Here is a 126976-nt window from a genome sequence, read left to right as displayed (position 1 = left end):
TTACGAAACATAAGAAATGTTTGGAGTTGAAAAGAAAATAATTTGGTTCTGTTTGTTACAAAACAGTAACCAAAATTGATAATGATAACATTGATAAATCAAAGAAGGGATCAATTTTCTTTTGAAACAAATTATTTGAGAAATCTTTTCCAAATATTTTGTATAAAAATAAGAAAGAATCTGAATTTCAGATTTCTATTGAATAAGACTGAGTTGACTCAGACTTAAAAAAGAGACTTGTGTACCATGCATTCTTGTGGAAAAAGACTGCACTTTGATGGTATGTTAAAAATTAAATTCTCCTTCTATTTTACTAGTTGTGTGATTTTAATATTTGACATATCAAAATTGATCACGAACAAGTGTTTAATTTTAAACTTGAGTAACTTGGACTTAATTCCAACGTTATATGATTAGACAATTTTGTTTATTGCAGTCAAGATATATGAACCAAAAGTTCATATAAATCAGAATTTAGAGAATATGAATCTCTAAACATAATAAATTATGATATGTGTGAATTTGATGACACATAAATTAGAAATGATAAAATGATGTTTTTATCATATTTATTGATGACTGTGAATTTTGGAAAAATAAAATTGATATGCTTGAATGTTCAATTTTTATAACGAAAATTGAAATTTATAGAGTACCCAAGTCTAAGAACAAAAATTCTAATTAAGAAATTTTTGAAGAAAAGGCAATCCAACTTGTCTTATTTTTGAACTTGGGATTGTCCGGACTATATTTGGCTTCAGGACCCCAAGAGAGTTAAACTCACTAGTAGAGCCTATGAATGTGTATTCATCGGGTATGCGATAAATAACGAAACATATAGGTTTTATGACCTAAATGTTAAAGTGATCATAGAATTTAAAAGATGTCGATTTCTATGTAAATGTTTACCCATTTAACTAAAGAATAATGGGGGCACTAGTGGGGGTAAACTAAATTCCCTTCTAAAAATTAAGAACTAGTGGGGGCACTATATCTAATCACATTCATGTAATTAGAAATAGTTATGAAAACATCATACGAGATGTTATAGAACCTCAAGGAGGTAAGAAAGCAAGAATTGCTAAAGAGTATGGACCTTATGGTTTATACATTGGAAGAAGATTCATTAAGCCTTAAACGAAGCTATATCCTTATTTGGATGTTGAATTTTTGGCTAAAAGCAATAAACGATGAAATGAATTTTCTAGAGTCTAACAAAACATGACACTTTGTTGACTTGTCTCATAGTTGCAAAATCAATCGGTTATATTTGGATTTTGGAAAAAGGAACTAAAACCTGATGGGACGGTTGATGAATACAAGGCTCTCCTTGTAGTCAAAGGTTTTAGACAAAGAGAAAAATATAGACTTCTTCATTCATTCACCAGTCACGAAAATGCTATCCATGAAAGTACTAGTCCCTTTAGCCGCCGTTCATAACTCGATAGTACTCCAAATGGATGTGAAAGTTGCCTTTTTATGGTGAATTAGAAGAAGAAATCTATATGAAACAACCTAAACGTTTTGCGATTCATGGACAAGAAAACAAAGTCTGTAAGTTAGATAATTCTTTGTGAGGTCTAAAATAAACTCTTAAGGAATGACATGAAAAATTTGACATTCTAATGCTATCGAATGAGTATAAAGTGAATGAAAGTGACAAATAATATTTGCACGATCATATGTCTCTATGAAGACGACTTGCTCATATTTGATTTAAAGATTCATGTTATGAATTATGTGAAATCATTGTTTATCAACAACATTGATAAGAAAGACCTAGACAAAGTTGAAGTAATTCTTGGTTTCAAGATTACTAGATCAGAAAAGAGAACTTTTTTGATAAATCTCACAAAGTTGAGAAGTTCTTAAGGAAATATTATTATTTCACCGTAAACTTGCAATCATATATTATGATCAAGTGTAAGAACACTTGAGATGGAGTTAGAAAAATTGATGCGAGCATCATTGGCAATACTTAGGTATGTCACTGAATGTATTAGACCCGACATTGCCGATGTCGTAAACCTCTTGTGCAAGTTTACTAGTAGACGGATGAGAAGCATTGCCATGCTATAGAAAGAGTCATGAGGTGCCTTAAGAAGACTATGACTCTAGAATTACTTCATGAGGAGTAACCTATTGTACTTAAATGGTACAAGATATAAAATAGAACATCTTTCAGATGAATATTTAGCGACTAGTGTTTGCATATTGAGCATCACTAGAGGAGATATTTGTTGAAACAAATGATATTGACTCAGTCCACTATGGAATGAATCTGAGATGAGAACACTAGAGAAAACTAGTGAAGAAGCAAGTTGATAAGATACTTGCTAGTTGAAATCCCTTAGTGGATAAAACCGGTTCCAGAAGTGTTAATTTATTGTGATAGTCTGCAGCTATTACAAAAATTGAGAATCGTTAGAGACGATAATTAAGGCATGAACACATAAAGGATTAGAGAGCTAGCTACTCTCAAAAGGAACGGTTAACGTAGATCATGTACGTACTGATAAAGAATTAGTCAATCCTTTGACGAAAGGAATTACTAGAAAGAAAGTCCTAAACACATCCAATAGGATGGGACTAATGCCCAAAGGTCACAAGTGATGGTAACCCGACCTACATGACTGGAGATCCCAAGAAATAGGTTCAATGGGTAATAACAAGTCACAAGTGATAGAACATGCTATGTTAAAAGTAAGAAAGCATGATTCCTGCAGCGATAGAAGGATGAGATAATAGAAACTCTTAATGAGATCTATACTCTATTTGGAGTGGAGTACATAGCTACAGGAGTACTCTTGATAGACTCACCTATACAAATGTGGAACTAAGGGCCGGTTCCTATGGGATTCGGGGCAGAATACCTAGAGCGTTCGTTAAAACCAGGATACACGTGCAAGGCCATAAACGCACGGGCTTTTAGAATACACCTTATGAAAAGGTTTGTGTGTGGGTTCTATGTCTGAAATAAAGTTCAATGCTGTAAGCAACTCTTGTTAATCAGAATTTTACTCGCTATGCAAAGGTTCAAGTTGTAGGCGACACCTTTGTTTACTAGCAAATCTTATGGAGACATTTTTGACGTTATTTCTGAAACCATTTTTTAAATTCAAGTGGGGGATTGTTGGAACATGTGTGGAAATTGAGTAAAAAAAGACTAAACACAAATTCCCATGTCGGGTAGAACTAGTGTTGTGTGAATTGAAAAAAGTGGAAGTCCCACATCGGATGGAACACACACATTAGTAGTGTTTATATAGTGGGGGTGTACCTCTAATTAATGGGGGGTACATAAGCACTAGAGGAAAAATATATATTGATATATATTTTATTATTTGGAAATGATAAATTAAATAATTAATTTAATCATTATTAGAAAGTGCTTTCTTAGTCCCTAAGTTTTGCTAAAATATTTTGGTACATAATATGATATATTTTTGTACTCAATTAAGATATTTTTGTACTAGATCTAATATGTGAATTACTTAATCGCAAAGTAATATGTTACTTGTTTCCAAAGTTTCTCATATTACTTGTTCCCAAAGTTTCTCACTTATTAGTTGTGAATTTTCTCTATAAATAGAGAGCTCACACAGTGCATTCCACACACCGAAAAGAATTTCATTGAGTTGTCGGGAATTCTTTTCTTCTCTTCTCCCTCCGACTTGTGCTAAACGAGTTTCTTCTGCTTCTACTCCTTTCTGTCCCTTTCGGTTTCAAATAGAGCGGTTACGTACCGTATCGAGTGGCTTCGATCAATCGATTGAACCATATTTTTAAGAGTGTTCTTAAGACCATAGTCCCTTTTCGGTTTAATGTCCCTTCGGAATTAAGAGTGGTCTTAAGTTCATAGTCCCTTTCGATAATATAAGTCCCTTCGGAATAAAGAGTACTATTAAGATCATAGTCCCTTTCGTAATAATAATGTCCCGTCGGAATTATGAATGATCTTAACAGTATATAAATTATTTAAATATTTTTCTATTTGAGGAGAAATGGTGGTATCACCACATTTTGAGTGGTCGTAGTACCATATTGAAAGTTTGGAGAACTTGAAAGATAGAATGGTGGAAACACCATATTTGAGTGGTCTTAGCACCATATAGAATGGTAATAATACCATATTAAATTGGTTTCAGTATTAAAGAGTGGTCTTAGTACCATATATGAGGGTGTAATTCTCAAACGGTTTTCTTCGGTGCAGTAGTTAACCGCACAGTTGTAGCTGGGCTTGTTTTATCCTGGAGGCGGCGTGGTTGATAGTCTACCTTGCACAATTTTGGGTAGTGCCACGAAACGTCTTAAAGAGAGCGACCTGATCGTGACTCAACCTAGTAACAACTTCGGTAGAAAATAGAATTTGGAAATCCAAATACAATAATTTGGAAATCCAAAAACAACAGTTTTGAAACTCAAGAATGTTAAAAGCAGCAGTTTTGGAGTTGTAAACAACCAACTTATCATGGCCACTTTCCAAATCATTAAACTCCACCAGCAGTTGGTCATCGTCTGAAATATATAAAGCTCTATTGACTTCTAAATCCTGATCTTGCAGGTTAGGAACAATGTACAATTTAGTTCAAGACTCTTGATTTCCATACTCCTTCATAATCCAAACATTCAAGAACATATCACTAGTTTCAAAGATACACAAGCAATCCCTAACGTCCAGGAATTTGACTCATTCTCAAAATCAGGTAGATAAAGCTTTCGATATGACCCGTTCTCTAATTCAAGAGAAAGAATGAAGTACAAACTATCTGATCCATCCTTTGCATACCAATTAACAGCACCACTCACAAATATTTCCGATCCATAGATTGAGTAATCATATATGGTATGTCTATTATTGTCCAATAATCAGTCCCCAAAGTATTAACACAAATTTCATTATTCCAAGAAACAGCAATGACCTTATAATTATCAATGAAATGATCATACCCAAAGCTTATATTAAAAAGAGCATTTTCAAAGGAGGCAATAACTTAAATATTCTAATGGAAGGGTTCCATAGAAAATAAGAACCATGTTTGAGCATGCCGCAAAAGATGCCATCACAAGAGCACAACCCATATTCATTTGTGAGAGTAGCAGGAATGTAAAGTTGTGTTTGTGTAACAACGGTAGAAGTAGAAAAAAGTGAAGGGACTGGGAAATCATACAAAGCTAACTCATCTACCTGGTTTGTTAGCATGAGTTGGTGGCGTTTGGTTGACAATAGATGCCGGAGCCAGGGTTCGAACCCCAGACACTCCACTTATTCACTTTATAAGATGAATTTCAGCCATTAGGCTACTTGACCCAAAAAAAGAAGTTAAAGTTGTTTGGTTTCTTTAATTTTTTTTTTTAGTTTTAAAGCTATTTTTAAGTTAAAAATTGTTTGGTAAAATATTTTTTTTGAAGAATCTATCTATAAGCATGATATATATTGTTTGCATTTTAAATACATAAGAATTTATGATATAATATATTTTAGAAGAATTTATATTATATTTGTTATATTGTTGTTGTAATTTAAAATTACAAGTATAGTTTGTTACATATGAAAGTCTAAAATATCTATAGATTATTACTTTTATGAATAATTTATAAACTATTGTTAGTAGTTTATATACATTAGCGTATTAAAAAGAGCGAACACGGGTTATACATTCCCGTATGAATGCTAGTAGATATAAAGTATTGTATTTACAATTTTATCTTTTACAAATATTATTTAAAATATCAAATAAAAAAATAGATTTCATTAAAATAGGAGTTTCCCACTACAAGACTTATGGAACAATTTAAAGTGTCCACATAGAAAAAGATGATGAGGGAGGGTGTAGCATTTTCAAAACTTTAAACTGGATCAATGAGAATGGTTACGTCTTAGAAGCAAATTGTCCTTATAAAGGGGTGCTTGAACCACATGTACCTCTTGATGAGCGTCAGGTACACTATTTTCTTTTTTTATTTTATTTAAATTTTTATTTAAATCTCTAGCTTAATATTATTTTAATCTTTGAGAAATTATTTTATATGTGTTAACCAGATGGAGAACCTAAATGGGGTAAAATATATACCATATATTTTTCAATGAAAACCTAACATAACATTTAATTTAATCTTTGTTAATTGTAATTGCAGAACATCATATAGTGGAGTGCTCCTTTTAATCTTTGTTAAGTGTATCACAATTGAAAAGATTTAGAACTTAATATTGCAAATTGAAACAAAAAAAAGTGTTCGGAATTTTCATATATCAAAGTTAAAACTTAATCTTGAGCTTGATATTGTGAACAATTTTTGTCATAATGTGTTAGACAATCAAAAGTCTGCCATGATATGGTACTCGGCCGATGTGATTGTCTAACACATTATGACAAAAATTGTTCACAATATCAAGCTCAAGATTAAGTTTTAACTTTGATATATGAAAATTCCGAACACTTTTTTTTGTTTCAATTTGCAATATTAAGTTCTAAATCTTTTCAATTGTGATACACTTAAAAGAAGCAAAACGTTATCCACTTACACAAAAAGGAGCACTCCACTATATGATGTTCTGCAATTACAATTAACAAAGATTAAATTAAATGTTATGTTAGGTTTTCATTGAAAAAAATATATGGTATATATTTTACCCTATTTAGGTTCTCCATCTGGTTAACACATAAAAAATAATTTCTCAAAGATTAAAATAATACTAAGCTAGAGATTTAAATAAAAATTTAAATAAAATAAAAAAAGAAAATAGTGTACCTGACGCTCATCAAGAGGTACATGTGGTTCAAACACCCCTTTATAAGGACAATTTGCTTCTAAGACGTAACCATTCTCATTGATCCAGTTTAAAGTTTTGAAAATGCTACACCCTCCCTCATCATCTTTTTCTATGTGGACACTCTAAATTGTTCCATAAGTCTTGTAGTGGGAAACTCCTATTTTAATGAAATCTATTTTTTTATTTGATATTTTAAATAATATTTGTAAAAGATAAAATTGTAAATACAATACTTTATATCTACTAGCATTCATACGGGAATGTATAACTCGTGTTCGCTCTTTTTAATACTCTAATGTATATAAACTACTAACAATAGTTTATAAATTATTCATAAAAGTAATAATCTATAGATATTTTAGACTTTCATATGTAACAAACTATACTTGTAATTTTAAATTACAACAACAATATAACAAATATAATATAAATTCTTCTAAAATATATTATATCATAAATTCTTATGTATTTAAAATGCAAACAATATATATCATGCTTATAGATAGATTCACAAAGTCAACAAGAAAGAAATAATAAAAGTTCCTTAAAAAAAAAAAAAGTTCCTTCAAAAGTAAAAAAAAAAAAAAAAAAAAAAAAGTGAAATACATTCATCTTATTTATTGACACCCCTCTTTGTACCCTTTAAAACCCTTCTCACGAAACCTAGTTTTGAAATACTGTTATATATATTTCTACATAAAGCCTCTGGTAGTGTGGGCTACGATAGAAACCACGCCGCTTATCCTTATTAGTATAGGTCAACAATGGAGGTAATTCTACCATCAACGTCACATTCACTCTCTTCCGGCAATTCGCTTCAAATGCCACCACCACTCCCCACGCTTCCTTTCGACCTCATTGTCGAAATCTTGGGCAGGCTACCAGTGAAGCTCCTCCTTCAACTTCGTTGCTTATGCAAGTCGTGGAATTCTGTGATCTCTCACTGTAAATTCGCCAAGAAGCAGCTTAGCCTATCCACCATGCGCCACCTATACAACGTGAGCTACTCTTATACCTTAAGCAAGTGTGTTTTAACTTGTTACCCACTTGATTACGTTTCCCACAACGTAACCACTATGGTCACACAATATACAGGTCCTTTCAATTATTATGTTGAAGATTATTATATCGTTGGCTCTTGCAACGGTATCCTCTGTATTGCTTGCTACAATAAAAATTCAGTTATATTGTGGAATCCATCCATTAGAAAATTCAAGGAATTGCCCCCGCACCCTTTTCAAAAGCCGAGATGGTTTAGTAGGCTAAAAACAATATATGGTTTCGGCTATGATTCTTTTACAGATTATTACAAAGTGATTGTTGTTTCACATTTCGAGATGCGTAATGATAGCGGTAAGTGTGTTGACAAAATTGAAGTAATGATTCATACTTTGGGTACGGATATTTGGAGAAGCGTTCAAGAGTTCCCTTTTGGTGGTGTCCCTGTTGAGCAATCAGGGCATTTTGTGAGCGGCAAGATTAATTGGCTGGCTTCTAAACACTGGCTTAGAGAAAGTCCGTGCTTTATTGTTTCTCTTGATTTGGGGAATGAATCTTATCAAGAGATTTTGCAGCCTGAGTATGGAGAGGTTGATGAAGATAACTTCTTGACCTTGGGTGTATTGAGCGATTGCTTATCCATAATTTCTGGTCATGCTATTTGGATCATGAAGGAGTATGGAAATAAAGAGTCTTGGATAAAATTCTTTACTATTTCTTACATGCCAGATCCTAGTAAATATTATATTTTTACCAAGGCCTTATGTACTTTTGACAATCACCATCAAGTGCTTCTCGAGTCTACAAGGGATTGGGATACAAATTGGGATACGAAGTTGACTGTTTACAATTCTAGGAATAGTACTTTTAGATTTACTAACTTTCCAAACAAGGGTGCTTATAATCCAAGGAATGGTTCCCCCGAAGTATGCGTTGAGAGTTTAATATCACCTTGGTCTTGATGCTAGGATTCAAGTGCATCATGCTAGTTATTTTGTACTTGTTCTAATTAATGATTACTTTATGAATTATTGTTAATTAATGGTCAATTGATTCTCCAAATTGAGAAGTAGTAGTTATTCTCCTTTTATTTGTTTGTTAGATGGTTTGTGTTTCAATTGGATCCCATGCTTTATTTGTTTCACACACTTCCTGTTACTGTGATGTTAAGCGTTGTAAGCAAGATAGCAATATTGAGACTTTTTAGAATCCAATAGACTTTCCAGTAGAATCCTTCGGTTTTTGATTTGGTGTGTTCACCATAAACCATGTTTCTTTCAGTTCCTACCCAATTCGATTCAACCCAAACCACTTTTGATTTTAAAAAAACTTATTGCAATATAGAACTAAATTAACATCAGAATCATCAACTACTTATAACTAACATTCCCAGAATAGTAACAATAACAATTTTATATAATAATATGTAGTAAAAAGCAAGAATTGCATAACAATAATTGATAATTTTTAAGATTAATATTCATTGTGACAAGAATGCCAAATTTGAGAACTTTCAATTTTATTGGCCTGGTTATGAGAACTTGCAGTACTATCTAAGGTATAAATTTCCTCTTTATTTGGTTTTAACAATATTCCTTTTACTATGAGCACTTTCTAATGCTCATATTTCTTTCCAAGTTTATTGTTAATATTCTTCCATTAATTGTCATTTTAAATCCAAAACTAAGACTATAACCTCTCGAGAAAGTAGCTGATGTGGTTCATGAAGTGATTGATAAAACACTACTTCAGGTGTCCCAGCTTAACCTCTTGAGTTGAGCTATTATTGTTTAATAGTGAAAATGTCTCAATTTCACAACCAGTCAGAGATTCTGGTATTTTAAACTGGTCTTTTATCTTACTCAATGTATATGCACAGTTGGCATGAGTGGATATAGATGGTAGATAGATTTAATTGTTTGGATCTAATTGATTTAAATGTATATTCTGGTATTTTTCGTTTTGTCCAATAGACTCTGGTCAAGTTCATCATAGGCAACCTATAAAGCATAATTCAGTTGACTCCAGTGTTGGAACTGGAAACAGAAAGAGAGATGCTTAGTTGAAAGATAGTAAGAAGCAGTTGACCAAATATTTTGAAGATGAGATGGTTGATGGGTATTGTGTTTGTTCGTACTCAAGGGTTGGCTAGATTGAATCCTAAGACCGGAGAATCTAACAAATTGGCAGGAGGGAGCATATATATATATCCTGTAGTTTACTTGGCCTATGTTATTTACATTTTACAGGGAAAACAAGTAACGTACACTTGAGATATAATGACTCCCTTACTGATATACGCAAGCTTTATGCTTTCAGGTTCTGACAATGTTGAGGCTGAATTTCACATTTAGTGATGGATGTTGGGGTTTAGATCGTTAATTTAGACAACAAGCAGCTTTGACTGTTGAGGTTGGTGGGTGTTTACTAAGCTTCCATACCATATTACTGTTATCGAATAGTGCAACAAATTTAAACAAAGTTTCTATATATGCAAAGGTTGGAATTCAAGATTAGTCTTTTACTCTTGTGGATATACTTTCTTGATTATGGGTGTCTGTTACGAGATACCTTTTTAATCTTTCTCATGAGTGGAAGTAAATAAAAATCTTATCTTGGTGTTCGTAAATTTCATCCCCTACCTGATTACTTTCTTTATTACTTTGACTATTCCAATGCCGATGATTCTTTAATTGGTCAAAGCTTATTTGGTACCTTGCAATTCCCCCAGCCAAATCATTCACGGTTTGGAGAAAGACTCGTAAGAAGATGCCTACTGATAACAATCTTGCTAAGAGAGGAAAAATTCTGCCTTGAATGTGTAACTTGTGGTGCAAGTAACAAGAAAATGAAGATCATCTATTCCTTAACTGTTCTTTTGCCATTGCTATATGAAACTGGTTATATTCAACATCAATTAAAGTATCAGTCTCGCCTCTATCTTAATTATCTCTGATGTTTGTAATAGAAGTCGCAGCCTTCAGTGAAAACAGGTAATCTGCTCAACAATTGTCAGCATTATCAACAACATTTAGTTTTCAAGAAATACTTGTAGATTCAATAACATCAAACCAAATATGAAATATGAATTCTATCCAAGCATTGATATCTGCAAATGTTCGTTTGGCTGAAAATCTTACGAAGGAATTAACAGGGCCATCCATGGCTGACTTTGTATTGCTGAAAGCATTCGAAATTAGTTACAAGAAATATAGAAGTGTTGTGGCAGCCACCTATGCTCAATTGGACAAAATATAACACAGATGTTTCAACTTTGGAAAATCCTAGAAATTTTGCCATGGAGAATGCAATGGCAATGTATGTTTTTTGTTCAACATAGGAATCTCAGATGCTCTTTGTTACGAGATTATGAGAGTTATCTTAGCTGTGGAAATTGCATATGAAAGAAACTGGCATCAACGTTGGATTGATTGTGACTCTAAATTAGTTACCTTGACTTTTAAGTTACCTCACTTAGTTCTTGCTAAACTGAAGAATAGATGACAGAATTGTATCATCACATAGCTCCCCTGCCTTAATTGTTGGTGGGTGGGGGGCCGGTGTGGTGTTAGGTGGTGGTTTTCCATTTTCTTGGTGTTTGTTGGGAGTTTCTTGCTTCTTTCTTTTGGTTTGGGAGTTGTCTGTTCTCTCCACCTCTCCTATTTTTTTTGGTACTCTTTCCATTGAAAAGAAAAAAAAAGAAGACAGTATGTGCCCCTCAATTATGTTATGTCCTTGCAAAATGTTCCCTTTCATCCCCTTATAGTTTTTATGAGATACGATCCTTGTGATTCTTCTCATCTATTGTCGAACTGTTATACACAATCAATTGTATATTTCTGCTTATCTGACTGATTTTTTTATATAATGTAGCGGCCTCATCTTATGTTTTCCAATTTGAAATTTATATACAGGGGATGACACTTTAACGCCACATGTTACATTTACTTCAATAATATTAGTTGAAGAAGCTAAATTTTTTCATCTGATTTTTTAGTACAAAAAATCGTATGTATAGTCTTCGAAGGTTGAGTGGAGCTTCTCTCATGCAGAGTAAATTTAATGAGCACTTTCTTTCCAGAATCCCTTCAAACATGGAAACAAAGCAGTTTGCCAATTTGCACCAGTCATCTCATTGCTTTGGCAGCAGAAATACTGTCCTCCAAATGCCCAATTACATCAGCACAATAATTTTATAGTGTATATATTTAAAAGTGTGAAAACATTTTTAACCAATAAAAGTGTCTTCTCTATTTGAAGATGGGATATCTGTAAATGACATCAAATAAAAATAACTTTTTTATTTCAGAGTTTTAATAAGATTTGTGGTATTTATTCGTTTGAACTGGCAATTTCTTTGGCCTCCCCATGACTGGCATGGAGTTTTTTCCATAGTTAGATCCAATTGTATTTTTTCCAGTCATGTCAAATGCCTTTCTGATGGAAGTTCTACATTTGGACTGATATATCTACACAATCTTATTGACATTTACAACAATTTCATACAAATATGTGCCAAATTCCTTTCTAAAATTGATATTTCCTTTACTTTCTAAATTTCCAAATTCCTTGAATCCTTTTTTACATGTACGGAGCAACAAGTACAGGCTTTGTCACTAGACTAGCTCTGAAGCATTTGACGACTTTCTCTTTAGATTCTCATATCTCGATAGCTCAAGCAGTGTTTACATACACTGGAATGTTTCCATGTAATGGAAAATATTCTTAAACTTTCTACCCTCTAGAAACATATTCCTCAAAACTGACTTGACTTCTATATATAATCCACATTCCAGAAGCTAGAATTATATGTGAAACATGTTGTATTAACGTGATAAGAATGTCTTTTTCGCCTAATCAATGGATGTTGGTGTTGTACTAGAAGAAACAATGTAGAAACTCACTGTCACACTACAAATTGTTAACGTGGAGAAATCCTCCATCAAAAAAGAAAAGACAAATGACTTTGTTATGGCCATAACCTTTGGTGAGAATGGATATCAGGTCAATGCTACAAGAGTTGTTGAAACATAGTAAGTGCACTATCTAATTTTTAAAAAATCATAAGCATACTTGGATAGTAACGCAGGAAGGCTACTTTCGAATTTGTTAAGGATAGAATATTGAACATGATCAACAAATTCATGGAATAGCAAGAGTTTATTGCAAGTGGATCGATTGAAGGACCATTGTTTGAAATTTTTTTTAGAAGGGTGCATGCATGAGTTAATTTAAAAAACAGAGACTAAAATTGATGGCGGTAAACATCCATTGAGTTCACTTTTGCCATTTTTTTTAAAAGGGGGCAAAAATCACTACTTTTGAAAACTTAGGGGTGAATGGTGCGTTTAAGCCTTGAATTTATTATGGATTTAGATGTTGAGATTTTGTCCTCGAATGTAAGGTAGTAGTATAGTGTTAATGTCTTGGAGTTCAGATCAAGTTTGCTAAGGTTAAAAAACATGTGAGCCTAATTTATATGATTCCTAACTAAAATTTGATCATGAATTCGTACTGAGTTATATACCACCCTAATTACTTAAGATTTTCGGGTTGAAGTTGGGTTATGTATTTTATAAATTATGCTATCTTCTACAGTGTTTTTAAAGGTATTATAGATACTTAAAAGTTTAGATCAATGTAGTAATGGCTAATAGCATAGAGGTTAGATGCAGATTTTTCTGATTTATAGGAATAATGGAAAAGAACAGGCATTGATGAAATTGATGTTCCCCCTTGAGCATAACAGTTTCGGACAAGACAAGTAATTGGTGTAATTATTGTTGTGCAGGAGAATTTGAAAAAGTGCACTTCCACTTGATTACAAGATATAGGATAGACCAGTTCATGGATTAGTGTTAGTATGTGCTCTCTCTTTCAGAATGTATCTTTTGTGAGTTTCTTCTACAATGAGTTTCTGTTAATCATATGACTGCATATTCCGAAAGGTGAGGTGAAAATCATGCTTCTACTACCTGCCTGATTCCCTTCCTATAAAGTATGTTTTCCAAAGGGTGAGATAAACAAGGTTTCTTCGTGTGGAAGTGAGGCATTTATAATGTTTATGATTTCTATGTTTACCTTGTGATGCAGCTATAGTTTAGAAACTGTCGGACTTAATGACTCATGACTGTGAAAATAAGAAAAGATTCAATAGTGAAAAAAAAAGAGAGAGGATTCTGTTCATGTGCATATCTATCGGAAGAGAATGAAGCTATTGATCACATTTTGAAGGAAAAGGGAAATCTCATGGATACAAACCTACTCTGTGTGAATGAAAACATTTCCCATACCCCTTATTTGAAAAAGTTTGTCATTTATTTGACATGGATTTTGATCGTCAAAGGGTTCCATTGTTTAGTTATATGTGACAACTATATTACCCATCAACAAAAGATAGATGATGAGATACTTATTATGATTTTCATCCTCCACTATTTATGTTTATGATATAAATATGATTTGTTGGCCCTCGTCACCTTTTCACATTTTTACAAACGAATATTAACTCTTTCATTATAAATTTAAGATGTCCGGTTTTAAGTAAGGGAGGGATTATGATATTTTTTTTGAATTAATTAATGAGATGGACATAGTGAGCCGTATAAACCACCATCATGTGCTAATTGCTTCTGAACCCTAGCCTTACCCGCCTGGGTTAATATATTTGATTTGATTTTTCTTTTGTTCAAAAAAAAATTGTCAAAAAAAATATCATAATCCCAAACAAATCATCATGTTTATAACTCTATCTTTTTGTAACAAAAAATAAATAAATTCTCTCTTTTTTAAAACCTTGCCATGCTGAAGGCTAGATGATTTTTCACATAATTTTACGTTCAGTTGTATTTGAGATTAGGTAGTATTTTGTTTTTTTGTAGGAAAAGAGATTAGGTAGTATTTACTGCAGGTTATTTGTATTAATTAATGAGATGAACATGTAGCCTTTTATGGTATAGTTTCTCTTTAAAACCAGGCATAACTATCATGCATATCACCCAGTAAGCATGTTCTCAAGGTGGATACTGTGAAAAGCATAGGCATTAAGCATATATATTTTTAGTAACGTGGTTCGCATTTATATATGAATTTAATTAATATCTAAATTAACACTATCTATCCAAGAATATCAACACTATAGTCTTTTTGGTACATGTTGAATTTTGATTGTACTATAAAAATAATCCAATTAAATTGTTTGTTGATGACACTTTTTGCAAGCTCTAAAAATTTCTCTATAAAATTTCTATTTTATATTATTTAATTAGATGTATATGTAAAAATTCACACTGTTCATTAATGCATAGAACCTCTAAATAAAATAATGCATAGATTAAACAAATATTCCTATAGATTCCTTCAACAAGGATAATTATTTTTTTTAACAAAACAATGATAATCATATTTGATGAGTTGCTTCAAAAGGGAGAAAAATTTCATTAGTAAAAGGAGCATTCCAACATCGAATATCGTGATGAATGAGATCTGAAACAAACATAATATCACAGTTAGAAGGTTTAGGTGACCAAATTTTGTGACCATTTTGATATGCATGATTAATGTTTCTAGGATTTTTACCATGGTTGATAATCTCCAAAGCAAAAGAAGTCATATCCTTACCAACTATACACCGAAACTGTTGATAAAATAAAGATGGCATTCCGTCAGGACATTGGGTATCACGAGGCTTTAAATTTTTTGCGGCTAAGAAAACCTCATTTTCTCTGAACTCAGCTTGCGATATGTTACGCATAAAATCTGACAGTCTATCTTTGACCACTTCCACAACATCAGAAATTCTTTCAGGGTGACTGATGGAGAAAAGATCCCAAAATAAATTATTAAAAACTCTAGCAATGTTTTCCTCATCATCAAATTTCTCCACATGGCCATCCCAAATAATATCCACCCAATTTCTAGATTTTCTCTGAGAAGCTTTTTGATGAATTTTTGTATTTTTATCTCCATGTTTTAACCACAAAGCACGAGACCTCTGCGCCCACCAAAATTCCTCACTTTCTAGCAAATCATTCAATATAGCTTCGACTCGTCTAATTTGATAAGTAATCTGAAATAATCAACTAATTTACACCACAACGATGTTTATTTATTTAATTTTTTTTAAACAACATATTGTTGAAAGCTACACCGCAAAGGAAGAGCGGCTAAGCAAAAGCAATGAAATGCATAATAGGCACCATAAATATGCGGCAGCCCAACACCAACAAAAAACACCACCAAAAAACATAAACACAATAAAGTCAATCACTAAGCTATCGCAAAAGACAACTTGGGTTCCAACAACACTCATAGTAGAGACAAGACTATGTTTTTAAACGATTTAGTTAGACTCCAGTGCCAAGACATAACCTTTATATCATCCACAATGTCATCAATCCCGTATACAATCCTTGAAAATTTCATCATTTCTAGTCTTCCATATACCCAATAGACGCATGACAAACTAACCCAAAATCCTTGCTAAGCTTTTTGTTCCGAACCTCCGCATTCTAACATTCATAATGCGCAAATAAATTATATATGTGGTATTAAGAAATTAATATTAAGCCATCAAAACACCTTTAACCAAAGCTTTAACACCTCATCACAATGGAAGAAGTGAGAACTTTCCTCGCCACATCAATAAAAAGAATTAAGTTTTTAAACTTATATCAATAGTGAGCGAGAGCTTTGTACGAAGGATGTTTGATTCCAGAAATCATAGTATTAAAATGAAAACGGACAACATTTCTCAATGTTCCGATTTCATTGATGTCAATTTAATTCAAAGTCATCTACATTCAGTCATTTATGATTCCTCCAAATTTTTTCTTCTTGTTTTTTTTTTTTTTTTGGTTACAATTTTATCTTCTAATTACATGTAAGGTTTATGCAATTTATCTTGTACTTTAATTAACATTTTTGCAATTTACTTCCCACCAATGTTTTCTAAAATTCTCTTATGTTTTCGTCAAATTATACTCAATTTCATTTAAACTTTCTTGTCATTTACATTTCAAAACCTTTACATCGTACTAGTCATTTACATTTTCCAAACATTTATTCTATTTTTACATTGTTCTTATTACATTTTTTTTTTTTTTGCATTCAATGTTACATTTTTATCAAATTTTACTGTACTCTGTGTGAATGAAAACATTGCCCATACCCCTTATTTGACATAGAAGTTTGTCATTTATTTGACATGGATTTTGATAGTCAAAGAGTTCCATCCTTTAGTTATAGGTGACAACTATATTACCCATCAACAAAAGATAGATGATGAGATACTTATTATGAGTTGATACCAATCAAAATTATTCATCATCCACTCTTTATGTTTATGATATAAATATGATTTGTTGCCACTCACATTTTTAAGATCCCTACAAATCATTTTTTAAGGAACAAATCATCTTTTTGTAAAAAAAAAAAAAAACTATAACTCTATTTTTTTTAAAAAAACATTAAACTTGCATGCGGTGAGGTAGATGATTTTTCACATAATTATACATTAAGTTTTGTTTGAGATTAGGTAGTATTTGTTTTAGGAAAAGAGATTAGGTAGTATTTACTGCAGGTTATTTGTATTAATTAATGAGATGGACATGTAGCATTTTATTGTATAGTTTCTCTTTTATAACCAGGCATAACTATCATGCATTGTCTTTGCCACATCACATATGAGAATGTTATGAAATTCTTTGTTTTACGTACTTCTAAAAATGGACTTTCTTCTTCACCCAGTAAGCATCTTCTCAAGTTAGATATTGTGAAAAGCAAGGGAATTAAGCATATATATTTTTAGTAACGCGGTTCACATTTATATATGAATTTATTATCTATATCAACACTATCTATCCAAGAATATCAGCACTATAGTCTTTTTGGTACATGGTCAATTTTCTTTGGTACATGTTGAATTTTCGATTGTACTATAAAAATAATCCAATTAAATTGTTTGTTGATGACACTTTTTGCAAGCTCTAAAAATTTCTCTTTAAAATGTCTATATAATATTATTTAATTAGATTAATTAGATGTATATGTAAAAATTCACACTGTTGATTAATGCATAGAACCTCTAAAAAAAATAATGCATAGATAAAAAAAAAAAAAATATCCCTATGGATTCCTTCAACAAGGATAATAATTTTTATTTTTTTTTACAAAACTAAGATAATCATATTTTATGTGTGTCAATTGATTAATTTGAGCGTAACTCTCACTTGAAATTTAATCATTATTTCACTGCATTGCAAATTATAGGGTGTTTACATTCAAACCAAACTGCGTAAATAAATTTTAATACATTTTTATTTGTATAATTTACAATATTAATCTATTATTTGCCGGATTTTAATTTTTCAATAATATTTATTAGATAAATTTAATGTATATTTTTACTATTTCATACATTTCAATAATAATCGACTAAATTCATTTTAATTGTCAATTTTTAGTATATTATAGATTATATTTTACAACAAACATATGATTTTAGCGTGTCTTTATGATATTAATTTTAATAGATCTTTTTTTTTTTTTTTTTGAGAGAATTAATAGATCTTTTTAAAAATTGTTATTTTGATATCAAACAATCGATCCAAACTAAATTACATAAAATTGAATGGGATATTATTTTTTTAGAAGTCATTCAAACCGTAACATAGGTATTTAAATTTTTTGATCTTGTCCTGTTTAAAAACGGGACCAGGGGTAGTTGTTAAAAGTCAATGTAAAAATATTATGAATTAATTTCGTATGAACTTTTTTCCTTGAGAGTATTATTTCGGTCTCTATAAAAGCATAAGACATCCTCTTGTGTTTACCACATTACAAGAGCATTGCATTCATATATCATTTGATTTCTAAAAACATTGTGAAGATGGATATGAAAAGAATTCCACTAGCTACACTCCTCCTTGTGCTACTTATTTCTATAATTTCCCCATCACATTCCTTATCATCCTTGGATGCCAATTCCACAGAATTATTATCATTTCATAACCTCGTTTCTTCTACTGTTTTTCCGATTAAAGAAGAGTTACGTTGGTAGGCCATCAATGCCACTTATATTTCTTCCTCAACTTTCATTCAAAAACTTATATTATATATCAACTTATTATGATGCATGCATTATATTGCAGGGATTACAAGGTGTCCTTCAAAATTGGCAACAATCCCGTACAGTCCTTTAACCTTGATATTGACACGGGTAGTGATCTCACTTGGGTTCAGTGTGATTATAAAGACCGTGTAGGTTGCACCATGGTAATAATTAATCATATATGTTTGACATAATTATTATATTAGTAATATATATATATATATATATATATATATATATATATGCTGCTGATCTTTGTTTGTTAATTTTGCAGCCTATGAATAAGCTTTATAAACCCCACAATAACTTTGTGGAAAGTAGTAGTCCCCTGTGCCTTGCAGTCCAGAATAATAAACGAAAGCGTGGTGACTCATCGCCATGTGAGTATCAAGTAGGATATGTAGACTCTCTTGAAACTAAGGGTTTCCTAGTAAAAGACAGTATTTCAAGCTCTGATGGCACTTTACGGCCCACTGAGCTGGCATTCGGGTGAGTTTTGCATTAACTTAACTATTTTGATTTTGATTTGATAATATTATATAATTTATGTTTATGTGTTCAAATTAATATGATATGACAGGTGTACAAATTATTTGAAGAAGGCTACTCGTAAAAAAGGAGTGATCCCAGAAGGGATCCTTGGGCTTGGGTATGGTAAGGAGAGCATATTGTCCCAGCTTAAATCTCAAGGCTTGATTCAAAATGTGGTAGGTCATTGCATTAGTGGGAAAAAAGGAGGAGGAGGGTACTTATTCTTTGGAAATATTCCCAGCTCTACTCCAAGGATTAGTTATACACCTATGCTAAGTCCCTTAAAGTTAGTAAACGATTTAATAGATGTTTCCCACTCATACATACATATAATATACAAAACCTTAATTAATTTAATTTGTTTGTTTTTGTAGAAATAAAAAGATTGAGGAAGGACGCTATTTTGCAGGACGAGCGGATCTGCTTTACAATGGAATAAATACTGATATTAAGGGTCTTAACCTTATGTTTGATTGTGGAACCACCTATTCATACCTCAATTCTAAAGACTATAAAGTTCTTCTCGAACTTGTGAGCAAAAATCATAGAAATTTCGTCGTCTTATTTATTTACTATTGTCACGAATCATGGATTCCCAGGGATAAAGGTCATAGTGATCAGCAAGGAAGAGAGCGTAACGATATTCATGAGGAAGGTAACCATAGAGACTCATAGGAGAATCAATAGGTCATAGTGATCAGCAAGGAAGAGAGCGTAACGATATTCATGAGGAAGGTAACCATAGAGACTCATAGGAGAATCAATAGAATTGATAAAAGATGATGAAATGATACATGAGTGTTCCTATATATAGAGTTTAGTTATGTAACTAACTCTAACTAACTCTTAACCAAGCTACTAACTCTAGTTTACCTATCAACTAACCATAGTTGATTATTCATACTCTAATAGTCCCCCTCAAACTCAAAGTGGGAATTTTACCAATTTGAGTTTGAAATACAATGAAAATTACAATTTATTCATACTAGATTAACTAAGCAAACTAGGGGGTAAACTCAGTAAAACAAAAGACCGATAGGAAAACAAGAGAAGCCCAACAAGCTGATGAAGCACATGCCCACATGAGGAATCCAAGGGAAGTGGAGTTGTAGCTACACAACTGAGAACACGCAGCAGAAAGAGCTTCTGATGTGCCTGAGTACAGCTTCTGAACAAAAAAAAACGGTTCTGAACAAAAACAACTTCTGAACAACAGAGAATGCTTCTGACCAAAACAGCTTCTGAACAACAAACCGGTTCTGAACCACAAAAATGCTTCTGAACCAAAAATGCTTCTGAACCACAAAGAGGCTTCTGATATTCTTCAAAAACACCATCGCAACATATTTATTCTTCCATACCTCTCTGATTTGAATTGAATCTTGTTTCTGTAAATCCTTCGTTAAATCCATCATTTTACACACAGCAAAATCCAAATCCAAATCAAAACCTCTCAGATCTTGTAGAATCTTCAAATTCAGTGAGTTGATTGAGTCTGGACGGAGGATCCGCCACCATTGAATCGGTTCTCCAGCGAAGCTTGAACGAGAAGGTTCAGATTCTTTTGCAACTCTTTGTTCACGGCACGGAGCTGTCTGTTTTCCTGCTGCAGAGCTTCAACCTCTTTGGAACTTTCCAGAAGACGACTGAGAAACCTACTGTGATGATTCACCATATCCTGATGATTCTGTATCACGCATGAGTCGTACTCTGTTCCAAAATCAGAGTAAGGATAAAGCGAAAATCCGCCGCCGTTGCTGCTGTTTCCGACGAGCGATGATGGAAGATCGATATTGGAGTCAACGAAGCAAAGGGATTGGGAAATGGAAGAGAGAGAGAAGAACGAAGGTTGGGGTGCGAGGGTTTCATCGGAGAATGATTGCTTCCCTCTGTCCCATGGTATCCACCACAACCGGAAACAAATTTGACGAAGCATTGTGAAAACGGAGAACATCAAACATGAACTAATTCGTCCGCCGGGATCGAAATCAACGATTGATTCGTCATGTAACTGAAAGGACCGAATCTTGTTGTCGACATCTGAAGCAATTGGTTCAGTCTGTTTGCCGACGAACAACCACAAGGCGGAAGGCCTCACGGCGGAGACGCCGTAAACAGAGCTCCTCAATCTCACCTGAGCAGTGTGTATGACGAATTCTTCCGATGCTTCAGAAACAACGAGATCAGAGCATCGTTTCTTCAATTCAGGTTCAAGAACTTGCAATTTCTCATCATCTTCGTGCATAACTAACACAGAATCATCATCATCGGCGATGTCGGTGCAAGAAGTAACAAGAACGCAAGAAATCTCACCAATCTTGACGGAAAATCCATCGAATTTTGGTTCGATTGAAGGAGTAGAAACCGGAATGATAGGAGAATCGAAACTGCCGAATCGGATGCAATCATGAGAAGTTGAAGGTTCTTGAATTGCAGGAGTAGAATCTGCATCAACAGAATCTTCATCTTCATCAATGTCGGAAGCGGAAGCGGAAGCATCATCATCTTCATCCCTAGGGTATCGCTCTGATACCATGTCACGAATCATGGATTCCCAGGGATAAAGGTCATAGTGATCAGCAAGGAAGAGAGCGTAACGATATTCATGAGGAAGGTAACCATAGAGACTCATAGGAGAATCAATAGAATTGATAAAAGATGATGAAATGATACATGAGTGTTCCTATATATAGAGTTTAGTTATGTAACTAACTCTAACTAACTCTTAACCAAGCTACTAACTCTAGTTTACCTATCAACTAACCATAGTTGATTATTCATACTCTAATAATGTTAAGAGTCCCACATCGGTTAGGAGTTGGCCTGACAATTTGTTTATAAGTGGGGACAATCCTCACCTCACAAGCCGGTTTTGTGGGGTTGTGTTAGGCCCAACCACCATTTCTAATATGGTATCAGAGCCTCTTCACGATTCTTTGGGCCACCTGTTATCAGGTTTCCGTTATCGGGCCACCCGTCATTTATGTTCACGCTTCAGATGTGTAATCCTGAGCGTGAGGGGGTGTGTTAAGAGTCCCACATCGGTTAGGAGTTGGCCTGACAATTTGTTTATAAGTGGGGACAATCCTCACCTCACAAGCCGGTTTTGTGGGGTTGTGTTAGGCCCAACCACCATTTCTAATATCATCTTCATCCCTAGGGTATCGCTCTGATACCATGTCACGAATCATGGATTCCCAGGGATAAAGGTCATAGTGATCAGCAAGGAAGAGAGCGTAACGATATTCATGAGGAAGGTAACCATAGAGACTCATAGGAGAATCAATAGAATTGATAAAAGATGATGAAATGATACATGAGTGTTCCTATATATAGAGTTTAGTTATGTAACTAACTCTAACTAACTCTTAACCAAGCTACTAACTCTAGTTTACCTATCAACTAACCATAGTTGATTATTCATACTCTAATAACTATTACGTTTTCAGTTCATGGTGGTTGATCAAATATTAATTAATATTTCAGATTAACAAAGAATTGAATTCCAAAGTAACGTTTACACAAACTAAGAAAGACGGTCTAATTTGTTGGACGGGTAAAAGATTTCAGTCTATAGAACAAGTGAGCAATGGGTATTTGAAACCTATAAAATTGAAGATCTCAACCAATGTGCAGTTTCAACTACTAGTTGAACATTATATAATCCTCTCGGTGAGCACCTTTTTATTAAGCTACCTTTGATTTTATATATGATCCTCTAATTAAGTAATTATATACTAACATGCTAACTATATATCCTTAATTTTCAGAGAGACGGAGATATATGCTTGGTGATCCAAGATAGCATAGAAGGCTTTGGTGGTACTAATGTGATAGGAGGTAGTAAAGAAATTTTTCTCTTTTTATCTGTAATGATTATTACTTTGATTGTAATTAATAACATTTTGTTTTGGTGTCAACAGCTATAGCTATGCACAATAAGGTAATGGTTTTTGACAACGAGAGAAAGTTGATTGGATGGGCCCCTGAAAACTACTGTAAACTTCTCTGATCGATTGAGGCTTAAGAGAGAGGATATGGATGATGACAAGATTGAATAAAATAAATACACATCTTGTAGTTGTATATGTACTAGCCTTAAATAAATTGCATTCCTCCCCAAAGGAATTAACATTATACTATATATGATAATCATAATAATTGAATTTCAATAAATATTTGATTGTTGAGTTATTTCATCATTCTCTCTATTCTAATAATCAACTCGCCACTTGTGTTGAGTGTCTTTTTAATACGTTGTCCATAAAACTTATATTGTTGCCATTAAAAGGCGAATATTTACTCTTTCTTAAAAAATTTAAAATGTCCGGTCTTAAGTAAGGGAGGACCGCATTGTCATCCCTACAAATCATATTTTTTTTAAGGAACAAATTAATTTTTTATAATTCTATCTTTTCGTAAAAAAAACTATAATTCTATTTTTTTTTTTAAAAAAAAACTTTAAACTTGCATGCTGTGAGCTAGATGATTTTTCACATAATTATACATTAAGTTTTGTTGGAGATTAGTTAGTATTTTTTTAGGAAAAGAGATTAGGTAGTATTTAGTACAGGTTATTCGTATTAATTAATGAGATGGACATAGTGAGCCGTATAAGACCACCATTATGTGCTAATTAATTGCTTCTGAACCCTAGCCTTACACGCCTTTCATGGGTTCGGATCTTCTTTTTGGATTTGATTTGATTTTTGTTTTGTTCAAAACAAAAATTGTCAAAAAAAAAAAAAAAATCATATTCTCAAAGGGTTTTTTTCGGAAATGCACGTAAGGACTTTTTAGCCCCACCCAATCAAATCATCATATTTATAACTCTATCTTTTTGTAACAAAATAAATAAATTCTCTTTTTTAAAACCTTGCCATGCTGAAGGCTAGATGATTTTTCACATAATTTTACGTTCAGTTGTATTTGAGATTAGGTAGTATTTGGTATTTTTGTAGGAAAAGAGATTAGGTTATTTGTTGAGTTATTTCTTCATTTTCAATATCTATCTATCTATCTATCTATATATAAAAGTTAACCAACGCTAATATTGTTGCCCTAATTAAACTTAAATCCTAGGGAATAAAATTCCTGTTTTAACCCTAAACTAAATCTTAATTTCCTGTTTTACTTTCATATTTATTTCTTCCTTTTCTCTTGGTTCACGAACTGCAAGCAACATCACTCCCTTTTTCTCCTGACTTCACATAATCATATCTGGTTAGTTAACATTCCTTTTTTTTTTCTTTCACAGCAGGTTAGTTAACTATATATCATTAATTGATATAATTTTTGTTTTTCTCTTCTATGCAGTGGTGTTCGTTTGATCTTTAAATGTAGGTCCGGTGGTCTCGGCGGTGGAGACAGCGACGGGTGGACTGGTGAACGGTGATTAAACAGGAACTCACAATAACATAAACCCAAAAACACCATCCTTTCATCACTCAGCTTCTTCTTCATTGCTCCGCTCCGATCGAGAATCTCACCGTCTATTCAACCTTCTCGCTTAGCTTCTTCTGTGGGTATGTGACTGATTATAGGTGATATTGTTCCTCCCATCACTCATCTTAACCCTTCTTCTCTCACAAGTGAAGAATTGTGTTTCTATATTTTTCTTTCTTAACAAATCTATGTAACATATGTGTTCCATTTTTGTTTGTTTCAGCCTTACGCGTGAGAACAAGCAACAACAACCAGATGTTGAAGACATAAGTTACAAAAGGTAAATACAAATTCCTCTCTGTGAATTAGTTTTTGTTCTTACTTTTGGCCACCAACTGTTTGATATTTGTTTCAGCCTAAACTGGGTTATGTAACTCAGTTATATTTGCAGTTAAAAAAAATATATAGACTAAAAAAATGACATTTTTAATCAAGCATGTTGTCAATCAAATTATCATGATACATGAAGTGTGTTTTTTAAATGACATTGGTTACTTGGTTTTGAGCTGCAACATTAAGATGTCTCATAACATGACAACCATTTAACCACAGTGGCTGCAGGTTAAGATTCACAGCATTTTGGAGGCAACATCTTGCACCTAGAGCTTCATCCAGCAGAGGATCTACTTCAATATATGTTGGGAGTTGCTTAAGCATTTGGTGAGAATGTCGTCTCTTGATATTTTGCTTTCTTTAATCTTCAGAAATTTAGTTATTCAAAGATGAATAAGTATGGAGGAATTTTGGATAAAGATTTTATTTAAGCATTGGCTTATAAAAATTCTACATGCTTCATATCATACATGACCTATGTTGTTCAATTCTACATGCTTTAAAGTAGAATGGCTTATAGAGTTTTATTCGTATTTAACCCTGCATAGTCCATTTGTTGTAATGATTTCAAAGATCATGTATCTATAAAAAATTGCATTGTCTTTTTAAGTTACTGTGGACTGCTACAAATTGTATTCTGCACTCTGAAATATATGCTACTGTCAATAAATGAGTGGAGCCTTGATGATGTAGGAGATGGGTTTTTATCATGAGGCTTCAGTAGCATATATAGCAGTAGCATATAAACCATAGTCTTATGATTTTTTTGAATGCCAATGTACTATGTAATGATTGATGGATTAAAATGTTATCTTATCCTATGATTAAGATAGTAGCATATATAGCGGTAGCAAACTTCTCTGTTCTCTAAAGAATCTCAAATATAATAAACTTGCTCTTATTCTGCTTAGCTTTCTATCATTTGCAGAATGGTCAACCAAGAAAATCTTCCTCCATGACACTTCCATGGTTTCTTGCTTTCTCATGTGAATCTTGGTCACTTATACTTGGATTGTTCTTCTTAATACCAAATGGAGTCATGTTGTTACCAAAACATACCCAAATCGTCTACTTCAAATACAAGTAAGCTTCACGATATTTGATATTTATGATAAATTACTGTCATATATGATTGATGCAGGTTCATCAAGGGCCGTGACTACATCAAGATTAATCTTGATGTTGCACTTTGTACTGCGGCCACAGTTAAAACATTGTTTTTAACTGCATTGCAATGAAGTCTTGAACTGATTTTGTATTGCTACATTAGTTGTGTTATTTGATGAACTAAATCTAGACAATTTCCATGACAGCATTTGAAGTGTTTAAGGTAGTTCAAATATGTAGCTAATTAGATGGTTAATAGGATATATCATATATATGTGTTGAAATTCATTAACCACAAATTTGGACGTGATTAACTGCACATATAGTTGAACACCTGAAACTTATGGTAACCACATCCAAACAAATCCGTGCTTAATGAAGTTAAGTTTATGGTTAGTTCCTACCTAATTTATAAATTTTTTGGTACTTTTTTAAAGGTTATTGCACACAATCTTAGCAGAATTTTCTTAGTTGTCAAGTGCATTTCATGTCAAGTTGAGTACAATTTTTTTTGGTAATTATAGTTACTTTACTGTTTATACAAATTTAGTTTGACGTTGACTATGTGCATGCCCTGTTTATATAACCAAAGAACTTTGTTTGGGGTAAACTAAGCCTCATTGTGCTTTCCAGCAAATATAACGTTGCTCATATGGAGTGGAAAACACTAACAGATAAGATACCCTTTAGATTAATTTTGTTGCTTCTTTCTTCTTTAGAGTTTATAAATATAAATAACATGAAAATAAATAAAAAAGAAAACTTAGAAGAATGGTTATGGTAACATAAGCTAAAAGTATTTCTACACATGCAAATTTAAAAATGGCTTTAAAGGTTCAATCGATTTTTCCTTGAAGAATAAGCAAACATTTTTCTTAACTTAGTTATGAGTAATTTTGGCATTGTAAGGCCTTCACTTCTTTTACAAAACCTTTACTCCTGCACTTCCCCTTTTTTCAATATAATTTCACACTCAATTACTAAAATTTAAGCAAGACGTAAAACTTTATGCCAAAATAACTTTGTTTTATTGTTGAGGTGGTCCTTTGGAGATGCTAATTTTATAGAAAATTATGTTTTTGTTTCAGGTAAAACTTATTTAGAAGGCAATGGAATATATAGAAACCAAGAGCTTGCCAACAATAAAGGAAAATTAAGTCCTCCAATTTGTGAAGGTCTGTCAAGTCACCATAAGTTTTGGTAGATTTTAGAGATGGCCATCAACCCGTCTTATATTTAAGTTTTGTCATTTTTAGCTTTTATTACCATTATATGCCTAATTATAGATTTTCCAACTTTTGAAAAGGTTTGGGCCATATCCCACTTTTCTTTGTTTTGTATGCCTTCTTTTTATTTGAATGAAGTTTAGTAGTGTGCTTTGCACTACCTTTGGTTAAAAAAAATAAAAATATCTGAAATGAAATGTATTTACTATTCAATTGGGTGAAAGGTTTTTAAGCATTTATATTTGTGTGTGTTTTTTTTTCATGAAAGTTTTTTTTTTTGGTTACCATGAAAGGTTCTAATTACAATTTTGTCATGTAATTGTTATTTCGTTAGATGAAAAGACGACTTATATACATATATTTGGACAATTATGTATGGTTAGTGCAGGGAGCAAGTTATTAATACTGAGAATGCTAAGCGATGTGATACTTCTACGAGACTAAAATGTAGTATCTGTTAGTTATCTATTGGTGGCATCTTATACAATAGTCTCTACTAAATAGGTATATTATAATATGTTTGACCTGTAGGGCAACTCCGTTTAAAAAAATTAAGCTTTTAACAACAAAAATTTTGCTTTTAATTTGTTGATATAGATCCTTGATGCTACTAACAAATTTGCATCTAATTTTTTTTATTGTCAAAGCAAACAAATAAGTTTAATATATGATTCCCCAAAAAAATTCAATATATTCCATTTTCATGTGTTAATTTTTTTCATAAGGTCATTATACCCCCGAAAGAAAATCATAAGATCCAAATGTTAGCAAAGGGTGTATTAGGAAGATTTTGATTGCAACATTGTATCACTATTTTATTTATTTTTTAATAGACCTGGCATCGCATGGTGTTTGCATTGATAGTTCTTCGAATGTACTCCCTCCGGTCACTATTATAAGCAAAAATTGACTTTTCAGGTTCATTCAATAAATGATGTATGTGGTCTATATATAGACTACATACATCATTTATTGAATGAATCTAAAAAGTGAATTTTTGCTTATAATAGTGACCGGAGGGAGTAGTGTTTAAAGAAATTTTCCGAAATGCGCAGACACGAAAAACTTTAATTACTATTGAATTTAAAATTATGACAGTTGAATATTAAGTTGGAACTATACAATGTAATTTTGCATTTCCCTACTACATTTACATTGTATATGACCCGTGCGGCAGCACGGGTGAAAAGTCTAGTCTATATATAAAAGTTGTCCCATGCCAATTTTGAAGCCCTAATTTTTCCTAAACCCTAATGGCTACAATTACTGTTTTACCCTAACTAAATTGTCAATTACGAAAACAAAAAGAAAAGGAAACAAATTGGACGGATAAACATCACAACAAAAAAAAAACGCCTCACAGGATAAACATAAAAACGTAATAAAAGGAAATCACGGAAACAAATTGGACGGATAAACATCACAACCAAAAAAAAAAACGCAAATCACGGTTCTATATTGTTCCCTATTTTGTTTCCACACTAAACTATCTGCTTCTATAACAAATAAACCCGCAAATCAGAAATTCTTTCTCCAATTCTTGACCTATGGCTGGAAGAACCATGGAAACTCTCCTCTCCTATCACTGCCTTTCTCCAAACGATTGAATTCTCTCAGCTTCTCAAAAAATCCATCGCCTCCTCCAATTCCTCTGTTCTGATCTCCACCACAAAAAATCCATCGCCTCCTCCAATCCTCTGTTCCGATCTCCACCACTTCACCCCCTCTCTTTCAAACCTTCTGATTGATTTACGATTCCGCCGGCAACCTTCCCAAACTTTCTGATTGACTTTCGGTGGGAACATGAAGCGCATCAACGATTCCGGCGGCGAAGATAATTCTTCCAAGATAAAATCCAGAACGGTGAAAGGTTTGCTCTCTATCATTGAATCGTTGTTGTTGTTTTGATTGTTTGGTTTTGATTTTTGATTTCTGTGTTGGTTCTCTTTAATCCAAAGCAATTGTTAAAGGATGTTGAAATTATGAATAAAGCTATAGATTTTAACAGAAACCCTTCAAAGAATTCAATTTATGGTTCAAATTCACGGAAGAAAGAGTCTTGATATCGTTGGCAACCGACCAATGTTGTGGAGGTAACAAACAGTGAGTGTCTGACGTGAACACATTCAAACACTTTCTTCCTTTTAACCATTTTGCCGAAATTTTGTTATACTCCTGGAAATTCATAATTTGATAGTGTGATATAGTATTTACCATGTTAATAGTTTAGTAATCACAAAAAAAAATGGAAAGAAGTTACTGGGTTATTTTAGTTTGAAACATATATAATAGTATTATATTACACATTATTCTATTTTTCTGCACCTTGGTTATAATTTGTGTGATCGATGGTTTTATTTAATATACATAGTGGTTGATGTTTATCAAAGTTGATGTTACATGGATATAGATTAGTTTGCAAAGTAAAGTGGCTGCAAGCTGGTGATAAGTTTAACATATTCACTCATAATGCATCTTTTATGTTGAGCTTCCTACAAAAGTTTGAACTTTTACTGAATCAGATGTTTTTCTTGGTTGTTTTTTCTGCATAATTTGAAGCTGGTTCAAGGTAATTTAATACATAATTTGGAGCAAGTTCGAAGTGATTTTCTGCATAGCTTGGAGCTGATTTTCAACCTGTGGACTGTTGTTGTGCAAAAGAAGTGTTCGATACCGCAGCTGCTATGTAGCGGTGTTTCTTCTGCCTTTGGGTTTTGATCTGTCTCCGCGTGGTCCAGCTGCAGCATATAGGTTTTATTTTCTTTTCTTTGCTTTGGTGTGCAAGTGTTATGGTTCAGGTTATAGATTTTCATCATCGGTTTTAGCTGCCTGTTTGTGATGATCTCCTACTGGTTTTTCTGCACATGTGGCTGCAATTTAGTTTGGTAGTTGTAACCTGACTTGATTGTCTTTCTTTAGGATTTTGAACTTATACTGAATTAGGAGTTTTTCCCAGGTGTTTTTCTGCATAATTTGGAGTTGGTTCAAGGTAATTTCCTGGAGAATTCCTAGCTGGTTTCGGTATGTGGACTAATAGTGTCAAGCAGAGGTATTTCACAACTATAGCTTCTACGTAGCGGCGCTTCGACCATGTTATAGGTATGTCATTGTAGTTGTTTTTTACTGTAATAACTGGACTTCGATTTCTGAAAAGCTGACTAATGTGAGGAAGGAGGAATTGGAGATTTTGCTGCAATTATTCTCACATGGATAAATGTCAATGACATAAGATTGTTGTTCTCTTAAATATTCTTATAAAGGGTTTAAATGTAGTGGTTTGGTAGTTGTTCTCTTAAATATTTAAACTCTTACTGAATCGAGTGTTTTCTCAGGTGTTTTTTTCTACTTAATTCGGATAAATTCATGGCGAAACTTATCTTTATGTTTTTAGGTCTTGCAAGAGATTTTGTTTATGCCTTAAAAATTTCACCATTTTGTCTTTCCTTAACTTATGTTTAAGTATCTTTTGGATATATGATATTTGGTTGGATTTAGAAGATGATTAATTCGTTGGATAAAAAAAACACTAAACCATAAATATTATGCTTATGCTTAATCAGACCTGTTAAGTATGCTAGCAAACTCATTACTTGAAACTAACAAGACTTGAGGATCATGCTTGATCTTTTAGCATAACAAGAATGTAGCTTGCAAAAAAGACTTACTAACGGTGGTCGTATAAGTTAATAAAAAGAAAGAGAGAGGTTTTTTTTCTAGAACTATTGTATGTAGATGCTTTATTATTCTTATATTCTTTTGTTTCTTACTCAAATTTAAATAGATGATATGAATGTATATGATAATGTGGTGGGTTATGTGATTTCTAACTCAACTGGCAATCCAAAGAAGATGCATGCCAATCATGATTTAGTTACTGGCCATCAGAAGAACTCAAATTACTTTTTGGTATACTTCATGCTTTCTCCTTTTCATGTGCAGGGTTAATTAGTCATGCTACTTAGGCACCTGTCTATTGGAGCAAATTTAGAAGAAAAACTTTTCTGCTTTTGATGTAATAGAATATCACTTTTGAATAAGTCAATCAAGCTTCAAGTTCCAGGGGTGTGAATACTTACAAAAACTCTTTAATTGAAGTTGCAGATTTTTTTATGGGGCTGCTTTTCAAGTAAAAGGCCCACTCTAAAGGTATTTTTTTTTATATTGTCCTAATCTTTAGTTTATGTCAGTATAGAATTAATATTACATAGTTTAAATTTTATTTTGCAGACGGAATTGTAACGTAGAGAAAGGTCAAATGTTCTTTGGTCACTTGAATTTTGTTATTGGGTTTATTTGTGCTTATTTGACATTGAATTTTTTATTTGTCATTGAACCAATGACTAAACAAAACTGTTTGAGAGTCCTGCAATAAAAGTTAAAAATGATTGAAGTTTCATTTGTACTCATTTATAGTTGGTAAAAATATGTTCAATGCCTGGGGTTGAGTGATTATGGTTTAATGCTGAACAAATATTGTTTTTACTTTTAAGATTGTATGCATTTTCCGCAAAAGTTGTCTATTAAATTTGAAGATTCCAAATACTTATGTTCTGCACTATTTTCTTTAGCAAATTCTTTTCTTTCATGATGGTTTAGTAGATACATGGTTGAGAGGCAGCAATTGCATCAGCATAATTCTTTCCGCTTAGCACGGTCTTCCTTGGGTCTATCATAAACTGTGCAGTTGTTTTCCCATGTTTTGCTGCCAAATATAATACCCATGATACCGTTTGTTAATTTCTTTTTCGGTTGCTTTAAAAAAATTGCGGCACTACAAATGTTGTTGAAACTATCTTGGTGGACGCCAAGTTTGCAATGTAAAGAATGAGGTATAACATTAAAAGTAGCAGTTTGGCTTAATTTTAGTTCATTAAGGGAGTTGTTCTATACTTGAGTCACATATGCTATTCCATTTAAAATTTGAAGCGAACATTTGGTAAAGATTAGAGAACAATGTGCTCTGATTCTAATTATTTTGTTATTGAATTAACTGAACTGAGTTATAAGAGAGGTCATTTTACCTTATATACAATGAAAGATCTACTAGCTTAATTGAATGACATAAACTAAGAAACTGTGTGTACTTCATATTTGATCTACTAGCTTAGTATTATAATCAATTATAATATTATAATTTATTTATAGATCTATAACACATAGTTTAAGTTAAATAGTATATCTTTATTTTTGTATTATACTATTATTATGTGATCCATAAAGCTAATTAGGCAAAGTCTAAGTGTGACAACTTTTGATCCTAACTGTTTGGCTGTATATTCTAGCGATATATAGATTGTTATGCTTTAGGATATTTAGAGCTCTTAATTTTGAGACTAGCTTTGGTCCATCTTTGGAGGTGCCAAGTTGTGGAGAATATTTGCCGCATATGAAGGCATATCTTATTTTGTACCTCTCTTTTACATTTTTGTTTTTTGTTTGAGGAATTGTGTTTTCCATATATTGATGCTTTAAATTTTTAGGCTATGATGAAAATCCATAGTTTTCTAAGAAGTTTCATTTTAGTTAATGATTTACCAATGTCAACTAATTTATATTTACAGTTTGATTAGGCATATTGACTATCATATAATGTAAAATAGAAAACTGAGTACTTTGGTAAGTCTGCCCATAGTAGAATATATTTAAGGGCGAGTGTTTGGTTGGAGCTGCCAAAGAGTTATTCCTATGCAAAGTGTGACCGTAGATGGTTCTATGAGTATATTTATGTTTGATTTATGCAATTATAAGAGACTAATTTTTTCCTGGTGTTGTTGTAAGTTTGTTTATATTATTTTTTTAAAATCCAATCTATTTCTTAGATATAATGTTCTCATTGTATAGTTTTTGGTATTTTGCATTTGTTTTGTGAAGAGATACTAGCATGCAATTCATGGAGCAATGGTGTTTTGAGAATAGAAGTTGGAACTAATGTTGAAAAAGCTAGAGTAAATAAGAGGAATGCAAATGCAATGACAGCAAATGAATGCAAGAGGTTGAGGCAATTTTTGTTCCAAAAGATTATTTCTGTCCCACTTATGTCGATCATTTATGGACTGATACAGTTCCACAAACATATTCTAGCATTTCAATGTGCCAAATGAGCAGCTGCAGAAACCTCATATATGTGGTCTTTTGAAAAGCATTTCCTGAACTGAATCTTTTTCTACTGCCTTTTAACTATATTCCAAGGGTGATTTTCACTCTTAAAGTAACTTTTTTGTTGTCAGCTAATTCTTTTCATTTGTTGTGCATTATTTTTCTACCAATTGAATTATTGATTTTGTTTGATTTTGTTGATATTTATACTCCTATGCAAGAAAGTCATGTGAACATTACTAATAACCAATGGTGGTTTCTCTATATTTATAAGGTATGTGGTTTTCAATTTCAATTGTGAAATGGAGAGAACTAATATTGTTAGTTTTGTTTATGCAAGTCATTTGGTTGTTCTTAGCTAATAAAGGAATAAAATAACTATCTACAAAATTCCTCAATTCCATAAGGGTTCCTTATGAAAATTGGTATAGACATGGATTTGGTTTGTATTTATCTTTAACCATTGGTTAAAAATCATGAAGGTATTATTGTATCCTTTATTTAAATGTGTGTATATATACACACACACATATATAATACATTTAAACATGGTGGCAGGAAATAATATAACCAATTTGATAATTATATATGAAACTTTAAAAAACCTGTGCTATCTCCCAACACCTATTGTTTCTCACAGCCAACTATATGTTGCTGTTTCGAGAGTTACACCTAGAGAAGGGCTAAAAAATTTGATTACTAATGAAGATGGTGAGGACATCGATGTGACATCTAACGTCGTCTACAAGGAAGTATTTCGTAATGTGTCATGTAATGTCTCGGTTACGCACTAAGATATACAAACTTCAATTACCAACTTTTGTAAATTATCAACGACTATTCAAATTTACTATTACTATTTTTAGACGTTCTACAAACTCATTTGTGTTTTAATTGCGTAGTACAATGCATTATCTTCATTTAAATTTTTTACATCTACCAACTATTGACTACATTATACTACTATAAATTAGTTTCAACTTACAAGACCCGTGCGGCGCACGGGTCATCAGTCTAGTTATTATTTATTAAAGTTAACCCGGACGCTAACTGTTGCCCTAATTTTAACCTAAATTATATGTTTATTTTTACTGTATTACCCCTGTTTAATTAAATCTATTCAATTTAATTAATTTAATAAAAATCTTATTTTCAAACGGAGAGATCTCTTATCTCTTATTTATTAAAGTTAACCCGGACGCTAATTGTTGCCCTAATTTTAACCTAATTAAATTCTATGTTTACTTTTACTGTATTACCCATGTTTAATTAAACCTATTTAATTTAATTAATTTAATCAAAATCTTATTTTCAAACGGAGAGATAAGCGTAAAAATCGTTGCTACTTTGTTTCATCATATAATCGTTGCTCCTATTTTCAACTCATCGTTGCTACTTTGTTTTTATTAAACGGAGTCCATCCTATAACAGTTTCCTCCTATTTTGTTTCCAACAAAAAAAATAGGTTCAAATTGCTGCTCCTACTTTGTTTGCAAGATAAACATAAAAAAAAAAAATCACTCCTATTAACAAATTGCTATTATTTTGTTTGCAAGATAAGTCGTAAGCAATATTTTGCCCTAGATTTACCCTAATTTCTCTGCTTAATTTTACTATATTAACCCTATTTAATTTAAACAAAATGTTAATTGTTATGGAAATCTCCTATTGTTATGCAAAGCATCTCTTATTACTTCTCTTATTACTCAAAGTTAACCCGTAAGCAATATTTTGCCCTAGATTTACCCTAATTTCTTTGCTTAATTTTACTATATTAACACTATTTAATTTAAACAAAATGTTAATTGAAATCTCCTATTGTTATGCAAAGCAAAATAAACACATCGCAGTAACCCTAGATTTAACCTAATTTTTTCGCGTGACTTTACTATATTATCCTTAGATTTAATTTATGTAAAATGTCATCTCTTATTTCTAAAGGTTAACCTGTGACGAAGTATTAACCCTAGATTTAACCTAATTTTTTCGTGTGATTTTACTATATTAATCCTAGATTTAATTTATGCAAAATGTATATTAACCCTAGATTTAAGTAATGCAAAATGTCATCTCTTATTTCTAAAAGTTAACCCGTGACGCAGTATTAACCCTAGTTTTAACCTAATTTTTTCGCGTGACTTTACTATATTAACCCTAGATTTAATTTATGCAAAATGTCATCTCTTCTCTTATTTCTAAATGTTAACCCGTGTTGCAATATTAACCCTAGATTTAACCTAATTTTTTAGCGTGACTTTACTAAATTAACCCTAGATTTAATTTATGCAAAATGTCATCTCTAATTTTAACCTAATTTTTCCCTCCACACTTTTGCATTTAATGTTTATCTAAAATAAAATTATGTTCCTAATAATATGCTGTTTTTTTGGAAAGGAATAACCGTTAACCCATCTCGCTATACTTAACCTAATCTCTTACTTATAAATGATAATCCGTCTTGCTATACTTAACCAGGGACAGAGCCAGAAAAATTTATCGAGGGGGGTGAAAATATAAGACATGATAAATAAGATAAACAATAACAAATATCTACTACTAAATCTTGAGGTGTGGCGGTACTTGAAATTTTTAGAAATTGGAACTTTAGAATATAATTGTTCTTGAATGTATGATTTAGGGTATCTCTATCACCCCTAATTTCCCAAACGTTGTTGGCTTCTACTTAGAAATAGGAATAAAACAAAATAGACTGATCAATTCAATATGCTATATTTATTATTATAAAAAAATATGAGTGGATGGTAAGAAAAAAGAGAATATGAGTGGACCTTTAATTAAAAAAATAAAATTTAGTATAAGTGAACCAAGTGGATATGAAAGCATTGGTGGCGAACGGTTAATATGCACATGAGTCCTATAGGGGTCCTATATATTTCATGGGTGGCAGCTGCCCCTTTTCATTAGTACCTAGCTCAGTCCCTGTACTTAACCTATAATGTTACGTTACGGTATCAAGGACGATGTCATGGAAAATTATGTTATGATACAGTACCAACGTTTATGCTTCTTAATATTATGAAATACTATATGACAATCATGACATTCATCTAAACTATTTTGTTACCTATTACTGTCAATATTACCTTCTATATGACCCGTGCGTTAGCACGGGTCGATGGTCTAGTTCTAATAATCAACTTGCCAAAAAATAACTCTTCCTATCTCATGTGATAATGGAATGGGGCAATAGCTTCAGTAGTCTGCGACCATAAATTAAAAAGTCAATATGTCAGATTATGTTTTCGTTTCAGTTTATTTATTTATTTCTTTTTAAAATGAAATCGTCATACATGATGCCTTATAAGTACATATTTTCAATAATTCTTCACTTCTCTCTTGTCAAAATAAATAAATAAATAAATAGGTTCTGATGAAAGACTTTTAAACCTCATAAAAACAAAGTGAAAATAAAATTAATGATTTTTGGAAAAATTAAGGGTTCAATACACAATATTTGTAAACATTCATTAAATTGAAAATATATTTTTCCAATATTATTTAAAAGTAAAATATTAGGCTGTTCGAAGATTTTATCATTACATCCTTAATTTCTTTGGACAAGTTGTTGAAGTTCGTTTAACTCACTTGCAGTTTGCAAATGACACTCTCATTATTGGTGAAAAGAGTTGGCAAAATGTGTGTATTATGCGAGCAGTGGTGCTCTTGTTTGAGAATATTTCGGGTCTTAAGGTCAATTTCAATAAAAGCATGTTGACGGGTGTCAATATTTTTTATTCTTGGCTGTTAGAGGCGGCTTTGGTGATGAACTGTCGTAGGGGAACCATCCCTATTGTGTATTTGGGCCTGCCTATCGGAGGTGATTCTTAGAAATTTGCCTTGTGGAAACCTGTTGTTGATCGCATAGTCTCTCGCCTGTCGTCGTGGAATCATAAGTTTCTTTCTTTCGGCGGTCGTCTGGTACTTCTAAAAGTTGTTCTGCCATCTTTGCCGGTTTACTTTCTTTCCTATTTCAATGGCCCTGCAGGTATAATTTCTTCTATTGAATCTATTTTTAAATTTTTTTTTTGGTGGGGATGTGAGGATAATAGAAAAATAGCGTGGATAAATTGGGAGTCGATTTGTACTCCAAAGGAGGATGGAGGGTTGCGGGTTAGGAGGGTAGGTGCGTTTAATATATTTGTGTTGGGAAAGTGGTATTGGAGGATGTTTGTTGATAAAGAAGATTTGTGGTACCGAGTCTTGAAAGCTCGTTACGGTGAGGAGGGGGCGGTTGAAAGAGGGTGGCAGGCATTGTTCAGCCTAGTGGCGGTCATTGAGTAGGATTAGAGAAGGGATTGGTGAGGGTGTCAGGAGTTGGTTTGAAAATAACACTCGTAGGGTAGTCGGTGACGGAAAGGGTACTTTATTCTGGTATGATATTTTGGTGGGGGAAAACTTAAATTTCCCCGACCCTTTGCGTTGTCTGTGAATAAGGAGTGTTCAGTGGAGGGGATGGTGAGGATGTTGGGGGCAGTCGGAGGGTGGGAGCGGTTGTGGCATCGTCGTTTATTGGTTTGGGAGGAGGAGAATGTGAGGGAGTGCTATGTGTTACTACATAACATTGTTTTGCAGGAAAATGTCAATGATTCTTGAAGGTGGTTGTTAGACCCTATCCATGGCTATTCGGTGCGAGGAGCTTATCGCTTTCTCACTAACTCCAATGAGATGGTGGATAGGACTCTTGTCGACGACATTTGGCATAAGCATATTCCTTCAAAGGTGTCTCTGTTCGTGTCGCGCCTTCTTCGCGACAAACTTCCCACTAAGGACAATTTAGTGCGACGGCGTGTCCTTCATCACGATGGCGCGACGTCTGTGTCAGGATGTGGGAATTTGGAAACAGCAACACATTTGTTTTTAGCTTGTGACATATTCAGCTCTCTTTGGTCTCATGTTTGGCAATGGTTGGGTATTGCTTCGGTCTCTTCAGGTGATCTTTGTCAACATTTCATTCAGTTTACTAATATGGCGGGTTTGCCTAGATCCACACATTTGTACTTCAGAATCATTTGGTTTTTCTCTATTTGGGTTCTTTGGAAGGAAATGAGTGTATTCCAAAACACATTCTTCAACTCTAATTGCATAGGTTAAACTGAACTCTTTTTTATGGTTGAAATCAAAACAAGTGTTATTTAGCTACAGTTATCATGACTGGTGGCAACATCCCCTTCTTTGTATGAGTGTCCACTTGTAATCTTTTTTCTATGTTTTGATGTTTTGGTGGTGCTTTTCATTGTTTGGCATTTTGTTTTTGTAAATACTCTTGGCTGCCTTGTCTTTTGCACATCTTGTGCGGGGTAACTCACAGTTGTTAATATTATATATCATTTTAGTTTGTTTAAAAAAGATATTTTCAAGTTTTTTAATAAAAAAATAAGAAAAGGATTAACTTGTGCACATTTTAATAGATAAAAAGACTTAAATGAGAGTAAAATAAGATAGAGGACCAATGTGTTACAAATAAATAAGATAAAGGACATTTAGTGTAATTTTGCCTATTAATGAGATGGACATAGTGAGCCGTATAAGACCACCATCATGTGCTAATTGCTTCTGAACCCTAGCCTTACACGCCTTTCATAGGTTCGAATCTTCTTTTTGATTAACTAGACTCTAACCCGTGCGATGCACGGGTTTTTATAGAGTTTCATATATAAGTATCATTCAGCTGAAGTAATCAAAGATGAATATCAACACAATTAAAATGATAATTCATAGTGAACATTGTAATCAAAAGAAAATAATAGACAAAAGTTTGCACACCAAGAAAATAATAAATGAAACTGATATGTGGTTATAGAAAGGAAAAAAAAAAAAGAATAACGAAAAGAAGTTGTTATAAGAAAGGAAAAGAAATAAGAAAAGGAACTGCTATGTAGTAATTGGGAAAAATATAAAAGGAACTGCCAATAATAAAAAAGTAACTGCTATTTAAAAAGGAACTGCCAAGGTGTTAGTGGCTTAAAAAAATGCCTTACATATCTATTTTAGAAGCAACAATATTTCAAAAAAATGGTTGTGGCCTAGTGGTAAAAGTTACAAAGTGGTGGCATATGGTACCTGGTTCGATTCCTTGCAAACCCTTTTTTTCATAAAAACTAGACCATCGACCCGTGCTAACGCACGGGTCATTCAAAAGAAAAAATATAGCGCAAATATGAAAGTAAACATCTTACTTGAATCCGAAAAATAGTATAATTCAATTCATAAAATAAATTGTCAGAAACCTTTGTAATGTACCATATTAAACAATTTCCACGACATCGACCCTTGTCAATTTTTGTGTTTACTTCCTTGTCAATTTCTTATTCATATATTAAGAACTCTTGCAAGATACCATAATTTACTTGTGAGACATATTTTGTGTAAAATGATATTTGAAAGACTTCGAATTGAAAACAAAAATTATCAAAAGGTATAAGTTCAAAACCTTAAAAAGACATTTAGAAATTAATTGGAAAGAGAAATTTAATAAAGGGGCTATTAAAAAGTGATTAAATTGGTGAGAAAATATAATTATAAACCATATATTGTATAATGTTATGAAAGATCTAATGGAAGCTGCAACATAATTTTCGAAATCCTATATAGACTCTAAAATTGGAGGATTCCCAATCAATGTTGCTATATATCACCTAGAGTTAAGACAGAGTTAATATCATATATGGTCAGGAATTGAAAATGATACTGTGAATATAATTAAGAAATAAAAATTCATGTCATGGTCAAGTGAAGACAAAAATGAACCAACCTTCTAAGCTCAGCAAAGTAGATGCAGCTCCTCAATTGTTCCTCGCAATGATGAATTCTACAGAAAGGTTGCAATTGGTTGTTTCGTAGATAAATTATTTGCAGCCAAATAACCCTATAATGTAAGATGTAACAATTGTTGAAATTGAATCTATATGCAGAAAACTAACAAAGTAAAAAATGGTGAAACCCCCTAAATTGACAAAAAAAAAATCCAAATCTCAACAATTATTTATATGAACAATTATTTTGATTTGTGAAAGAAGCGTGGAAATAAAATGTAAGAATGTATAACATGGCAATCGAGAACGTTCTTCCAACAACCACCACCACAAAAACATCATTGTTGAGAAATAAAAATTACCATTGATGAAAAAAATTGAAACGCATAAACAAAAATCCTTGCATTTTATACATTGCCATTTAAAGATTCACATATTTAGTTTCATTATTGAAATAAAAAGGGTTAAGAAAATAGAATAGATATGAAATTAGGACCTTTTCATCCAGCAAGAGCATATGAAGGCTACCCTCTTCAGCAGGATTGTTTCGATCAGGAATACTCCACAGGTGAATGACTCTAGCCTTTAAAGCCAACTCAATCTTCCCACACTTGATTTCAGATTCAGTCATCTTTGGAGCAGCAACTGAAATAGCAAAATAAATATGCATGATTAGACTGCAGTGCTTTGAAATGTTAAACAATAATGTAGAATTTCCATAAGGAAGCATCTCCTTTCAACACATATAAGACATAGATAATTACCTCTCTTAGCCTTTTTGTATGGTGGGAGTAGAATAATCTGTTTTTAGTATGACAAAACTGTTACTAAAACACACATGTAGGCATTCAAGAATGTAATAGGATAAGAGACGATTTCAAGCCTAAATCTAAATTCTAAAACACACATTTGTAACGCAAAAAGGGCATGAGTGTTGAAAGTGAAAATCAATGAGGCATTCAATCAAACATATAAAAGTAGAAGAAACTAAAGCTAAAAAACTTAAACAAAAAGCTATTGAATATAAATAAATGCATAAAGAAGAAGGAAACAACTCACCCTTGATTAAGATTCGAGCCACTACATGCAATTACCACCGCAAAAACCATCACCGCGAGCTGTGACATGAAATCACCACCGCAATTGATGTTTCTAAAGCTGCAGCAAGCCTACAGTTTCATATTTTTTGAAGCCAAAATCTGTAATGAGCTGCAATTAACCAAAATCTGTAAATGGTTAAGCGTAAGTAATATAGACAATACCATTTTGAAGCTACTTCTATATAAACACACAAAAAAAACAGAAGAAGAGAAATGAAATTAGAACAAAACAATTATAGAATGGGTGAACAAACTAAAACAAAATTTTATCAGGAAAAAAAACATGAAGAAAGACAGAAGAAAAAAGAGATGAGAAAGTTTGTGCGACATCAACCTCCCTCTCACCTTCACTCTACTTCTTCTTCAAGCACTCCTTGTCCTTCACCTTCTTGCCCTACCCTTCTCTCTCCTTCATCCTGCAATACCATAAATTCACCATTTCAAATTTTAAATATGATCTTCCAAATGCATAAACAAACGAATATGTATCAGATCAATTGAAATTTCACACAAAATTTGAATGAAGCTAGGGTATAGAAAAAATATATTGAAATTACGCAGAATTGAATGATAATCTTACCGAATTGAGTCGATGATTGGATTCGTATTCGGATTCGAGTTCTTCTTCCTCTTCCGATTGATCTCTGAATAGATTATGCATTATCTGCTGCGGTGCCAGTTCCGGTGTTGTTTCTCTTCTCCCGATTGAATAGAAAAAATGTGTAGAGAGATGCATGATTGTTAGGTCCTGGGTTAGGGAAATCGAACAGAGGAATTGTGGGAGAGAGGAGGAAGAAGCTACGGATTTGAGAGAGAAGAAACTATGGTTTTGGAGAGAAAATGAAAGAGAGAGAGAGAGAGAGAGAGAGAGAGAGAGAGAGAGAGAGAGAGAGAGAGATAGGTGTAGTGAAACAAAGCTAGGCAGAAAAGGGTTGGAAAACGAAAACGTGTAGAAAAAGAAAACTAATAGGAGTAATAGGATTATTTGGTTTCTATTATGTTGTTTGCGGCTTTTTTTTCTCTTCTTTTGTTACTATAGCTGTTTCGTAATTAAGGTTAAGGTAAGGGTTAAAACTGGAATTTTATTCATTAGGGTTTAGGTTTAATTAGGGCTAAAATGTTGGCATGGGTTAACTTTTATATATAGACTAGACCATCGACCCGTGCTAACGCACGGGTCATTCAAAAGAAAAAATATAGCGCAAATATGAAAGTAAACATTTTACTTGAATCCAAAAAATAGTATAATTCAATTCATAAAATAAATTGTCAGAAACCTTTGTAATGTACCATATTAAACAATTTCCACGACATCGACCCTGTTACGGTATCATAACATATAAATTTAATGACATTTTACCCTACAGCTGCCATTCTATTCTTGATTTCATTGTCGGTGTCATAAATGTACAATTGAGCAAACTTTGGGTCATTTCCTTCCATTGGCAGCAAACTACCGATTCGATGATAGTTTTCGCCATTCAAAACAAACGTCGGAGGAGTGTTCCCACTATTCATAGAGCTGTCAATCTTGCCACCCATTGATGTGAAGGCAAACATACTGTTAAAAGATCGAATATTTTCCATAAAGTACTTGCTTCTTCTATTGTCAGAGTAATACAAATCAGCAAGAGGTTCAGGCAATGATGGGTACGCAATTTTGATCCTCCCTTCCCTGCAACACATAGAGAATTCTGGCACTATTGGCTTGCAATCCTTGCGAGTCCTTTCTCCATACCACATGTGTGATCCACAATCTTTGCATATACAATCTGGTTGCCCAAAATCCTCGTAACTTACACTTTCAACAGAATCTAAAAATAACGTGAGTATCATCAATTGTATATATTGTAACAATGTCTCGGATGAAAGCAAACATATTTATATTTAAATTACAAATAATGGTACCTGATCGAATAGACGAAAATATTTCCAACAACATATCAGTGCAATTCTGATGCACAATGTCAGTGCTGATGTCTGTTCAAATACAACAGCTATATACGTTAAGAAATCATATTTGGACCAATATAATTTTACGATGAAAATTCATATTCATCCAATACGATATTAGCAACACAGTATAAATATAAAGTTGCAGGGACAAAAAGCAACATTACCTGAATTTGGTGGGATATCTTCGTCTTCCTGATTTTGAAGGCATTTTTCAACTATTGATTCTTCATTAGTAGATGTGACAGACGACAAAATTGTGTATGTGGCTTGAAAAAGATGGTTCTGGTTTACACTTACATCATCATCCAAATGAATCACTGAATCAAATGAAATAAACAAATTTGAGAGGGTTGTAATGTTCTTTTCAGCTTAATTGTTTTTCTTATAACTTTCAGTTTTTGTAAAGAAACAAAGTGTTCTACCAACTGAGATATAAGAAATCCAAACAAAGCAGCATATGTATATCAACTAAGATAGTAAAATTTATGCAGAAAAGTCTCAACTATTACTTGAGCATCTAATGCACTATTTGTTTAGTCTTAGTTCCTAATATATCTTTCACTATTTGAGCATCTAATGCACTACTTGGGCTGGCTGTTCATTTTCAATATATTCTTCCCTGTTTCCATGTACGAAATCTCTCTAATATATCTTTTCTTTCTTTCTTCTTTCTGTACTGAGTAAATATATTTCCTATGTATTTGGAGAAAAAAGTACTGTAATACAAACTTGTTAGATAGTAATTTAACACTAATTTAAATCATTTAGAGCAACTGCATAGTGTGCAAAACTGACATACACCTGGTATATTAAAATTTAGTTTTTGGTCAAATAGGTGTGTGTGCTTCTATTTTAATCTAAATAGAATAGCATAGAAACCAAGTGTGTTCATTGCTAGTTTACCTTCATTGTCTGGTATATCAGAATCCTCGCGGTTTTCATCGCATGTGCCATCGAAAGATCCAACAGAATGGTCGTGAGACACATGTGTGGCATTTGCTAAAACATGTCCACTGGTTCCAAGGATTTCATTGGTCTGGCTGTTAGAACCGCGCCTATTCGGCACTTCTGCAAAGAAACATCCATGTTTTAGCAAAATTAGGTGAAACAATATAATACCCCAAATTTTTTAACAAATGACATGATAGTATACAGGAGCTCAATCTAATAAATTAAGTTGCCGAGAAAACACTCATAGAATATGTGTAAGTTTGAACAATCATATTAGAATATGTGTTAAGCTCATTTACATTGTATTCGAAGGGATTCGTAAGCCTAGCTCTGAGTTTCAAGTTGCAAATATTAGAATATATGCTAGAATAACCATTAGTAAATGTGATCAATTGAAACCAACATTCCTGCTGAATCAACATGCCACACACCAGAGATTAAAACGAACCAAAACAGCCGCAAATATTCTAAAGAAAATATATAGATATCAAATAAGAAAAAAGATACTACATGCCAATCATAAAACCTTCACTCCAACTCCACCAAAATCAGTATACTTCAAAAAACAGTCCAATGTCAGATCTGGAAGGAAAAAAAAAATCAGCAAAGGCACTTCTGCAATCAACAAAAGAGGCAGCAACAACTAAAGCAAAACCAAACCAACAATAAACAGATAAAAACAGAAAATTCCAAGATAATGTCCAACTTATCAATACAAAATAGGATTTCATCACATTTAAAAATAAGGAATAAGTTGGGAAACCCCTTAAATTGACAAAAAAAAAACATCCAAATCTCAACAATTATTTATATGAACAATTATTTTGATTTGTGAAAGAAGCGTGGAAATAAAATGTAAGAATGTATAACATGGCAATCGAGAACGTTCTTCCAACAACCACCACCGCAAAAACATAATTGTTGAGAAATAAAAATTACCATTGATGAAAAAAATTGAAACGCATAAACAAAAATCCTTGCATTTTATACATTGCCATTTAAAGATTCACATATTTAGTTTCATTATTGAAATAAAAAGGGTTAAGAAAATAGAACAGATATGAAATTAGGACCTTTTCATCCAGCAAGAGCATATGAAGGCTACCCTCTTCAGCATGATTGTTTCGATCAGGAATACTCCACAGGTGAATGACTCTAGCCTTTAAAGCCAACTCAATCTTCCCACACTTGATTTTAGATTCAGTCATCTTTGGAGCAGCAACTGAAATAGCAAAATAAATATGCATGATTAGACTGCATTGCTTTGAAATGTTAAACAATGATGTAGAATTTCCATAAGGAAGCATATCCTTTCAACACATATAAGACATAGATACTTACCTCTCTTAGCCTTTTTGTATGGTGGGAGTAGAATAATCTGTTTTTAGTATGACAAAACTGTTACTAAAACACACATGTAGGCATTCAAGAATGTAATAGGATAAGAGACGATTTCAAGCCTAAATCAAAATTCTAAAACACACATTTGTAACGCAAAAAGGGCAAGAGTGTTGAAAGTGAAAATCAATGAGGCATTCAATCAAACATGTAAAAGTAGAAGAAACTAAAGCTAAAAAACTTAAACAAAAAGCGATTGAATATAAATAAATGCATAAAGAAGAAGGAAACAACTCACCCTTGATTAAGATTCGAGCCATTACATGCAATTACCACCGCAAAAACCATCACCGCGAGCTGTGACATGAAATCACCACCGCAATTGATGTTTCTAAAGCTGCAGCAAGCCTACAGTTTCATATTTTTTGAAGCCAAAATCTGTAATGAGCTGCAATTAACCAAAATCTGTAAATGGTTAAGCGTAAGTAATATAGACAATACCATTTTGAAGCTACTTCTATATAAACACACAAAAAAAACAGAAGAGGAGAAATGAAATTAGAACAAAACAATTATAGAATGGGTGAACAAACTAAAACAAAATTTTATCAGGAAAAAAACATGAAGAAAGATAGAAGAAAAAAGAGATGAGAAAGTTTGTGCGACATCAACCTCCCTCTCACCTTCATTCTCTACTTCTTCTTCAAGCACTCCTTGTCCTTCACCTTCTTGCCCTACCCTTCTCTCTCCTTCATCCTGCAATACTATAAATTCACCATTTCAAATTTCAAATATGATCTTCCAAATGCATAAACAAACGAATATGTATCAGATCAATTGAAATTTCACACAAAATTTGAATGAAGCTAGGGTATAGAAAAAATATATTGAAATTACGCAGAATTGAATGATAATCTTACCGAATTGAGTCGATGATTGGATTCGTATTCGGATTCGAGTTCTTCTTCCTCTTCCGATTGATCTCTGAATAGATTATGCATCATCTGCTGCGGTGCCAGTTCCGGTGTTGTTTCTCTTCTCCCGATTGAACAGAAAAAATGTGTAGAGAGAGATGCATGATTGTTAGGTCCTGGGTTAGGGAAATCGAACAGAGGCATTGTGGAAGAGAGGAGGAAGAAGCTACGGTTTTGAGAGAGAAGAAACTATGGTTTTGGAGAGAAAATGAAAGAGAGAGAGAGATAGGTGTAGTGAAACAAAGCTAGGCAGAAAAGAGTTGGAAAACGAAAACGCGTAGAAAAAGAAAACTAATAGGAGTAATAGGATTATTTGGTTTCTATTATGTTGTTTGCGGCTTTTTTTTCTCTTCTTTTGTTACTATAGCTGTTTCGTAATTAAGGTTGAGGTAAGGGTTAAAACTGGAATTTTATTCATTAGGGTTTAGGTTTAATTAGGGCTAAAATGTTGGCATGAGTTAACTTTTATATATAGATAGACGAAAACGCGTAGAAAAAGAAAACTGATAGGAGTAATAGGATTATTTGGTTTCTATTATGTTGTTTGCGGCTTTTTTTTCTCTTCTTTTGTTACTATAGCTGTTTCGTAATTAAGGTTGAGGTAAGGGTTAAAACTGGAATTTTATTCATTAGGGTTTAGGTTTAATTAGGGCTAAAATGTTGGCATGAGTTAACTTTTATATATAGATAGATTACGATATATTTGATTTGATTTTTGTTTTTTTCAAAACAAAAATTGTCAAAAAATAAATGAATTAATAGTGGTTAATTAAAGAAATGAGTGGTGATGATGATTAAAAGAGTGTTTAGTTAGTACCCATTGCCATAAAGTATGGAGGTCAAGGAAAGCGATTCGAATAGCAAAAAGATGATGAGGTAGGGGAACATGAGTGTTCCAAACAAAAGCATCCCGGAGAATAGTGGCGTATTGGTCTAGAACGATCGGCATAGAATTGAGAAATCATGATTAAGTTATCAAAATAAAAAATAGGCAAAATACCTCTTTTGCTCCTTAAGACAAATAGGTCATATTTTTGTTAAATTTAAAAGGACAAAAAAAGAGGTATTAGACCTAAAAAATATATACATAACATACATACCAAATTCGGCGAGGAATCGGGGCTTTGCGTCTGGTCCAGCAGCATAACTAAGTCACCACCGGAGGATTGTCTGTTGGTTCTTGTGCAAAGAACTTTATGCAATTAGGAAATGTTAATGACATCTGCCTGTTTTGTTTTGTTTTGTGAATTAGTCTCAGCAAGCTATCTATCCACACTAGTATTTACAAAAAACGAAAGAGAGATATATTACCAAATCCACTTGTACATCTTGAAAGGTGGTGATGTGATTGTGCCATAGTCTCGCCAACCTTGTTTAGACAACATTGCAAGGTTAATATTATGAAATGTTATGGGTGACTTTTAGGGTGCACAAATTGTTAAATTTGTGTACCCATACACAAACACACTTTTAGCCTTGGATTTATTATTTTAAAATTGAATGGTATAGATCTAGTGATAGTCTACATGTACAAAATTGGAATAAGGGAATGTATAAAAAAAGAATTGAACAAAGGAGAGATATTTTTTCACCGTCTAATGTGGCCTATTTTTTTAACAGCGTGAATCTACTCCCTTTTCTTTGTAACATATAATTTTAAACACAAATTTTCTCCCTATTCTTTTTATTGAGGGGAATAATTTTTTCCATATTATTTCTGTTCCTCTGTACGTTTTTATGTGTCATTTATGCATTTTTAATCGTTTAGTAATAGTTTTCTATATAAAAAAAACAAATCAATTAATAAATAATTTTTTTTTATTTGGATCTAATTTGTATGCATATACTGTGTAATTTTGTAAACCTTTTTATATGTGCATGTGCATCTAATCTAATCAAATCACTTTATGATATCAACTTTTTAGATTAATTATTAAAATATCTCTACAAATACATTTTTTTTTTTGACAAACTCTACAAATACATATTAGACATGTTAAAACATTCAAAATTGGGAAAAAGTGAAATAGAAGTCCCATAAAATGTTAAATATAGTTTGCCAATGCATATAAATAGGGAAAAAGTGAAATAGAAGTCCCATAAAATGTTAAATATTCAAAATTGTAGGTTTATTCGTTGAGATAAAAGAAATCATAAAAACTAGATTTTTTTTTCACTCACAAACAGTAGAATATAAGCTCTATAAACTATACACCGAGAATAAAAAAAATGGATTTAATTCTGTTAATAAAAAAATAGACAAAAGTTGGCGTAAACACATCAACAAAAAAATGTTTTATTAAAACATAAATGCATCCCAAAAATACTTTTTTTTAATTAAAAATCACTTCAGAGTAAATAGCTTTTGCAGACTACATTGTCAAAGTATAACTACACGTGAAATGAGGTTTCTATCATTACATCCTAACCATTCAATTTTTAAATGATAAATCAAAGGTCAAAAGAGTGTTTGTGCATGGGTACACAAATTTAACAATTTGTGTACCCTAAATGTCACCAATGTTATGAATCCCATTCTACCTTTCTTTTTTTCTTTACATAATATCTCCCATTTAATCCAATGAATTTTACGCTCGCCTTGCTTGCTCCCCCACCAAAATTTTCTAATCATGCTTTCAATATACTCACATAACCCCATCGGAAGTCGAAAACAACTCATCACATATGTAGGAATTGCTTGAACCACAGATTTTATTAAAACTACTCTCCCGACAGCTGACATAAATTTTTCTTTCCAACCTTTCAACTTCTTCCACACCCTATCTTTGACAAAATTGAAGACTTGTTGCTTAGACCTACCAACAAAAGTTGGCAAGCTCAGATACTTCGAGTGACACTCAACTATTCCTTAATTTGCATTCAACCTTGGAACAAAATTTTACGATCATCAGGTACATTTCGGCTGAAAGATATTTCTGATTTATCCAAATTGATTACTTGACAAGAAGTAGATTGATAAGAATTAAGCACTCCCAGAATGGTTTCAGCATCTTGAAAAGAATCATTACAAAAAATGAGACTATCATCTGCAAAAAAATAAATGATTAATTTATTGAGCCCCTCTAGCAATTTTAATTCCATTAAAACTTTTTTCTTCTTGCGCCTTATTCAGAAGCCCAGAAAAAACTTTAGTACATAAGATAAATAGGTTAGGAGAATAAAGGTCCCCTTGACAGAGACCGCGTTGAGGACAAAACTTCTGACAACGACTTCCATTCAGCAACACAGAGAAAGATACTATGGAAATACAATTAAAAATTAAGCTCTGCTATTTGTGTGAAAAACCCATAGGCCGAAGCACCTTAATCAAAAGATTCCACTCGATACAATCATATGCCTTTGACATATCCAACTTTAATGCCACTTACCCCTTCTGTTATTTTTTTTGTCCTTATGTAGTGAAAAGATTCAAAAGCTAGTAAGGCATTATCAGTGAACTATTTGCAAGAAGAATCAATTTCAACCTATTTACAATTGTTTTTTTATTTTTTTAAAAACGACATTACAAAGAGAAATAGGTCGAAAATCACCTATCACATTGAGCTTTTTCTTTTTTGGAATGAGACAAATATAAGTATGGTTAACGTTTCTAGGACTTCTACCATGGTTGTGAATGTCCAAAGCAAAAGAAGTCATATCCTTACCAACTATAATCCAAAACCGTTGATAAAATAAAGATGGCATTCCGTCAGGACCTAGGGCAACATGAGGCTTTAAATTTTTTATGGCTATGAAAACCTCATTATCTGTGAACTCTCCTTCCAATATGTTACACACAGAATCTAAAGGTCTATCTTTCACCACTTTCACAGCTTCAAAAATTCTTTCAGGGTCATTGGTGGAAAAAATATCCTGAAGGAAATTATTAAAAACTCTAGCAATTTTTTTTCCATAATCAAATTTCTCCCCATGGTCATCCCAAATAGTATCCACCCAATTTCTTGATTTTCTTTGAGAAGATTTTTCATGAATTGAATTTTTATTTTTATCTCCATGTTTTAACCACAAAGCACGAGACCTCTATGCCCACCAAATTTCCTCACCTTCTAGCAAATTATTCAATCTAGCCTCCACTTGTCTAATTTCAGACATTACTCCCTCTTGGTGAGATTGTTTATTAAGATTATCCAACTTCTCCTGAGTAATTTTTACCTGATTGGTAACATCGCCAAAATGGTCCTTACTCCATTTAAAAAGATCATTCACACAATGTTTGATTTTATAAGACATAGAACCCACTGCCATCTCCCAAGCACCCTTAAATGCTTCCAAAATTCCAGTATCACGCAACCAACATTCTTCAAATTGTTATAGTCTAAGAAATTTTTATTTTTTTCTTTGGCTTCCTAGAGGCAAGTCACAACCAAAAAGGAAAATGGTATGAAGCAATACCTTGTTAAGCGCACCACTGAGGTCGAAGGATAAAACAATTACCAGGCTGCTGTAGCTACCATCCTATCAAGGCAAGACTTCATATTAGAAGCACCATTTCTTTTATTATGCCACGTAAATTTGTCACCCTCAAAACTCAACACTGATAGATTGTGATTTGAAGGGTGTCTCTAAACATCAAAATCGTTTGAGAATTGTTAAAATTCCCACCCTCCTTTTCATCATGTGAAATAATTGGATTGAAATCACCCATTAGAAGGTACTTATCAGTGATTTCCACCAAATGTTAATTGATTAATTAACTCACTTGTTATATACTTCATTTGAGATTTCGGAAAATCATATACCCCGGTATGCCTCTATTTCTCATCTCCATCCTCAAAAGCAATAATTAAGACATAAATATGATTAGAGGAAAGGGATAATACCTCCACTTCAACCTCTTCCTTCCAAAACATTGCAAGACCGCCATCACGTCTTTTACCTTTTCCAGCACAATTAACAGCAACAACCCCAGATAAACCTTGTATATTTCAAAATTTATTCATCTCAAAATATTTTTTCTTAGTTTCTGAGATAAATACACAAGTGGGATTTTTATCTCGTAAAAGCTTCTTGAACACGCAAATCGTGCGTGGATTTCCAAGACCACGACAATTCCAAGATATGCAACTCATTGTCTCTGATAGCCACAAAAACTCCTTATTGAAAGGGGAAATATTACTCCTTATTGAAAGGGAAAACCAATACTCCTTATTAAAAGGGAAAAACAAAGCTCTTTCTTCGTGAGCAATTTATCAAACAGGTTAAGTACATTTTTAATTTGCGAATGACGAGTAGTGCTTCTACATGAACAAGCACTGATAAACAAACAAAGGAGTAACTTGGTTTAACACACCATACGAAGAACTGACATAATCTTTGGTCGGAAACTGACTCTATGTTAGTTTCCTTAGCCTTTAAGTCACCTAAGATAGTTTCTTGGAGATTAAGGCTTAGATGGGATAATTGTTTCATGTTTCTCACATTTACAGGGAAGGTAGTCATTGTGCAGACCAATTGGCTAATATTGGTCTTGCATTATCTTCTCACTTTTGGTAGACTGATGTTCCTTCTCAGATCAATATGAATAATTTACTAAGAACAAAAGGGGTTTTCCCAACTTTAGATTTTCTTAGCTCTTTTTTTGAGGGTTTGGTTTCATGTCCCTCCTCTTTCTTGTAGTCTTTCTACTTTAAAAAAAAAGGACTAAATTAAACATGTACTAAGGAAAAAATTCACCCATATAATGTATATTGTATTAACTGATAGTGAATTATTTGGACATGTATTTTGTACTTAATCAAAAATCCAATGTGAATTGCCACCAACATACACTTTAGAATAAAAAAAGGACAAAAAACAATGAAACAACTCCAAAATTAAGTTTAACTTGAATATTGGACCATGAATCCTATAAAAGAGATGTTCATATATTAGGATTAACCACAAATATTAAACCATGAATATCATGAAGGAAATTTGTTCTTGAAACATGGAAGGCATAAAAACTTGATTCCTATATTAGAAGAGATGCATATTTATCATAATATGACATATAAATTTCAATTTGAAATGATCAAAATTCATAATGAATATTCTACCATTGATAATTTTTTCAATACATAAATGGGTTTTCACATGAAAAATTTGAGGAGGTCATTTTCTTCAATAACTTTTATTACATCAAAGGGAAAAAAATATTTGGAGATGACAAATACTTTTTTCAACCACCTATTTTACATTTGACATAAGCATAAATATTCGAATAATATAATTAGAATAAAGCTTAGGGAAGATGTGCAAAACAACAATGAGAAATATACATCTTAAATAGAAAAAAAAAATCATATATTGATTAACAAATGAGTCATGATTTATTTTGAGTGGATCCTTAAAAACAAATGATTCATGATCTATTTTTTTGATTGGTTTTTGAAAAATAGACGAGTAATAGTCTATTTTGATTGGATGATAAACAAACATTAAATGCAACTGGTTCAGGTATAAAATGATTCATGTACTCTTTATTTGATGCAAGATATTTGTTTATAGAGAAGAGATGGAGAGGATTTGCACTCATGCAACTGGTTTGAAAAACCTAAAAAGTTAATACATCCATCTAATTTAATTCCATTGTCCAATGGCAACAAAAATTTATCGCAAAATAATTGACAGTTTTAATACAAAATTAATTTCTTATTTTTCAACTATATTTATTAATTAATGCTATTTGCATCACATCCAATTAAACATTTTCTAATTTTCGTTTATAATAATGATAAATACACCAATACATGAGTTCACAAAAAATAAACACATAATAGTTCTTTAACAAAGATTCTCTCTCTTTTTTAATTTAGAGTTAAATATATTTTTGGCCCCTATAAATATATCTACTAGACACCATTAAATTTTTCTTAGACGTTTGGCCCCACAAAAAAACATATTTAACCTTTTAATTTATCAATACCCTTTTTTAAATAATATGACCAAATTGATAAGTTTTTTTTTTAACAAGCAAAAATGAATTATATATTAACACTGACAATGTAATTGCTGCAGCACAAGGTATGCCAAAACAATCACGGAAAGAACACAATCATGTCAAGATTACAAAAAAGTTAGTAGATGCCCATACATAAAAGCGGACTCGACCACCAATTATGAGTGCCAAAACTAAAGACAACATTACTATCTTTCAACCACCACAAAGAATATGATTTTACCTTATCTAACACTAGCGAAAAGACAGAATGTAACATCCCAGAATGCTTTTAGGATTGCCAACTGACCCCACAAATCAACACGAGTCTTCAGCGTGTTTTGTCCTCACTCGCACGCTTACCGTGAAACTTCCCAGTAGGTCACCCATCCAAAGACTACTCCAAGTCAAGCACGCTTAACTGTGGAGTTCTTATGGAATGAGCTACCAAAAAGAAGATACATCTTGTTTTTGGTACGTACACAGTTAAGTGTGCTTGACTTGGAGTAGTCTTTGGATGGGTGACCTACCGGGAAGTTTCCCGATAAGCGTGCGAGTGAGGACAAAACACGCTGAAAAGACTCGTGTTGATTTGTGGGGTCAGTCGGCAATCCTAAGAGCATTATGTGATGTTACAAATGGTATCAGAGTAGACCTCTCCCAGTACGGTGTGTGTAACGCCCCGTTTTTCAACACCAAAAATTGTGGCTTTTTTTTATTAGGAACGAAAGAATAACGTGTTAATTCGTTTTTAATCACAAGTTATAAACTTTTAAGCACAAAATAAAATAAAGGTCCTTTTTCAAAATGAACGGGAGAGTTATATAGAGCTTTGTTTGGCAACGGAATAATTTACAAGACACAATTACATCCCTGCGCAGAGGGAGAATTTTCTATCAAAAGTATTCACTAAAATAAAAAGAACCCTAAGCTGATCCTTAACTATGAAAAATATAAAGTTGGGAACTGGACCTACGAATGACCTCACCCTAAATGATTTTTCCTACTAACTATGCAAGTGGTCTCGAGTACGTTCCTCGCGTACGTGAACTATCATGCGGTTGGGTCAAATCCCTTAAACGAAATAGTCCTCTCATCCCGGAAGAAGGAATCGCCATCTTCCGCCGTCGTATCTTGGCTTTCTTCGAAATCTTCACAATCTAATGGCGTATAGCCCACATATCCACTGAAAGGGTCACCAATCCGAAAATAACAAATATACAGGAAGCATAGACAGAGCAAACATTATACGTGGATTGGAGATCTCAATCTAACTCACGTACAGAAACTAGCAACATATAAACCATAACAATGCACATTTAGCCTAAAAATGCAGACTCTACATGAGTGTGAAGCCTATCACAGGGCATCACATGCAAATGATTCCGGAATTAATACACCTTCGCAGAGGGTTGTGGCAACTCCACATAAGGAGATGAGTATCTACTCATCTATCAGACTCAATGATCCACTACGGGATAAGGTGGTATTAAAACGCACCCCGTGCCACCTCTCCGGTGTGCACCTCGTGACTCCTCTCTGGTGGTCACGTTTACTATGAAATGCATGAGCATACGATTCCCCTTATATGCTAAGCATTTCTAATAATATGCAATATCTTAATTTTAGCATAAGCATATGTAAATCATTAATCTCATTCATAAATGATTGCATATACACACACACACACACAAACATATATATATATATATATATATATATATATATATATATATATATATATATATATTCATTTATTCACCTTGGAATTTAAGCATCATCAAACAAGCATGAAAATACAGAGCAATTATACATAACAATTTATCATATATAAATATATCTAAAAATGGATAGGTGCCCTTACCTCGACTAGCTTTTCCTTATATTTTTCTTAAACGTCAAAACCCTCAAGTAAATGCTTTTAATTTATTATCTTACTCATTTCCCTAACTCTCACAATCTCACTTTACTCTCACTCAACTCTCACTTCTTTCAAAGTTCACGACAAAGACACTTAGGAGAAGGGAAAAGAAACCGAAGCAAAAAGAGAGAGATGATCAGACATGAGATAGAGCAAGAAAATACAACTCGACAATTTTCTACCCAAGATACCATAGCTTTAAAGATTAAGATTATGGTCAGGATCTATTGTTACTATTATTATTTATTTTATTTGTTTAAAAGTTAACACAATAGAAGTGTTTCTTTTCTAAAATAACATAACACTTCAAAATAATTTTGATTACGATAAATTTCTAACTATGTTAAGGCTGTCTTAACATTTTGTCTCAATAAAGTCTCATTTATATCGTTTCTCAAACTTATTTATGTCGGTTAATACTTTACGCGCGATGTCTAAATTTAACAACAACAACATGAACATTATTTTATATTATTTTTAAAGCAATTGAGATCATAATCATTTTTTTTTAAAGGATTAAAAAGACATGGTACAATAATTTTTTCTACAAATATTGCGTTGAGAAAAGTTCAGCGCATATATCTAATTTTTTCTTTAGACTTTTCATTCAAAAGAATAAAAACAATAGTATATTTAGTGTCTAATAACTATTCTATTTAGTTACTAACTAACTCATTGGTTTTAGACTAAAAGTAGTAACAAAGGTATAATTTTAAGTTCTCCTTAAATTTACCAGACGTAGAAAATATAATAATTAGTCATGATTAGCCATTTTTTTTTCCTAAAGGATTAAAGGAATATGGTACAACAATTTTTCTAAAAAGTTTGTTTAGTTTGAGAGAGAAAGAACATACATCCCATACATGTTTATATACTCCGCACTCTTTATTTCGAAAAATAGTATTTTTAGTATCTAATTGGGTTAATAACTAAATCTTTGATTTTAGATAAAAAGAAGTAAAAGTTTAATCATACTTCCTAATATTACAATTGTAGTCTCCAAATCAAAAGTCTCTTTGACACCACATAATTTATTTATACTTATCTAGAATAGATCAAAAGGTTATTCATGTTTTATGACTATAATTTTGTCTTAGTGAAAACCAAAGACTTGGTCTAAAAGCTCTACAAAAATAAACTAAGACTCTTCTTCTTAGAGGACAATAAGAATGTACATATACTATCTCTGTTATTTCAAATCGAGCCACCCATCTTAAACAGCAACATACATGTTTTTTATTTTATTTTATTTCCTTAAAATTACCAAAAATAGTAAAAATTTCATTATATTACGAAACATATTTTCACACAAAAAAAATAAGTTTCTTTTCCAAGGTTCATAACAAAACTCATGAGTATATTAAATCAAAGTCCAATAATTTATGATTGAGAAAATTTTAATCCCAACACACCCAAAACTTATTATTGGTTCGGTCAAGAGAGGAAAAGGGAGAAGAGTTTGTGTTTTGTTACCTTATCTAATATCACTGTAATCACAAGAGAAAGATCAAGCTTTCCTCTTAAAAAAAATTTCTCCAAAAACGCTATGGATCTAAAGCCAAAATAAGGTTTCATTTATTCTTTGTTCAATCACCAACTCTAAGTTATTGTTAATATTTTTATTTAATAGGATATCATACTTGTGAGGATTAAACATATATGTATGGTCATGGATGAAGGTTTTCTAATAATTTATTGAAAGTATAGAAGGGTCATAAAATTAAACATAGTAAGGGAAGTGAGAATGACTAAGAAGGGATAAGAATGAAGAACTAATTAGAGAGATGATAGTTTATTGTTTTTTAGGAAGAAGAAGAGATAAGGAAAGGAGAGAAGATAGAAGATAGAACAATGAAGAAAGAAGAGAACAACTAGAGAGAAGGATGAAGAATAGAGAAAGAGAGAGACACGTGAAAGAATGAAAGAAGAGAGAAGAGAGAAGTTGAAGTGAATTGTGAATGAGCTACTTGTGGTTGCATACATACATGCATATAAATAAGTAAAAATATTAGAGTATGTACATGTGTGTGGTGTAACCGTGTGGGAAAAAGAGGATAAGAGGGAGAAGATATTTTCATTCTCAGCAAGGCAAATCGTCGTTAGACTATACTAGTTACATTTGGTTCTTATGAGAGAAAATTTTCGATGGAAAAATATTTTTATTGCATAAATCTATCATAAATAATTTTATGAGTCTATACAAAAAATTTCGTACAAAACGGAGTTTGTTTTAAAAATTAAGCGCGATAAAATTTATGTTTGTGGAAGAGACTGAAAATTAAATTTTCGAGAAATTTTCTCAAAAATTTATCATGAGTCGCTATCGCGACAAAAACTACAAAATATTCGAGTTGTGTTAAAAATTCATCGTCGAAGGTATTATTTATTTTTATTTGATCATAAACTAAAATAAACGAGGTAGCATAATATTATATTATTAATATTTATTTATTTTCAAAATTACGGGTCTTACAGTGTGGTTCGGGGACGAACCAAGCGGAAGCTGGTGGACATGTAACGCCCACGGCTGACGAGGGTAGGGGAGTGATCGACGGTGCACAAAGCACAACAATGAGCCGCTCCCGACAGCTTATAGAGGAACCGAATCACATCGGAATGAGAGGGATCTTGAGGCCGTGTAGGTATGGGACTACATGGTTGAAGGAAGGCTTATAAGAATTGTTTGGTACTACCTATATCAACAAGATGCATCTTCTTTTTGGTAGCTCATTCCATAAAAACTCCACAATTAAGCGTGCTTGACTTGGAGTAGTCTTTGGATGGGTGACCTACCGGGAAGTTTCCCGGTAAGCGTGCGAGTGAGGACAAAACACGCTGAAAGACTCGTGTTGATTTGGGGGGTCAGTCGGCAATCCTTAGAGCATTCTGGGATGTTACACGGACACTCACGTGTCCATCTTTCCGCTCATTTTATTGCGCTAACGTTTGAAAATTATGAACATTATTTCTTTATGAAATTTTGATTTTGATTAAAACTAAAAATATAAATGTTTGTTGCTTACAAGTTATAATAGACCAAATTCATTATGATTATCTATTTCAATGACACCACCAATTTTAAAAAAAAATATATATAATCTAAATTCTTTTTTTTATCAACACCAACAAAAATCTTTATTATAGTTTCCGCTCTTTTTTTTGATTAAAAGTATTAATTTACTCATCTAGTATGTTAAACTTTTTTAAAGATAAAGGAAAAAAATATGGACATATATATTTATATCGTATTTGTTACATTTGTTTTAATATTTAACAAAAATCTTTATTATAGAAAACGTTGTTTAAGGGTATAATTGGGATAATGAAAAAGTAAGTATAAATATACTCATATAGTTTGTTACACTTTTTAAATGATAAAGGATAACGTATATAAACATATATATTTATATCGTGTTTGTTACATTTGTTTTATTATTGAAATTTATTTTTATCTATTTGTTACATGTGCTATTTGTATTGAAAATTGAGGGTAATTTTGGAAGGAAAAATCCAACCCAAAAGTGCTGAAAGTGGTAGTTTTCATTATATATAGCATAGATATGTGGTATAGAGCATTGTTGGTTCGTGAATAGCATGTTATTTCGTTCATTCCACAATACCCTAACACACTGGAGCCACCCCCTTCAACACCGAGCCATGCCCGCACCAACGACCAGAACGCGCCGAAAGTTGCACAAGACAGAAACAAATAAGTCGAATCCTCAACATGCCCACAACCAGCCACACACAACTGCGCTTCCACAGGAATAATTCCACGATCTGCCAAATTTGCTTTTGTAGGTAAACGATCCCTAATTATTCACCAAGCAAAGATAGAGATTTTCAGAGGTACCTGTTTATACCAAATTGATAAGTTAAGTTAACAGTGATAATAACTAACAAAAGGACAGACACTGACATGTTCGTCTATTCATTTTTTCCCCACGCACTTAATTATATATAAATATATATATCAATTTTGACATATGAAATATTTTCTAAAGAAAAGTAGAGTAAGATATTGTTTCTATTGCAACAGTGATTTAATATTTTTTAAACTAATAATTCAAATAAAAGTGGTAAAATTGAAAGTAAATAAATCAATTCATAATCGTATTTCTTCGAAAAGAAAAATTCAACTTATCGTCTTTATTTTTTTTTTTGAAGGATATATAATCTTTATATATCTATTTTTTTTTTTTTTTTACTTAACTATCAAATATATTAAATGAAAGAAGAGGAAAATAATAAGTATTTAAATATTGAGATAAGAATGACTCAAAAGTCTTGACAAAAAGAAAGAAAAAAAAAAATTACTCAAAAGTAGTTTAGTGTGGAGAGCGCCGTTTTGAACTCAAACCCTGATTTTGGAACATCTGTGACTATTTCAAAACATAGATATATGATATGATATGATATATCTCAAACCATCTGTGACTGTTTCTGTTCAATTTTTCTCAAAACCCTTCGCTTAGTTGTTGTTGAGAAATGGTGCAGGTTAGCAGCGATGAAGATGAAGACCCAAATCCAAACGACATCGTCCTTACTTCTCTGCCACCCACAGCGGAAACAACCACCCAAACCCAACTTCCTACTCTTCCGTTCGATGTCCTGCCTGAGATTCTTTGTAGGCTTCCCATCAAATTACTCGGACAGCTTCGGTGCCTTTGTAAGTCCTTCAATTCTCTTATTTCTGATCCAAAATTTGCAAAAAAACATCTTCAATTGTCAACAAAGCGCCACCACCTCATGTTAACATGTCGATTCGACGACATCTCAAGTGAGTGGCTTCTGTGTGATTCCCCAATCCCATCCATTTTTTCTACTTCTACCGTTTTTACACAGACACAACTTTACCCTCCCAATAGTATCACAACGTTATTTTCCGATGGACAGAAATCTGTGGACTTAACGTGCTCTTCCGATGGCATCTTTTGTGGTGAGCTTGATTTAGGTAGTTATTTTTTGTGGAACCCTTCCATTACAAAATTTAAGTTATTGCCGCCTTTGGGAAATTCGTGCGAAGGTCATCCTTTTTCCATAAGCTTTGGGTATGATCATTTCATTGATAATTATAAGGTCATTTCTGTTTCTACAAAAAATGAAGTTAGTGTTTATACATTGGGGACTGATTATTGGACAAGAATAGAGGATATCCCAAATAATTACCGCATCCATAATATCGGAACATTTCTGAGTGGCACTGTTAATTGGTTCGCAACGGATGATTCGGACTTAAGTATGCATTTCATTCTTTCTCTTGATTTAGAGAAGGAGTCATATCAACATCTTTTGCTACCTAATTCCAATTATGATTCGTCAAAGTTGGGTTTGATGAGGGATTGCTTGTGTCTCTCTGCAAGTAGTGATATGTTTATGGATATTTGGATTATGAAGGAGTACGGAGATCAAGAGTCTTGGACTAAATTGTACATTGTTCCCGACATACAAGATCAGGGTCTCAAACCCTTTGAAGCTTTATATATTGATGAGGATGACCAACTGCTGCTAAAGTTTTATGCAATGGAAGGTGGAAATATCAAGTTGGTTGTTTACGATTCCAAGATTGGTACTTTGAATATTCCTGAGTTTCAAAACAACTATAGACAGATATGCTCAGATGTCTACATTGAGAGTTTGATATCACCTTAAGAAAGGACTCAACTACAACATATATATGGTTAGTTTTTTTATTGTGTTATTTATTTTATGTCTGCTTTGATTCTTGGTGATTTGTTGGATCATTGCTAATCAATGGTTGAGGGAATCTATAGGTTGGACATTGCTTTTTATTTTCAATAGAACAATTAATTTGAGTTGTTGATTCTCTCCAATCTTGCATTCTATTTTAAATAATTAATAATCCTGAATTGCATTAAATGGTTTATCATTTGATTTTCTAAAAAGGTTTGAGAAATCAGTTCAGTTGAAAATAAGTTCTTTAATGTTGCACTCAAATCTGTTTACTAGTTTTTGAACTATGTAAAACTGGTTCAGAATCAGAAAATTTGTTTATTAAACTATGTTAACTTATTCATAACTAGTTTTGAAGTGTTTTTCAAGCAGCTCAGTTTGAAATCACTATTTTGTTCTCGAATTTTAAACCACATCGGTTTAGAAATAAGAAAATACTGAATTATTGAGACTTTGGATAGAAATTGTTTGAGTTATGTTTGCATAAGAGTATGAATTTTATTTTAGGAGTGAGGATATTAGAGTGTTCTTTTAAACTGAATGGTTTCAAATACAGTAGGAGATTGGTGCTATTTTTTCTATTGAAGTTAAATTGCATAATTCTCCATTGATTATGGAACGAGTTGAGTGTGTTGTACTTTCATTTGGTTGTTGGCTGCATGTATACCCCTGTTTTCTGTTTATTTCTAATATTTTTCTTTAATACCCTTCATAAACAAGAATAACTAAGATATATATCATTAATTTTTCTTCTGATATGTTGTGAGTTTTGAATGGTTTGTGAAGTAGACGAAATTGGAGTTTCATCTTTTAATACCCTTCATCTGCTCTTAATATTCTGATACAAGTGAAAACAATTCATCATCAGACCCTGGCTAATGTAAATAAGTTTGTGTCAAGGAAGATGAGTGCTAGGAACACTCTATTTCCAACACTTAGTATGTTATTACTTAATTGGGTGAAATCTATGTGGGTCCCACCATTTTATGCGATAACAGTGCAGCTAATACCAATGTATCCATCTTGAATCAGATGTAAGAGTAGTTTGAATTGACTCATTGCTCGTAGATGCTTCACAACTTTGAGATAAACTCTAGCTCCTAACTTAGGAAAAAGCTTCTAGCTCATTGAACATGTGTGCATCTTGAATCACACGACAAGGGACTTGTGCACAAAATAAATCACATGTCCTTAAATTTTCCCAATATGTAATACAAGCAATGACTTCTAATAATTGCTCATAAATTTTTTCAGTTCATTTTGATTTGTGTTGGAAGCTTTGTTGGGCCAGTGAAATGATGGCTAGTGTTCTGCTTTTTGTTTTCTCCTTGGTTTCTGTTATAACATGTTCAACTCCCCTTACTAGTTTGATAGAATGTTAATTATGTCTAATTCCTTTGTATTTTTTTCCATGTACCTGTGTTTGAAAAAATGACAGGTTGAATTGTTCTATAGACTAGAATAGCCTTTTGAATTTATCGCTTCTTATTTCCTTATTGGTATCTGCTTTGGTTTTCTGTTTGGTGTGAGATATTGTCTCTAAATTATTGAAGATGTTGAGTGAAGGATTAACTTTCTTTTTTCTTAATCATTTACTTGTCTGGTACGATGAAAATGACATGCTTGTGTTGAGTTCGTGTAAGGCTTGTAATCTAAATTTATTGAAAAGTTTAAGCAAGTTCTCGGACTTAATTGTGTTTTTTTCAATTGAAACCAGTCGTCCTACTGTTTGAAGACCCACCGCATCAGTGAACACAAGTAGATGTTCGGTTGCAGAAAAAACTTGGTGAAGGAAACATGAGTTATTCTAAGAAGATTGGAATAAGGACAGTCCGCAAAGTATCGATGGATTATAACAAGAACACTTTTGCTCATTTCTACTTGCTAGACTTATTCATGGTGTCTTTTGATCCATGTAGCCATCTCCACTTAGTAGGAGAAGACTTGAAAGTTGTTTGTTGTACTTTCCAGACATATTTATTTTCCTGCATTTCTTTATATATCATTCCTATTTTGTTTCATGTATTCTACTTTCAGGGGATTTATATATCTTAATATTTTTAGTTCATGTGTTTGATCCTTTTTTGTTTAAATTGGAGGAATCGGTCCATTTAATATGTTACAAGTCAAGTCTATGGATTGGAAATTTGGAATAAGATCAATATAAAAGAACATCTGGAATGGTCAAATATTATGTACGTTTTAGAGTCTATTAACAAATACTGCTTAAACTACAACATGTGCTTTTCTCGTTGCACTAACAATATAAGGCAGTTACTGGAAAAGCTTATTGATAATTTTCTTCACTTGTTTGAATATGTCTACGTGAAATGAGTTTATACTAAGTTTGAAACCATTTTAGTTTATAACATCCGATTTATTTCTTAGTCTGTAGTATGAATCGACCTGCTTGTTCAGTTTATATAAAATATATTTTATACAGGTGTTAATGATGGTTATTTTCCATCTTAAGTAAGTTTTCCTAGAAGCAAATAATTAAGGGCTCATTTGGATTGCCTTATTTTTGAGCTTATGAAAAGTAACTTATGCAAATAAATAAGCTTTTATGTTAATTTGTAAGTTTTCGGTAACGAAAATTGTATCTTCATAAACTTTTTCTTACTAAACTACATTGACAAACTTATGAATAATACATAGAAGCTTATTTATTTACACGTTTTTTTAAATAAGTTCAAAATAAGCCTAATCGAAACGGACACCTGTTCCAATTAAGTTCCCGCATACAAGATGGTTATTTTCCTTTTTCTTGTTTTTTTTAATCGGCAAACTATTATTAACCACATGCTCGTGCAAGAAGCACTAGGGGAGCCAAACAGCCGTCAAGGCAATAAAACCTCAACAGAGAAAGCCAACTAAACCACAAAGCAATAACAAGGCCGAAAAACACAAATTAAGGGTTCCACCATTAGGTGTATTGTATGCAACTTTATCCTGTTTTTACACAAGAGGTTGTTTGCAAGACCGAAACTCGTGAAATTTCTATCACATGACAGATACTTACCACTGTGCCAAGAGCTAATGATCATATGTAAAATTATGAAGCAGGTAAGCAATGATGCCTCTAAATAATACTTAGGCTTAAGCAATTTTAGCCCCCTAACTTTTCCAAAGTTGTGATTTTTGCCCCCTAAGAAAAAAAAACTATAAAACCGCCCCCCTAAGTTTTGCACCTGTGGCAGTTTTGGCCTCCAAAGCCAATTTTGACTCGGTCTACGCTGACGTGGCACCCAAAGTGGGGTGCCACGTGTTATTTTTTTTTATTTTTTTTTGGCCTTGGGGGGCCAAAACTGCTAAAATTGCAAAACTTAGGTGGCGATTTTGTAGTTTTTTTTTCTTAGGGGGGCAAGATCGCAATTTCAAGAAAGTTCGGGGGCGAAAACCGCTATTAAGCCTAATACTTATTATCATTGGTTTGAAGCAAACAAATTTGTGCATTAGCCTACATACATTTTAACAAACATACTAGTGAACTATATAAACAAAGATATTGGGAAATCAAACCATAAACCATGTAATATGATTTGGAACTATATATAAAAAATGCAGGATGGGAAAACCTGAACCAATAACTCCCAACTAACAAATAAATTCAAAATAAACATAGCAATTTCTCAAACTGTAGAATCCGTCAACCAACTTTTAATTAACAATAACCCATAAAACCACTTGTAATCATAATAGGCAAAAAAATGTAAAATGTAACTAAATCCTCTGCTCCACTGACATAGCCAACACCAATACCCCAATATCAAGAACAAGTTGTTATCAAACTCTCAACATAGACCGTTGGAACCATCCCATTATTGATGTTTTCAATCTCAGGAAATTTAAAAGTATGACTTTTAGAATCATAAACAACCAACTTCGGTTTCAATATATCTTTAGATACCAGCAACACTTAATGGAATCATGAGTAATTCATTCCAAGAAATCTATCAACTTCCTAATGTCAAGCAAACTACATTCCCATTATAAGACTCATTCTTCAAATCAAGAGAAACAATGAAAAACGGAGAATTAATTCCATTCCCATCCTCAGATGCCACCCAATTAATAGTTTCTCCATCGAATTTCCCTGATTTACCAACAGGAACAACGCAAGGAAACTCTTTAAATCTTCTCCAACAACAATTTGAGTTGTTACCCCATTGAAAGTCTTTGTTGCCTTACTTATTCTGGTAAGTATACTGGTTTTTGTCGCTATTGATTGTTTGTGAAGTTAACTTCCACATCAGGAGGACATACACCAGTAGTGTGAGACCGTGCACACAATTCACACTGCATGACTTCCTTACCCTTTTCCTCACTAATCATCTTGATTTGATGTGGAATTTTAGAAATCTGCTTTACCAATTCTTCCTTACCCTTTTGAGCTAGTAGAACATCATTTGTATCCAAATCAAGGATACCATCCTTCTTCGATGGAGACCCTCTATTGTACTCTAACTATTTGTCATTCACAACCATGGACTCAATTATCTTAATGGCATAATCAACAATCTATGACATGAACGATCCTTCTGCTGTTGCATCAACCGCATGTAATAGTTTTCCAAAGAAATCTACTAAAAACTTCTATTTCAGCTCCAATTTCACCATTTCTTAGGTACGAAAACATGATGGAGTGACCAAAACTAGATGATTTTATAACAGTTGGGCCAATTCTGTGATTGAGTGGATATTTTGGAACCAAAACGGTAATAAAACCTAAACATTATACTATTACTTATGTTCATCTCTCGGCTTTTTTTTTTAATTAGTAATATGTATTTCTTTGTAGTATTATGTATTTATTTTTTATAGTATACAATGCCACAGTGATTTGATGGCTGGACGACGAACCTCTCTCTAACCTAAACTAAACTCGCAGCCGCCCAACATCATCACCTTCATCCAATACCCAATCCTTTCTGATGTAGCCCTACACCACGGTGGTACGTTATGCCCTCACAGCTGCATCACCGTCAAACCCTATGGTGGTCTTTTTGGACACGTTAGGCTATGCTCCAGTCAGCGCCGCCGCCGTCCTCGACGGTGGTGGATGGTTCTCTTTCTTAGCTGCGGCTGCTGTTTCCTTAGTGAGCAGCGTCGTTGTCCTATCACCGTATTGCGTCTGTATGGACCGATGGTTGATGGGTGTTTCGGTGTTGATAACGTGGATTCAGATCTTTTCTGATCTGAGAATCGCGTCCAAACTTTTCTCGGTTCGTCTGACTGGTGTTCTCATCTTGCTTTGGTTTTCTGATTCTAACCAATATTTGTTGAGATATGCAGGATTCAAAGCTAATGGGTTTGCTTCCACCACGACGTAGGAATCGGGAATGGCTTAAAATCTGTCTCAATACATCGTGATTGAAATCGGATAGATTGGTTAATGCTTTAAACATCCAGTTTCAATGTTTGTTGGTACTGACTTGTGTCTTGCTTTGTTCCCTGAATTTAACTTAGGTCTGAAGAGATCTGCAGGTTACAAATTTTACGGGTTAGCATCCACTGCACGAAAAATTGGGGAAGGTGTTACTGTTAGCAAAATCAGTTCCCGCTTGTGTTAATTCTTTTTGGTTCACAATGTCGTGTTTATGGATGGTTTGGCTAGAAAGGGCGATTATTGCTTGTTGTTGTTTTACAGGGAGTTGATGGATCGTGGATCATTTCTGTGTTGGAAGACGATTCATACGTCATTCTCGGGTATCCCAGTCTTCTTGATTGATATGGGATTGTATGGACTTGAAAGAGTCGTCAATGTTTGTTGTTGTTGTTGTTGCAGGGAGTTGATGGTACGTGATCCGATTCGTGTTGACGATCGATTCATTCACCATACTTTAGACCCGAGTTTAATTGTTAGATTTGTTTAGGGTTGGACCCCATTTTGTGGATCGTTTTTTGTTTTTGTCCGTTAGGGTTATTGACTGGGTCAGGTTTTATGTCCCCCCAATTTTTATGTATTTTTTTCTTTTTTTAATAATATATATGAGCAATTGACAATAGAGGAGAGTACGGTTCCAACCTAGTTGGACACTATTCTTTTTTATGTCATTTTGCTCTTGGCTTATAAAAAAAACAGTGATTTGAATTTAGACTAAATAAATTTAAGTTTGACTTTTAAATCATTAATATTATATGTTAATAAAAAAATTGTCCTCCAAACAATTAACATATACATTATATGAAATATTAAATTAATTAAATTATATATATTTCTCTGAAGGATTAGATTGGTTTGAAATTGTCTAGAAGTCCTAGCTCAACTGGCAAATGCCGAAATTGCAAGCCCGGACGTCGTGACCCGGGTTCGAACTCGGGACCACACAGTTGTGTGTGAGTTTAATTTCAGTGGATTACCACTTCATCTAAGACCAAAAAAAAAAAAGGTTGGTTTGAAATTCACCACGGAAAAATATTGGTTCGAAATTAACATGAGTTTGATGTATTTTTTTTTCAAACCAACAAAATATATTAAAAATAAAAAAAGGAAAGGATTTGGGGACTAAGCCAAAACCCAATCAAACAAGTAACCAACAAAAAGAAATACAATGAATACTAAAAAAAAATACTAAGAACTTAACATACATCAGGTCCTCTAGAATCATCAAGTACCAGCTAGCAACCAAAGAGACCACCATATGTTAATAACGAGGGTTATTTTTTTTGTCAATCGGATAACCTCCGCGTGCAATTGTGGAGACTAATCCCTTGAGCATTGTAGGACCCAAATGGATGGCAATCTCTCCCAAAAAGTTTTAACAATGATGCATACCCATGTACACGTTCAAATAAAATGGCTTAATGTAATTAAAAAAAAAGCTTAATATTTTAAGGAATAAATGGTGTGATGTCCGTTAAAATAATTAAATGTGAATTTGAATATAAATAGATGAAGTTTTAAAGTTGTGATTTCTAATTCAATGTGTCTTTTGTTCTGGGTCAAGACAACTATTATCATCCCATTTAAATAGTAAAGCTTTAATGTTATGATCTTCATTTAGATATAATTCATAATGTTGATGAGGAACATTTTTTCCGACATCCCTTGGTTGATGAGGAACATTGATTGTTGATCTATGTAATGAAACTAGACTTTATGCCACCAATTTAAGAAGAAAAAAAAAATCATGGTTGCAAGTGATATCTGGTTGCGGGATGATTGAAACGGCGGATCACCTATTTTTACATTATGACAATTTTGGTCAGGTTTGGCTAATTGTTCGTCATTGATTAGGTGTGCATTCAGCTAACCCCTCAACTATTTTGGATCATTATCTTTAGTTTGGTATTACTTCAGCTCTTGCTAAATCTCGGTGCTCTTTTATGCATTTAATCTGGTTTGCAAGTGCTTGGGTAATTTGGAAGGAAATGAAGAATTTTCCGTGCAAAAGAAAGCACTCCATATCAGCTTTTGGAAAACATCAAGCTTCTTTCCTTTTGGTGGTTTAAAGCTTATTATGTTGCTTTTTATTACAATTTCATATTTGGTGCCAGAACCCATTTTAGTTTGGGTAAAATGGTTAACCGGTTTTTGTGTCTATAACATTGTCCGTTGAAACTTTGATATAATTATTATCTATTTTTTTCGGGACAACTTGTGCTGGAGGGATAGCATGGTGGTTTTAATATATTCCATTTTGATTTCTTCAAAAAAAAAAAAATAACAATCATATTTTGTTAAAAGATAATAATATTTAGTAGTAATAATCTCCTTAAAAATATTTATTAGTAATTTTTTTTTATAGGAAATTTAGTAGTAATAGTGTAGAGACAAAAAGATAAAGAAGACTTAACCAAAATACAATAAATAAAAAAATAAAGCAGACCTTTTAACAATCCCATACACGTTTTTGTCCAAAAAAATAAAATAATCCCACACACGTCTAAAAAAAATAAATAATCCCACACATGTTTTTGTCCTCGTGAGCTTAGCTCAGTTGGTATGGACAATGCATAAAATATGCAAGGTCCGGGTTCGAACCCCGGCCACCACAAAAAAAAAAAAAAGTAATAATTCCACACACATGTATTGAAAGAAAAAAAAGAAGATACAAAGCACCCCTCTTTGTTCTGTTCCTTTTGTTACAGAAATCCTATTTTTCACGAAATCCTTGTTTTCAATAAGGGCACCTTATTTATATATTGATTGCGTTACGCTTAAAGCACTCTCGGATATGGCGTCTCATAGTGAGGAAAGATGCAGGAGAAGAAACCCTCACACCGCCCTAAACCCTACCTTACTCTCTGATCGTTCAGTTCATCCGCGGCCACTCCCCACTCTTCCTTTCGATCTAATTACAGAAATACTCTCTAGGCTTCCCGTGAAACTTCTCCTTCAACTGCGATGCATCTGCAAGTCGTGGAATTCTTTGATCTCTAATTCCAATTTTGCTAAGAAGCACCTTAGTTTGTCCACCATGTGCCGCCTCCACTGTGTAAGCTACGACTCATTCGACAAGATTCTTAAGTCTGACCCATTCGACAAGGTTCTCAAGTCTTACTCACTCAAATCCATTTTCACAAACATAATCTCTAATGTCACCAAATTTGATTATGCTCCGAACAATTTTAAGCTTGCTTTTTATTCCCTTGTTGGATCTTGCAACGGCATCCTTTGTATTGCTTCCGAATATAAAGACTTAGTTATACTGTGGAACCCTTCTATTAGAAAAGTTAAAGAGTTGCCCCTTTTTGAAAGACCACAATCTATCCTTATGACAACGTTTGGTTTTGGCTATGATTCATTTAGAGATAATTACAAGGTCATTATTGTTTTTAGGTGCTCAGTACATGAAAGTAGTGGTAATTTGGTTCAGAAAACAAAAGTGAAGGTTCATACACTGGGTACCAATTTTTGGAAAATCATCCCTGAATTTCCTTTTCGTGGTGTCCCTATTGAGAGAACGGGAAAATTTGTTAGTGGCACAATTAATTGGTTGACCTCTATTGAATTTTATAGGGAAAGTCCATACTTTATTGTCTCTTATGATTTGGGGAAGGAATCATATCAAGAGGTTTTGCTACCTGATTGTCGAGGGGCAGATTTATGTCATTTGAGATTATGTGTATTGAGGGATTGCTTGTGCATCCTTGCTGGTCATGATGTTTGGAGTATGAAGGAATATGGAAATAAAGAATCGTGGACTAAATTGTTCACCATTTCTTACATGCATGATCCTAGTAAACATTCTACAACATATTATACCTGTACCGAAGTTATATATATCTTTGAGGATGACCAAGTGCTGCTTAAGGCTGAAGGTGGATGGGAAACTAAGTTGGTTCTTTACGATTCTAGAAATGGTACTTTTCAGTTCACTAAGTTTGATTCCACCCCAAAAGTTTGCATTGAGAGTTTGATATCTCCTTGTTCTTACTCCTAGGATGTAGAAGCTGTGCTATATCACTTAAGCATGAGAATCAAAATTAACCTACGTGTTAATTTATGTTTATGCTATTTATTTCTTACTTGCTGATTGTCGGTTATTTCACATATCATTGTTAAATAGCGTTTGCTTGAAGCTACAACTTGAGAAACTATAGTTATTTAAATTTATTTATGTGCTTGAGGTTTTTCTCCTCTTATCATGAATTACATTTGATATAGTTCACTTATATGCATTATGTTAGAGGGTTTGTGTTTTGTTCTTCTAAGATAAAAGTCAATTAGTATGTTTGTTGAAATGTCTAAACTGCAAAAGTTTAATGTAATATAATCCATCTTAGCTTTTTCCCCATTTTAATTATTGTGTCTATGCTTGATAAATTATAATTAAAAATTGTTATGTTGTTTGAAAATGAAAATGTATGCCATTTTCAGTTCTTTCTTATATAATTTATTGAAACATTTGTCATTTGTAAATTGCAAAACAACTTGAAGAGTATGGAAGTTGTCTTCTCGAGATGTAACTGGTTGTAAATGCAACACTTTTGTTCAGATTAGGAGGTTGTAAATGTCCTGTCACTCAAAAAAAAAAAAAAAAACCTTCTAAACATGACTTATCTACGGTCCATTGTGATTGTGTTGATTTGCAAGTATGATGTCTTACTTCTCATGAGATACAGCGGGAGAAAATATTATTTAATGGTGTTGATAAGGGTGACTAAACTCTAAAGGGAATAATAGTCTAATTGTGTCTAATTTCTTAGTTCTTGGAAACATGAGCTGCTAATGAATTTTTATTATGCCAGAAATGATTATGGATTCTCATATTATGGCTAGGTGCTGAAATGACCAACTACTGGTGAAATTAATTAGAGCTAGAACTAGGATGGTTGAGTTTCATAGAGAAGAAATTATGTTTTGCTGTTTAAGTTTCACTAATGAACTAAAGAATTTGTGTATTTGCACCAAGCTATGAACTAAGAGAGTGAACAAAAAGTGCATTAAATATGCATTTGTAGCTTTGAGAGTTTTAATGCTTAAATTTTTCTATCCAAGCTTATATGAATATTTTGAGCTATATATATCTTGACAAATTTTTTGATACGTATCGATACCTGAACTTAGATGACATTATTATTTGTACTGCGAAATGGTTTGGACTGCCATTTCGGTTCTGATAAGAACCTGACAGAGCTTGGGTTTAACTTTTGCTTATTGCAAAGCCTTGAAATTTTTATGAAAGACATGATTAAAATGATATGGTAGATACTCTTCAATTTTAGACAGATTTACATTTTTCTTGTGAACTTTCGTATGTCCATGATCGGTCTTGTTTTGCATGCTATGGATATTATTAGATTTGATGAAAAGCGAAAACTTTTTTTCCAGCATGTTATAGATTGTATTAGGCTGGTTGATTAGGTTCTACTGAAGATATTAGGGCGCTGTTACTTCAAAATTGAATGACTTCTTCATGGCAAATACAATGCAAGTCCCACGCCCCTCACCTTGTTCCATTCCACATGAAGCTCAATTCTTAATGCAGTACACGGCAATATTTGAGAGAAATATAATCAAAGAATGCGCAATAATAATGTCTCAAGTTTCAATAACTGATATATTTTTAAAACCAGTAATTTACCTACAAGATTTGACCTCAAAAGGTATGAACCAGTGTTGAAAGTTTCTTAACGAAACAAGTTATGACTCAAAGAGTACCTTCCCATAACACAAAACTTAATGTAACCGCAGCACACTATTCACAATCAGTCCAATACTCCTTGAACATAAAACAACATTTCAAAAATTACCACAATTACCAACAATTATGATTAAGCCACACCCCAACAAAAAATAAACCAAGACTCTACTAATCTTTTTTACAAGCAAGAGCTAACAACAAAATGATAACTAAAAAAAAATAACAAAAAAAAAATGCATCGAAGAGGTTTGATCCCTAAACAAGATTAAAATCCCACAATTACTACACATATAAACATCCAAACCCACATCCGAAAATCCAAAAAATGCGAAGCTCTGCTAAATGCTTGGCAACGAAGGCCATCTGCTTAACCGCCACAAGGTTCTGCATAACAAAACATGATCATCATGCAAAACAAAACAAAACAAAACAAGACCTTCCCTATGACCCATCTTGATGCCAAACCAACACAAACAACCAAACTATGTCATAAAAATTTAATTCCTTTCCAAACAATCATCTCTGAACAACTGACACGAAATTAGGCGTCCAAACCTACACATACTGATACAAAATTTGCATAAGATCATATGCTCAAAAACTATACTTCTCAACCAAGACAGCTACTCAAACACTTATTCAAACCCAAAGGAACAGACTGCAGAATTATGCAGGGGTGAATAATCAGGATTGTGAAAGTGATAAACAATGATGCAATTCAAGTACAAAGTAGGTAAGACCCGATCTCTCTTATGTCTTAAAAACCAAAATTCAAACATCTCCAAAACACACTACAAAAAACACAGACCCTCATGCTTCTTATCAACTCCTGACAGACTGCTAAACCACTACTTAGAAGCTGAAACTGCTACACAGTTGTCCTAATACCATAACTCGGGACAGTGCTATGTATAAGCTACCGGTGGCTGTTTGACAAAAGAAATAGATAATATTATATATCAGTGAATAATGTAAATGCAAAAGTTTTCTAACAAAACAAAATGGTTTATTGGGTCCACAAGTCCTAGCTCAACTGGCAAAATACCGAAATTGTTAGCCCAGACGCCATGAACGTGGTTTGAACCCCGGTACCTCCACTTGTGTGTGTGTGAGTTTATAATGGCTTTGCCATTTCGTCTATCTACCAAAAAAAGGGAAGAAAGAATTGATTTTATGTCCTGGTGCTCTCAAACAAGATTGACTATTATAAAAATAGATTACACGTAAAATTCCCCTTTAAATTTCAAATTTATATTAAATGTCTTAAAAATAAGTGATCAACTTCTTTCTCAGCCTTTTAGGAATTGTAATGGTGTATATTTTTTTTATGGGAAATGCTAGTTCTCGTGAACCATATGCTTCCCAAAATTTTCCAGCAGCTGTCAAGCTTTAACTGCATGATTTATTTGTTCACTCCCTATTATTCACCCTCTCATTTTGCAAAAGTAGCGATTTTAACCTCTTTTAAAAAAATGGAAAAAGTGACCACATGGTTAGGGAAATATGCTCTTTTGACCCTCTAACATAAGGGAAATATGCTTTTTGTCCCCTTATCTTTACAAAAAGTTGCGAGGATGGCCCCTGTTTTGGGACATGTGGCGTCCTCTCAGCAACTTTGCAACGTTTAGGGCCAAAATTGCTATTTTTTTGTTAGGGGCCAAAATTGCGACTTCTTAAAAGTTAAGGTGTAAAAAGCCCTTTTATAATTTTAATTTTTCTTGGCCCCTTCCACCATTTATTTCTAGATCCACCCGTGACCTCTGAAGCACGGACACTGCTTGTGGTGAGCACACATGTCAGTGTCGGACACGCGACTGACACCCGTACGACACGTGTTGGATGATGGTGGTAGGTGTCCCAAAAAAATTGGAAAAATAAAGTAGAAAGACACGGCAATGGACACCACAAGACACGCTTTGGAGAGACACAGCCGGATTGACATTTGTGGGCTGGCAGGATTTGAAGGCCCAAAATAACATATTAATATAAAACGAAATAAAGCATTCCATCTTTTGCTCAATTCATCATCTTCTACCCTACCCAGAACAATTTTTCCTTGCCAGCATCTTCATCTGGATCTATTCATGCGATTATTTTCCTTTACGATTTCATTGTTCTGTTTTCCTTTGTAATATGAACTTTATTTGTTTTGTTGTACTATTGTTATTGTTATAATAATACATAGATTCCTATATCTTACGGCATGCGCAAGTGACTGGTAGTAGGTTAGTAGCATTATACTTGGTGTGTAGAGATAGAGTCAGAGGCACTAAAAGAAAGGGTTAAGTGTATTTTTGACACCTTAAGTTTTAAAAAGTTGTGATTTTGGCCCTGTAACATAAAAAAAACAATTTTGTCCCATTTGCTCCTAAAATTGCTGGGAAGACGCCATGTGTCCCAAAACAAGGTCATAATCGCAACTTTTTGTAAATATAAAGGGGCAAAAGAGAATATTTCCCTTATGTTAGAGGGTCAAAAAAGCGTCCTATTGAGCTTAGCTCAGTTGGTATACATAATATATGCAAGGTCCGGGGTTCGAACCCCGCCCACAAAGAAAAAAAAAAAGGTCAAAGAGCATATTTCCCTAAACATGGAGTCACATGGAGTCACTTTTGCCATTTTTATAAAAGGAGGCCAAAATCGCTAATTTTCTAAACTTAGAGGGTGAATAGTGCGTTTAAACCTATAAGTGGTGGAGTTTGCATTCTAGTGCCTTGTAGTTTTTTATTTTTTTTCCTAATGGCTGATTAGTAGTTGTTTTATTATATATCATGATTTTTTTTTTTGTAGGAATATTGTGTTTGAAATATTTTTTTTATTTGATTAAAATTATATTATAATAAATATATTAAGCGGTGTTGGTGTCTTATGTTTTTTTAATTTAGCAGTATCACGGTGTCCGTGTCGTGTCGTGTCGCAGTGTCCATGTCGGAGTTCATGTTTCATAGCTTGTGACAGTAGTTGATCTTCTCCGCTTCCTCTAAATCGAATTGTCCAGTGGTCAAGTGAATTAATCATTATTACACCCAAGATGTTTGAATAGAGTTTCCAAACCCTATAATCTAACCCAAAAGCCCTCAATTGTTAGCCTATTTATTTCCTTAAGGGTTTCCTCTTTCGTTCTCTCTAGATTTCCTTTTTTTCATGTTTCTAAACCTTAACCCCGAGCTTCTTATTTATAAGATTCAATCAACCCTTAAAACTTGGCGACTAAGAAAACAAAAAAATTGTGCCTCCTCATCGCTGGTTCATCATGCGCACTGCGACCTAGGCAATATATTAGTTTGTAATCCTTCGTGCTTCCATGTCGCGAGGCTTTTCTCCGCATCACGAGATAGGTAGATCTTGAACATTTTTGAACTCAAGATTTGAAGGCATATACACCATAATATATAATTACGAGACACATAATTGTGTTTTTGTATAGGCATTAGTATGTTTCCGCTAAGGGTGAGAATAGGATGGGCCGGGCTAGACTTTGCAAGCTCTATGCCTAGCCTATTAAATTTTTTTTTTTGAAACAAAACCTAACTTTTCAATAAATATAATGCATTTTTTTTTTTGTGGAAATAAATATAATGTATTTTTTCCTTCAAAAAAAAATATATTGTATTTTTTTTCTCTCAAAAAATATTTAATATTTATTTTTTTACCAATCTTTTTTACGAATTGAACCTTTTTTACAGCATTTAATATACTATTTTTCCTCAAAGAAAAATATACTATTTTTTTTTTTGAAATAGAAAAATATACTATTTATTATGCGGCATAATTGAAAAAAAAAAATTAAAAAAAGCAACAGGAAAACTAGACAAAAAAACGAAGTAAAAAATTTCATCCTTCAAAAAAAAAAAAAAAGAAAAAGTAAACATTCTCATATCCAGTTACGGTTATACTATCTTCCCTGTTTTGTGCCCTTTAAAATTTTTATTTGTTATGGAAATCGATTTTCTCTTTGTTTTGAAAACTTTGCAATATATATTGTTTTCATTAAGATGAGACACAGTCTGAAATATTCAACAGCTTCATCATCATCATGGGTATATGTTTTTCTTCCCCCAAGGTTGTTTACGGCTCTAACCTCAACGCAACAAAAATTAAGCAGAATTCAATAACAACGATGGAAACCAGTATGGTGACGACTACGGCCCAGAAACATCAGGTACCGATCCAAACTATAGCGTGAGGAGGAAGGAAACGACAATTTTAAATCAATAATTTACCATTTCTATATTTGGAGCTTCAACTTTATAACTGTGAATTATGTACTTTAATTTTATTTTCTTGCAGGTTTCTTTGTTTGTTGCTGCGACATCAATGGAGAGACGAAGTAAGGACAACCAGAATGAAGACATGATCAGTGACTTGTCAGATGATGTTCTCATTCACATACTCTGCTATTTGAACACAAAGGAGGCTGTTCAAACTTCCATTCTGTCCAAAAGATGGACCAATCTCTGGAGGACTCTCCCCATGCTTATATTAAACACTAGATGTTTTAGCACCGAAGAAAGTTTTGAAGAATTCGCGTCTCAGATTTTGTCTCTTCGTGATGACTCAACCGCTATCCACACTCTCTATTTCCGCCACACTTTTAACTTGAAGCCCAGCCTATTCCAAAGGATTGTGAAATACGCAATTTCACACAATGTCCAACAGTTACTAATTGATATCAATCGTCAAATTACAGAGTTTCCGGCGTTCTTCTTTTCATGTCACACTCTAACGTCTCTTGATCTTTTTGGTTTAGATCATAGAATATTTCTGAATTCTCTGAATTCGCCATCATTAACCAATTTGTCTCTAACGTACTTTGCCTTTCGTTGGAATGATGATGGTTTTGTTGACCCCTTTTCCACATTCAAAATGCTGAATACTTTGCTCATTGTCGGTTGTAAAGTTCTGGGTGCACGAAACCTTTGCATATCAAGTACCAAGCTTATCAATTTAACTATAATGTATCCTTGGATGTATAGTGGAACCTCTTTTGGAATCGAATTATATGCTCCAAGTCTCCATACCTTTGCTTTTACTGGTAGTTATATTCAGAAACTTTTTGGGAGCAAGCTTGTTTTCTCTTCTATCAAACATGTAAATATTGATTTTTTGTGGCCTTGGGAGTCGAATTTAGCGGAGAGTTCACCAATTCTACTTAGCTGGCTGGTTGAACTTGTTAATATTGAATCCTTGACCGTCACTTCAAATACTCTTAGGGTACTTTATATTTTATCATCAATGCTTCTTTTTATATTGTATCTAATTTTTTTCAAAAATATGACTTGCAGAAAACTGATCCTAATACTTCTTGATTGATTAGGTTCTTTCCTTAGTTCTTGATTTATCTAAGGTTGAGCTCCCTTTCTTGTGTAACTTGAAGTCATTGAAAATAAAAATTTACAAACCTTCATCTATACCTGAAGGAATGGTTGACCTTTTGATTCAAAACTCACCCTCGGCAAAGGTTGACATCAAGTCGTTATAAGGTGAAAGGTGCATTCAACAACTTTTTAAAGATAGTTTGTTTGGTTAGTAATTTTATTTTTGCATCATATCTGTTTCTATTCATTTTTACTATTCCACAAGATGAAGAAGGAATGTAAAAACACACATGACATCATACGTACTATACAAATCACTTTTTTCATATTACTTAGTTTGGTCTAATTCATACTCACTATACATAGACATCATTATAAGTGTATAATTAAGTTGTATATCCAAACCGAGCCACATATGATTGGAAAGATAATATTGCAGAAACAAATTGTTATTTTATATATTAGATAAAGGGAAGATATGATAATTGATCAATAGTATGTAGAATTGATCAAGACATGATCGCAAAAGTAAATTATTTTGCCTGTTAGTTGCAACTTTTGATGTATTCTTGTCTAGTTAAACAGTTATACTAAATATTCTAGGGTGCACTTCTTGTGAATGTTGCTCGATGTCGTCTTTTAGACTACGAGGCTGTGATCAAACACTGTGAATCTGGTGATTTATGAGGTTTAGGCACAGAAGTTGCATGGACAGAACCATTTGATGCTGATGTTCACTCTTCCATTGAAATTTAAAAACGTTATCATGACACCTCATATTGTAGGCACTAACATTCCTATAGATCTGTTTCTAAGATTTGTCTGGCTGTTTCATATTCTACTTATTCGAGAAGTATGTGGATCTGTAAAAAACTATTTTTCCCTACGTTGAAAGTGTTTTTGTACTTTTAACTTGTTTAATTCATAGATTTTTATGAAAAATAGAGCAAAAAAACTGTGAAATCTGATACTTTTCTTCCCTGTGGTTCTTCAACTTCATGCTAGGCTTCCTTTGACAGGGATTGAGTTAGTCAATTGAGTTATAGCAAAAAGTTCATTAACTTCTGAACTTGATAATTTATGACGTTTCTCAATGGCGCAGATACACTTTTCACATTTTATATAAATTTAAGATCAGTGAATGGTTTTGTTCTAAGAATTTTCTGTGCTCAACATCAACATGACACGGTCCCATAATTTCATTTCGTTAAACGAATATTCAGTTTCTCAAATTATTATCAATTTTGATGTCTCAATGTTTGTGTCTGGTGTCTATGTCGGTACTTCATAGATTCTAGTGAACCACTTGTTCTTTAGTAGTCGTCAGTTAAAACCAAATAATTGGAATGGCATTGGTCTCATTATTAACCAACCTGTTACTAACAAACATACCATGTAAAACCACACTGAGTTGAGGTGTTCTGAAAGTGTACTATCAGACAACATAATTTGAGTTTTTTTTTTTTTTTTTTTTTTTGTCAAAATATGAAGTTGTGTCGAGGGTGGAAGAGATTTACAAAGCAAGAAGTGTTTGAAATTTTTTCATGTGTTTTATTCTAGAAGAACTTCTAACCATAACAATTATTATCAAGTATTGAAATGTTCTATTTCAAGTGTTCTATTCTACAAGCACTTATAAAAACTTTCACTCACACTAACTTTAATTTGGATTCAAATTGGTAAATTATACATAAATTTTGTTGTAAATTATTGTTAACATCAGAGGTGCACCTCCCATAATCTATATTTGAATTCTATAAGGCATGCCCTTGTGACAAATACTAGGTTGGTCGGGTGGTATTGGCTTGGGCCCTGGTGGAGAGACTTGAGGCTTTAGTTATGCACTATTTAGATCTGTGGACAATGCTTTGGTGGAGATACTGGAAAGGGACTGTACGTGGCACTTCTCTTTTGTGAAATGATATCTTATTAAAACTGGATTCTGTAATTTGTTCTCTAAATTTTGATTCAGACAAACTTTAAGTGAAAATATATAGTTTGAACCTGTACTCTTTATGAATTGTCATGGCTTAAGACCATTCCACATTTGGAGAAAGAGTCTAAACTGGTTGTATATGCATAGGCCATGGCATAGTTGACATATACTACATTATTATATCTTTTATCAGCACTTTTGCTTATATCCTATAGGCTAATATTGATATGTCAACAACAATTCAAAACTCAAAAGTCAATTGTGTCCTGCAAATTTAATTATGTGTTGAAATGAGACTCTCTACTCATCGATCACATATTTATGTTTACTTATATTTTAATATTTAAAAGAAGAAAAAAGTCAAAAGAAGATTCTTGTTTTGTATTTTTATTTGGAGTATAGACCACTGGTCAGTCCTATGTAGAAATGTGAAAAAAGAAAACCATTATAAAGGTTTGTTTTTAAAGAAAAGAAACTGTGCCAAGGCTTTGCTCTAGATTAATATCCTCCAAGTTAAAGCATATGGCATGCCACTGAATGGTAGTTTCTGTTATTTCTCGTGTGTTCCTTTTTGGTTGTACATGCATGTTTGAATTGACCAATGAGTTTATCAGAATCATAGTATACAATCGTGATTTAATGTCACCGTGGCTTCATCAAACTTACTGATATTACAAACATGCAATCATGCTGGCTTTAACATTTTTTACTCTTTTCCTCTTTTACTTTTCTGAATTGCTGCACTTGGTTGTTGAAGTTAACGCTTCAAACTGATTCTACTTAACTACCTCTATTAACATTGATCTGATAGTTAAGTTTTATAGGCTTTGAGTTTCTTTCTTATATGCTACTCTTTCTTCTGCTACTTCCATTTTGATCAAATTGTTCTGAACTTAAGAAAGAAGAACATAACAATAATAATTGTCTAAAACTTCAATAATGGGGCTGAGTCAAAGTTGTTTGGAATTTTGACTTTATGATCTATAGCGTACCCTTTTGCTTTTGCGTATTCCTTGGTTTTCTACCTTATTATTTCTATTTCTATCTAAAGTGAAAATGATTGGGGATGGAAAGAAACAGTAGTAACACGCAAAACATACTGTTTCTAGAGTTTCTATATGGTAGTTTAAATTGACAGGAACAGTATGTAAGGAAAGATTGTGGCAGCTATGCTTGGGTATCAAAAAACTATGGTACGAGTGTGCCGCTTATGGTTACTTTTCCACGATTATTCTCCATAGCAACTTGTCAAGAGGTGAAGGTGGGGGTTATGTGAGAATCGGCTGTTGCCGGTGGTAGGTGGCGGTTTTCATGGCTTAGAGAGATGTTTGTGTGGGAAGTGAGCATCCTTAGCACTCTTTTATTGTGTTTGGAAGGGGTGTTAATAGGGGAGAGTGTTGATAGTTGGGTGTGGAGGCCGGAGAAGATGGGGGTATTTTCGGTCAAGTCTTGTTATACGTTATTAGAAAATATGAGGCTTTTAGAGGAGACCTTGTCTACGGAGAAGGAGGTTGTTTTTGTTGGAACAAAATGTGTTTAACAATGAACCTTAAAGAGTTTTGATGATAACAAGGTATTAAAAATTGTAAATTGGACTAGCTAATATTTGTTCAAGTGTACAGGACCATAATTAAAAAGTTACATCATCATTGGTTCTGAATGAGCAAATAAAGAGCAAAGGAAACAACAAAATTTGAAGCTTGGACGCTCCTGAAGGCAACTTGCTACTGAAGAGAAAAAGCGCTCCTGAAGTTAAGTCGCTTCTGAAGTAAGAATAGTGCTCCTGAAGAATAGTGCTCCTGAAGACAAGAGGTCCAGAAGTCGTATCATCAGAAGCTGTATCATCAGAAGCTGCATCATCAGAAGCTGCATCATCAGAAGCTGCAGAAGCTGCCTCATCAGAAGCCATTTCACCAGAAGCTGAATATCAACTGGATTTGCAAAGATTCAAGAATTGAAGAATTATCACTGCAAAAGCTGTCTATTGGATTCGAAAACACAACAAAGGATTAGTGGAATTTTGCAACGGTCATTTCAAAGGTGTTTGAAGGCATGTGCTTGCAATTTGGACGAAAGCGTTGACATTTGTACGAATTGTACAACCACGTTCTCCATTACTCTGTTTTGTGTCCACGCTACAAGACAAGAAAACAGCTCCAGAATACGGCTTCGCCTGTATAGATGTTCCTTTGGATAAGGAATGGATTTCAAATTAGTTCTTCATAGGACAACAACCAAATCAGGCAAAAGTTCAAAGGTGAAAGATCAAGCTTCAACAACGACTCTTTGGTGTGCTGGCAATTTCACAACGTCTCTTTCACACCTCTATATAAAGGAGTGAAGACCTAGAGATTTGGTAATGCTGAACGACAGACTCTCAATATTTTTTCAAGTGCCAAATCTCTGCTGAAATTGTTCTGCATTCACTTAGAATTTCTGTGTCTCAAAGTCATTTCTTAGAAATTCTTAAGTCCATTGAGTCTGTATCTGATTTGTATTGTGAGCACCTCTGATTGTATATCAAATGTTCAACCTTAAACAATTTTCTGTGTAATTTTGTTTAGTTAGGAAGTCTCTTGCAGTTGTGCTTGAGCAGGAAGTCTCTTGATTGTGTTCTTGAGCAAAGGAAGTCTCTAGCTTGTGTGCTTGAGCAAAGGAAGTCTCTTGCTTGTGTGCTTGAGCAATTGTAATCAGATATTACTCTTAGTGAAATCTCCTTGGAAGTGCAAGGGGGACTGGACTACTTCCGGATTGTGGAAGGAACCAGTATAATTGCTGTGTCGTTCTTCTTCTCTCTCTCTGTTTTATTCCGCTGCATTTAGATTCTGATTATCACTTCAGAAGCTGTCTCACTTAGCTTCTGATCAGTGTGTTCAGTTTTTAGGAGAAACGAAGAATTTTTCAAAACACAATTCAACCCCCCCTTCTTGTGTTTTTCTCACCTTCAGTTTTTAGGGATCTTTGGAATATCAAGGCACCGTCAAAGGTGTTGGCTTTCTTTTGGACCTTGTTTCTTGACCAAATACCAACTAAGGTAAACCTCTAAAGAAGGCACTTATTGGGAGTGAAGGACTCAAAAAGGTGTGTGTTATGTGATGGTGAAGATGAAATGGCGATCCATTTATTCCTTCATTATGGGGTTATTTCAAAGGTGTGGAGGGAGGTGATGAGGTGGTTGAATTTTAGTTTTATCACGCCTCCGAATTTGTTTATTCATGCCATTTGTTGGTTTAGTGAGGTGTGTTCAAAAAAGCTTAGAAAAGGTGCTTGGCTAATTTGGCACGTCGTGGTGTGGGTGATTTGGAAGATGAGAAACGATCAGATTTTTAATAATAAGGTGTGTGGGGTTGATGAAATGGTGGACCAATTCAAGGTGGCTTCGTGGCAATGGTGGACCTCTTTTACTAATACGTCTACCAAGCTACATGAATAGAAAAGTTTGTTGCAACTTACAAGGTGGTTACTATTGAGTCCTAATTCTAGCTTCAAATGCAAAAATGGTGAAACGCTCATGACTTAGAAAAGGGTATCAACCATAATTGAGGTTTTTTAGGAGGGCATATATTGTTAGAATTTGATGCTGGGAGTTAAACTTATAAACTATAACATGTCACATTTGATTATTTCAAATAATTTGATGTTAGAATTTGATGCTGGGTGTTTTTTATTCTCCACCCTATTTTTTATTACAAGTCATGCTAACAAGTGTTCTAAAGATATTATTTATTTTTTTGACAGGATTTTAAAGATATTATTTAAGAACCCATAATTTGGTTTTTCATGTTATTTTAATTTTTTTTAAATGTTTTGTGAATTTTATTAGTTTTTAATGAACTATTTTGATGCTATTTAATTTTTAAAAAAGATCCCTCAAAATTTTTTATTTTTATTTTTAAAAATGATAATATCCACAATGTTATTGAAATTGGACAAGTCAGTGGAAATCAAGAAGAAAAAAAACACTATGGAGGACCACCAAACCATGAAACGGGTAAATGTGGATGGCCAAAACCACTAAAAAAATAAAAATGAATTGGGTTTTGTAAAAAAATAAAAATAAAGAATAGGGTGGTTAAAATCGTCAAATTCGAAAGAAAAATATACTCATGTTTGGTATAAAAAAAACTATTACATCCATGTATTTGAGTCTATTATCCAAACGTATTTTTGTTTACAATATCCTAGTTTTTTTACTGAAAGGAACTCCAACTTCTCTCTAAGTTTTCCTTCTCTTTCACTCATCGAGGAGAGTGGTTTTGGTCATTTTTGACCTAAAATCACCCCCTCTGCATCTTTTTTCCCTTTCTTTCGATCTAAATAACTGATTTTCACAAATATCAAGCGTTATCTTTTGTGTTTTTTTTGATTTCGTCGTCTGAGTGCGACCTTGTGTTGTTCGTCGTCTTGTGCGGCGTTGTTTGATTTGGCATCTTATTGCGGTGTTCGTTGGTTCATATTGAAAGATCATCTTCAGTCAATCACAGATTCAATCAATGATTTGGACGTCAACGTTGCATATCCAGAAGCAAGAGTATTCTGGTGATTTAGATTTTATCATATTATTTGTAGGCATTTTGCCGTTGTATGCTATTAACTTGGGTGTTGTGAGTTTGTTCGCAGATTCATCCTTTACGTTTATAGCGATCTTGATTCTGATGTATTCTATCGATTTGAATGAATGAATATCGTTTTGTTTTTTGTCAAAAAAAAAAGTTTTAGGGTTAAATATAGTCGTAGTCCCTACGAAATCACAAACTTTTAAATTTAATCCCTTTTAATTTATATTGGTAAATTTAGTTATCCATAATTTTGCAGTTTGTACGAATATTTCCAATTTTATTTAACAAAAGATTGATATTTTTAATTATAAATAGTCGTTATAAAATGCAAATAATGATTAAAAGTGAATAATTTTTTTTAAAGGATTTAAACTTGAAAGCTCATGATTTTGTAAAAACTAAAAACATATTTAACTTAAACTTTTATGGTACGTAAAATGTGACTCAATTGACAATGTCAAAATTGTAACATTGGGCAAAAAATATCAACCGGAAACCAATATAAAAAAATTAGGAACCATTGGATACGATCATACGAATATAAAAATAAAAAATAATATGATATCCAGTGGAAAATAAACCATAATTTTTAGGAATAAAATTCACATAGCTTCTATTTCTGTTCTATTTCGTCGGAGCAATGGCGCAGGGTAGTGACAGGGAAGGCCCAAAGGACGCCGTTTATGCTTCTCATATACTCATGGTGCAAACAACCACCACTCAGAGGAAGAGATCCAGTGGAACCCTAACATGTCCACCGGAGCCCGAGTTTCCCACTCTTCCCTTAGATCTACTCCCTGAGATTCTCTGCAGGCTTCCTGTGAAATTACTCGTACAGCTTCGGTGTCTCTGTAAGTTCTTTAATTCTTTAATTTCTGATCATAAATTTGCAAAGAAACATCTTCAATTGTCAACCAAGTGCCACCACCTCATGGTAACTTCTAGGAACATCTCACATGAGTTAGTTTTACATGATTCTCCAATCCCCTTGGTTTTTTCTACTTCTACCGTTGTTACACAAACACAACTTTACGATGGCATATTTTGCGGTGAGCTCAATCTTGGTTATTGTTTTATGTGGAACCCTTCCATTAGAAAGTTTAAGTTATTGCCTCATTTGGAAAATCCATGTGAAACTGATCCTTTTTCCATAAGTTTTGGGTATGATCATTTCATTGATAATTATAAGGTTGTTATTTCTTCCAAAGACCCTACGCATGGAACGAGCCCAAGAGTGATAGTTAGAACCATCCAAAACCGGAGAAACAGTGACAGAGGAAGGTTCGTCAATAGGATGAACGAAGTAGGGACTAGATTGATCGGTGAGAACATCGTTGTTACGAGGAGCCATTGATGGAGCTTGATAAAGCTTGCGGAAGAAGGATTAAAGGGTTCTAGATATCATATTGAGTAACAACAAAATGAAGTAAAAGAGATTAAAAGTAGAGAAAGAATATTGAAGGAAGTGTAGAATTTTCCATTATCGAGAAAAGTGGTTACAAGAAGCTTATATAGTTTGTTATTGCTTATACACTACATGCAATTGTGTACTAGCATTACTATATCATATCCTAACATTCCTACAAAACAGAAAGTTACTTATTATATGTAACTAACCCTATACTAGCTAGTATAGGGTTTCTTATCATGTGCTGCAAGCAACTTAAGTACATTGTGTTCCGCTTGTTGATTCTTCAATAAAGTTGCTTCTATTACTTTTGTGTTGTGTTTTAACAGGCTGCATACCATTATTAACCCTAAGTTAAATAAAAGGAATACGTATTTTGAGAATTTACGTAGATAGAATAGAATGATGTTGTACAAACCATGTCTCTTGGTAACCATTGGAATTACGTGCTGTGTGTGCTACATTCACTTTAGGCATAGAAAAATAGTGCAATTCACTACTACCTCCATCGAAACCCTAAAATCTGTGCCGTCAATACTCACTCTTCTGTTCGATCTCATATCTGAAATCCTCTATAAGCTAACAGTGGAGGAACTCCTTCTACTTCAATGTGTCTGCAAGTCCTCCGATTCCTTATTCTCCGATCCCAATTTCGCAAAGAACCACTTCGTTTGCCAAACCCGCGCCACCACCTCATGGTAAGAAGTATAAACAAATTCCCTGATATCTCTCTCTTTGATATCACAATCCCCTCTGTTTTATCAACCTCCAGTGTCAAACCAACACAATTCCATTTTCCTGAAAGTATTCAAAAAATGTGGTTCTCCTTTTCGTGTGTGCTCTTGCGATGGAATCCTTTGTTTCGTCTTGCATGAAGGTTCTGCTGCTGTTTTGTGGAACCCTTCCATTAGAAAATTCAAGACGTTTCCTCGTTTAAACACTGAACAAAGACGTCAAATGTTCTCATATAGCTTTGAGTATGATCCTTTCATTCATGGTTATATGATTGTTGCTATTTCTTTCTTTAAGGAGAACACTAATGCAGTTAGTGTTTATACTTTGGGTACCGATTCTTGGAGAAGGATACAAGACTTCACATATTCTTTCTATGATACACGTAGATTGAGAGTATTTGTGAATAGCACTGTTAATTGGTTGGTAAGGGCATATGATGCTTCGAGTAGTTCACCGTTGATTATTGTTTCTCTTGATTTGGAGAATGAGTCATATCAAAAGATCTGGCAGCCTTCATGGAGGAAGCAAGAGTGTATCTTGGGGGTGTTGAAGGTTTTCTTGTGCATCTTAATTTGCAAGTAGTGATACTATTATGTTTTTGGATGTTTGGGCAAGAAGTGAAATGTTTTTTAATGTTTGGGTTATGAAGGAATATGAAAACAAAGACTCTTGGACTAAATTGTACAATGTTTCTTTCACAAGCGAATGGATGGATGATTATTTCTATACAAACACTTTATATAGTTATGAGGATGACCAAATGCCGATTGAAGTAGGAAGTAATAAATTGAAGTTGAGTTTGTACGATTGCAAAAATGGTACTTTGAAGTTTCTCAAGAGTCAAAACATCAATCGTTGGATGGACACAGCAATCTACATTGAGAGTTTGATATCACCTTGTTTTTAATGTCAGGAATCAAGATATAGATGCTATGTTATGTCACTTGATTAAGAGACTCAACTGCAATGTATATATGATTAATTTCTAATTATAATGTTTATGTTAAGCACATATTGTTCAGTCATTATTAATGAATTGTTGATGATATATTTCAGCTGTAAATTTGTTACTCCCTCCATTTCAAAATGAGTGTCATTTTAGCCAAAAAAATTTGTTTCAAAATGAATGTCGCTTTCAGTTTCCAATCCAATAATAACTTTTTCTTTTCAATTGTACCCTTCAATTAATACTATGTTACACTACTTCCAAAGTATTATTTTTTCTTTAATGAAAAACAAACCAATAGTTGATTAGGATAATTTGGTAAAATTGCTATGACTTTTGACTACTTTATTCCATTCCTTAATATTTGTGCAATTGGCTAAAGCGACAATCATTTTGAAATGGAGGGAGTATTATTTATAATTGTTTAAATAGTTCACATTCATGAATTGTATTAGAGGATTCGTCATTTGATTTTCTAAGACTTGAGTTACTATTAAGAGGTTATATTGTTATTAATGCTGCACAAAATTCTTAATATGCTCAAATCTTGTACAATGTGTTTTGAACTGAGTTGAATATGTAAAATTTATGGTAGTTGGCCTTGGAATAATGCCAAAGGCAGAGCAATCCGAATTTAGACATAATATAAATGTTAGGGAGTACTATATGAGAGGTGTATGTTTTGAGCTTTATGAATAAGGGGGAATCTTTTAAAACATATGTATCAACCAATTTAATCACTTTAGTTTTGATGCTCGATATATACTCTAAATGATAGAATTTAGCGTTCGTTTTATTACAACCTTATAGACATAGTTTAGTGCCTGTATGGAACCATCTGAAATTGGTAATGAAGTACTATGGATCATTTCCTGTGCGACATGTCTACGAAAAAACTAAAATTAAATCAAAATCTTTAATGGTAGCAATTGTTGACAATTCATGGATATACGCTATGAAATGCATCTCAAAATGGAGGACAATACATCCACTTTTGACATGCATTTGTAAATGTACTTTTGACATGCATCTCAAAACCTGTACATATATGCAACACGATGAGTATTCATTAACTATGCTTCAATAGCTCGATTGGAAGTCATAATAATGTTACTTGCATATGCATCTCATAAATGTTTCAAACTTTTACAAATGCATGTCAAAAGTACTTTTACAAATGCATGTCAAAAGTCTTATCTAAATGAGGAGGTGTTCTTACATAAACCTCCAACTCCAAGAGCTTTGTATGAGATATTAAGTATGTTCTTTATCAAAAACGGTTTCTCAAGAGGAAAAATTGAAACTACATTTTTTTGAAAAATAAATAATTGTTTCTTAATAATTTTGCCAAAGGATGGGTATTGGCTTGCTTCTATTTGCGTCAAAATTGCTATGAATGCCTATACTCACATGCCATGTCCAACACAAGTTGTGGCTATTCATCAAGCTTAAAGTATCCAACAATCCAAGTTGACAATGCAGTTTGTACCAATCCTTGTCAATTTATTGCATACAGATCAGGATTCAGCAAACAATTATTTTGCTGCACAATCAATCACTAGTCTTGTTAAACAAATTGTGGAATCAAATAGGGTTTATCTTGATCTGGAGAAAACATATGTATCAACCAATCTAATCACTTTAGTTTTGATGCTTGATATATACTCTAAATGGAAGAATTTAGTGTTGGTTTTATTACAACCTTAAAGACATGGTTTAGTGGCTCTATGGAAGTATATGAAATTGGTAATGAAGTACTACGGAACATTTTCCTGTCGTTGCTACAATTGATGTTGTTGTTTATGCTGGTTAACTCGTTGAATTTAAATCTACAACATCTTCCCCGTGGTAATGTTAATCATAACGTCTACTAGTTCAAAATAGTTGTACTCAAATACAATTGATCACATCATATTTATACCCTTTCGACAGTCTGCACTACGATGATGTCAATCATCATTGTCAGACTTGCAAGCATTTATTCATTGCTTTTATATGTTATTCTTTCTTTCCTCACATTCAAGAAAAAAGTATTTTTAACAAAGAAACACTATTATATTCTAGGTAGTAGGTTTGGAAGCTTAAAATATATACTGCATTACTGTACTTTTTCAAGTTCAGTGAAGCTGTAACTATCTTTGAGTATGAAATTAAAAAAAAATAAAATGAAATCTAGTGTAATTCTTTCATCTTTTTTTTTTTTTAAATTTAGTGGAGAACGCCCTACATTTTGGTCAATAAGTCTTAATTTGGAAGTTATGTGTTTGTTGAGATTAGCACGGTATGACAATGCAGTTGCAAACTTTTAGTAATGATGGATCTATTTTACTCATACTGTGTATATGGATCATCTTAATTTTCAACATAATGTTTCAGGAGGGATCATCTTATTGAATTTATTATGGATATGGATGTTAAGATTTTGTCCTTCAGTATAAGGTTGTAGTCTAGTGTTAATGTCTTGGAGTTACCCTAATTATTTCAGATTTTCAGGGTGAAGATGGACTTGTGTATTTTATTAATCATGCCATCTACTAATGTTTGTAGAGATATTATAGATATGTAAAAGTATAGATCAATGTAGTAATGGCTAAGAGCATTGAGATTAGATGCATATTTTTCTGATTTATAGGAAAAACTGAAAAGAGTAGGCGTTGATGAAATCACTGTTCAACCTTGAGTATATCAGTTTCGGACAAGACAGGTAATTGATGCATTACCCAAATATTAGAAATTCTATGTAAGATGTCGACACAAATGATATCAGTGTCTGCTATAATCAATAAATATTTATCAGGTTTCAATAGCATCAACAATTTTGTCAGTTCATCAAACCCAAATGTTACATTAAGAGCTACCCATAGTAAAATCAAAGTTCAATCAAACACCAGTTTACAAATTTGCTCAAAGAGCCGAAATGATTCATTACCACAGTTCAGTCCCGAAACACCTTCACGCATTCCATTGCATGCTGACATGGTTTCAAAGTTGAGAAATGAGGAAAAAATAGAATATCCAATGTGGGGAAACTTATTTCAGTTTCAAATATCCATTGCATACTAAGAATAGTCTTACCTATCTTTTTTTAAATGTTATGTGTACCTTAAAATCTCTAAACCGCGACGCGTTGCAGTATGGTTGCAGGGCCTAGGTTGCAGCTAATGAATCTTTATTTATATCAGTCTCTGTTATCAGTAGTATAACAATACCTCGATTAAACTTAGCTACTGCATTTCTGGTTGTTTTGCGGTTCTATTTCTGCGTGTTTTCAATTCTGCACTAGGTGAAACTCTTGTTTGTGCGTTATTTTGCGATTACGGGCATGTTTGTATATTTTTTTTGGTCTAATTGTGTACAGGTTAAAGAGTTTCTTTTGTGCCCCTCTACATATTGATGGTTTTCATTTTCTTAGATGAAATCACTTATCCAATATATATATATAAAAGCTTTTATTTTATTCCTTTGCAGATTATATGAATGGTGTATGGACTTTTTGTCTTGTTTGTGGATGATTCCCATTGAAGTATTGCTCCTGGTTGTGTTTTATATACAAATAAACATGAAACCATCATTATTTTGTGCCTACAAGTTTTTGTTTGACTCACATACGAACACTAAATTATCAAACCCTTCCTCTAAAAATAGAAGTGTTAACACTAAAAAAATAATTAGGTGTAAATGTAAAGAACAAAAATAGACTTACTATGTACATCAATTCACCTCCTTTTCTTTTCTAAATCTAATTTGACACATCTCTAACATTAGTAGTAATAATAATAATAATAATATAATTAATAGCTGACGTTTGTACATTTCATTTTCTTTTTCAGTTCTATTTCTTCTGATAGCTGACATTTGTACATTTTTTGGGTGTCTTTTCCAGTTTAGTGTTATAAATTTCTTTGCCATTAAAAAAAGGAATATTATTGACGTAGATGAAGTAGAAATCCAAAATGATACAAACAAGGAACATGATAATTCCCTTCAAAGTTCTCTGAATGAAAACTCTCCTTAAACTCCTTCGAAATCATGGAAAATAGTTGATCATCATCCACAAGATCAAATAATTGGAGAAACAACAATAAAGCCATAACAAGAGGATCATTTCAAACTAAGGACATGTCTATGAAAAAACTAAAATTAAACCAAAATCTTTAGTGGTAGCAATTGTTGACAATTCATGGATATACGCTATGAAATGCATCTCAAAATGGAGGATATCCACTTTTCCTACTCCTCAAAACCTGTACTTATTTGCAACAAGATGAGTATTCATTAACTATGCTTCAATAGCTCGATTGGAAGTCATAATAATGTTACTTGCATATGGATCTCATAAATGTTTCAAACTTTTACATATGCATGTCAAAAGTACTTTTACAAATGCATGTCAAAAGTCTTATCTAAATGAGGAGGTGTTCTTACATAAACCTCCAAGAGCTTTGTATGAGATATTAAGTATGTTCTTTATCAAAAACGATTCTCAAGAGGAAAAATTGAAACTACATTTTTTTGAAAAATAAATAATTGTTTTTTAATAATTTTGCAAGTATATGTTGATGACATTATTTCTCGAGTCACAAATGAGAAAATGTTTGAGGATTTTTCAAACCTCATGGAAAACGAAAATGGTATCTTTATATGTCAAGAAAAATACATCAAATGTCTTCTAAAAAATACAATATGAATGAAGCAAAAATCATATCAACTCCCATGTATCTTTCATCAAATTTAGACAAAGATGAAACAAGAAAAACAATCTTAGAAAAAGAATATAAATGAATGATAGGATCCCTTCTATATTTAACCATAAGCATACCTGATACCTGATCCCTTATATATATACAAAGGAATGATTGGATCCCTTCTATATTTGATAAAACTATACTAGCTATAATCATGATTCTAAAAATGCCAAAATTTAATTCAAAATTTGTGTCATCAGAAAACAGGGGAAATTGTTGAGAAATAAAAATCTAAAAATCCTCTTTTAATGTTTTAATGATATAAACACATTTATTTTAAAAGAATGATATAAAAACATTTAATTATGTTTTATGAATTAGAGAAAATTGCACTCACCTCCCCTGGGGTTTTCTTAAAAGACACTCACACCACCTTTAGTTTGGAAAAAACATTAACCTCCCTTAGGTTAACACCGTTAACTAACATTTTCTACCTTCACTGCTCATCTCCAACATCACAAAAGTTATACCCTAATTTGCTTTTTCTCCCAAAAACAAGAAATATGAAACGCTGTCACCGTCACCGACCTTTCATCACTTTTCCATCAAAACACAACTAGCCTCACACCATTACTCTATTAACTTGCAAACTGATGTGCAAACGTGTTCCTTTTTATTTGATTGAGCAAAACCAAAACTCATTTTATGCATTATTAAAGAAACATCCATGTCTTGCTGTATGTATGCATGGTTTAAATAATACCAAATTCATCCCAATTGTCAACAGTATGTATCCTAATTCAAGCTCCTTTTATACATTGTAGAAACAACTGCCATGTCTTCATAATATCTTTTTATTTCCCCACAATTACCAATCAAAAGTCCCATTGATTCAAAAATCAGCTTCAGTTTCATTTCTTGATGATACTGGATGAAAAAAAAAACAAATAGATTTCACTCAGACAAATCAACAAACATCTTATGCTCCAATATGCATCGAGTTAAATTCCATAGAATGTTAAAAAACTTGAATGATAAAATGCAGAAAATAAAAATGATTAAGAGAGTTGAAGAGATGAAGAAATAATGAAAATTGGAGAAAACATATACACGACGGCGTCTATTGAACAAGTGTGCAGGAGAATCGCAGAAATCCATGAATTAAGATCAAGAACGGAATGAAGATGAAGGGAAATTTTTTTGGTGTTAGTTTCTAAGGGGAAAGTGCCTCAATCATGAAATAAGTAAGGGAGTTTAATGTTTTTTCTAAACTAGAGGGGGTGTAAGTGTCTTTTAATAAAACCTCAGGGGAGGTGAGTGCAATTTGCTCTATGAATTATGATATTATTGTGTTTATAACGCATGCTCTTGAGTGAACTTTATAATGTTAATAAAAAAAAAATCTTGAGTGAACTTTATAAGATAGGTTACAAAGTAAACAAAATTATCAGATGTTTTCAGGACATTGTTCATGTTCATCCTTGAATAGAATCTCTCAAATGTCAACTCACCAAAGACAAAGTGAAAAAATTATTTATTAGTCCTGGGTACAAAGAATTTGCAATTAATGGAAGAATTAATTTATCAAGAATCATTGAGAAATTAAAGTACAATTAAGGTTCATGAGACACTTGCTACAAATAGATCATAAATAATACAACATATTTTACAAAGTAGGAAAAGAATTAAATCATATATGCTGTCAAACAACCTATTCTAAACAAAGCTTGGGCTTACGAGATGTATACCACACATCATAAAAGTAGAGTTTATAGTCCCACATACTAAGATAAAATCAAATTACTTGCACTTCCCCTCTTAGCGAAACGCGATTTTGCTAAGACTCTAACAAAATCTGCATGACAATATTCATGACATCATTCAATAGCAAGCTGTCTTACGTTTTCGTTGAAAACTTTTCACTTCCAAGCAAATTTCAACAAGAGTATACCATTTAAATGAGTTGATAACTTTTCTCTTCCTATATTACCCTACAGAGTGTACGAAAACAATATCAGCAAAGACTCCTTTCACCTATAAAAACAAGGGAATGCAAAGAAGTAAAGCCATTTATCCATTGAGCAAAAATCATCTCATTGGATTTTAAGCTATAAAAAAAATTTAGCGACTCTTTCATCAACGTGACAAAATAAAAAATCCAGCAGCAACTCTTTTTCTTGTGTTATTTATAAAGGCTACAAACAAATCAAAAGCAACATCAAAAGGCTTCAACGATGCTCAAGTATAATAGTTGTTGAAAGTTGTAAAAATTAGTAAAGTTCAGACTATTGTGATGCCCAAAGCGGTGAAAAGAAAGTGATTGTATAGATCCTGAAGTAATCTAAGAAAAGGCATAGTTGATATATACTTAAAACTCAACTATTGTTGGAAAATCTCACAATATTGTGGGGAAAGGACTAGCCACATCGGGTAAACCAAGATAATTGTTTATGTGTGATATCTTTTCCACTATCTCATTTTATTTTCAATTTCACCCACATGACATTTTTTTTACCTATTATGTGTTTATCTACAAACCACCTAATCTAATCCAAGTATCTATGTGAGAAATTTTTATTGCTAAATTTGAATATAGATCACAATTCAATCTCCCTTTCTTGTTATATTATTTTACTCTAGCCATGACATGGTTCAAAACCGTTAGGCCTAGGTTGGTAGATTCCACGATGGAACTTTTTAGGAGGTCCACGATCCATTTCACTGCTTCCTATTAACAGTCCAACTTTGTCGACAGCCCTATAGAGCTATCCACTAGAGAAGGAGAGAGACCATGCACAATTATATCCAGAGGTTCATTAGAGAAGTGATCCCGGTTCAAGATGCCGATGACAAAATAAAAACATATTTACTAAGGAAAAGGTTGGAGAAAGGGACCAAGTTCGCAGAGAGTATCATGTTGAAAGTCCCCCGACTTTACCCACTTTTTGAGAAATGTTGAGAAATATATCCAAAACAAAGCTATGTTGGAGGCCAACAGAGTCATGAATGCTGGTCTAGAAAAGGAGAATGAGCGGAAGACTGAGAGAGATAAGAACACCTTAGAACATGCTTCCTTATACCACAAGTACACCTATCTTAACATCTTCCAGGACCGTATACTACATGAATGCAGCAACCCTGAATTTAAAGAGGAAGGCATCTAATATCCACGCAAAGGTAGTTGTTGTACTTGAGAGAGACAAAAACAAATTAAACGTCGCTTCCAATGTTGTAACCAACCTGTGATTCCAGCTGAAAGACACAATACAATAGTTGATCCTGAAGGGAAACACTACTACAGAAATGACATTTCACATCAGTGGAAATCGACATTTCACATCGGGTGGCAACCGATGTAACTAAAGGTGATGTTGTATGTCATTCACTTTTCACATCGGGCCATGAACCGTTGTGATATGTTGAAAACCACATCGGGCGGACAGCCACTGATGTGATATGAGCTGCAATAGTGTGAAAAGATAGGATTTCACATCGGCTGTACAAATGTAGCCGATGTCAAATATGTGTTATTCACATCGGCAATAATCTGCACTGATGTGAGTTTTAGTGTGCAAAAACACCTTTTACATCAGGTAAATTTGCACCGATGTGAATTACCTCGTTTTTTTTTTTAAAATGTTTTGAATTTTCTGCTTACCAACCTGGTACAGGACCAGATAAAATATGCCTTTTTTTCTTTGAATGGACAAATTTTCACAATATTTAATACTTATAACTTCAACCATTCTTCTAAATCAAACAAAACCTTCAAAATGTCTATGTCAACAGCAACCAAAAACATGAAGGGTACATCCACAACAAACAAGAAGGTTCATACACACAAAACAAAACAAGAAGTGTCATGCTAGAAATAACAGATCTCCTAGCAGTACCAAAAAAAAAAAAAACAAAAAAAAAAAAGGTCTCTCTCTTCAAGTGCCAACATATCTCCCAGCTAGAAATAACAACAAACCAACATTACTAATTAAACATTGAAGCATACATCCTCCTAATAAATCCTAAGTTTCATACACTTCAAGAAAACAAGTTGCCCAATCGTTTCGCAAAGCATACAGCTCATCTTCTGTTAATGTTGTTGTATCATTGAATATCTACATTTTGTAAAATAGATTTAAATAAGTAAAATAACAATAAGGATATGTCTATCTATCTTAATTTGGAAATATATATATATATATGGGGCTTGCCTTGCCCCTACATCTTAAAAAAATGCGGAACCAACCTCTTCAAGAAAGCTTTGCTTGGTAGGCGCTGCCTATTCACTCGGACAATGCTCTAAACACGAAAGTGTGACGCCCTCTTAACCCATGCTGAGTCACAGGCAGCGCCTCGGAAAGCGCGGACGAGCCACATGCAGGGAAACTTGCACGTGTATACCTTCATCCAAGAGGTAGTAATATAAGCAGAGACGATGTCTAGCACACCAAAAACAAGGATAGTAAGATAATCAAACTCACAAAATAAGGAATAAAGGAAATGAATGGATTAAGGGAGAAGAAATTTTCAAGTGCTCGTTCTAGAGAATTATGTAGCAGGTCATTAGAGCTAAAGCTTTTTGGTCGAACTCACCAAAGCTAAGTTATCACAATTTGTTCTTTCAAAAAAAAAAAAAAGTTATCACAATTTGAGGAAACAGACCAATCGTAACCCACGGAACCCCATTGAGGGTAAACAATTTATAGAGAGTTCAGTAGGGACTCTCTTGGTACAATGGCTACATAACACTTGATTTGGGGAATTAATTGGGAGATATAAGGAGCTATTATTAACTAACAGTAGTAACTTTGAGCTAAGTTTTATGATTGAATTGAAAAGTGCTTGTGATGGGTTCGATAAACTTATGCAATGTTTTGCTATTGTTGTATCATTAATCATTTCTCTCTAAATATTATATTTCTGAAAACCATAGGTGGTTAATGCTAGTTTCAAAACTAACCTTGGGAGGTACGTAACTAAGAAAGTTATACAATGAATTCAATATTTCTCTCCTATTAATGTTATCCAAATTATAGTAAAATTGAGCATGTTACTCTGATGAAGATTGGTATAGAAGTATGCTGCTCAGTATTATGTTGATTGTATTTCTCTTTATTTGTTACGTGAAGGAATACTTCAACATGCAGAATCTCTACTTCAACATCCTTAATTAAACACTGTCATCATAACAACGAGGCTACTATGTACAAAAAACAAGCAAAGATACTAATATAACAAAACTTATCACAACAATTGGGAAAATACATTTGAATACCACTTATCACACCATAGGACAGAAACCACATTTCAAAGTGCTAGTAATATTATTAGCCACAAGTACATGCTGCAGAAATGAGTTAGAAATGTAATATAAATTTGAAAACTAATATAACAGAACTTGCTAATGTTTTGATATCTCAAAATCATTGTAAAAGCAACAAAATAGGCTTTAACGAATTAATTCATAAACAGAAAGCTACGGTTAGGATTCAAACATGACAACAAAGTTACGTCTTTTGGAAGTCAAAACACATATATTTAAGTTCATTTTCGATCGGCCATACAGAATTAAGGGCACATTACAGAAAATGTATTGGAGAAAAATGATTGTTTCAGCTTTAGTTTCGCCAATGGTATAAGGAAATAAATAGTTTCAAATGCAATAGCAGAAGAATAGGAAAAGATCATTCTCATAAGCTTAGTGGTTTAGATATTGCAACTTTGGATATTAGAAAGTAATGAAATTAAAACAGAGAAATGTTGCTCACTAGATAATAGGAAAAGATCATTCTCATATCATTTTGCAGATATAACAAGCATAAACATTTAAAACAAAAAAGAAATTTCTCGATAATAATAATGATATTTGAAACTGACAAGCCACTTCGGGTACATGCAGTGTCAACATTATGGTATTTGAGAAAGGTTGTGTAAATATTAAACTCAATTGGTCATGCGCCCATAATATTAATGACACTTGTTTTCTTCTTAATTATTGAGTGATAATTCAATTTTGTTGTTATTATCATAAGTGAGTGAGGTATCTGTTAAAAAATGGAGAGTATTGTATTAATGCAAGCCTGTTACAGCTTTTACCAATAGCCAATTCCTCTTCAATATCACATTCTCTCTCACATACCTTTACACTATTTTTTTGAATCAGCATAGCCGCAAAAGGAGGTGTTTAGCAGCACAGCTGTGCTAACACCAGCATAGTCGCAAAAACAGAAGAAAAACAGGTAAAAACCCAGAAGAAAACACCTATAAAAAACCACAGCACCACATAAAAACTGTTCTAACAATTCCTGTCACATGGCTATCGAAACAGCGTCACACAGGGAGCCGAAAACATACCTTTACACTATGAAATGTAGAAAAATCTTTTTTTTACCATAGATAAATAGATATTTATATGCGAGGAAAATCTTGCTGAGATGAATAAGAAGAAGGAAATTGTAAAACCTCATCACAAGAACATCATCACTGTGTATAAGAAAAAGGAAATTGTAAACCCTCATCTCAATAACAATTTCCTTGCTGATATCTAACCTACACAAATTTTAAATTAAAAGTACTAATTTAACACATGTTATATTCAACTAAATAGTAATAGGGTGGAATGGGTTTCTTTGTTCCTGTTCAATACTTCGTAAAAAAATTGTAAACAAAAGTAACTAATCTGATACAATGATTATAATCCAACCTTTCATTCTACCATTGGCTTCATGTTGCACAAATAAGAACTAAATTAGCATCTAGTACCCCTAAACAACTCAATTAGTTTTCCACATAGAACATCGACCAAAATCTAGTACAAGTTCATTTATGTATATATGATATATTTAAAGATAAGCTTACATGTTCAACATTTGCTGGTTAAAGTAAAGGGATCTCAGTTCACATATGATCAGTTGCAAATTGCAGAGGTAGAATTTTTATTTTTATTTTTAACGGCTAAACATATTAGAAAAAATTGACACCCAAGCACAAGACGTACCCGAGATAGAGCAAAAACAAATACATTGTTGATGATTGATTTAACAACCTTGTAAGTTAAGACTAAACAGATATGAACAAGAGGAAAATAAGATTGCCAAATACAAGAAACCAGAAACAGGAAGCCTTATACACGACTATCAACGACTGAAATTCAAAGATCAATCATTTCAACAAAATAACCCTTAATAAACAACTACATCTTCTAAAACAACTATAAAACTCAGCACCACACAAGCAGCAACACTAACCAAGCAAAACTCAGAAAAGCATAACAGACCACCACAAAATCTTAGAATTATGATAGCAACACAACAAGAGAACACATATACCCCAAATTAATGCTACCGGCTGATCCCAAACTACCCAACCATACAGTTGATGTATAAATTTTATATGCAAAACTTAGTGAAAGAAATTAATGATGAGGGTATTAATTCCATAACGAAAGATATTCCATAGTGAAAGAAATTCATGAAAATCATTGTAGTTATATTCACCATACTACTTTAAAGATAGAACAATCCCAAAATTAACCCTTGATGCAGTTTTTGCTAAATTTTGAGATAAGGTTAGTAGTGATAGAGAGAAAGTTCAATGCATATTGACGTGAACAAATCAACTCAAAGACTATAAAATTCTGCTAATTTTTTTTTTTGTTTCTGTCAAGTGGATATTCATAGAGGCAATGGCTAGCCTACAAGATGTAATGAAAACTCATTTGCTTCAGATGCCCTGTCTTGCAATATTGACAAAGTGGGATTGAAGTATTAGAGACAAAATGATGGAACTGCCTCAATAAAGCAAAGACAGTCATTTAAAAAAAAAATAGAGGCAATGGCTAGCCTACAAGAATAATATTGATGTCTTTATATCCAAATTTTATGTGGCTATTCTAGATGATACACCACTGTGAAGGTATATAAATATAATATATATATATATATATATATATATATTGTAATGAAGCAAGTAACAGTTGCAAATTATATATGTTGTTTCAATGATTTATAGGCTCTAATTATGTCAAACATTAATTTGATCCATTCTCAGTTCAAAGTCTTTTGAATTATTTTTACATTTAAAATGTTTGATTATCAACAAGTATGCAGCCTACACTATGACATAAGCACCACACTTATTATCATTTAATCTAGACAATTCTTCCCTTGACCATGCAAAAAATCCATTTGAATCCATTAAGAAAAAAAAAATCCAATTCTTCCTTAGATACATTGTTCTTGGCCTTCCGTGTTTCTATTATTCCATTTTACCACGCAAATAAAAAAAATCCATTTGAATGCATTAAGAAAAAACAAACTACCACAAATAAAAAAAAAATCTTAAGAAAAAAAGTAGTAACTCCTAGTTCAAACCCAAATTCACAATAGCATCAGTGATAAGAACAACTTATGAGAGGGACTTCAAATTTGTTTTCGCTGAACAATCAAAGTAGATGCTAACATACCCTAATCCAAATGATCATTAAACAGAAAATTCACCAAACACGTTGGCTAAATAATCAGAAACAACAACAAAAAATAAAGATTAAATAAAAGAAAATGAAAAGGGTTTTCAAAGAGCGAAAGTGTGAATTGAAAAGAGGAACTGAGAAATACATACCAGCTAATTCTTACACCTTCATCCCTGCAGAGAACGAAGTGTCTTTTGGCCATAGATCCAAACTATTCACTTTCGACATCTTCAAAACAACCTACAAGGAAAAGAACAAAATTAAACTTCAAATATTCTTGTATGAAAACCATTATAAGAAGATGAGATTGAGAGAAGACCAGAGATTTGGGGTTTTCAGAAGACGACGAGACGAGAGGGCAACAGAGAGGAATAGTCGTGAATATATACGAAATCACTGAAGTTGCAGTCTTATCTGTCCTCGACGGCTTCTTTTACGAAGAAAGGAACTAGCCAGTAGATGAAGAGCATTGTAGATCTAGGGTTTTGCTTCCACTAGAGGGAAGTGAACTCAATCGATCCTTCTAACCCAGTTGAACAAAATTGGAAAGAAACACAATTGAACGGATATTTGTGGTGGTTGGGACGAATTTGGGACTGAAATTGGTGGTGGAGATTTTGAGGGTTTTGGTGGTGGGTCAAGAAGAGTGAAGAGAGACAGAACGCGAGTGAAAAGAATGACTAATATCTTTTTTGTTTATTTTTTATTTGTTTTCCCTTCGGCTGACTGGATCCACTGATGTGAACAATGTTTGATATAAAGTTCACTAATATTACGAAATTGCCACCGCGTTTATCTTTTCCCACAGGCATTAGTTCCACTGATGTGAAAACTCTTTAGTATCTATTATTCCCCTCAGGCATTTCCTCAGCTGATGTGAAAACCTTCTCCAAAGTTCTTTCCCTTCAGATATTTCTCCACTGATGTGAAAGCCCTGATGTCAAATGTATATTTTCTAGTAGTGAAAGTTGAGAAGGTACAAGTCCGAAGATAACAAGGAATGAGTGTGAGGGAAATGGCCATACTAAACTTCCTCCTCCAAAATGATAGGTCATTGCAGTAAATGTCGTGACCTCGACCTAAGAAAAAGAATCGTGGGGTTTACGATACTACAAGACAAATATAAAGCTTTTAAAATTTTGATGCTCAATTTGGGGGGAAAATATTAAATTACTAATGTTCTTTAATTAAAAAAACATTGTTTTAACTCTAATGTTATAAGAACTAAATTATTTGTGCCTTTGCTTAAAAAAATAAAAAATATCCGTGCTTGATGGGAAAATATTTTTCTTTTTCGAAAAGGCAAATAGATACATAAGTAATAATTAAAAAATTAGTACCAATTGGGAGCAGTGATGTTGGGAGGCTCTATTGGTTTGAGTTAAGGGAGATCCTGATTCTGATTCAAACACTAACGAAGGAGAAAAAACAAATCTAAGTACTAACATATGATTTTTTTTTTTTTTTAAATATTTGCATTACTTATTTTGTAAGAACACATATTCTTTATGTGAAATGTTTCGGTTGAGTTGTACCAAATCAAATGTATATATTGTTTTTATTTAGAGAAGTGTTAGTAACAAACTCTTAGATATACATAAACTTTTTTTTTGACGAGTTCAAACAAATTTTCGTGAGTCATACATTAATTTGGTGATATCGATAATTTTAACAAATTCAAAAAAGTGTGATTAAAATTGTGGTAAAAAGAAGTGTCTTAGACAAATATGTCAGTTTTGAGCCTCATTAGTGTTTTTGACCTAAATTAAATGTAAATATTTTGAAAATTCTATTTGAATCTGAATATCGTAGCCTTAAACTTGGGGCAATATCTCGTCACTCTAAATGTTTATTAGATTAAAAAAATTATTCCCCTAAAACAAAGATAAAAATTATTTGACAACAAAGTCTTAGACCGATTTAAATTGATTTTCTTGGTACAAGACCAATTTAATTTTATTACCCAAAAAAAGTTTTAGACTATTTAAGTACATTTCTAAAAAGATTCTCTAAATGTTTATTAGAAAAAAAGTGTATGACTGATTTAATTGTATTTATAACTTTACCAAAATTACTCTTTGAACAATGAAATAAAAAGCAAATCGTCCTTTTCTTTTTTTACTACAATAGCAAATTGTCTTTTATAGTCCGTCAACTATACCATTTACAAATAAAGAAGAAAAATTAAAAAAAGGGACACATATAATTCAAACTTTTGACCCTGGTCAAACACACAGACACAACTTTACCCTCTCAATAGTATCACAACTTTATCTACTTATGGAGATAAATTTGTAGATGTAATGTGCTCTTCCGATGGCATCTTTTGTGGTAAGCTCGATTTTAGTTCTTATTCTTATTTTTTGTGGAACCCTTCCATTAGAAAATTTAAGTTATTGCCTCCTTTGGAAAATTCACACGGACATGTTTTTCAATTAAGCTTTGGGTATGATCATTTCATTGATAATTATAAGGTCATTGTTGTTTCTACCAAAAATGAAGTTAGTGTTTATACTTTGGGGACTGATTATTGGATAAGAATACCAGACATCCCATATAACATATAATTGCCACATCCATCAATCCGCAACATTTGTCAGTGGCACTGTTAATTGGTTGGCAAGCAATGATTCACATTTCATTGTTTCTCTTGATTTAGTGAAGGAGTCATATCAAAAACTTTCGCGGGTTTCCTCCATCTGAGAATGAGAAGAACAAACCGTTTTGGTTTTAGCCTTTTAACGCAACTTTAGCCTTTTAACGCTGAAAACATAAAGTAGACAAGTGAAGGTATGGGCTTAAATCCCTCAATTTGAGTTTTTTCTAAAAAGAAAAAGAATTCTGCTCTTTACCCAACAGTTATTGCTCGATCCCAACTGAACTTCCCAAAATACCCCTGCGTGAGTAAACAAGTGTTAACTCCAGCATGAGTTAAGTTGCGCAGCGCATGTTAAGATGCGAAGATTTTAACTCTTGCTTTATTTAACTAAAGCAGGGGTATTTTTAGTATTTCAGTTGGGCGCGAGCCAAATATGTTGGAAGAAGAGCAGAATTCAAAGAAAAATTGTTAAGCCCAAATTTTAATTTACAAATACGCATTTTTATGTGTTTCTATGATTACTAATTATTATCTTTGAAAAAATGATTACTAATTATTTATTTTTAAATAAATTGAGTCTAAGACTCAAATTATATTATAAATGCCAATAAATAACTCTTTATTTCATTTAAAATGATCCATATTTATTGATTTAGAAAACAAATGTATTGGTTCACTCGAATTTGCGAGCGTATCAAAGAAGTTTATGTTTGTTAATACCAAATTTTCAAGAGCTTCCACCACTCTATTATCTTCTTGATAGACATGATGCCAACAAACACCAAATGATGGAGGACATAGCATTTTAATTTGAGACAAGATATTAGGAAAAGCATTGGAACAACCACCAGCCTCGATCATCCTAAGGCTCGAGGGAGAATCACTATTTACACTGATATGTTGAAATACATGTTGTCTAGCTACAGATATGCTATGACAAATACTGCATAATTTAGCACAAGTTATCAAACATCTATCAAGGTTGTTTAGCACAAGTTATCGAACATCTACCAAGGTTGCAGGAGAATGACCCTATGAAAGCTCTATGACAATCAGAAATAACACCCCATAAGAAGTTTTAGGGTGCCACCTGTTGCATATCCTTTTTGACCACACGGCAGTGTCACGTAGGCAGTTAACAACCACATCAACATGTCAATGAATACATGTTTGATAGAAGAGAGAACAATCTTGCTCTCAGAAAGTTCCTGTATATATTAAATTGTAAATACAAAGGTACAACAACTTGGAGCATATAATCGATTCTAAGAGGCTCCGAGAAAGGTTAGGCATTGGTATCGCAATCACAAGTACGTAAAGATAATCTGACACAAGGAGAAACTATACAATGGTCAATGATCAAAGTATTCAACATCTTAAATGAAGAAAAGGAATTGATACAACCATCATCATTGTGACGAAAAGCAAAGTACTTTAGAGCCAAGCTAGTTCATGTTGACAAATTCAGAGAATTTGGAAATATCGTAGTCCGACCAAAAAATATGTTGTAACAATAAAGTTAAGGAGACATTAAAGAGTCACATGAAAACAAGAAAAAATTTAAGTGCTGGACATTGTGTGAAACAACATATTTTATAATCCTCTAGAGTAGATTAGGCTCCACGTGACAAGGGAGGTGAAGATTGAGAGCGCGGATAGCAGTTAATTTAGTTATTGTGAATATACAAAATTTGAGATAAATTCTTTGAAGCTTTTGTAAGTGCTAAAGTGTGAATAGTTTGCTAAAGTGTATGCTAACTGATACACAAATTTGTTTAATTTACATTTTACAAAATCCATTTTGGAAATTCGCTTTATAGTACAAAATACATTAATATTGTGACTATTCCAATTCTTCGTTTTGAACACTTTCTATTCCATTACCATATCCACTACCAATACAACGCCTATATTTTGCTTGCTTCACCTTTATATAACACACACACATCAAGAACCACTTGAAATTAGTGCTGCAGATTAAAATTCCGGTGACCATATATAACCAACCACATTGTTGCAAATGTTTCATGCTCTAGAAAATGCAGCACTCTAACTGTACAGTGTGCACCATCTCAATCCTTCAGGGAAGCTTTGTAGAACCGACACCATGTCAGTGTCGGACATCAACACAACAGTGACACGTGTGATTGCATTTAATTACTTCAATTTTCTTAAATAGTGTATAGTGTCTATGTGTCAATAGTGTCGTGTCTGGTGTTTGTATGCTTCAAAGAGTGAAAAACAGATTGATACTCTCTTTCACTTTAGAATACCTACTAATTGATGAAGACATTTACAAGCTAATGTTTCAATTTTATTGGAGAATATTCTTAGCTTTTGAAAATTTCAACTTCTTTTCTGTTCTAACTAAGTAATCAGATCAGACTCGTGCCCATCTGAAAAAAGGGGAATTTGATTCGGTTTTCAAAACCCATAATGAAAATAAACTTTGATAATCATATATATTGATACCTTATTTTCATATAGAAGTGTCTTTCTTTGTTATAAGCCTTATGTGTTCGGTATTTTTTAAGTAGAGAAGTTGTTTACACTGTTTTTATGTCACACATAGTAGGAAGAAATATCAAGTACAAGTTGCGCACGATTTTTTTAACTTTGTGACACTTAATTGTTTCAAGATTATTTACAAAACTCAGAGGTTACTAGTTCAAACTGTTATGTAGAGAGCAACAATAACTCTTCATATACCATAAACATATCTGATCAAGCTTTATAGTTAGACAATAAGATTAATTGAAATAACAATAGTACTCCAACAGATAGAAAAACACTACCACAAACAACAACAATAACCTTTTTCCATTATCAGTGACATATCAGCTTCGATAGACTTCAAATCATTACTTTTTTTTCTGGTTCCGCCACTCTCTCCAAACGTAACTCATCAAGAACAATTTGATTTCTATTGAACACAACCTGATCTCCAACTATTAACATGTTCAGTTTTGAAAAGCCTATTTTAGCATTCAGGTATTCGGATATATTCCTCCCCTTCTTATTTCCCTTCTCTGATAACATATAGCTGCTGATTAGAGAGATGATTACGCTACATCATCACTAATCTTTGATTTTCAAGTGAAAAATATATTCAAATTCTACCATCTAAATTCAAGGGGGAAAAAGGAACCCTTATATTAACCTTGAAATGGTAGTCCTATGCATGTATAAAAAAATTATAAATTAAAAATGCTATGATTATATTTCCTACTAGATAGAAACTGAAAGCCCAGAAGAAAAGAGGGAAAAGATTAAACAGGAGAGCTAAATGAAATTGTGAATTTATTTCTTGACTCATTGTCATTCTAAAAGTCTTCTAAATGACATTGTGTATAAAATTACTGCACTTAAGATAGTTCCATTTACAACCCACTTCCCATATTTCCACTCAGCACGCCATCAAATATTTTAACATTCAATCATAGCCTCAAATTATCAGTTTATAATCTCCAAAGAATAAGAAGATCAACATAAGTGGATGCCACTTATAGGCGATTTCCATCTCTCATTCTTGAGAAATAAAGTACGTTGCAAGATACAATATTTGGAGAGTAATGAACTAGAAAGGCTTCACTTTGAGTAAACCACGGAGAGCTTTTGTATAACCACAAAAGTGCTCTATAAAGACAATTTTTAAGTGGTATCTAAATGTCGAAATCTGTTCAAAAAAAGTGGTACCTAAATGTCGAAACATGTTCAAAGACAGAAGAAAAGGTTTTCATGAGGAAAAAGAGCACATTGACGTGGTTCTAATATTCTATTGGAAGGGTCATAGATATGTCTGTTTGCTAATCTATTTAATTAAAATAATAAAAGGAAACACCACTTCATTATAAGAAGACATATATAACCTTACTCACACCTAAAAAAATGAACAAATTTGATGTGACAAGTAACAACACACATAACCTTACTCACACCGAAAAAATCTTGTAACTAACACCATGTACTTCTTTAGTCCATAAAAAATAGCTTCCATCTCATTGATAATGTTCACACTACTTCCTTTAGATATTCAATGTTCTTTAAAAAAATGACATCACAATAGTATTCTATAACATATTCAGTTTAGTTCATAATGTATTGTGAAAGATTTGAAGCAAACATTGAGAAATTTGTGCAACACTAAGTAGACATTGTAACATCTACATCATAACGCAAATCTTAGGAAATCAAATGACAAACCATTTAATGCAATTCATGATTATGAATTATTTAAAATATAGTACAAACTGTGAGAGAATCAACAACTAAAATTAACCAAACTATTAAAAATTGTATTACAATTTTTAACCTATAGATTCCATCAACCATTGATTACCAATGATCCAACAATTCACCATAAAATGTCAGAAACATGACATCTTGATAGTGAAGGTTAAACAGAGAAAAGATTGATCAGTCAAGAGTCTGCAAAAACAAAGACAAACAACTACATCAATCTCTAACCTTCTGCTGTCTTGCAAATTAAATATGAGAGATGCATGTATATAATTATATACAGAAGCCAACTCCTAATCTTAATTAAAATGGATTCTATAGAAGTGTTGCAATTCCTTCCAATTCAAACTCCACAAGACAACCTCCTTATTTCAGAGTTTAAGACTTTCTGCTATTTACAAATAACAAGTGTTACAAATAAATTAAATAATGATTAAGGGGAAAATGGCCAACATTCCATTCTCGAATGACCTAACAATCTTTAATTTCCATTTATCGAACATTTTTTTTATTTTGGTAGAAAAATGAGAAGTCAATTTATCGAACATAAACACATTTTTCATTGAAAAATGGAAGACAATTAAAATGGGAAAAAGGATAGCAGGATTACATTAACTCTGAGTGATTCTTTTGAAACTTCTATAACTTCATAATTTTTATGCATTGGGAAAGATTTGAAGTGAATATTCAGAAACCCGTGCAGCTAAGGCATTTCAACGTCAAACATACTATGGACTTCGCAACAAATAAACCCTAATTCCAGTCTTAGAAAATCAAAACACAAACCATCTAACAAAGAAATAAAATCAAAATTCTGCAGATTTCATTGGCCATTAGTTAACAATAAACAATGATGTAACCAATAATTAGAACAAGTACAAAAATAAATAGCATAAGAGAAACTAACATATAGGTTGTAATTGAATCTCATGCTCAAGTGACATAGCACTGCATCTAAATCCTAGCATTAAGACCAAGGCAATATTAAACTCTCAGCGGAGACTTCTGGGCCATAATGCATTGAATTATAAACACTCTTGTTTTGAAACTTAGTAAACGTAAAAGTATTAATCCTTGAATCGTAAACAATCAACTTGAAGTTCCAATCTCCAACAGATTCAAGCAACACTTGATCATCCTCAAAAATATATACTGCCTTGTACAAGCTAAATGACTTACTAGGATCTCGCATGTAAGAAACAGTAAACAATTTAGTCCAAGAGTCTTTAATTCCATGTTCCTTCATAAGCCAAACATCATGATAACTAGAAATCATGCACAAGCAATCCCTTAAGACACCCAAGATCAAGAATTTCTCATCTACGTCTCCATAATCTGGCTTCGGAACCTCTTCATAAGACTCATTTTCTAAATTAAGAGAAACAATAAAGCATGGACTTTCCCTATACCGATCTTTAGACGCCAACCAATTAATTGTTCCACTCACAAACTTTCCTGAACACTCAACAGGGACACTACCAAAGGGGAACTCCTGAATGTTCTTCCAAAAATTGGTACCCAATGTATAAACCTTCACTTCAGTTTTGCCAACAAAATTAACAATACTATCTAATGCATTGTAATATGAAACAGCAACAACCTTGTAATTATCATTCACATGATCATAGCCAAAGCCATAAATTGTGCTTTCAAAGCTTGTCACTTCTGGCTGTTCAATAGAGGGCAATTCCTTGAATTTTCCAAGGGATGGGTTACACAATACACAGAAACCACCAATATATTGGGCAATACAAAGAATTCCATTACAAGAGCCAACAATATGATCAAAATAATAACTATAATGTCCGTCACAATTGAATGGAGGACACTCGAGCTGGGTGACATTGGTGGTTCCGTCTTTGGTGAAAAGAGAGTCGAGTGGGTAAGAGGTGAGAACGAACTTGCATAAGGGATTAGAGTAGCTTAAAAAGTGGATGCGGCGTGTGGTTGACTGATGAAGGTGCTTCTTCATAAATTTAGGATGAGAGATTAGAGAATTCCACGACTTACAGACACATCGAAGTTGAAGGAGGAGTTTCACGGGTAGTCTACACAGGATTTCTTCGACAACGTCCAGCGAAAGAGTAGGTAATGGCTGGGTTGAAAGCGAATCATCAGATAAAAGTGAGGGCGGTGCTGATGCTAGGGGTACAACGGAGAACATGTTGAAGAGTGAAATTTCATCATCAGAAGAAAGTGAAGGAGGTGGCGTTGTTATGTCTAGATCCCAGTCCTCCCACATTGAGATCTGTTCTTTGTTGTCTTTTTTTTTTTTTTTTTCTCTTTTGGAAATTAACACACACGTGTATATATATAAGCTTAGCACTAATTTTTATTTAATTCGTTTTAAAGGAGGCTTAGCACTAACTTATCTACTAAGCTTTGTCGAACCAAAACTTATATATTAAGTTTTAGTTAAAGAAACTTATACGTCGAACCAAAACTTATATATTAAGTTTTAGTTAAAAAAAAAAGTTAAAGAAACTTATACATTAAGTAAAACAAAAAGTGTTGAAAAAAAAAAGGAAAACAAAAGGCATAAATTTATAAATATTTCAGTAAAAAACATGATATATATATTACTAAATTTATCTCTATAGGTCAGTTGGCAAGAACATGCATTGTTATACGAAATCAGATAAAAAATCTTGATAAATTTAATATAAATTAATTTTAAGAATGTTTATTGTACTTTGTATATTTTTATTAAGAGATATCAAAAATTAAAATTAATTAACATGAAATTAATGTTCCCCTAAAAAAACATGGAAATAATGAAGTGACGTAATTTTTTTTGGTTCTAACCCACCGGTTCTAAGGAGAAAGAGACCTTAAAAATCTAGAGTTTGGTTAGGAGGTATGTTAAGCATGGACAAAAATTGTTTCATCCAAAAATTGAAATTAGGTTCTCATGGACAAGTTGTCTTTGGTGGAACTTATTCACCACTTGAGACCAATTGCCTGATGTCGTGTGGGGATTTAACATTGATTTTGGTGTAGCCTTTGATTTTGGTGGCTAGTGTTTGTTGATTTTGGTAGTGGCCCTCGGTTGGGTTGGGTGGTGTATTTATTAGTACTTTGATGAATGAAGTGTAAGATTTTTTTTTTTTTAGTGTTCCACCTATATGGGGAGCGCCTTGGCTATGTTGTTTTTGTAATGTCGGTCTTTGTTCGTCTCGTGCGGGGATCAAATTATTTATTAATTTTTCCGTAAAAAAAATCAAAAGTTCGGAGTTTAATTTCTATTATTATTTTCAATTAGAATTAATTTTAAAAATATATATATAACTAAACTTCATGCATAAGTATTACGCTTTGATGAATAAAAATGGGAGGCTTGGTTGATGGAATGTGATTTAAGGTGTTGTTTCAATGACCTACGAGAGGGCTATTGTGTATGATTGGGCTTGCAACTCAAATTTATAATGACTGTCTGAATAACTGTTACAAGTTTCTTATCATCTTTTGCATTTCAAAGAAAATTGTCAACCCTAAAATTTGTTTATAAATTATTATAAATGAATTGCAAAATGAGTGAAATCAAAGTGTGTTAATATTCTGAGAAATTAACTATTCACAAATTCAGTATCATCTTGGTCTTCTGTTGTTCGGTTGTAGAAACATACTAGTTCCGTTGATATGCTAATATTTGAATTTAAGCTAAATTTATTTACTCTCATTAGATCCATTGATGTGCAAAATTTTGATCAATTGTCTGAGATAGTGTCACTAATTGTTTGTTGTGATGAATTAAATGTGGTAATCCATAGAGTATAGCATCAATGAGTGGTGCAGAATACAATTACGCTTCAACATCAAAGGGTGCAAAAATGTTTGGCTCTAACAAAATTAAAAGGCTAAAGCATCTCTAATATCTTACGAAGAAAGAAAAACAGACATTGTTATCTTACAAACATCTGCATCAGAAAAATGCAGGGCATTTGAGCAAAAAAACTACTATTCTTAATAGAAATGTAATCTAAGTTCAAAACATCGTTTCTACCTTTTATTCTCCTTTTCTTATTAGTTCTTTGCTTATTCTTTTTTCATTCGTTGGTTGCTAATACTTTATGTGAATGAGAATGACATTGATTATGGAGATTATTTGGAGATTTTTTGTGATATCACACTGTTCACCTAGCTTACCTTCCTGTTAAGTTTTCTTCCTTTCACCGTCAACTACAACCACTAATCACGATGGCCACCTCACAAACCATCGCCAAACCCTTTTGTCTCTCCCGGCCCTGCTTGCAAGCTGATGCACCGATTCCACCTCCCAAAACACCTAACCCTAAATCTGTTAACCTTGTCCAGCAAAATACATTCGCTCAGGCCACTGAGTAATGTTTGTGACATCCCACACAGCCAACTACCTAAACCTTGTCTCAAAGGTGATGATCTTGCTATCTCAATTCCAGATGATGAATACGATGCCGGATTGGATGCATGCAAACACAAACTTCAGGGGAGGGTTATCTCGCCAAAGGGTACTGCTCCAGTTTCAATAGAAAGCTTAAAATCCATGTTATCTCTCTTGGTAAGGGTTTTTACGAGTTTGTTTTTTCATCTGTTGAAGATTTGCGTAGGGTTAGATCAGTTAGCTCATGGAATCTCAAGTCTGGAATTTTAAAGCTATTTGCCTGGTCTCAAAATTTTAGCACTAATAATCAATATCAAACAAATGCTCAGGTTTGGGTTAGGATTTATGGTTTGTCACAGAAGTATTGGCATAAAAAGATTTTATTTGCAATAGCAATTGTAGTGTGGGAACACCTATTTGCACTGATAGCATTTCAGGCAAACCTATGATTGAAAGGACTTTCGGTCATTTCGCTAGGGTTTTAGTTGACATGGATTTGGCGGAGCAGTTGAGATACAGGGTGTTGGTGGAAAGAAAAGGTTACACCTTTTTTGTCGATTTAGAATACGAGAATCTTCCAGATTTTTGTGAATATTGTAAGATACCTGGGCATCATGTGGATGTATGCAAAGCAAGTGAACTCTGAGAATGTTCAGAGAGAGCAAAGTAAAAAAAAAAAAGAAGCAGTGGTTATCAGGCATGAATTTGTACCAGTCACAAAGGTAACCGAAGTTGTAATTGCTGATACTAATGTGGAAAATCATGTGGCTCATTCTCTGGAGCAGCAAAGGAAGCAAGTAGACATGGATCTTGAAAAAGAAATTAATGATGAATTAGCAGAAGTGCAGGTTTGTAATCAAGCTAGTAGCAGCAAAGTTCCACCCCCTGAAGCTCATTTACATGTTGAGGACGAACACAGCTCCACTGGTTCACAATTTGTGGAGGCCACGCAAGAGAGCAGCAAGGCAGCCAGCAAGACAGTAGAATTAGAGGCTGCTGCAGCAACTCCTGAGATAGTGTTAAAAGACATTGAGTCATTTACACTCAAAATACAAAACAACTAATAGAGTCAGGGACCAAATTGAGAATTTGGTACAAAGACATGGACTAATTTGGTGATTTACTGATTTTTTTCTTGCCTTCTATAGTTGTTTGAAGTTTTATACAATAGAAAAGCATTATTGAAAACAATTCAAATTGATAAATTCTAATAGAATAAAATTAAGACAAAAATAAACAAAATTGGGACAATCACAAAAATATCATTGAATTGCCTCTACAAAAAGCTTTTCATTTGTGGATAATGTGGAGAGATCAAGTTAGTGTTGAGAATTTTTTATTGGATATTGAGAGTTGGTCGAGTGTATGACAAGAATATTCTATTTTTTATTTTATTTAAGAACATGGGACATTAAATGGTTAAGGAAATGATAAATTATCATGTGTACTATAATATGTTCTGCCAAGTCTGTTAAAAAAAAAACTCATGCTAGGAAATTGTTTATATTGTATAGTGTACGTAGATTTGACCATGCTATAAAATAAAAACGGCAAGATTTTAATATATGAAAATTAAAAAGTATTCGTGATCCTATAATAATATTAAAGAAAACCATACTCGTGAGTTTAGCTTAGTTGGTAGGTAGAAAGCATAATAACATGCAAGGTCTGAGGTTGGAACCCCGGCCACCACCAAAAAAAAGAAAACCATTATTTTTTTAGTTAATCATGTTCAATTTTTTTAAATATAATTGATATGATAGCCATTATTTATAGAAGAATTGATTAATGATTAATTTCATACCATAGTTATGTTGTACTTTTATTTGTGTTTGACCTTCTAAATGAGAAAAATTTATTTGATTTTTTTGTTTCCTTTTATAGCTGTCAGAAGTTCTATACAATAGAAATGTATTTGATTTTTCAAATTGACAAAACAAAATGAGTTAACCCTTTGGTTCCCAAGGGAAAAAGGCCTTAGTAATCTGTTGTTCGGCATGAGGTAACCAAGAAGGAAAATTCTATGGTGAAGTTCCTCAATTGACTTCTTCGGTGAAGTTACCCTACATCCAATAATAAGGCGCCACATGTCATGTGTGCTGATTGTTGCATGGTATGTACTGTGTACCTGCTCAATATGTTCCACCGTAGACTAACTTTTTTGAACCATCAGATTAAGCACATCACTAGTGTTATTGTGTTGTCTTTCACACTATATTTATTCCCTTTCTCCTTTTTGACTTTTTCTTCCTTCTATTTCAAAAAATATTTAAATAAACCTTTTTATAAAAGCCACATTGGATAAACCTTTTAAAATATATTTTTATTAAAAATAAAAAAAAATCCAAAATAAGATGAACATGTTCATCATCTTCATCTTCTTCATTCGGATCTTCATCATTTCCTTGAATCAAAAAAATTTCTACACAAATATATGTCCAAATATCATGAATTTTTGTTATGTTCATCTCAAATCTACTTCTAAACACAAAAATCAAAACTCAACTTCTAAATAATTAAATTAGGAACAACTTCCTTTCAAAAAAAAAAAATTAGGAACAACAACTTCAATAAATTGATAGTTGAGGTTCTGCAAACTACTTTCAATTGAATTCAAAGTTTCAATTGTCTCTTTATTCTTTGCATTTACGGTGTCATTGATATTGCTCATTCACGATGCCATTGCTCATTCACCCTAGCTATTGCATCGTTTAGATCCTTGAGAACTTTGGTTTTATTACTATTTAATTCCAATTATTGTTAGTCTCCATTGCCGTGTCAATTGAATTCCAATTCCTATTAATTTTTATTGTTGCTACGTATCCCATTGAATTGGTTTCTGCACTTAATGTTTCAATTCCCTTATTTCCTTATCCCATTGAATTTGATTTCCTACTGCCGTGCCACTTTTTTTCGTTATGTTGATTATTTAACTGGGCCGTATCAATTCATTCAAGCTGCAAATTTTTTTGATTCACAGAAGATGATTAAAATCCAAATGAAGAAGATGAAGATTTAAAGGAAGCAAATGAAGAATGATTTAGATACCAATCACAAACATGAAATTAATTATAAATAAATAAAAAGAAAGAACTTTGTGGCTTGATGAGATGAATATGTGAAAGAAGAGAGATGGTTGGGGAAGTGGGTGGAGTCAAAAATGGGGTCAGTGAAGAAACAGTGGAAGGAGAAATGAGGACGGATTGAAAGGAAAAAAAAAAAGTAACAGAACTAGATAATCAAAAGAGTGAATTCATGTTACAGGTTTAATTTTCTAGTTTTTTTTTCTCTCTCATGAAGATGATGAATAAGTTCATGAAGATATGATGAAGAAGATGAATGAAAGATGAATTTATGATGAATATGGTGAAGGAAAGATGAAGATGTTAATCTATATAATATAAATTTACCACCTATTCCAAGGCCTTTTCTCTTCTTTTCTTGACAAGTGTCACCATTTTTAAAGGTTTTTAAGTTTCGTTCAACTAGCGACATGTGGCGCTCTAATCTTCTTCTATTCTAATGTTTTATTTATGGAAATGTTATAATTCAATGTTTTTTTTTTTTGGAAGACCAATTATATTGTGTTATTATATGTTATTTTTTTATGGAAATGTTACAATTCAATGTTTTTTTTGGAAGACCAATGATATTGTATTATTATATTATTTGTATGATCGTGTAATGTAGTGTTTAGTTATCATATATTTTATAGTTGGTATTAAGGAATGAAATTTTAACGAGATTGTTTTATATAATATGATATTTCAATTATAACATGAAAATACGTGCAGAATAAATAAAAAATATCGTTGAAAATAAAAGGTTAACCCACGCTGATATTTATCCCTGTGCTAAAAATATGAATATTGTTTTATCCCTGTGCCAAGTATAGTGACCGGGATCCACCATATTTTTTTTAATAAATTTCGTTGAATATTTATTTTAGGAAAGATAAAAAAAATCGGATACTTTATTTTAGGACAGAATTTTTTTTTTGGAATTTGAGGTATTTAATTGACATTATGATATGAAAAAAGAGTTTAATGAGCATATATGATCGGTATAAATTAACTTTCCATAAACTGACACCCCATTACAGTAATTTCTTCCTCCATATTTTATTGCCAATCTAGAAATACAATTATAAAAGTGGCACGATATAGTGATGTAGCAAAAAAAAATTGGATATTTTATTTTAGGACGGAAAAAAATTTGGAATTTGAGGTATTTAATTGGAATTAAGATCATAAATGGGTGATTGGCAACAAATATGAAAAATATGATTTCAGTTGATTTTATTTAATGGACTTGCTAAAATAAACGTTAGACCTTCCCTAAAAAAAAGCCTTAAACCAAAAAAAAAAATCGGAATTGCTTAATAGCTAAAAAAAAAATATATATTTCAAGACCTTTCCTCTAAAATCACAAAAACCATTAAACAAATTGAATCACGTAAAATTCATAGCCCTATTTAGCACGCTGATATTTATCCATGTGCCAAAAATATGAATATTGTTTTATCCATGTGCCAAGTATAGTGACCGTGATCCAACCATATTTTTTTTAAGAAATTTCGTTGAATATTTATTTTAGGAAAGAAAAATAAAATCGGATAATTTATTTTAGGATAGAATTTTTTTTGGAATTTGAAGTATTTAATTGAAATTAAAATCATAAATGAGTGATTGGCAACAAATGTGAAAAATATGGTTACAATATGATATGAAAAGAGAGTTTAATTAGCATATATGATCGGTATAAATTAGCTTTACATAAACTGACACCCCATTACAGTAATTTCTTCCTCCATATTTTATTGCCAATCTAAAAACACAATTATAAAAGTGGCACGATATAGTGATATAACAAAAAAAAAAAATTGGATACTTTATTTTAGTCTATTTAGTTTTTTTCAAATGCAATCATTTAATAAAAAAAAAATATTATATTTTGCTTAATAGCTAAGATATGAGCTCAAATTTGATTGCTTAAGTTACATGTTGTTTTATGTAATTATCCTCTAAAAGCTATTATAAATTAGACCCTTTGGCCAACACATTCTTCACACCACAACTCCTGTTTTGCAGTTGTCTTTCACATTCCTTTCTTTTTCATTACGTAATCTTCGTATCTCTCTGTTAAGCTGAAATGGCGCCAAAGATCGACTTGATTTCTGATATATCCCCTTCCAAAGAAAACTGGAATATCAGGGTTTGAGTCGTTCGCCTTTGGTTTGTGAGGGATATGAAAAAGGATCAACTTCCTTACTCCTTGGAAATGGTTCTAATGGACAATAAGGTAGTTTCATTTCACTTGTTTTTAGTTTTTATCTTTCTTTTTTTTTTTTATCAATAATTTTTTGTTTCTTTTGGTCAAAACAATAATTTTTTTGTTAATGTCGTGTGTAACTATATCAAGGACTTCAGATTTTTATAAAGCAAAGAGCGTGTGTAAACACTAAATTTTTAATTTTTTATAAAGCAAAGGACTTCAGTTTTCAATATTTTATGAAAACTTACATTTGGTCAACACTAAATTGATTCATTTTATTGCTTACATAAAAAACTCTTAGATTCACCGTGTAAGTTTTCAATTTTTTTATTTCAAAGAGCTAGCGTGTGTAAACAAATCACAATTTCTTGACCTCAACAGTTGAACCTAATCCAAACAAAAATACGATCGGTTCATTTTTTTATATATATCAAAGAGCGATTATATCAATAATTTTAGTAATTGTATCAATAAATTTTTGTTTGGGTCCTTGGAATTTTATTTGTTTATATACAATTGATTGTTTATATTTTTTTGTCCGGCTGTTTTTATTTTTTGTTCTTCTATTATTTTATCCCTAATTGTATTAGGTCATTATCCGTAATTGTATTGTTCTCTAAATTAATCATATAACTTATTTATAGGACGGCGAAACACCCTTATAAGATTAACTTTTAGTATGTTACCAAAATAAAACAATGTGATGATAAGTTTGTTCCTGCTGACATCTACGTGATCGATGATCCTCACGAAATCTTTCAATCTGAATATGGTAAGCTGACCAAAAATAGTATTATCAATTAAAGCAAATCTGGTCTTTTATGTAAATGAATCATTTTTTTTAATCTTGGTTGATATTCTTTTTAGATGTTATGGGTATGCTGAAAGCTGTCGGTGTTGAGAAGTCATATACTCGCAATGGATCTCAATCGAAGATGATTCCTATTGAGTTGGATTACGATGGGTACACCATCCTTTTATATTTTACTATTTAAAATGTGTTTAAAAAGTTTTTTCACGTATATTTGTGTAACTCACGTTATATTTTTTTTTTTAAAAAAATTATTGTATTAGGTTTCGTTTCAAGGTCACCCTGTTTGGTCCTTATGTTGATGAGTTGAATGCTTTTCTTGCATCTGGTGAAACCGATAATGTTGTTGTTGCTGTCCTCTTAACCAAGATCAAGATCTTTCAGGGTATAATTACTTTGTGTGCATGTCACCATTTCTTTGTTGTTGGCTTTATAAACATCTAACGAGCTATTTTTTCTCAATTATCCAGGTCAGGCGACGATACAAAATACCATCAATGCAACGAAGGTGTTGTTCAATCCAACTTTCAGTGCTGCTCTTCTATTAAAAAAGAGGTAATTGAACGAGGTTATGGTTTTTTTTGTATTCGCTAAATGAGGTTGTGATGTTAAGGCATCTACGAATAAACAAATATGGATTCAGTTATGCTAACAAAAAAAATTGTACAGCGAGTGAGAACTCTTTGTAATTTATCAAACTTTTATTTCGTTGAATTGATTTTGTTGAAATCACACCCACGCTGAGTTTTGAGCGCCTCATACACTGGAAAATAGAAATGTCAGAGAAATGTCGTAAAATGTGGTATTGGAATGTTGCTTATGATTATCACTTTTTCATTTTTCAAGATCAAATTCCATGTCAATTGTGATAGGCCTGTCATGTATTCAACGTGGTTGGATGCTGCGAAGCATTTCATGTATTTCTGCAAACACTACAACATTCACTTATCTAACTTATTTCGGTTCCCAACACTTTTTTTAACTAATAACAAAATTATGAATTGAAACTATTATTAGTTGAAACTTTTTACGGTTAATACTTGGTATGTATCTAATTATGTTTGTGATGCATGTTTGTAGGATGGTTGAGAACGATGATTCTCCGTCACCGGGGATTTCTAAAATTGTGGAGGCATCTAAGGTTAGTGTTGGGGAAGACTTTCTCAATTTGACCCCGATGTCCACTATTGAAGACCTTAAGGATTGTGCCGAGGTAATTGAGAAAAAAAACATGTCGTTTCAATTACATGGTGAATTTAATTTTTTTTTTAAGGAACATGGTGAATTTAATTAAACGCCATACAAGGTGTGATACGATGAATTATATTAAGTTCTTATTTATTTTTTTCTGATTTGAGTGGGGTATTAGTTAGTTTCAGAATTAACGTTATCTTAATGTGCATTCCTTATATAAAATGAATCCTCTCTTTTTGGCAACAATATCTGTATTATTTTGAAACGTCGTACCTTATAATTGGAATTAACATACTTACAAAATAAAAGAGATTTTTTTTTGTGCCCACAATCAGAATTAATTTAGTTGAGGAACTGTGACATTCGTAATTAAGTTGTAGATGTGCGCACAATCCTCATATTTTTTGTCTACTGTGGTAAAAAAAATGTTAAATAATATTTTATTCTTAATTTCAGAAATCCCTTTTTTATTAATTGTGCGTGATAGCAATCCCTATTTAATTAATTAAATATTTTTCAGGAAAATTAATTAAATATTATATGAATTTCTTCTCTTTTATGTATAAATACGTGTCATAAAACATTTGCCTTGCCTGCATTTATTTGTTGTAATTGTGTATTTATTGATTTTTTAAAGGAGAAATTTTTTGCGGTGTTTGGTATTGTGAATGTTATTGTTGATGATTTGGATTGGTGGTATACGACTTGTGTCGTCTGTAACAAAAAGGTGTACGCTGATGAGAAGATGTACTTTTGTTCGAAGTGCAATAAGCATGTGTTGAATGTGACACCCAGGTTTCTTTTGTTTTTTAGTACTGGAATTGATTAATGGATAATTCAACTGACTTTGTTCGATTAGAGTATTCATAGTCGTTTTTTTAATATGGTTAGGTTCATGATCAAGATGAAGGTTGTTGACCACACTGATTCCGCTACTTTTGTTTTATTTGACCGCGATGCTACCGAGTTATTTAAGAAGACTTGTACTGATATGACTGAATCTGGTGGAACGGTATAATTTTTTTTTGTTATATTGATTATTATTTGTTTATATATGTTGTTTACATTTTTTGGATACATTTTCGCGAAGTTAATTGCATATCTGACTTTCTCTCGATGCAACCATGTTTGTTAGGGAACTGATGTGTCGGAAGCTCCTAAAGATATCCTTGCTATGGTTGGGAAATGTTACCTGTTCAAAGTTGAGACAAACTTGAGTTCTTCGACTATGTATGAGAAGTCGTATCGGGTTAAGAGAGTTACGGCCGACCCTGTGTTGCTAGACAAGTTTCAGACCAAATATAAAGATCTGATGGTATTATAGGATACATCTATAATTTTTTAATGTCGATTTAAAAAGTCTGTTTTTTATTAAAGTATTTTACAATCTAAGGATTAACGCTGATTTCTACTGACTTTTATTGTAGAAGAATGTCCATGAAGAGGATGTTAGTTTGGTTGATGGTGTTGCTGATGGCGATGTTCTCAAATCCTCTAACACTATTGTTCAGGTATATACTGTTAATGTATTGATTGTGTTAAATGACGCAATGATGTAACTTTGGCTTATAATCTAAGTTGGAAATGTTCTCTTTTTCAGGATTTGATGAAAAAGCTTGATGAACCTACTGCTGAGAGCGTAGATGGGATAGATGAACCTCCTGCTGCGAGCGTACATGGGATAGGTTTGGTGCAAGACGTTGTGGTTATGAGTGATGGTGGTGACGTTGATTCTCCATATAAACGTGATGTTACAGTTTGTAAGCGTCCCATCGATGGTGATAAGGTCGCGAAAGATGGTTCATCCAAACCACTTGAGCTGATTAAGCGTATTAAGACCAAGAAGCCTTGATTTTTTAATAATATTCAGTTTCGAACTTTATGTCTTTGTCCATTTGATATTGGACCGTCTTTAGTTTCCGTCATTTTCCCTTGGTTTTGATGTTTTGAACAATTGTCCATTGATCTTTCTTTAAAGGGATCAAGACTAATTTTGTTTGATGTTTTCGGTTTCAATTAATTGGATTCTGCATTTCATATTTTCAAATGTCATAATATTTTATGTTTCTCTTATTGCACGATCTATGGATGTGTTGGTTCCTTCTGTAGAATCTACATATTTTTTTTGAATTGACATATATATAACACACACAAAGCCACGCACCAGAAGTGCTAATAGGCAAGCTGATACAAAAGAAAAAGACCCCTGCTAACTGCCTCTATACCAGCAACCGCAAGAGGCCAGTGCAGAAAATAGCACAGCAAAATGAATGGGCTAACAGAGCCAAAAAAACAAACACAGACCCATCCAAAACTGAACCACCAGAAACCTGCACCAGAATCTACATATATATGAAAGGAATTGTAGATGTTTAGAAGGTGTTTATGAATATCATATGCGCACAATATGTAGAGGTAACCATGTGACAGTTTTCCTTTACAAACCTTTCATGAGGTAAATATGTTACAGTTGTAGCCTCAGTCTTTAAACAAATGCTCAAATAATGCTTCCCATATTAGGTGGTGTGTGAGGGTCCTGTGTCTGTATATATGCTCGATAGAATATGTGGTGTTTCTGTTTTGACTTGGTACATCAAAACTGTCCGATTTTTGGTAAACTTTTTTGTTTTTCTTCTCCTTTTAGATTATTTAAATTTCGGTTATGTGCCTAAATTTCTTATCCTTTTAGATTATTAAAATTTCAGTATTGTGCCTAGAATTTGATGTCACGATTGCTGCTGAAGTAGCTTCTGACTCAGTTATGTTTTTTTGGTTTATATTTATGAATAATACATGCACACAAATTGTATAGATACGTCAATAATGGTGAATGATTGGTTCCTTTATTTATGAATAATATATGAGGCATCCAGTGGTATAACGACTCTTCTATTACCAGGTGGAAGAACCGCGCACTCGACGCTGACAGTCCCTATTGAGATTAATGAGGCATCATCGCTTACGATGGAAAAGGACAGTCCTAGGGCAGACCTTGTGCGTGCTGCAAAGTTGATAATTTGGGATGAGGCTCCAATGATGCACCGATGGTGTTTCGAGACAGTTGACTGTTCATTGCGTGATATCATGTCCAATAATGATCCCCTAAACACACTTAAACCTTTTGGTGGAATGACAGTAGTTTTGGGTGGTGATTTCAGGCAGATATTGCCTGTTGTCCGAGGAGGAACGAGGCCAGATATTGTCGATGCCTCAGTCAATTCGTCAAAGTTATGGGCTTATTGTAATGTGTTGAGGCTTACTGTTAATATGAGATTGGGTGCATCTTTGGTACCTGCAGAGCAGGAAGAAATTGCTAATTTTGGCAAGTGGATACTCTCAATTAGAGACGGCAACGATGCTTCGGATGAGAATGGTGAAGTGAAGGTAGAAATTCCTGAAGATTTGCTGATATCGGACATAACAAATCCGTTGATGTCACTTATAGACTTTGTGTATCCCGATTTGAATGATAACCTTGGTGACCAGCTATTTTTCCAAGAAAGGGGAATACTCGCACCGACGCTTGATTCAGTTCAGCATGTTAACGAATATATGATGTCGCTGATTCCAGGTGAAGAGAAAGAGTATTTAAGATCTGATTCTGTTTGTCGATCGGGTGAAAATTCTGATGTCCAAAGCGAGTGGTTCACAACCGAATTTCTTAATGGTATTAACAGCTTTGGAATTCCAAATCACCGGTTGAAACTAAAGGTGGGATGTCCAGTTATGCTGATGAGAAACATCGATCAGGCCAATGGACTGTGTAATGGTACGAGGCTGACAGTTACACATCTAAGGAAGAGCACGATAGCTGCTACCGTAATTACAGGAAAAAGGGCAGGTACCAGGGTATTCATTCCCAGGATGAATCTTATTCCGATTGATCCAGGACTACCCTTCAAATTCAGGCGCAGGCAATTTCCATTGACGCTTTGTTTTGCAATGACAATAAATAAAAGTCAGGGTCAATCTTTATCTCGCGTGGGGGTTTTTCTTTCTAAGCCTGTATTCACGCATGTACAACTTTATGTCGCTGTCTCTCGAGTTACTTCTAGAAAAGGTTTCAAGTTGCTCATCCTGGATGAAGATAATAATGTTTGCAAGGAGACCATAAATGTTGTGTATCGTGAAGTTTTTCAAAAAGTATGATCATTGGTTTTGTTTTAGAATTGTTGTTGCTATAATTTACAAAACTAAAGTTGTGTATTGTTTGGAAATCGTTTTTTTTTAAATCTCTTTGTAAGGCGTACTGGTCATTAAAGGACATGTAATTTCTATATAAGCAGATCCTCCTGCCATTGACTTTTAATTGATGCATTTTTTCAGGTTTAACAGTCCGCGGAACCTTTTTTCTTTTTACATCGTTGTTACCCTAAAATACAATATTTACATTAGACCATTAATTTTGTAAAAATTAAAAACAAATAACAATCGGCGTTTCTGTAGCCCAAACTGTGTTTATACACACCCGTAAAAAATTTAACGTTTGCATTTACCGACTACGTTTATGCACGTGACACTGACTGTTATATAAAAAATCTAACGTTTGGTGAGATTAAGACTGATCAACATCTTAAACTACAAATAATTAGTATAAGTATAACTCCAAATACTTTAATCGTTATGTGCAGTGTTTAGATATTTCAAAATGTATACAAAATAAACAAAATTAATATGATATTTTTTTTCCATATCAAATTTAAATTACAACCACTTATAACTTTAAGATAAAATAATATAAAATCTATACATTTGATAAAACAAAAGTTTTTTTATTTCCCGTGCTTGGCACGGGTCACTACACTAGTTTAATAAAAATATGAAAGAGAGAGAATATGAATAAATAAAGAAAGAGAAATAAAGAGGAGAGAAAATTGGTAATAGAAGAAAAATTATGTGTAGATGGTATACCACAATAACATAGAGATCAAGTAAATCTAACCATTAAGATCATGAAATAAATTTTCCTTCTACTTACGGTAATGTAGACTACCTACACTGTAACATTATGCAGGTAATCTGATGTGTCATCACTTGAAATCTGATTGGTTCATTCAAACGACTGCACCGAAGAAGTCAATTGCCCGACTTCTTCATAGAAGCTCCCAACCAAGAATTGTTCCACTGAAAATGGATCTCGGGGAAGATGTGCAAAAATGAGTAAGGATAGCCATGCCTTTTTGATCTACTCTAGATCAAAAACAGAAATATTCTATTTTTTGAAAATTAAAAAGTATTTATGATCCTATAACGTTAAAGAAGACCTTTTTTTTTTAAATTACCTTCAAATATTATTTTTTTGAAGTAAAATTACCTCCAAACATGAAATGTACGAAATAAATCATCTTTTTCATCAGTATAATTGAAATACATCGCATCATTCAACTTTTACATATCATCCAAATACATTTTCATTCATACCATCAATTGTAGCAATAAATAAGTAACAAAAGAAAATTAAAATCAGAATAAGAAGAATAAGGACTAAATTAAACATGTAGTAGTACTTAGAAAAAATTTCACCCATATATTGTGTATTGTATTCTTGTATTTATTCAAAAATATTCACCCATATACTATGGATTGTATTGACAGATAGTGAATTATTTGGATAGGTATTGGACCATGAATCATATAAAAGGAATGTTCATATATTAGGATTAACCACAAATATTAAATCATGATTATCATGAAGGAAATTTGTTCTTGAAACATTGGAGGCATAAAAACTTGATTCCTATATTATAAGAGATGCATATTAATCACAATATGACATAAATTTGAATTTGAAATGATCAAGATTCATAATGAGTATTCTACCAATTTTTTTTTAATCCTTCAATGGATTTTCAGATGATCAATTTGAGGAAGTCGTCTTCTTCAATAACTTTTATTTCATCTAAGGGAAAACGAATTTCTCGAGATGAGAATACTTTTTCAACCACCTGATTTACATTTGACATAAGCATAAATATTAGAATAATACAATTAGAATAGAGCTTGAGGAAGATGTGCAAATCAACAATGAGAAATAAACATATTAGAATAGAGCTTGAGGAAGATGTGCAAAGCAACAATGAGAAATAAACATCTTAAATAGGCAAAAAAATCACATATTGATTAACAAATGAGTCATGATTTATTTTTTGATTGGTTGTTGAAAAATAGATGAGTCATAATTCATTTTGATTGGATGATAAAGAAACATTAAATGAATTTGATAGTGTAAACATGACACGTGTACTATCAAAATAAAATAGGGGAAATGTTTATAATAGAGATAGAGATGAAACATGTTTAGACTGATTCAATATATATGACCAAAGGGATTGGACCATGTCTAATGAAATAAAATATTAATAATGATGATGATAATAATAATAATAATAATAATAATAATAATAATAATAATAATAATAATAAGTTTCTATTAAAAATGATTTCTCTGTGTTTCTTAATTAAAAAATGGGACATAAAATATTTGAAACTTTTGAAATATACTCAAAATTTACAACAGGGTTGAATATAAGACTAGCAAGTAGAAATGAGCAAAAGCGTTCTTGTTATATTCCATCAACACTTTGAGGACTGTCTTGATTCCAATCTTAGAAAAACTCATGTATCCTTCACCATGTTTTTTCTGCATCCCAACATCTACTTGTGTTCACTGATGCAATGGGTCTTCAAACAGTAGGACAACTAGTTTCAATTGAAAAGGCACACCATTAAGTCTAAGAACTTTTTATACAAACTTTTCAATACATTCAGATTACGATCCTTGTCCAAACTCGAACAAGAAGGTCATTTTTATTTTACTAGACAAGTAAGTCATCAAGAAAAAACTAAGTTAATCCTTCACTCAACATCTTCAATAATTTAGAGACAATATATTGCATACCAAACAGAAAACCAAAGCAGATACCGATTAAGAAATAAGAAGCAATAAATTCACAAGACTAGAACTCATCAACTTATCGTTTTTTTAAACACCGGAATATGGAAAAAAATGTAAAGGAATCAAAAATAATTAACATTCTATCAAACCAGTAAGGGGAGCTGAATACAATCTTGCAGAAACCATGTTCAAATGTTTTTTAGAAAAAAAGGCAGAAACCATGTTCAAATGTTTTTAAAAAAAAAAAAAAACCATAAAAATTCAAGGGAGATTTAGATTTCTTTGCAGTTCATAAAAACAAGAGGCACAAAGAGTGAAACAAAAAGACAATCTACTAGTATGCACATCCATCAATAAGCAGCATTAAAATCCAAGGAGAAAACAGGAAGCAGAACAATAGCCATCATTCCACTGGGTCAACAAATCTTCCAACACAAATCAAAATAAACCGAAAAAAATTCATGAGAGAAATTATTAAAAGGAATTGGTCGTATTACATATTAGGAAAATTTAAGGACATACATGTGATTTATTTTTTTGCACAAAACTCCCTTTTCGTACGATTCAGGATCCACACATGTTCAATGAGTTAGAAGCTTTTTTCTCGGAGCAGTTATTTCTTTATTTGTTTTTATGTCTTTTGTTTGATGGTTTCTCTGTTCTTTTATTTTTTTCCTCGGATATTTTTTTATTCCTCTGTTTTTATGGCTTCTCTGTTTTTTCTTTCTCTGTTTTATTTTGTTTTATGATTTTTTTTTTTTTATTTGTTCCTCTGTCATTTGTTTTTTTTTGGTTTGATTTATGAATGTTTCATTATATTTGAGGGTTATATTTGTTTATACTTTAAAATATTATTCACGTAATTTGTCCAAAAAACGATCAAATATCGGCGACTACTATTTTTCATACCACAATACCCCATCTCGTTATCCCACTTTTGGGGTCGGCCATTATGTGTCGCTATCTGGGATTGACTACTATGATAACTATCTATGTTTACACTCATTGAACCTTAAGGTATGCTCTTACTCTAATGAGCCTAGAGCTATCAAATGCGTTGGCCCGACCTAGTCCATCTTAGTCTAATGGATCATACAAATGGTTTGCGTGGTTCGACACGATTAATTAGTGTTGGGCTACACGACCCAATGGACTAGATCGGCCTGTATTTTAAACTGTATTCTTTTTATA

The 126976-nt window shown here is 32.8% G+C and overlaps 10 protein-coding genes and 5 long non-coding RNA genes across 17 annotated transcripts; 9 read left to right on the top strand and 6 right to left on the bottom strand.

Annotated features, from left to right (window-relative positions):
• Positions 1-7539: 7539 nt before the first annotated feature.
• Positions 7540-8736, top strand: LOC146935355 (F-box/kelch-repeat protein At3g23880-like). Its single transcript, XM_085757614.1, has 2 exons — positions 7540-7997; positions 8187-8736. The coding sequence occupies exons 1-2, from the start codon at positions 7540-7542 to the stop codon at positions 8734-8736; spliced, it is 1008 nt and encodes a 335-aa protein (XP_085613740.1).
• A 9907-nt stretch (positions 8737-18643) lies between these two features.
• Positions 18644-23614, top strand: LOC146935353 (aspartic proteinase Asp1-like). Its single transcript, XM_085750522.1, has 8 exons — positions 18644-18829; positions 18925-19048; positions 19159-19373; positions 19465-19701; positions 19790-19946; positions 22902-23087; positions 23186-23255; positions 23339-23614. The coding sequence occupies exons 1-8, from the start codon at positions 18663-18665 to the stop codon at positions 23425-23427; spliced, it is 1245 nt and encodes a 414-aa protein (XP_085606648.1). The 5' UTR covers positions 18644-18662; the 3' UTR covers positions 23428-23614.
• Positions 20030-22205, bottom strand: LOC146935354 (uncharacterized). The gene has a single exon (XM_085750521.1). The coding sequence runs from the start codon at positions 22045-22047 to the stop codon at positions 20893-20895; it is 1155 nt and encodes a 384-aa protein (XP_085606647.1). The 5' UTR covers positions 22048-22205; the 3' UTR covers positions 20030-20892.
• Positions 23615-24493: 879 nt separating the features above from the next.
• Positions 24494-27709, top strand: LOC146935352 (uncharacterized). The gene is made up of 5 exons (XR_015030197.1): positions 24494-24940; positions 25084-25140; positions 25413-25520; positions 26122-26276; positions 27389-27709. It is a non-coding gene; the product is annotated as an uncharacterized LOC146935352 (long non-coding RNA).
• A 1104-nt stretch (positions 27710-28813) lies between these two features.
• LOC146935351 (uncharacterized) lies at positions 28814-33925 on the top strand. The gene is made up of 5 exons (XR_015030198.1): positions 28814-29396; positions 30086-30277; positions 30483-30625; positions 31466-31672; positions 33398-33925. It is a non-coding gene; the product is annotated as an uncharacterized LOC146935351 (long non-coding RNA).
• A 6510-nt stretch (positions 33926-40435) lies between these two features.
• Positions 40436-42315, bottom strand: LOC146935350 (uncharacterized). Of its 2 annotated transcripts, XR_015030196.1 has the most exons (4): positions 42076-42315; positions 41455-41911; positions 40892-41196; positions 40436-40508 (listed from the first exon to the last, which is right to left on the bottom strand). It is a non-coding gene; the product is annotated as an uncharacterized LOC146935350 (long non-coding RNA). The 2 variants fall into 2 exon arrangements; XR_015030195.1 differs by lacking the exon at positions 40436-40508 and having other exon boundaries at positions 40791-41196.
• A 400-nt stretch (positions 42316-42715) lies between these two features.
• Positions 42716-46858, bottom strand: LOC146935349 (uncharacterized). Its single transcript, XM_085749037.1, has 8 exons — positions 46661-46858; positions 46413-46496; positions 45744-45780; positions 45508-45624; positions 44355-44519; positions 43616-43768; positions 43404-43475; positions 42716-43309 (listed from the first exon to the last, which is right to left on the bottom strand). Exons 1-8 carry the CDS (start codon positions 46856-46858, stop codon positions 42852-42854), a joined length of 1284 nt encoding a protein of 427 aa, XP_085605163.1. The 3' UTR covers positions 42716-42851.
• Positions 46859-54449: 7591 nt separating this feature from the next.
• LOC146935348 (uncharacterized) lies at positions 54450-57537 on the bottom strand. The gene is made up of 2 exons (XR_015030199.1): positions 55516-57537; positions 54450-54811 (listed from the first exon to the last, which is right to left on the bottom strand). It is a non-coding gene; the product is annotated as an uncharacterized LOC146935348 (long non-coding RNA).
• Positions 57538-59768: 2231 nt separating this feature from the next.
• LOC146935347 (F-box/kelch-repeat protein At3g23880-like) lies at positions 59769-63334 on the top strand. Its single transcript, XM_085750520.1, has 2 exons — positions 59769-61252; positions 62984-63334. The coding sequence occupies exon 1, from the start codon at positions 60061-60063 to the stop codon at positions 61222-61224; it is 1164 nt and encodes a 387-aa protein (XP_085606646.1). The 5' UTR covers positions 59769-60060; the 3' UTR covers positions 61225-61252; positions 62984-63334.
• A 5612-nt stretch (positions 63335-68946) lies between these two features.
• Positions 68947-70864, top strand: LOC146935346 (F-box/kelch-repeat protein At3g23880-like). Its single transcript, XM_085750519.1, has one exon. The coding sequence runs from the start codon at positions 69447-69449 to the stop codon at positions 70653-70655; it is 1209 nt and encodes a 402-aa protein (XP_085606645.1). The 5' UTR covers positions 68947-69446; the 3' UTR covers positions 70656-70864.
• Positions 70865-76861: 5997 nt separating this feature from the next.
• LOC146935345 (uncharacterized) lies at positions 76862-77841 on the top strand. Its single transcript, XM_085750523.1, has 2 exons — positions 76862-77573; positions 77677-77841. The coding sequence occupies exons 1-2, from the start codon at positions 77226-77228 to the stop codon at positions 77839-77841; spliced, it is 513 nt and encodes a 170-aa protein (XP_085606649.1). The 5' UTR covers positions 76862-77225.
• A 6971-nt stretch (positions 77842-84812) lies between these two features.
• Positions 84813-86897, top strand: LOC146935344 (F-box/kelch-repeat protein At3g06240-like). Its single transcript, XM_085749035.1, has 2 exons — positions 84813-85023; positions 86458-86897. Exons 1-2 carry the CDS (start codon positions 84813-84815, stop codon positions 86895-86897), a joined length of 651 nt encoding a protein of 216 aa, XP_085605161.1.
• Positions 86898-95657: 8760 nt separating this feature from the next.
• On the bottom strand, positions 95658-101103 carry LOC146935343 (uncharacterized). 2 transcript variants are annotated; one of them, XR_015030193.1, is made up of 4 exons: positions 100733-101103; positions 100563-100653; positions 96190-96382; positions 95658-96058 (listed from the first exon to the last, which is right to left on the bottom strand). It is a non-coding gene; the product is annotated as an uncharacterized LOC146935343 (long non-coding RNA). The 2 variants fall into 2 exon arrangements; XR_015030194.1 differs by having other exon boundaries at positions 96345-96382; positions 100733-101101.
• A 6949-nt stretch (positions 101104-108052) lies between these two features.
• LOC146935342 (F-box/kelch-repeat protein At3g23880-like) lies at positions 108053-109559 on the bottom strand. The gene has a single exon (XM_085750518.1). It carries the CDS (start codon positions 109491-109493, stop codon positions 108219-108221), a length of 1275 nt encoding a protein of 424 aa, XP_085606644.1. The 5' UTR covers positions 109494-109559; the 3' UTR covers positions 108053-108218.
• An 8191-nt stretch (positions 109560-117750) lies between these two features.
• LOC146935341 (replication protein A 70 kDa DNA-binding subunit B-like) lies at positions 117751-120937 on the top strand. The gene is made up of 9 exons (XM_085750502.1): positions 117751-117849; positions 117960-118081; positions 118167-118251; positions 118777-118909; positions 119528-119685; positions 119782-119902; positions 120026-120205; positions 120318-120401; positions 120491-120937. Exons 1-9 carry the CDS (start codon positions 117758-117760, stop codon positions 120740-120742), a joined length of 1227 nt encoding a protein of 408 aa, XP_085606628.1. The 5' UTR covers positions 117751-117757; the 3' UTR covers positions 120743-120937.
• Positions 120938-126976: the final 6039 nt, after the last annotated feature.

The sequence above is a fragment of the Medicago sativa genome, chromosome 3 (assembly GCF_051527215.1).
Source record: "Medicago sativa cultivar Bolivia chromosome 3, Bolivia_mono, whole genome shotgun sequence".
Lineage (NCBI taxonomy): Eukaryota > Viridiplantae > Streptophyta > Magnoliopsida > Fabales > Fabaceae > Medicago > Medicago sativa.
Note: the sequence above shows the minus strand (reverse complement) of the source record. Positions and strands in the feature narration are given on the sequence as shown.

Excerpts from the sequence above, each read along its gene's own strand:
- LOC146935342 (XM_085750518.1), bottom strand. The coding sequence starts at position 109,493 with ATGTGGGAGGACTGGGATCTAGACATAACAACGCCACCTCCTTCACTT.
- LOC146935349 (XM_085749037.1), bottom strand. The coding sequence starts at position 46,858 with ATGCCTCTGTTCGATTTCCCTAACCCAGGACCTAACAATCATGCATCT. Across the intron at positions 45,781-46,412 it reads AGAATGAAGGTGAGAGGGAG|ATTATTCTACTCCCACCATA; the intron begins GTTGATGTCGCA and ends TACTAAAAACAG. Across the intron at positions 43,310-43,403 it reads ATTTTCGTCTATTCGATCAG|ATTCTGTTGAAAGTGTAAGT; the intron begins GTACCATTATTT and ends CGTTATTTTTAG.
- LOC146935355 (XM_085757614.1), top strand. The coding sequence starts at position 7,540 with ATGGAGGTAATTCTACCATCAACGTCACATTCACTCTCTTCCGGCAAT. Across the intron at positions 7,998-8,186 it reads ATTAGAAAATTCAAGGAATT|AAGCGTTCAAGAGTTCCCTT; the intron begins GCCCCCGCACCC and ends GGATATTTGGAG.
- LOC146935344 (XM_085749035.1), top strand. The coding sequence starts at position 84,813 with ATGGCGCAGGGTAGTGACAGGGAAGGCCCAAAGGACGCCGTTTATGCT. Across the intron at positions 85,024-86,457 it reads CGTACAGCTTCGGTGTCTCT|GTTCTGCTGCTGTTTTGTGG; the intron begins GTAAGTTCTTTA and ends TCTTGCATGAAG.
- LOC146935346 (XM_085750519.1), top strand. The coding sequence starts at position 69,447 with ATGGCGTCTCATAGTGAGGAAAGATGCAGGAGAAGAAACCCTCACACC.
- LOC146935341 (XM_085750502.1), top strand. The coding sequence starts at position 117,758 with ATGGGTATGCTGAAAGCTGTCGGTGTTGAGAAGTCATATACTCGCAAT. Across the intron at positions 118,082-118,166 it reads CAAGATCAAGATCTTTCAGG|GTCAGGCGACGATACAAAAT; the intron begins GTATAATTACTT and ends TCAATTATCCAG. Across the intron at positions 118,910-119,527 it reads ACCTTAAGGATTGTGCCGAG|GAGAAATTTTTTGCGGTGTT; the intron begins GTAATTGAGAAA and ends GATTTTTTAAAG.
- LOC146935353 (XM_085750522.1), top strand. The coding sequence starts at position 18,663 with ATGGATATGAAAAGAATTCCACTAGCTACACTCCTCCTTGTGCTACTT. Across the intron at positions 18,830-18,924 it reads ATTAAAGAAGAGTTACGTTG|GGATTACAAGGTGTCCTTCA; the intron begins GTAGGCCATCAA and ends ATTATATTGCAG. Across the intron at positions 23,088-23,185 it reads AACATTATATAATCCTCTCG|AGAGACGGAGATATATGCTT; the intron begins GTGAGCACCTTT and ends CTTAATTTTCAG.
- LOC146935354 (XM_085750521.1), bottom strand. The coding sequence starts at position 22,047 with ATGAGTCTCTATGGTTACCTTCCTCATGAATATCGTTACGCTCTCTTC.
- LOC146935345 (XM_085750523.1), top strand. The coding sequence starts at position 77,226 with ATGCTGAATACTTTGCTCATTGTCGGTTGTAAAGTTCTGGGTGCACGA. Across the intron at positions 77,574-77,676 it reads TCACTTCAAATACTCTTAGG|GTTCTTTCCTTAGTTCTTGA; the intron begins GTACTTTATATT and ends TTGATTGATTAG.
- LOC146935347 (XM_085750520.1), top strand. The coding sequence starts at position 60,061 with ATGGTGCAGGTTAGCAGCGATGAAGATGAAGACCCAAATCCAAACGAC.